This window comes from Bubalus bubalis, chromosome 5 (assembly GCF_019923935.1).
Source record: "Bubalus bubalis isolate 160015118507 breed Murrah chromosome 5, NDDB_SH_1, whole genome shotgun sequence".
Lineage (NCBI taxonomy): Eukaryota > Metazoa > Chordata > Mammalia > Artiodactyla > Bovidae > Bubalus > Bubalus bubalis.
The window spans coordinates 21,713,888-21,858,066 of NC_059161.1; the positions used below are offsets into that span (position 1 = coordinate 21,713,888).

General features: G+C 43.8%; 2 long non-coding RNA genes across 4 annotated transcripts; both read left to right on the forward strand.

Annotated features, from left to right (window-relative positions):
• Positions 1-3,556: 3,556 nt before the first annotated feature.
• LOC123333653 lies at positions 3,557-23,010 on the forward strand. 3 transcript variants are annotated; one of them, XR_006551088.2, is made up of 4 exons: positions 3,557-4,266; positions 5,418-5,506; positions 16,163-16,241; positions 19,569-19,838. It is a non-coding gene; the product is annotated as an uncharacterized LOC123333653 (long non-coding RNA). The 3 variants fall into 3 exon arrangements; XR_006551087.2 differs by lacking the exons at positions 3,557-4,266; positions 19,569-19,838 and adding an exon at positions 22,054-23,010 and having other exon boundaries at positions 4,720-5,506; XR_006551086.2 differs by lacking the exon at positions 3,557-4,266 and having other exon boundaries at positions 4,720-5,506.
• Positions 23,011-26,690: 3,680 nt separating this feature from the next.
• LOC123333654 lies at positions 26,691-71,953 on the forward strand. Its single transcript, XR_006551089.2, has 3 exons — positions 26,691-26,943; positions 39,454-39,526; positions 71,776-71,953. It is a non-coding gene; the product is annotated as an uncharacterized LOC123333654 (long non-coding RNA).
• The last annotated feature ends 72,226 nt before the right edge of the window (positions 71,954-144,179 follow it).

Below are 144,179 nucleotides of genomic sequence, written 5' to 3' on the forward strand. Positions count from 1 at the left end.
ATGGGAAATAGATGGGGAAACACTGGAAACAGTGTCAGACTTTATTTTTTGGGCTCCAAAATCACTGCAGATGGTGATTGCAGCCATGAAATTAAAAGACGCTTACTCCTCAGAAGGAAAGTTATGACCAACCTAGATAGCATATTTTTTTTAATTTTATTTTATTTTTAAACTTTACATAATTGTATTAGTTTTGCCAAATATCAAAATGAATCCGCCACAGGTATACATGTGTTCCCCATCCTGAACCCTCCTCCCTCCTCCCTCCCCATTCCATCCCTCTGGGTCATCCCAGTGCACCAGCCCCAAGCATCCAGTATTGTGCATCGAACCTGGATTGGCAACTCGTTCCATACATGATATTTTACATGTTTGAATGACCAACCTAGATAGCATATTAAAAAGCAGAGATATCACTTTGCCAACAAATGTCCATCTAGTCAAGGCTATGGTTTTTCTAGTGGTCATGTATGGATGTGAGAGTTGGACTGTGAAGAAAGCTGAGCGCTGTAGATGCTTTTGAACTGTGGTGCTGGAGAAGACTCTTGAGAGTCCCTTGGACTGCAAGGAGATCCAACCAGTCCATCCTAAAGGAGATCAGTCCTGGGTGTTCATTGGAAGGACTGATGCTGAAGCTGAAACTGCAGTACTTTGGCCACCTCATGCGAAGAGTTGACTCATTGGAAAAGACTCTGATGCTGGGAGGGATTGGGGGCAGAAGGAGAAGGGGACGACAGAGGATGAGATGGCTGGATGGCATCACTGACTCGATGGACGTGAGTCTGGGTGAACTCCGGGAGTTGGTGATGAACAGGGAGGCCTGGCGTGCTGCAATTCATGTGGCTGCAAAGAGTCGGACATGACTGAGTGAACTGAACTGAATTTGGTAACTATTGTTATTAGAATAACCATGGTAACGTTTTCAGACTCTTATTTATACTGTTATTTCTATTAAAAGTACTTAGCAAATTCTAACCAACAGTCTTGCAGGCAAAATTCAGATCCATTCCGTTTTCAAGCTGTGGGCTGCTTCTCTCAGGGCAGAGAAGTGACCTGCTTTCCATCCCAGAAGCATCCACAGATGTCACCAGGAAGTGGAACAAACGTACTTGACTCTCTTGTCTGGGCCTTCAGATCGTGTGTAGCAGCTGAACAGTCACTTCGGGGTGAAACCAACAGAAGGTGAGGGTTCAGTCACTTGGCTCAGTAACAGGTGCTGTTTATAGCACTCAGGCTCCTTCCTGGAATGGTTTCATGTTTGTGACATGCACCATGTGTTAAGAGTGCACGCATTCCACGTTTGGTCATAACACGCCGACCAATGGTTGGCATAGCCTTTGGTTTAGACAACCAGATGGAACCCCCTGGGTTGAGGGTGAACTCCTCCTTATCTCACCCAACCTTCCTCCTTGTACCACGAAGGCTGTCAGGATGACTGCTCACATCCTGTTAGGGAGAATTACCATAATCACTAACGGGTAGTTAGGGACAATGTTCCAGTTTAAAGACTTTCATGGGCCGTGAAAACTAGCACGTAAATAATAATTTATCAGCCAGTCACATAGAGGATGCCACATGGAATGACATTTCCAGCACTTCAAAATGCACAGAAGCCATATATCATAATGGGACATAAAAGTTACGTGCGAACAGGCTGTAAAACAACAACTGTTTACCTCAGTGAAGGTTTTATTTACATGCCCTCCAGCATGTAAATAAAAGACACTTAAATGTGCTTCATATGGGGCTGAGGATCACAGCTTCCAGCAGAGCCTGGGTTAAGCGGGGATGCTTTGGGTACACACACACATTGCAGCGTGATTTCAGAGGCTCTGGTAAAGGTCTCTCTAGCTCCCTCCAAAACTCACTTTGCCTGCTTGATGCTTAAAAAAAATCTCTTGGAATCAAAGCTTTATAATTACAGAAAATTTAATTTGACAAGTTCAACATTGGATTCAATGTGAAATAACATGGAATACACAAATAGCCAACATTTATAGCACTCTGTTCTTTATTGAGCACTTCCACATGCAGAACCTTCTTTATGCTCCAACACTCCAGTAGGTTGAATCATTGCCCCCAGTTATGAGCCGGGACCTGTAACTTAGAGAAGTTCAATGATTTGTCCAAGGACACATGCGAGTCCCGTCAGGGCTGGGACTTGAATCTGGTGTTTCTGAAGTTGTCTCCTTAGTGCACTTTCCACAAGAGCAGGCTCTTATATGAAATACCCTACAGAGGAAGTCCTTGACTTAAATTTATATCACCCTGAGAGCCAGTTTTTAAAGGTAGGGATGCAGATGAGAGAGTTGGGTCAGCGGTCTTCCTAGGCCCTGCTCAGCTGGGGCAGGCCTGGAGGTCCCCTCCTCTGTGATGCCCTCTGCCCGCTTGCCCTGCCCCAGCTGATGGGTGAGTGTACACACACTTCCTTTAAGCTCCACCGAGTTGATCCCATTCCACACTTGCATTCCCTGCTGGGATTGGAGCTCTGTTCTGATTCCTAGTCTCCTTGGCCAAAGTCCTAGAAACTTGCTACCTCCTTGCTGGTTCTCTGTCTCTCTGCTCCCACCCTCAGCTGAGGTTTTGTTCCTCTGCACAGACTTGTCAGGACTGGCTGCTGATTGTAGTTTTCTCTGACTATTGTAGGAACTGCCAGTTGTTCATTATTCCTTCGTTCATTGAACACATTTTTATAGAGCACCCAGGACAGACAAGATACAGTTCAGAGTCAATTCTTCTCAGTTCTCAAGGTAACCCCAATGAAGCAGGAGCTTGCCACATACCTTTCGAGACTGTGTGTGTGTATTAAGTTGCCTCAGTCATGTCTGACTCCCTGCGACCCCATGGACTATAGCCTGCCAGGCTCCTCTGTCCACGGGATTCTCCAGGCAAGAATACTAGAGTGGGTTGCCAGGCCCTCCTCCAGATCTTTAGAGATTATGTAAGTGTTATTGTTGACTAGCTCACCAGATGCCTTAAAGCTGGGTCTTTTTCCTCTAAGTCTCTGATCATCTACTGTCAGCCAGAAGAACTGATGGCTTAGTGGGGGCACTGAAGGGGCAGGAGGTGAGTCTGGATCATGGTTGGGGTCAGAACATGGGAAATGGGTTCCAGGAGACCTTTAAGACACCATGGAAATTAAAAAAAATTTTTTATCAGAGTACAGTTGCTTTAACCCACTCCGGTATTCTTGCCTGGGAAATCCCATGGACAGAGGAGCCTGGCAGGCTACAGTCCATGGCGTTGAAAAGAGTCAGACACGACTGAGTGACTGAGCACAGCACACACACATAGCTGCTTGAAAATGTTAGCTTTTGCTGTGCAATGAAGTGAATCAGCTGTATGTATACATATACCTCTCCCTCTTGGGCCTCCCTCCCATTTTCCCTCCCACCTCCCACCCCTGTAGATCACCACAGAGCAGTGAGCTGGGCTTCCTGTTCTATATAGCAAGACAGCATAGGAATTTCACAGTATCAACAAGGTCTGGCTGGGCCTGGCTCCAGGTGAGTCTGTGAGTGCTCTGCTGAGTGACAGTCAATGAGCCACAGAGGAAGTGGGATAATTTTTAGAAAAGGGTGACAAGGAACGACCTTCAGCATCTTTGTTTAATAACATTACCTTCACAAGCTGCAATCCTTTAGTTTCACAGATACCAGTGGCAAGACTTGAATGAATTTTATCTGAATTTCTGCTTTATTTATTTCCCCGCTAGCTTCATTTCTAAAATCACCTTTGCTGAATGACAACTCAATCAATTCAATAATATGCAATTTTACACAGTAGGAACCTATTCCCATACCCCCCTTCATATTTAAAATTGTCGGCTGCTTCCTTGAATAGCCTATGTGTGTTTCAAAGCCAAGTTATTTTCATCTCCAGACCCCTGAGGGGGAATGACACTGTGAGATGGACAGAGTCCTGACTTGAGGTTGAAGATGCTCCCCTCTTCCCTTTCTTTTTTCACATGCATCTCTCGTTCATCACAGCCTGAGCTGCCAGCTCACGTTCAATTTCCCATCAGTTCAGTTGTGTTAAGGAATCATTGGCTTGATGGGCTTCATTTTAGAAGCTTTCTGAGATGCTTGGCTTTTTCTTACTTTGTTTCCCATGCTTTTTGGAATCTTGCCAGAGTAAATGAAGGTAAAATGAACGTGTATATTTTGGCTTTGTTTTCCAGGGCCGGGTAAAGTGATGGACAGGATTATATTACTAGAGGAATTAAGGAGGAGATGGGCTGCACACATTGGTTGATCCACAGAGTCTGTGAGTAATGAACTGGAAAAAAAAAGCTGCTGATTGAAAATCTGAATCATTAAAAGCTTTGAAATCAACAGCTTCTCTTAGAATTTCAATCTTCTGTGATTTGCTTAGAGTCAGTGCGGCAATGGTCTGAGCCATAGGCCACATTGTCTATCACAGTGAGCAGGGTTTGCTCAGGGCCTCTGTTGTTTCAGAGATTAAATACTTAAAAAAGCTACAGTAACTCTTCTAGGGCACTGGCGTGGTCATCATGGTATAGTACTCCCTGGACTTTCATTGATTTAGAATTCACATTTTCCATTATTTGTAAATGACCCTCCAGGTTCAAAATATAATTTGTATTCTTATTGAAGCATGAATCAGAATTGCGCTTGCTGGCTGGGGTGCTGGGGTGCAGTGGTGGATTGCATGGCTGGCCTAATGCTTTGCCCTCGCCGCTCAAGGAAAAAACGTTTTTCACTTTTTGTATATACATATCATGGAGGAAATGATGTGATATAGTGGTTCTTTGTGAATTGAGGGGATTCATAGGGATATTGGAAAGAATTACTCATGAGTGTCAGGCTGTACTGTCGGTATGTCTTATTGTAATGAGATCAAGTACAGCAATGCTTTTCTCATCTGTGAATGACTTATCTGGACATTAAGAAATAACTTATTTTGTAATCAGCCTGTAAAGAAACGGGCTGCTGAGAAGACAATATAGATGTTCCCACATCCATCCACACTAAAACGCATGCTCTTAACTCAAAGATGATCTCCTCAAGCCCTCATTCAGGACTGCCCTCTGCCCTTTTTGATTTAGATTTGTCTTCAGGTGCAAAGAGTTGAACCTAAGATGCTCATGGCATCTGTGTCTTCTTTGTGGCTCACATGGGCTCGTTTATTGCAGTATTTTCCATCTACATACCTATGCCTGTTATCTCCTTCATATCTAGTAAACATGCAACATTCATACTCATATGTTTAGAGTATGTTATGAAATGTATGACATTTAGATTTATATAACAGTATTTCAGTGTATTTTTTTTCTTTTTACTCTTTTATTTACAGCATAATTTTTCAGAATTTATCCATGTTGGTGAATGTGCTTGTGGTTAATTCTCCAGCTGCATTGTGTTCCAGAGTATGTGTCCACTCTGTTTTGCTCACAGGACCAGATATAGATGCCATGGTTGGCTCAATGCTTTGCTGCCACAGTGCTGTGAAGACCATCCTTTTCTATGCCTGTGTATGGTCCTGGGTAAGTGTTCCTGGGTGGTAGCACCAGAGTCAGATTATAGGTTATAATAGAGGGGTAACTGAACACTTCTCCAGATGACTGTTCTACTTTTTTGTTCTATAGGAGTGAACTAGACTTCCTGTATCTCCACATTCTCATCCATATAAATTAGCATATTTCTGGGTATTATTAATACAGAGCATCTCATCATATATTTATTAGTCATTTGGATTTGTCCTTCTGGGAATTGTGTAATCATATCCTCGTCCATTTTACTATTGGGATTCCTGTCTTTCTCATCAATTTGTTGGAATTCCATGTGTGTTTTAGACATTAATTTTTATCAGTTTTAGCTGACGCAATTTTCTTCTGGTATCTTTTGTTGAAGGAAATTACTTTTTATATGACAAGTGTTTTATTTTGGAAGAATTTGAGATTTACAGGAAAGTTGTAAAGATACTGCAGAGTGTTCCCGTATTACCTTCTCCCTAATGTTAGCGTGTTATTTATTTATTTTAAAACTATTTATTTATTTATTTGGCTGCCCCAGGTTTTAGCTGCAGCATTCAAGATCTTATTTGCAGCATACAGGTTCTTTCCGTTGTGGCAGCAGGTCGTATGTAGTTCTCTGACCTGGGATTGAACCCAGGCTCCCTGCATTGGGAGCATGGAGTCTTAGCCACTGGACCACGAGGGGAGTCCCCCGAATGTTAACATAATTTTTGGCATGTTTGTCAAAACCAAGAAATAACACTGGCTTAAGAAGACTAACTAAATCACAGATTTTTTCAGATTCACCATCCTTTTCTTTGATGTCCTTTTGCTGTTCCAGGATCTAATCCAGGATACTGCGTTGCTTTTAGTTGCCATGTCCTGAGGCTCTTTTGATCTGTGCTGGGTTCTCAGTCTTTCCTGGCTTTTCATGACGTTTGATGTTTTGAAGAGTACTGGTCAAGAATTTTGTAGACAGTCTCTCAATTTGGGTTTGACTGCCGTTTTTTTATGATTAGCTTGGGCTTACACATTTTTTTGGAAGAAGACCACAGAAGTAAAGTACATTTCTTATCACATCACATCGAGGGGTACATAATATCAACATGACTTATTACTGGTGACGTAATCTTAAACACTTGGTTAAGGGGATATCAGCCACTTGTCTCCACTGTCAAGTCGAATTTGTTTCCTTTCCATACTCTGTTCTTGGACATGAGTCAGTAGGTTCAGCCCACACTCAAGGGGAGGGGAGTCAAACTTCACCTTCTGGACAAGAAAGTAACTACATATGTTATTTACAATTCTATAAGAAAGAAGAAATCCTTAATTGTAATATAATCAAAAATTGCCAATTTTTCACCATATGGCTTGTGCTTTTGAGATCTTGTTTCCTATCTGAAATACCACAAAGATATTCTTCTATACTTTCTTTACATGCACACACCAATATAATGCTCATTTTTAATATTTAGGTTTTTAATCCATCCAGATTTTACCTTTATGTAAGGTGTGAAATAGGGTCTAAGTTAAAATTTTCTCCTTAGGTTTTTTTTTTTTTAACTCTTTTTCTTAAACTGATTCTTCCCCCACTGATTTATCATGTCAGTTGTCCATATATCCCAATTTCTAACTTGGAACTCTTTGGGCTCTGTTTTGTCCCACTGGTCTATTAGTCTGTTATTGTGCCAGTACATAATAGAGTTATGCTATGGCCTCATAGTATGCCTTCATATCTGGTAGGGCATATGCCTTCGTATCTGGCATTGTGAATTGAATGGTGGCCTCCAAAAAGATATGTCCACATCCAAATCCCTAGAACCTGTGAATGTCACTTTATTTGGGGGGGGAAGTTGTTACATATGTAATTAAATTAAGGTACTTGAGATGGAATGAGCCTGATGACCTGGATAGCTCCTAAACCCATTAGCATGAGACAGAAGAAGGAAAATACAAACACAGAAAGACACAGAAAAGAAGGCTGAGGTGAAGACAAAGACAGAGATTGGAGAGAGATAGCCGCAGCTCAAGGACTGGGAAGCACTGCCTCATCCTGCAGAAGCTAGCAGAGGCCCCGTACTGATTCTACCTTAGAGCTCCCAGAGTAAGTGTGGCTCTGCCAACACCTTTATTTTGGACTTGTGGCCTCCAAAACTGTGAGAGAATGTATTTCTGTTGTTTTAAGCCACCCAGTTTGTGGTACTTTGTTACAGACTCCTCTGTCCATGGGATTTCCCAGGCAGGAATACTGGAGGGGGTTGCCATTCCCTTCTCCCAGACTGAAGCCCTATGCTATGCTATGCTAAGTCACTTCAGTCGTGTCCGACTCTGTGCGACCCCATAGACGGCAGCCCACCAGCCTCCTCCGTCCCTGGGATTCTCCAGGCAAGAACACTGGAGTGGGTTGCCATTCCCTTCCCCCAGACTGAAGCCCTGCTGCTGCTGCTGCTAAGTCGCTTCAGTCGTGTCCGACTCTGCGCAACCCCACAGACGGCAGCCCACCAGGCTCCCCCGTCCCTGGGATTCTCCAGGCAAGAACACTGGAGTGGGTTGCCATTTCCTTCTCCAATGCATGCAAGTGAAAAGTGAAAGTAAAGTCACTTAGTCATGTCCGACTCTGTGCGACCCCATAGACGGCAGCCCACCAGCCTCCCCTGTCCCTGGGATTCTCCAGGCAAGAACACTGGAGTGGGTTGCCATTCCCTTCTCCCAGACTGAAGCCCTAGGAAACTATAAAATACAGTGATTAACTGCTTCAGTCCCTTGTTTTTCAAAATTCTCTTTTATTCATGGATACTTATTTTTTCATTCTCATTTTGAACAGTTTAATGAGATGTTTAAAATAATCCTACTGAAATTTGGTTCATAATTCCATTAAACTTATAAATTAATTTGGGGGAGATTTTCCATCTTTACGTGATTAAATAATCTTATCTTTTAGTTGTGGCAGCAACTATCTAAATCTATTAGCATTGGGTTTTTTTTTCCCCATTAATATGAACTTATATGACCTAAGGGTTTTAAGATTTTCTCTATGAAATTCTCATATATTCTTTGTTATTTCCAAACAACAACAGTTGTGCTTTTCCCTGGCAATCTTCCTGTCTCATTGCACTGGCCAAACATTGAGGGCTATGTAAAGAAGCTGTGGTAATAGTAAGCATTTTTATCTTATTCTGGTGTGAAAAGGAATGCATTGAAAACATATTGATTACATGTGAGGTTTCCTGTGGGTGTTTTGGTAGACTGACTTTCTTCTTTAGCAACTTAAGGAATTTTTTTCTATTCCTGATCCAAGGGGTTGGGAAAATAGCCCGCACATCTTGATAGGAGCAGATGCAAAGTTATACTACAAAGGTCCTGGACAAAGTGATGAGTGGACAATTGTGACCATTTTTGTGCTTTCACTTCCACAGGGTAAGTTACTAGCTGTATCTTGCATAGAGAATTTCTGGATGAAAGCCAGGTGGGGAGTTAGGGACTTCTTAGTTATGAGAGAAGAATCCATGACTTAGAGGTCGGTGTTGATGAAATGAAGCTTTTAATTTAAAAAAATTGAAACAGGGACAAAAAAGGGGCGGAATACTGAAAAAAACCACCAGTAATGTTTGGTGAAATTTTTCTTTTTTCTTCTTTGGCCATGTGGAATGGGAGATCTTAGTTCCCCAACCAGGGATCAAACCCATGCCCCTGCAGTGGAAGTGTAGCGTCTCAACCACTGGACTGCCAGGGAAGTCCCCAAGATTTTTTTTAAAAAGTGAATTCCCAATAGGTACAACCATCAACTTGATCACAAATTCATCAGCAAATATTTGTTGTCATTATGATAGACCAAGCACTGTCATAGTGACTGGAGGAGAACAAAAAATAAGACAGTTTGCCCTCAAAACACTTTCAGTTTATTAGGATTAGAAAGATACCGCAGGCCCTCAAAGAGGGCCAATAATACAAGATAAAATGTAAGAGACTTGAAAAGACAGGCTCAAAGAGATGGTAATAATGCATTCATCTCTTTCAAGAGATTAAAAATTTGAATATATCTTCAATAATACAATAAAAACCAGTGGAGGAGATTCACTTTTCATAACTAGGCCACAAAAGTATTTGAATTCCAAAAGCAAGAGATGTTTATATTAAAATTTCTTCACAAATGACACCCTACTAAGTACATTTCCTAGAGATTTGAAAGAATTAGTGTAACTTTGAAAATAGCTTCCCACAGTCTGACTCTGTGAATTAAATGTAGGAGACGTGAACAGGTTTCCATATCTGTATTCGAGTCTCTCCACTTACAAACCACTAATAACAAAACTAACTTGAAGCATGTGTTGACACGAGAATTGGCTAGTAGAAACCACTGTGGAAATCTTAAGTTGCTGTGGAACTAGGTTAATAATGGGCGTTGGCTTGCCTCCAGTTGCTTCTGAAAGGGAAAAGGAGTTCGATGGCAGTTGAATGACCATTTAACCTGCTATTCAGGCAGCTTGGCTGGCAGGATGCCTGGTGATAAACAGAAGAAGAAAATTTACAGAAGACAAAAGTAGGAGCTGAAAAGAGATCAGATACCCTGCTTCTCATCCTGGGCACTGCAGGCTTTCTGAACAGGACAAGTCTTTGTTGTACAGAACTGATGTGTTGAGGGAGTTTGGCATCTCCTCTGGTTGAACATAAGTGAGGGTTCCCCAGTGGCTCAGTGGTAAAGAATCCACCTGCCATTTCAGGAGACATGAGAGACATGGATTCGATCCCTGGGTCAGGAAGATCTCCTGGAAAATGAAACAGCAACTCACTCTAGTATTTTTGCTGGGAAATCCCATGGACAGAGGAGCCTGGTGAGCTACTGTCTATGGGGTTGCAAAAAGTTGTACATGCCTGAGCGACTGAGCACACACACACTCTGAACATCACTGAGACAGAGAGCTAGGAGCCCTTAGGAAACAATGTTGCCAGGGGGTTTAGAGGGAGCAGAGTCTGAAGATGCCAGTTAATGGAGAAACTGAAAGATTTAAAGAGTGGCAGCCATACTGTAGTATTTGAGGGGATTTCAGTCAAGTTAATCCATTTTGCGCAGGGCTTCCACACTATTCTCTTTTTCTTTTGGCCATACCTTATGGCTTGTAGGATTTTAGCACCCCAACCAAAGATTAAACCTGGGGTCACGGCAGTGAAAGACCTAATCAACCACCAGGCCACCAGGGAACTCTCCAGACTATTTTCAAAAATTTGCTTTCATCACATCATGACTCTGTTCTAAAGCCTGAGATGACTCACTATGGCTTACAAATGTAGAACATATTCCCAGGCTTAACATTTGCCTTCTCTCCAAAACTCATCTTCAACACCCATCTTCCATTATCTTAAGTGGACTTTCCCTGTTCTAGTTAACAGAGCCCGACAACAGAATTTTGAAAGGTACAGAATGATCAAGATGGAAAATAAATTAATGTTGGTCTCGTGTTTCCAGTGGGGTTCAATACCAAAGCTTGTCTCTGTTGCTCTGAAGTTGCTATTTGTTAACAATAGCATTCTCCTGTTGCAGGAGTTACCTTTCCCTTTTCAGTTTCCTGATTTAAAATCAGCTCTCCAGTGTTGTTCTGATCACAGTCTTTCTATCTTGACCACAGACATTTGTCCTATACCTAAGTCTTTGCTTCTGTGTATTTCTCCACCCCTTTCATCTGTTCTTCTTTATATGAACTGTCATTTCCAGGAGACTGAACTTCAGTAGTAGATACTTCAATTAGATTCAAGGTCTATTGCTACCCACTTCCCCCCAACAACCAATTATCCATTTGAGGCTTCATGGTCAGAAATTATTTTCTTTGTGACCTAGTTGGTATGATAAAATTTTTATTTAGCATTGTCTTAAAATTATCTGTAATGTTGCACAGAAAACCTGTTGTATAAATCCAAATACTCTTAGGATTTCTAGTGCATAAATCAAACTTGATGTTTCATTTATGATAGAAATTTGGGACCCATTCATCTCTGTGTCCTCTCCCTTTTCTTCCTAAGCAGTCCCATAGTTTGGTGACCTAGCCTCCTAAATAATTCTGAAATTAAACAGAAACTCTCAATTCTACTGACAGGTCTTTAGTTCAAATTCTTACCATCTCTCACTTGGATTATTATAAATAATCACGAAATGTTCTCTGCTTCTAGATACTTCTCCCCTGTCCCACCTACCCTCTCACTTCTGCCTAAATTTGACTTTTACCATGTTACTGCTCTGCTAGAACTTTTCAATGTTTCCCCTTTTATTCCAGGATAATATTCAAAAGACTTCAGTCCTTTCATGGTCTAGTACCTGCCCATCTTCCATCTCCTCTCCTACCCCTCCTCCTCAGCCTGTGTGTGTGTGCTCAGGCACGTCCTACTCTTTGTGACCCCACCAACTATAGCCTGCCAGGTTTCTCTGTCCGTGAAGTTCTCTAGGCAAGAATACTGGAGTGGTTGCCACTTGCTGCTCCAGGGAATCTTCATGACCCAGGGATTGAACCCAGATCTCCTGCGTCTCCTGCATCAGTAGGTGGGTTCTTTACCACCATGCCACCTGGGAAGCCCTCTGTACCCTCCAGTAGTGCCAAATGACCATAGTTACAAAAATTGCACTGTATTTTTTATGCTGATATGCTTTTTTGGGGTATTTTATTTTATCAAATCAGTTATTTGGCATGAATCCCCAAAGAGATTCTCCCTGTCTTGGTAAGGTAAGAGAGAAGTAGATTATCATATCCATGTATCTTTTCTTTTGGTGGAGGTAGGAAGGACTGTCATTTTTTATTATTCTCTTTATTATTTCTAACTTTTAATATTAGTTTTATGTGAGTTCTCATACTATTTAAAGAAGTGAAATTACCCCTCTCTTTTCCAGTCTCTCCCTAGAAATTTATAGTTGCTTGTTTTTCTACTAGGTATTATTTCAATTATAGGAATTATACACTAATAACCTTCCTTAGCTTTGGCACTTTTTCTAGCCTGACATTTTCAAAAAGTAATTTTATTGGAGTATAGTTGCTAGTTGCTTTACAGTGTTGTGTTAGTTTTTGCTGTACAGCAAAGAGAGTCGGCTGTAAGTATACATATATTCCCTCTTTTTTGGATTTCCTTCCCATTTAGATCATCACAGTTCCCTGAGCTATGCAGTGAAGTGAAGTGAAATTTGCTGTCGTGTCTGACTTTTTGTGACCCCACTATACAGTCCATGGAACTCTCCAGGCCAGAATACTGGAGTGTGTAGCCTTTCCCTTCTCCAGGGGATCTTCCTGGATTGAACCCAGGTCTCCTGCATTGCAGGCAGATTCTTTACCAGCTGAGCCACAAACGAAACCCAAGAATACTGGAGTAGGTAGCCTATCCCTTCTCCAGGGGATCTTCCCGACCTAGGAATCGAACTGGGGTCTCCTGCATTGCAGGTGGATTCTTTACCAACTGAGCTATGAAGGAAGCCCTGAGCTATGCAGTAGGTTCTCATTAGTTATCTATTTTATAGATAGTATCAGTAATGTATATATGTCAAATCCCAGTCTCCCAATTCATCCTTCACCCTTTCCCCCTCTTGGATCCATACATTTGTTCTCTATGTCTGTGTCTCTATTTCTGTTTTGAAAATAAGATCATCTATACCATTTTTCTCAGAGAAGGCAATGGCACCCCACTCCAGTACTCTTGCCTGGAAAATCCCATGGATGGAGGATCCTGGTGGGCTGCAGTCCATGGGGTTGCTAAGAGTCGGACACAACTGAGCGACTTCACTTTCAATTTTCACTTCCATGCATTGGAGAAGGAAATGGCAACCCACTCCAGTGTTCTTGCCTGGAGAATCCCGGGGACGGGGGAGCCTGGTGGGCTGCTGTCTATGGGGTCGCATAGAGTCGGACATGACTGAGGTAACTTAGCAGCAGCAGCAGCATACCATTTTTCTAGATTCTATATATATGCATTAATATATGATATTTGTTTTTCTCTTTCTGACTTACTTCACTCTGTCTGATGTGGAGTAAGTATGATGAGACCATCTGTATGATTGTCCACGTCTCTGCAACTGACCCAACTTTTTTTTATGCCACTATGCTTTAAAAATGCTATTCTTTTGTTAATGACTACTTACTCGTCAAGATGCCTCTCTGGAGTCACCTTCTCCTGGCAGCATTTCCTGATCTACAGGCTGGGTTGGATGCCTCTTCTGTGTTCTCTACGAGCTCCTCGTGCATTTCTCTGCCTTAGCATATATCACATCGCATTGAAGTGATCTGTCCAGCTGCCTGTCTTCCTGTCTTGACTGTAACCTAAAACCTAGAGTCTGTCTCTGAGTCATCCTTATATCTGCAGCCCCAGTACAATTCGTGGCATAAAACTGACGCTCAGTAAATGTTTTCTGAAAGGTTGAATTCGAATTTGTAAACTTTCTGAGTAAGGCTGAAGAAAAGTGTAAAGTTGAGAAGTACCTGGTAAGTTGAGGTGATACTGACAAGCCAGACATTTCAGGCCAAAAGACATCACTTTTTATGATCTCTCAACAAAGGGTTGGGTCAGATGATTCATCTGACCTCTGACCTTCCCCCTGCTGACCTGAGAGAAGCGAAGGCAGTCTGCTGAGTGAAGCAGATGCAGGATACTCTGAGTGCTGACTTAGTTTCATCAGGAGATGGTGGAGAACAGTGCTTGTTATTGAAGGCTCCAGGGAATCAGTCTTCTCTTGCCTCAGGGTTGGTACTGCTGAAGGCAGTGTGTGTTTGTATGCGTGTGCACCACATGTGGGCACATGGTGGTCATGACAACAAGCAGGATGTTTTGAAGAAGCGCCAGGGTAAACAGGTAGCCATCTTAATCAGCCTGATTGTGAGGCACCTGAGACCTTGATGATGAAAGGCTTTATTAATTCGAACAGCTAATATTTTATCGATTATCTACTGTGTGCCAGGCAATATTCTAAATGTTTTGTGTTCGTTAACTCATTTAATCTTCACAACAACCCCAGGAAGCAGGTCTTCATTTTAGAGACTAGGAAACCAAGGCTCACAGAATTGAAGTGATACACTCAAGATTAGTCAGTTAAGAGATGTTAGGGCCAGGGACAACCCCGGGAGCAGGGCTCAGGAGCCCAGCTCTGGGCTGACTGCCTCGACTCTCTCATCCTGCTGTCGTGTCACGAGCCACAGCCGGTGCTGCCCACATTTTGGGAGCCCAGGTCTGCAGCTGGTCACTAGGGATGACAAGGGGGCATTGATCTTTGAAGGGATGTGGGGAGTCCCACCTGGTGGGCTTTTGGGCACATGGGCAGCTGAGTTGTAGTCTGAGGGAAAGTCTCAATGGGAGCATATGTAGAGCTGTGATCTGTGGGGGGAAGAGCTGTAACCACTGGCCAGACAACAGGCTCCCACTGCACGCTCTAGTCCTGGTTAGAAGCTGGACTGGAGGCTGGTAGAGTGAACCCACCCTATGAGCACCCTTGCAGTGGAACCTGCTGGGGCTGAAGGTGGCAGTGGAGTAATTCAGCAAAGATCAAGAGGCTAAGTGCCAAGATCTGGGCTGGGAATCTACATACATTGACTCTAATACTCACACTGACCCTGCAAGGTGGATATTCACCCTGTTTACCAATAAGGAAACAGTCTCAGGGAGGTTAAGTAAAGAGCCCAACTTGCAGCATTAGTCTGAGCTGAGGTTTGAATCTGTTTCTGCTTGACTCCAAAGCCCATCTTTTTGACCCATGAGTCCTGCCTGTCCTGTATAGTGCCTGCTTTTTTTTCTTTTACTCTTTTCTTTTCCTCATTCTCTCTTCCTTTCTTCCCCTTCCTCCATCCCTTCATTCCTGAACTTCCTTCTGGATCATTAAAGGAGACCCGTGGCCTGTCTACAGGGTGGGGATATTTCCCCTGGATCTGAGGCAGCACGAGAATTGGGAGAATGGTGACCCACCCCATAAAAATTCACTGCTACATTCGATTTTAATCCCTAGGTGTCTGCAGTCAGATTTCACCTCAGATTCTGTCTTTGTCATTTTTCAACCTTTTCACATGCCTGGCAAGTTGGTGTATGAACAAAAGCTGAGTATGCAGCTCAGGGAGGGCCCAGCATTCCCTGTGGGGCTGGAAAGAGGATTCATGGTGCAGCTGTGGGATACACAGCCAGCTGGGGGCTGTGAGGCTCAATTGTGGAGACCCCCTGTGAGTCAGCAAGAGCATGGAATCCTGAAGGCCAAAGGCACTCGTAGCATATTGCTGAGTTGGACAGTGATGAAATCAATATTTTATGTTCTGGAGTCATGTGCTTGTTGAATGGGGTGGAGGAGAGACTGAGAGATAGAAAGTCCTGCAGGAATGGAGACCGTGTGATATGGGGCTGAAATTAGATGATGGAGTGGGGATGGGAAGTCAGGGGCAGATGGAAAAGGCATCAAGATACTACAAAGGAGTAACAGAACGTGCTTGATTGTGGGCAGTGATAGTGCCATGGGATGAGAAGAGTAAAGCATCATAATAGAACTGGGGAAATTAGAAATGGGAGCTCATTTGGGGAGAAAAGGGTTAATTTTAAACAGTTTTTAGCATTTTTTGATTTTTAGGGAGGTATTTTGAAAAGGATTTGGTTGGAAATGCCTCCATTCTTGCAGAGACCATCCTTGTCTTTCAGAAATGTCTTTCAGTAATTTGAGAAATGTGAATCTCTTACCCATCTCTTCAGGACTCCTGAAGACAGAGATAAGCCTTCTGTTTCCAGTGATCATGGGCCGGATGAAGCCAGCTTCAGGATAATAAACCAGGTAATTATATCCATCCTTGCTATGACAATAAGGGTGTCGAGGCAGGCAAAGATTCATCAGAGGCAGCTTTGGTGGCAAGCCCCAGGGAGACTTGAGATAAAGGAACTGATTGTCAGAATCCATCGCTGCAGTGTGGCACCAGGGGGTTGTAATGATGGCCGAGGGCCACATTGTGCCTCCAGAGTAAAGAACTGTAGAGATGAAAAGGAGAAAGACACCTACATCCTTGCATGGTACCTTACCAAGTCTGCATGGATGATCTGGATCAGTAAGTAGAAATGTAGTGCAATAAATATTGAAAGAAACTTCTGTAAACATTCTAGAGGACAATGAAATTAGAAATAATAAGCAGATGGGCTTTTATTCAAGGCAAATCGTGCCAGATGGACTCAGTACCTCCTTCTTTTTTTTTTTTGGATAAAAGTACAAAGTTGGTGGATGAAGGGAAAATGGTACATTTGATGTCTTATGTTTGAAGATAGTTTAAAACATTTGAATCTTCCAAGAAGTCTGATTTGCAGAATTGGCTCAGAATACCTGGAATAGAAGCACATACCTGACAAAAAAAAGCTAGATAAATGCTGCTAATTGGGCAATAGAAAATGCTGGAACTCTGGACTGGTGGGAAAGCCTCAGGAGTGGTCTTTCAAGGGACCATTGAACTTTGGAGCCTGAAGGGACCTTAAAGATTGTCAGTTCCAACCCTCTAAGTATAAGGAAACTCAATCAAAAGGAGACTATGGCTTCACACAACCAAGGCTAGAACAAGGGTGACTTGACAATTAGTTCTGCAGAGTGCCAAGTCTGCTCTCTACCTAGCATCTCTCTTATCTAGGAAAGGAAATCAATATGTTCAAGTACATCCTGAAAGGATTCTAAATACAAAGATGAGATTATTGGACCCCAAGCAAACAAATGTGTATGTGTGTGTTCAGTCACTCAGACATGTCTGACTCTTTGTGATCCCATGGACTGTAGCCCACCAGGCTCCTCTGTCCATGAGATTCTCTAGGCGAGGATACGGAAGTGGGTTGCCATTTCCTCCTCCAGGGGATCTTGCCAAGCCAGGGATCGAACCTGTATCTTCTGTGTCTCCTGCATTGGTAGGTGGATTCTTTACCACTAGTACCACTTGGGTAGCAAAGCCTGAGATACAAATCTGTTTTGTCAAAAGTTTTACTTTCGTTTTAGTTTCAAAGGATTTGTTAAGAAAAGAAACCACTTGTTACACACACAATGAACAATTTCAACATTTAAGAGAGGATTATTTGACTTGATTTCAATATACAGTCTTTAAAAGAAAACAGAAACAGTAGAGAGAGATATTCAGAGAAGGCAATGGCACCCCACTCCAGTACTCTTGCCTGGAAAATCCCATGGACAGAGGAGCCTGGTAGGCTGCAGTTCATGGGGTCACTAAGAGTGGGACACGACTGAGTGACTTCACTTTCACTTTTCACTTTCATGCATTGGAGAAGGCAATGGCAACCCACTCCAGTGTTCTTGCCTGGAGAATTCCAGGGGCGGAGGAGCCTGGTGGGCTTCTGTCTATGGGGTCACACAGAGTCAGACACGACTGAGGTGACTTAGCAGCAGCAGCTGTAGAGAGAGATATTACATCACCAAATTGGGTTGAAACCTACATCTAGACTTGAACAACACTGGGAAGTCCTGAGAAACAGCAATCTGGAGCCCCAAATGGAAGAGGTCCTGGTTGGTACATCCAGCTTACAGGTGAGACTTCACATTGCAGTTTTGGGGCTCCCGCTTATAACCTTAGGCTGTGAATGTCATCATCCATTTGTATGAAAAAAACGCAGCTCTGGTTTTTCTTTAGCCTTTACAGTGCTGTTTCACCTTGTGAATCATAAGATTTTCCAGACCCTGAAAGACTGACCAGGTCCTTGGGGCTCCAGAAATTCCAGGACCCTCTCCGTTTCTTATCTAAAGTGCTGCTTGGCTTGCTGGTAACAATTGGCGTGCTTGCAGGCTGGCACACAGTCCAGCTAAGGTCAGAAGTTAGTCAAAGGCCTGCTCTCCTACTTCTGAAGCCTCAACAAGACTACCTCCATTAAATTTCCCTAACAGGATCACGTCCCCTGAAGAGGGTGGGGGCCTCCAACAAAGTGGAGATGGTAGTTGAGAAACAACTGGGAGGCTTCACTCCAGGCCACACTCCTGAGATCCCGGCATGGCATTCAAGCCACTTTCAGTGGCACCAAGTCATCATTGCTGTGAAGCAACTATTGCCCAAGTGAGGGAATGACAGAAGTTGAGGAGGTTTGGTGACTTGTCCAACTAAGGTCCAACAGCAAGCTTGGAGCAGAGCTAGGATGAAAGTTCCTGTCTTCTGATTATGGTCAGGTTTTCTCTCACCCATGTTTTGCCTTTAGTAAAATTCTGATAGAAGCCTGGTCCTGCCTGACCCTGTTATTCCTCCAGAAAACTCCCTTCTTCCTCTCTTGGGTCCTTTCTCAACTTGTCTTTCTGCCCTTATACAGTTCCTGGATGCCTAGCGTAGCCTTCCTGACTTCACTGAATTTGCCCCATTCTTCATCAGATTGTATTAGTCTCCTTTCCCGTTGCTGCCACGTTCTGAGCTCAGCCTCTGTCACCCTAAAAACGAATTTCCCCCATTGCCTTTACAGGTGATGGTTTCATCTCCCAAGTGTGCTTCCTCGTTTAAAAAACAAAACACACAAGGACATCTAGTGTATTGTTACCTACAGGGAAGGAGCCTGTCTGAGCACCATCGAGTCAATGCCTAAGAAATAGACCCTGCATTTATGAAGAGGACTGTGGGCTGGGAACTTTCCTAGGACCCCTCTCAATAGTTCTTCCTTTCTTATGCAGAGTAACTTATTTCCCCCAAACCCATATCCGAGCACCCTGTCTCTACAAAACAGGGGACCTTGCGATTATAAGGATTAGTCTTTTGGTGGGTGGCAGGTTGAATGGGGAGGGGATGTTAATAAGTAATTTTGCTCCCTTCACACATAATTTTTATTCAGTCAGAGTGTGGAAGAGTTTTTGCAACAGGTAGTGTTTTGTTTGAAAGAAGAGTCATTGTGATTAAAGAAAAAATGTAAGCTTATCTCTATTTCCTCTACTGCTGAAAAATAGCTCCTTGACCTTCACTGGTCCAGACTTTCTGCTTTGGGCAACCCATGGGGCAACACTGTTAAATACAATTCTTGAAATTTTTTTCTAAACCTCTTTCTTTTTTTTTTTTTTTTGATAAAAATATCCTCAATGCATCTGTACTAGGAAGCACTCTACTTACCGTATGCTATGTATTGACTATTTGTTTCTGTTCAATATTCATAGGTTGAAATCCTTACCCTCAAAGTGATGGTATTCAGAGATGGGGCCCTAGTAGGTGATGGGATCTTGAAGGTAGAACCCTCTTCAATGGGATTGCTGCTCTTCTATGGAAGATCCCAGAGTGATTTCCCATCCCTCTGCCATGTGGAGACATAGCCAGAAGGCAATGTCTGTGAACAAGAAACTGGGTTCTTACCAGATACTATTGGCACCTTGGTCTTGAACTTCCTGGCCTTCAGAACTGTGAGAAATAAATTTCTGTTGTTTACAATCCACCCAATCTGTGGTACATTGTTATGGCAGCCTTAACAGACTAAAACCCCATCCGATGACTACAGTATTTTTATTTTATATTTTTTCTTTTACTTACCTTCCATGCAGGGTGCAAAGCCATAAAGAAATGTGCCTTTTCCTCTTCCTCATGGAATGTGAGCTATTGGAAAGAGTAGTGTCTGAGCATCACCAGACTTGTGTTTTTCTCCTGAGTCTTTCACATGGGAGCCTTGGGCATGTGTCTTAACCTCTCTGTGCTGCAGCTGCTCCTGGGTCTGTTGAATTCAGTGCACTATGACCTCCCTGAAGGCAGGAAATATAGCCTATGTTTCTTTATAATGCCTGACACAACAGGAACAAATTTAGTAAACATTTGGGAATCTTACCTCTCAAAGTTGCTGAAACACATCATCACACACATCCATCACTAACAAATAGCCCTCAATACAATGCCAAATACATGCCTTTCATTACTTAATCTAATCACCATGATTCTGCAACACAGTTATTATCACTGTTTTGCAGAGAAGAAAACTGGGATAGAAAGAGATTAAGTGATTTACTTCTTTGCTTAGTTGGTAGCAAAGTCGGAATTTAAACTCAGGTCCACCTGCCTTTGTTCTACTAATCTATAGTCAGGACCTATGCTCCTCATGTAATAACAATACAGTTGCAAAGGACTTTTGACTTTTTAAATGTAACAATCAAGAAGCTTCTTTGCTCTAAGACACAGTAAGAAAAAGCCACAGATTCTGAAAAGGAAGACTGGTGGAGGCGGGAGGCGTGTATATCCCGTCCTTGAATGGTTTTCTCCAGGACAGTCCTTCTGAGGCCCCACCCTCCCCCAGTACTTGACCTGATTGACCCTGGCTGGTGGGCAGTTTCAGGGTTTGCCTCACTTCTGGGTTCAGATGCTCTATTTCTTTCACTCAGCTAGAGACTTTGGTGAAGTTATGGAGCCCTTCTATGTGCCACACGTTGTATGGGCCCTGAGTATACCCTGTGAACACGATGGGGCTTTTCTGTTTCTTTTAGGGACTTACACGCAAGGCAGGCAGCTGGAGAAGTAAACAGGCAGTTTCTTTGAACAGGTGATTATAGAGAGCTGCACAAGTTCATGGGGTCACATAACTCAGCCTCGGGAGCTGGGGAACGCACGAGACAGGAAGTGGCTTCTGTGTGAGGACCACGGGAGGAATGGCAGGCTAGCCTGGGGTAGGACAGAGGGAATAACCTAAACAAATCCCTGGAGGATAGAGAGAGCATTTTACATTTAGAGACTAAAATTTGCATTGTTTTCTTTTGATCCAGAGCCACAGTATTTCAGGAAGAATGCTCCCCCACCCCACACCACGCTCTGGTTTCATTCAGTAACGTCACTGTGCTTGTTTTCCGGCTCTAAGGTCAGACAAACCATCTCCTTCCCCAGTTCCTTCTGGTGGTGTTTACTGGGGTCCAGGCCTCTTAGGACTCCTGGAAGAGGTCATTTTAGTAACTGAAGGGCTCAATGACACACCTGCTTCATATAAAATTCAGCCTCAAAACAAGTAATATTACATCTGAGAGCTGTTAGCGTATTTATCGGGCATATATTTTTCACTCAGTGACAAGTGGGTGCTTAGAAGCAGGTTATGATACTCAGTTTTTACATTGAGTATAAACTGGTTTTTTTTTTGGTGTATAAAATGCATGTAGAACATCCTAAGTGGCTTTTACTCAGTTATCATGTTTCTTCTTAACCTTCCCATGGCTAATAATAAGCAAATCCTATTTTTTCTCTTAAATCTTTCTTTGCAATCCCTCGTTGAAAGTTTGTCTTTTTTCTTTTTTTCTTTTGGTACCTCTTTGATAGGTTTGATTAATGTCTTTAGAAAAAGAAAAGATTAGTTTTTCTTACCCTATAATTAGCATTACTGCAGAGGGAGCCAGAAGCTGGGGCTGGTGAAAGAAAGCCTGGGACCGTGGCTTCATCTCCTGTGAGTGTGACCCCCACCTCCACGGGGAGCCGCAACAATGGGGCAGCCTCACTTGTGTTCAGTCTTCAAGTCTCTCCTCTTACTATTTTTGCAGTTAAAGATAGAAATCCCTCTATTTTCTCATTTGCTAGGAGAGGTCTCTCAAAGCATCCTGCCTATTGTCCCCAAAGCAAATCTACTCACAATGTGAAATATTGCATGTACAACTTTTTCTGGTTTTCTTTTTTTTCTCCCCCCAGGTTTTGCAAAGTAACACTGAAACCAACTTCTGCAGTGGAGTGAATCTGCCCAGGGGATATTTTTTACCCTGAATAACAATAACTCCCCTAAGAGTGGAAGTTGCTTTTTTGCAGAGCTGTATTATTGTTATTTGGGACTGATTGACTGACTGTCAGTCTTTTCTGCCAGAAACAGAAATGCTAATCAAGGCTTCAGCACAATGGGACTGGGGCTCACACGTCTCTACATCTCTCAGATCCACGTGGACAACGGTTTTGCTAAATCTCATTTTTGTAGGTCTTTCTGGAGATGCGGCCTGTAAGAAACTCTAGCAATCTAGAGAATGTTCTAACTGAGCTCATTGTAGTACATTTTTCACCAAATTACATTAGCATACAAAACTTGGATTATTGATTTCTTCTTTACTTGTGGTTTCTGGGCAGAAGTCCAGTTTATAGAAGCAAAGAGAATATGCACACACGAGTTGAGATTCATCTATTTGTTTATTTGTTCTTTATTTTAGAAACCTGGGGCATGATTCAGAGAGGTGGTGTGACTTTGTACTCTTGATTTTCTCTACCTAGCACCTCCATTAGGCTGCACTCAATCCTTCCATGGCACAGGCTTTATATTTTGAATCCAAACTGGAGAGGGAGGAGTAGGCAGGGAACCATTTGCCAGGGACAACAGAATACCTGCCTTTTGCTAAATACCTACTGGATGTCAGGCAGTGATGACCCTGTACTTACAAGATCTCTTCTGGGGTATATCCTTATTTTACAGATAAGGAAATTCAAGCTTACTGAGGTTAAGCGACGTATTTCAGGTCACCTAGAAGCAAGTGCAAGATTAGTGGCTGTTCACTTTAGAAAACAGTCTGCAGTTCCTCAAAAGGGTAAACATAAGAGTTACTGTGTGTGTGCTCAGTCATGCCCAACTCTTTGCAACCCCTTGGACTGTAGCCTGCAAGGCTCCTCTGTCCATGGAATTTTCCAGGCAAGAATACTGGAGCAGGTTGCCATTTTCCTACTCCAAGGACAGAGTTAACATATGACCCAGCAATTTCATTTTTAAGTGTGTCCCTAAGAGAAGTAACAACATTCAGTTCAGTTCAGTTCAGTCACTCAGTCGTGTCTGACTCTTTGCGACCCCATGAATCTCAGCACGCCAGGCCTCCATGTCCATCACCAACTCCCGGAGTTCACCCAAACTCATGTGCATCGAGTCCGTGATGCCATCCAGCCATCTCATCCTCTGTCGTCCCCTTCTCCTTCTGCCCCCAATCCCTCCCAGCATCAGAGACTTTTCTAATGAGTCAACTCTTCGCATGAGGTGGCCAAAGTACTGGAGTTTCAGCTTTAGCATCATTCCTTCTAAAGAAATCCCAGGGCTGATCTCCTTCAGAATGGACTGGTTGGATCTCCTTGCAGTCCAAGGGATTCTCAAGAGTCTTCTCCAACACCACAGTTCAAAAGCATCAATTCTTCAGCGCTCAGCCTTCTTCACAGTCCAACTCTCACATCCATATATGACCACAGGAAAAACCATAGCTTTAACTAGACAGACCTTTGTTGGCAAAGTAATGTCTCTGCTTTTCAATATGCTATCTAGGTTGGTCATAACCTTCCTTCCAAGGAGTAAGCGTCTTTTAATTTCATGTCTGCAGTCACCATCTGCAGTGATTTTAGAGCCCAGAAAAATAAAGTCTGACACTGTTTCCACTGTTTCCCCATCTATTTCCCATGAAGTGATGGGACTGGATGGCATGATCTTCGTTTTCTGAATGTTGAGCTTTAAGCCAACTTTTTCACTCTCCACTTTCACTTTTATCAAGAGGCTTTTTAGTTCCTCTTGACTTTCTGCCATAAGGATGGTGTTCACACAAAAACTTATACACCAATGATCATAGAAGCATTATTCATAATAGCCAAAAAGTAGAAACAACCCAAATATTCTTCAACTAGTGAATGAATAAATAAAATGTGGTCCATTTGTATAATGAAATATTATTTGACCATAAGAAGAAATGAAGTTTTGCTATAGGCTGAGCCTGGATGAATCTTAAAAACCTTTTGTTAAGTAAAAGAAGTCAGTCATGAAGACATATACATTGCATGACTCTGTTTATACAACATGTCCCGAATGTAGAGAAAATAGATTAGTGATTGCCAGTGGCTGTAGGGAGAGAGCTTGGGGGCAATGGAGAGTGACTTATAATGGTTCCAGAGTTTCAGTTTTGGGTGATGAAAAAAAAATCCCCCGGAATTGATTCTGTTTGCCTCTCAATTGCTTCTAAATTCTAAATTGACTTTAAAATTGATTGTGATGATAGTTGTACAGCTGTGTGAATATACTAAAACCCACTGAATTGTACACTTTAAATGGGTGAATGGATGTGAATAATATCTAAATAAAGTTATAAAAAAATCAGTGGCTACTGCCCACGATGCTTATAGAGAGAGATGATACTACTCAGATTGGGGAGTAATGCGAGATGTTTCTACTGACAGAGACCAAGGTACCAAACAGCAAGCAGCAGCATCTAGCTTTTAAAATATTTACTAAGTACCTGACACTGTGCTCAGCACCTTATATATGATATCTAATTTCATCATCGAGCTAACCCCATGAGCTTTGTGTTACTTTTACTCTCATTTTCTAGGAGGAAATTGAGATTTAGACTCAGTAATTTTCTCAAGGTTGCCTATCTATTAAGTACTATAGCTGCCTCTTCTAAATAAAGACCTTGGAAACAACTGTGTTGATTTGTCCAACTTCCGCATGGTATAGTAGTGGCTAAGAGAGGAGAATCTGCAGCTAGATGACCTGGGTGTGACCCAGCCTCTGCCTCCTAGGTCCTGTGTACCTGTGAGCAAGCTGCTTAAAGTCTGAATTCCACTTTTTCCTCTATATAATGGGATAGTAAAAGTATTAATCACATAAACATAAATAAAGGGTGCTGCAGTCGTGTCCGACTCTGTGCGGCCCCATAGGCGGCAGCCCACCAGGCTCCCCCGTCCCTGGGATTCTCCAGGCAAGAACACTGGAGTGGGTTGCCATTTCCTTCTCCAATGCATGAAAGTGAAAAGGGAAAGTGAAGTCGCTCAGTCGTGTCTGATTCTCAGTGACCCCATGGACTGCAGCCCACCAGGCTCCTCCGTCCATGGGATTTTCCAGGCAAGAGTACCGGAGTGGGGTGCCATTGAAGGTTGGAGATTAAATGAGGTAGTATATGGGAAGCATCTAGGACAGTGCCTGGCACATAGTAAGTGCTCAGTACATGTGAGCTATTATTATATACAGCCACTGGGGGATGGGAAGACAGGGATGCACAAGTCGAAGCTTTTGGCTCAGCTACAGTCTAGTGGGGAAGGCGAGTATAGACAGAATTGAAATCGGGGATGACGGTGGAGAGCAGAAGCGCAGAGGCCGAGTAGTCACGAGGATGTGATGCACGAGGGCCACTCTCGCTTGTGGTCCTAGATCTTTGGTCTTCTAGGCTCTGGTATGAGAGTCTTAACTGCAGCCGGATTTTCCTCCCTTGCCCTCAAGGTTTCAGGCATACGTAAGAATCTGGGGAGTTTCATGGTTTTGCTTTTCCTGACAGCTTGGTAAAAACATAACACTAGAAAGGATAGAGCAGAGAGAGTAGAAAAGGTCTTTTATTTGGGCTTCTTGAATATTTACCATTAGAATCTTAGGCTATTATAACAGAAATTTGATCAGGAGATGAAGAGTCTTGAAAGAAGAATCCGTGAGGTTTGTTCATTCTCGATGTGGGTGTTTCCTCCTATTCCAATTACATGAACCTGAGGGATATGTTGGAGGTTTGCTAGTCATTAAGAAGCATGAACTGAGATTTATAAGTAAATAAGCCTATATATATGTTATATCTAAAAGTTGAAAGAGAGAGGGAGAATGAATTCAAAACAGGAGATTAGGTTTCCAAGTATGAAGGGCAGAAGGGAGAACCAAGTATATGGAGAAACTGTTTGATGCATGTGCTTCTGTTTTAGTTCCCTGCAAGGCATAGTACCTCTTGCCTGGAAAATACCATGGACAGAGGAGCCTGGTAGGCTGCAGTCCACGGGGTCGCTAAGAGTCAGGCATGACTGAGCGACTTCACTTTTACTTTTCACTTTCATGCATTGGAGAAGGAAATGGCAACCCATTCCAGTGTTCTTGCCTGGAGAATCCCAGGGATGGCAGAGCCTGGTGGGCTGCCGTCTATGGGGTCGCACAGAGTTGGACACAACTGAAGTGACTTAGCAGCAAGGCATAGTAGGCCTTCAACAAATATTTGTCCAATCTGAACAAATAGATGGTTTATATTCTAGTTCATACATTAGGGATGACCTCTATGACCTTCAGATTCCAGATTTATGTTTACGCTCTGAGAAGTTATTCAGAAAATCAAGCGATAAGTGAAACCACCTCTCTCGGGCATTCTCTCGGCTCCATTGTCCATCCTTGGAGGGCCTGGAGGCCAATCTGGTAACCCATCCTGGCTGCTCCTTAGAATCACCTGGGGAGCTTTTGAAACATGTGGCTGCTGGGTTGGGCCTCAACCCAGAACAATCAAATCAGACTCCCTGGGGGAGGAGCCTGGATGTTGGCAATTATCTTTTCAAATCCTCCCCAGGTGATTTTCATAGAATTCAGGGGTGAGAAGCGTGGGGCTAAGGCGTCTGTAGATGGGAAATGCAGGAGCTACCTGCCAGAAACCTTGGTGTGTGGTTGACCAGAGGCATAAAACCACAAGTCTATCCTGAAGGAGTGTGGAAGTGTCCATCACCCTTCAGGTTACCAGGGTTATTTTCCAGAGATCTCTCTAAGCTTGGAGTGAAGACATCCCCACCTGGGGCAGAGAGGAAGCTGGAAGCTTGGCTGCAGAGAGGAGGGAAGCTGTGGTAATGAAAAGGCACTGAACTCCCAGGGGCTTCAGTGCTGTAATTTTGAGATTTCCTATAACCTGAGACTAGGTACCAAGGGGAGGGTGTGTGGGAGGGGATGGGCCACCCCAGAGGTGGTCTCCTTGGAGGTGCTGAGCTGGGTCAGCGGAAGGCTCCACACCTCCTGCGAGGGCGGCAGCATTCTCTGGAGACCCGGCTCCACGGCACTCTGGGACTCTCACTGTCGCTCTCTAACAAGCCCATTAAGATGATCAAAGAGTCAGTGGAGAGTTCTGGGGGCCTCTGGAGAGTTTGGAGGGTGTGTCTGCGACCACGGGAGCATATACATCTTGCCCTGAACTGAACGGCCGAGGGACGATCCGCTTGTACTTTCAGTAGGACCAGACTCTCAGCCATATAGCTCTGAGTGCTCCCTGCTTAGCAGAAGCATCCTAGAAAAGATAACTGGCTTCTAGAGGCAGCGTGGCTCCTTCAGGATCTAAGCTTTCCTTCAGCAAAGGATGTTGTTAGGTCCCCTGTGGAGTTTGGGGATATCAGGGAAAATGTAGGTTCCAGGAAGGAAAATTTTTATTGTTCTTGAATCAGGAGAATTAGATTATCAATGTCAACCCTTCTCCAAAATGCATTTGCACTCACATTGCTCTCTGCTGCCTTCTCTAGAATCTCTCTGCAACCCACTTTCACCACACCATATCCCCTTCCTCTCTCCCTTCCTCCTCCCTCCCAAAGATTCCATCTCAACTGTTCCCGCTTGATAGAATTTCCCACAAAGGTGCATTTATTACTGACCAGCTTCTTTATCTTGGATAGTATATCACAAGTAGTCAATACTATTGCTCTTGAAGGTAGTTTCACAGATTTAAGATGAAGAAACAGTATCCATATAGTTCCAAAGTCAAGGAAGTGTGATAGCCAGATAGTAAAAAGAAAAAAAAATAAGACTGTTGGAGAGTGGAATTTTACTCACTAGAGCCAGCTTGGACTTTAGATATGAAACATTTGATTTATAGTTTCTATTTCACGCTGATAGAAAACTCTGCTTACCCTTATTGGAAGGTCAAATGTGTTGGGTTCTCTAGATAAGGTAGTTGTTAAAATCTATTTCACATTCAAGGAAAGGGGTGCTTGTTATTCACCACATTCCTATTTTAATTATGATTTTCCTGGCACCATTTTTAACAAGAGGAACCAAAGGCCTGCAAGGAGTGATTTCTCCTATCAGTTCGTAAGCCTGCCTTTCCCCCTCCAAGGAACTGCTCCAGCTCCACAGATGAAACGTGATGGAGGATTGAGTGATTACCTGGCGGATCTGAACAGTGTGGAGTCAGCAGTCAATTAGAATAGTTCAATTATGAAAATCCTTTTCTCTCCCATCTTCTTTGCTCTAGAGAATGATCATCTTAACTCCTGTTGCTCCACCCACCCTGACTTGCAGCTCCTTCTCATCCTCCTCTCTACTTGGGTCTTGGCCCCCCACCAGCCTAGCCCTTATCTTCCCTGCCTCCTGGGAGAGGGAGTCCTCATCTTTGTCCTTTCCCAGGTGAGTGGACTCAGAATTGAGCCGCCCTTGAATTCTCATGGCATTTCCCAGGTGTGAGCCCACATCTCTGAGACTGTACGTCAGGCTTCTAGAACTGCCCTTGTCTGAGACTCTGTCTGCACACCCTGTGGGCTCCATGGGCTTTTGCATGGATGCTGGTGCTGCGTGTTCTTGCCGGCTTCCCTCATGAGGGACAGAGGCCTGTTCCTAGCCCGGTGTGAGGAGGGGGCCTGCTCCCAGGCACAGACCTCAGGTCCAGGCACACAGCCCCACAGGCTTTTTGGAAACAGCTGTGTCCCCTGACAACTGGCGCCTCCAGGGACTTCCTCTTCACCATAGTGTCAAGCACTTGCTTGTGTCTTGGTTAGAGGCAGCCAATCCCATATTTGATTGATCCCCGACTGTCGGCCACATCTTCACCACAGCAGCTATCTGGTTATAGGCCTTAAACTGGTCTCTGGCATTTCTTGCTGGCAATATGAGCACCATGTGTGTGTGTGTGAGTGTGTGTGTTAGTTGCTCAGTCATTTCCAACTCTTTATGACCCCATGGACTATAGCCTGCCAGGCTCCTCTGTCCATGGGATTTTTCAGGCAAGAATACTAGAGTGGGTAGACATTTCCTCCTCCAGAAAATCCTTCAAAATCAGGGATCCAACCCACGTCTCCTGCATTGCAGGTGGATTCCTTACCATCTGGGCCACCAAGGAAGCCCGTGAACCACCATACTAGATATTTATTCCTTTATTCCCTCACTTAATACATGTTTATTGAGCATCTAGTATGCACCAGGCCCTCTGCTGGATGCTGGGCACTAAGAGTTAAACACTACACACATCTTACCCTTAAGGAATATGTGTTAGTTTGCCAGGGCGGCAGAGTACCACAAACTGGGTGGCTTAACAATACAAACTTGCCCTCCATGGTTCTGGAGGCTGAAACTCTGAGGTCAAGGTGCTGGCAGGGTGGATTCCTTCTGAGGCTGTGAGCAAGCGTCTGTTCTAGGCCCCTTTCCTAGACTCATTGATATCATCTTCTCCCAGTATCTTCACATTGTCTTCCCTCTATGCATGGTTGTGACTGTGTCCAAATTTGCCCTTTGTATAAGGACATCAGTCATGTTGGATTTGGGACCCACTCTGCTCTGGTATGACCTCCTATTAACTAATTACATCTGCAGTGACTCTATTTCCAAATAAAGTCAAATTCTGAGATGTGAGTGGGCGTGGTTGGGACTTCAACATACTGCTTCTGAGGGGCTCAATTTCACCCATAGAGGTAAGCAGGTCATTTTATGGGGGCAGTAATGGTAATAAGAAGTGTGTGTGTGTGTGTGTGTGTGTGTGTGTGTATGTATATATATCAGTTCAGTTCAGTCGCTCAGTTGTATCTGACTCTTTGCAACCCCATAGACTGCAGCATGCCAGGCCTCCCTGTCCATCACCAACTCGCGGAGTTTACTCAAACTCATGGCCATTGAGTCAGTGATGCCATGCAACCATCTCATCCTTGGAGTCCCTTTCTTCTGCCTTCAATCTTTCCCAGCGTCAGGGTCTTTTCAAATGAGTCAGTTCTTTGTATCAGGTGGCCAAAGTATTGGAGTTTCAGCTTCAACATCAGTCCTTCCAGTGAATAATCAAGATCAATTTCCTTTAGGATGGACTGGTTGGATCTCCTTGCAGTCCAAGGGACTCTCTAGAGTCTTCTCCAACACCACAGTTCAAAAGTATCAATACTTTGGTGCTCAGCTTTCTTTACAGTCCAATTCTCACATCCATACATGACTACAGGGAAAACCACAGCCTTGACTAGACGGACCTTTGTTGGTAAAGTAATGTCTCTGCTTTTTAATATGCTCTCTAGGGTGGTCATAACTTTTCTTCCAAGGAGTAAGCATCTTTTAATTTCATGGCTGCAATCACCATCTCCAGTGATTTTGGAGCCCCCCAAAATAAAGTCTACCACTGTTGCCACTGTTTCCCCATCTATTTGCCATGAAGGGATGGGACTGGATGCCATGATCTTAGTTTTCTGATTGTTGAGCTTTAAGCCAACTTTTTCACTCTCCTCTTTCACTTTCATCAGGAGGCTCTTTAGTTCTTCACTTTCTGCCATAAGTGTGGTGTTCTCTGCATATCTGAGGTTATTGATATTTCTCCCAGCAATCTTGATTCCACCTTGTAATTCATCCAGTCCAGCATTTCTTATGATGTACTCTGCTTATAAGTTAAATAAGCAGAGTGACCATATACAGCCTTGACGTACTCCTTTTCCTATTTGGAACCAGTCCAGTGTTCCATGTCCAGTTCTAACTGTTGCTTCCTGACCTGCATACAGATTTCTCAAAAGGCAGGTCAGGTGGTCTGGTATTCCCATCTCTTTCAGAATTATTCACACTTTGTTGTGATCCACAGAGTCAAAGGCTTTGGCATAGTCAATAAAGCAGAAATAATGTTTTTTTGGAACTCTCTTACTTTTTCAATGATCCAGCAGATGTTGACAATTTGATCTCTGGTTCCTCTGCCTTTTCTAAAACCAGCTTGAACATCTGGAAGTTCACAGTTCATGTATTGTTGAAGCCTGGCTTGGAGAATTTTGAGCATTATTTTACTAGCGTGTGAGATGAGTGCAATTGTGTGGTAGTTTGAGCATTCTTTGGCATTGCCTTTCTTTGGGATTGGAAGGAAAACTGACCTTTTCCAGTCCTGTGGCCACTGCTGAGTTTTCCAAATTTGCTGGCATATTGAGTGCAGCACTTTCACAGCATCATCTTTCAGGATTTGAAAGAGCTCAACTGGAATTCCATCACCTCCACTAGCTTTGTTCATAGTGATGCTTCCTAAGGCCCACTTGACTTCACATTCCAGGATGTCTGGCTCTAGGTGAGTGATCACACCATTGTGATTATCTGGGTCATGAAGATCTTTTTTGTACAGTTCTTCAGTGTATTGTTGCCCCTTCTTCTTAATATCTTCTGCTTCTGTTAGGTCCATACCATTTCTGTCCTTTATTGAGCCCATCTTTGCATGAAATGTTTCCTTGGTATCTCTAAGTTTCTTGAAGAGATCACTCATCTTTCCCATTCTATTGTTTTCCTCTATTTCTTTGCACTGATCACTGAGGAAGGGTTTCTTATTTCTCTTTGCTCTTCTTTGGAACTCTGCATTCAAATGGGTATATCTTTCCTTTTCTTATTTGCCTTTTGCTTCTCTTCTTTTCAGACCTATTTGTAAGGCCTCCCCAGACAGCCATTTTGCTTTTTTGCATTTCTTTTCCATGGGAATGGTCTTGATCCCTGCCTCCTGTACAGTGTCACGAACCTCCATCCATAGTTCATCAGGCACTCTATCAGATCTAGTCCCTTAAATCTATTTCTCATTTCCACTATTTAATTGTAAGGGATTTGATTTAGGTCATACCTGAATGGTCTAGTGGTTTTCCCTACTTCCTCCAATTTCAGTCTGAATTTGGCAATAAGGAGTTCATGGTCTGAGCCACAATCAGCTCCCAGTCTTGTTTTTGCTGACTGTATAGAGCTTCTCCACCTTTGGCTGCAAATAATATAATCAGTCTGATTTCGGTGTTGACCATCTGGTGATGTCCATGTGTAGAGTCTTCTCTTGTGTGGTTGAAGAGGATGTTTGCTATGACCAGTGGAAACATATATATATATATATATGTTTACAGTGGACCTAGTGAGTGGAGATTAGTTCTCTTCACTTTTCAGAGTAGACACACCCTAATATTTATCATGAGATAACTATGTACCAGGCGTGATTTGTGTCTCCTGAGAATATCCTGCGTGTTGAACACTATCCAGTGATTTATGTGCATTGACATAACCCTGCGAAGAAACTGAGGCCCAGAGAGGTTATGTAAACAGACCAGCTTCATACAGTAAGGGATGAGAAGCAGATCACGTATATTTTATCAGGAGTGAATCACTTAGACTTTTTATCCCCCACCTCCCTGTAGCACCAGGCTCTAATATTACGGATCTCACTATTGTTTTAGATCTTGCCCCTCACAGGGTGAGGCTCACAGAGATTACCCTGTAAGGCAGCTCTCTGAGTCAGGCCTGCAGAAGCCCTATTGCTCCAGGCTTTTCATCCCTGTGAGCAGAACCTCGCCCCTTTGGGTCTTTAAAATAAGCACCCCCCCATCCATCTCGGGTTCTATTGGTTACCTGTGCTATATCTTTCAAATATAGTTCTACTCATTTGCTAACTTGCTTAGTGTTTCTCTTCCTGATAGAGTATACGCCCCATGAGGGTAAAGAACCAGTGTTACTGGTACCTAGCACCCTGCCTGGACCACAGAGGCTTTACAGAAAGACCTATGGGTAAATGGAATCCGCTACAGATAAAGCAGATTTCTTTGGAGCCTTCTCCAAAATGAGATTTTGGTAACGCGCAGGGCATGAAATGACTCTAGGAACTCTGGGAACTCATAATAGATAATTGAGTAAAAATTAGACACTTAGAGCATCCTCGCTGGTCCCTGGCACAGCTGCAGAGGACACTGAAGATGTGACTCTTTGCACCAAAGTCTCATTACAGTGATTACTGATAATTATCATCCTAAGTGGAGCAGAGAACCTTTCTACAGCTCTTGCAGTGTAGCTACAGGTTTCAATTTCACTTAAAGTATTGATTTCCCTCCCAGAACCCCATCCGCATTTTTTCTTCTAACAGTGGTCCTCTCCTGCTGCTTTGTAGGAACAAGCTGTATGTTCCAGGCACACTTGACTGGACTGAATTCATGTGGAGGGGAGTAATTTATGGACTAGGCATCCCTGAGGTGGTGGAGTCAGGGCAGGTTGCTGATGTTGGAAGGCCTGTGTTCTTACCCCGGGATACATATAATTCATACTTTATTTTGAGATTGGGTGTCCTCATTTGGGTAAAAAGGGTAAAATAATTTCTGTCCTGCCCGCTTCACAGACTGTTAGAGTTCAATTAAGATAATGCACAGAAAGCATTATGACCCAGCATGTGTGTGTGTGTGTGTGTGTATGCACACACATGCTAAATTGCTTCAGTTGTGTCTGACTCTTTGTGACCCTATGGACCTCAGTCCTCCAGGCTTCTCTGTCCATGGGATTCTCCAGGCAAGAGTACTAGAGTGGGTTGCCATGCCCTCTTCCAGGAGATCTTCTGACCCAGGGATCAAACCTGCATCTCTTATGTCTCCTGCATTGGCAGGTGGGTTCTTTTCTACTATCACCACCTGGGAAGCCCTCATGACCCAGCATAGTGATTAGTGAAGTCGCTCAGTCATGTCTGACTCTTTGCAACCCCATGGACTGTAGCCTAACAAGCTCCTCTGTCCATGGGATTTTCCAGGCAATATAGTACTGGAGTGGATTGCCATTTCCTTCTCCAGGGGATCTTCCCGACCCAAGAATTGAACCCGGGTCTCCCACATTGTAGACAGACGCTTTACCGTCTGAGCCACCAGGGAAGTCCTGACCCAGCATATACACATGTAAAGTGTAATTACCTGGCAGCAGCATGGCAGAGTGGAAAGAACAGGAGCATTGGTATCTGACACATGGGCTCAAATTTCACTGCTTATTAGCTGTGACTTAAGTTATTGAAAAATCTGTGTTTCCATTTTGTTATCTGTGGAATGGGAAGAATAATATCAACTTTACATGCATATGAGGGCTAAAGGGAATGATAGTTGAGTGGCTCTTGGCATTTAGTAGGTGCAGTAGTAATAGTCTTCCTATTTGTTTTACTTTCTTACTTAGATAATGCCCTTCTATCAGTATTATATTGCTGTCATAACAAATTGCCACAGAGTTAGTGGCTTAAAACAATACAAATTTGTTATCTCATTGATCTTTAGGTCAGAAGTCTAGTGGACTTGGCTGGTTTCTCAGACTGTCTGACTGAAATGAAGGTGTATTGGCAGGCTCTGGGAGATGATCTGCTTCTAGGCTCATTCAAACTGTTGGCAGGATTGAAGTACCTCTGGTTATAGGACTGACGTCACCATTTCCTTTTTGGCTGGTGGCTGGGGAGTTGTTCTCAACTTCCAGAGGTTGCCCACATTGCTAGGCTTATGGCTCCCTTCCTCCATCTTCAAGCCAGCCATGGCTGCTGGACTCCTTATATCAGATCTTCTGACCTTCTCTTCTGCCTCTCTTCCCTTTTTAAGAGCCTAAGTGATTATGTTGGGCCACCAGAAGATCCAGAGCCCTATTTTGGGATCAGTAAACGTAAATAGGTCCATTTTGCCATGTGACCATTTTGTGACAGTTTAACACACAAAAGTTCCAGGGATAAGAACGTGGACATCTTTGGTGACCTTTATTCTTCTTACTACAACCCTATGTTGATATCCTATTGCTTCATATGTATTAACACTATCTCCTCAATAAGATCTAATATTCAAGGTACTCATTCAATGCCTGGCATAGAGTAAGCGCTTGACAAATATTAGCTTCAATTTTTGCTATTGATAAGCAGTTGGCAACAAGTCTTTTAATTTTCCCACCAGTCCTAGTGTATCCACCTGGCTGAGGGAATATCACCTTTACTCTCTATTTTCATTATCTCCAGAAAGTGTTTTTGGTCACAGCCCTTGCCCACTAGGCTGGGTTCAGTGCCAATCCTTTGTGTTAATGAATCATAGGACTTAACTTTGTTTAATTTCCCTTGCATATCTCCATATAACTCTTCTGTCAGACTCTCAGCTTTTTGAGAACAGAAACTACTGCTTTTACTTGTATCATTTAGTAGAGTTTCTGGTATACAATAGATGCTCAATAAATGCTTATTGAATACATGAATGATGAGAATCTATTACACACTTAAAAATAATTGATCAAATGATTACTGGTTGGAATGCATCACTTGTACAACAAAAATATTGAAACACTCAAGGGGAAACGTATGTACCTGGATGCCATACTTTCTAAGAGACTTGTCTTTACACAGAGGTTTATTGAAAGATAAATATAGGTTGTGTTTGTGATTCTCTAGGCAGATCTTGTGGAGGAAGGCAGTACTGAAATTGCTGCAGACTTGTGGTAAAAATGGCTTGGAATTCACTGAATGATTTTGCCACTTTTTTTCTCTGAATGCATCAGAGAACAAACAAATACAGAATTGAAATCAAGCCATATCAGCTTGGCTTACTTCTCATTTGCTTACTTACTGGGACTTATTATATCTAACAGCAAAATTGGACCCTAGTGTTATTTCTCTTGGAAATTCTAAGTAGCTCTTCCTTCTGCTTTTTCCCTCCCACATGTCGAATGCTCATTTTCTATCCATTTTGTGAAGTCTCTTAACAATACTGCAAAGAGACAGTGGTCAATAATGATCAAATAAGAGCAATGTTCATAGCATACTATATTTACTGTTGATGTCTGTATGCTTGTTTTCAGTATTTAAATATTTTATCTATTTCAGTTTGTTACATTGATTCCAGATCAGCCAGGAGGCTGGCTCCTCTTGCCTGGGCCTGAATCCGTTCACAGCTATTTTGAGCTTGGCTGGTCCTTTTGCAATAATTGCTCCCACTCAGGGACTTGGGTCTTTTGATATTTATTTTTAGGTTCAATATAGTCACCATTATTTTAAAGGAACAGTTTTATTATCTGAAACAAACAACCACAAATAAAAAATTGGAGCCAAATCACAGGTCTCAGGACTCAGATGAGGAGTAAAGAAAAATTGTGTGGCGCTATAAATGCTTTCTTCACAGTTTTCCTTCTATTGGGCTGGGGCACATTTTCTGCCATCACAGACCAGTGTTTGGACATCAGGTTATGTCTTGATATAGTAAATGTGCTGCCCTCTAGTGGACGGCTGAGAACCCTAGTTTCCTTTGGATTCAGTGCTCCATTTTGGAATCTCAGTTCAGCTCGGGTGTGTGGCTTACTTATGTCACTGAACCATTTTAGGGAAGGTGGTTCTCAAAGGGCACCACTTCTGGTTGATCACTCTTGCACAATTACTTTCAATTCAGCAGATGTTTCTTGAACATTCCCTGTGTACCAGACATCAGTCAAGGTACCTGATAAATACACAGACATCTAATACATGGTTCCTGATTTCAGAAGCTTATGACTTTGTAAAGAAGACAAACTTATACAAGAATAAGTAGAATCGGAAGCTGACTCTGTGAAGTTCTACAAATCCAAGGAATTTTTAAGTGCTATGTATGTAGTGGCACGGCCAAAGAGGCTTAGGACTTAGTACTGGACCAGTGGTTGGCTCAGTGCCTGACTCAATGGTGAGTGTTTCATAGTGTGATATGTATGATTGTGAGAAGGTTCTGTAATTAGAACATGGTCAGTGGTGTCAGGAAGGGCTGCAGCCAGAAACTTACTGGCATCTCCCTCTCCTGTCATACTCTGACCATTTCTAGGACCATGCTGGATGACATCAGCTGCAGCATAGTAGGTGGCAGCATGGTCAGGAGCAACACACTGGCAAACCATCCAGCAAGACCGTGTCCATTAACAGACGTGACAGGCTGATGTGCCACACATAGCAGTGCTATGCGAGCCTATATGTGTGTATGTGATGGCCCAGCCTGCTGATATGAAAAGTGGGCACTAGGGACCCATCCGTCGGAGAAGGCGATGGCACCCCACTCCACTACTCTTGCCTGGAAAATCTCATGGACGGAGGAGCCTGGTAGGCTGCAGTCCATGGGGTCACGAAGAATCGGACACGACTGAGCGACTTCACTTTCATTTTTCACTTTCATGCATTGGAGAAGGAAATGGCAACCCACTCCAGTGTTCTTGCCTGGAGAATCCCAGTGATGGGGGCGGGGGAGCCTGGTGGGCTGCCATCTATGGGGTCACACAGAGTTGGACACGACAGAAGCAACTCAGCAGCAGCAGCAGCAGCAGCAGCAGGGACCCATTGATACCAGCAACTTAGGGAGGAAAAGGAGGAGGTGGGAGATGTGGGTAGAGTGGTCATGGAGGAGCAGTCATTAGGGTTTGGGCTGTCGCAGGGACTCTGACTTCCATTCTAAGTAAGGGGGAAGCAATGGCAGGGTTTTGAGGAAGGGGTGCTATAACCTGTTAAAGTTAGCGAAGCAGTCAGCCTGAGTGTTGGGTTGAGAATACACATCATCAGGGAAAGACAGAAGCAAGGACACCAGTTAGGAGGCCCTTTGAGTAATTTAGGTGAGAGATGATGGTGGCCTGGATCAGGGTGGTGGATTGGGGTTATGATAAATGGTCAAATTCTGGATACAGTTTGAATGAAGAGCTGATAGAATTTGATAATGGACTAAATATGGGGTATGGGAGAAGTAGAAGAATCATGAAGGGTACTAAGATTTTTGGCCTGAGTAACTTGAAGAGTGAAGTTGCCATGAGCTGAGCTGGGGAGGCCTGAGGGAGGAGGTTGAGGGAAGATGAAAGTTCAGATGTCTCTTCGATGTCTCTGTGGAAATTGTGAGCACTCAGTCTGGTGTTCAGAGGAGAGGTGTGGGCTGGAGATGCAAATGGAGAAGTTGTCAGCACAGTACATAGTGTTTAAAGCTAGAAAGACTGTGTGAGGTCACCCAGGGTATGACCATTGGTCAAGAAAAGAGAGCCAAGTACCTGAGTCATGAGATTCATTTAGAGTCACACTTGAGTTCTCAACTCTGACAATCCCAGAAGGAAAGGGAAAGGTCGACCTTGTCTTTTCCCAATTTATTTGACCATGGAGCCTGCTTTCCCTCTGTGTGACTGTGGGATTGCTGTTTCATTGAACACATTTTTGAAAAGGCCACATTAGGCTTCTTAGGGCCATAAGGGGAGGAACTTTCTATGATCTACTAAGGAGTTTGGACTTTATCTTGTAGATGGTGGGAGGTCACTGAGGGATTTTAAGAGAGGAAGTAACAGGGTGGTATAGTTTTGTGGCAGTGTGGAAGGTAGTTTGGGGAGGGGAGTCTGAAGGAAGAAGACAAGTGAAGAGGTGATTGCAGTAGCCTAGGTGAAAGATGATGAAGCCCTGAAAAGAGCCTTTGGGAATGGAGAGAAAGATTCAGATGAAATGAATATTTAGGAAGTTTAAAATCTATAAAATTTGAAGAGCAATTAGGAATAGTATGTGATGAAAAAGATTCTATGATAACCCTGAGGGTTCTGGCTTACATAGGATTTTCTATAATTACCTATATCCCTTGGAGAGGTCTATCAATGCAAGCTATAAACCAGCATTTCATGTAACTAACTTTTATTTTTAACAAGGTTCCACTTATATTTTATTTTACAAGGAAAAAAATGGGAATCAATTGACTGCTCAAACAATGCTGCCTTCTTTTTTTTCATTCATAAAGTCATACTGGTTTTACTAATCCAAAAATGCTTAAAAATGATACTTAATAGAGTGAATGTAATTGATCCATTTGAATGTGCTGGGAATTATGGTATTTTCTTTAACATTAAAAGTTATATTTTTGGAATTGGTATGTTTTAATCTTTTGTATACATACTACAGATTTAAGAAGAAAGCAGATTATACTGACTAGAAAAACGTTCCTAGGGCTTTGGTTAAGAACCTTGGATGTATGCCTGGGCCCTGTTTTCCAACACTGATAAAAAGTGGGAGACATTCCAGTATTGCTTATTTTGATTGTTCTATGTTCAGAATGCTGGCTGAGAAATGCTGGCATTCCTCTGCCTACTTCATGGACCCTGGAAAGAAAGGATGCTTCTTTATGGTAGTGGTGGCATGTCCACAGCCTTTTAAATAATCTCTTGCCTGCAATGGTGGCATCTCCTGAATAGCTTAGGCTCCAAAAACTGGATTGAGGAGGACCAAGTCATTTAGGGTTGTGCAAATGATGAATAATGTCATATCTTGACTACTAATGAAGCGCAGAAGAAAGACCTTCAGATCAACACCTAAGTAATTCTTCAGAAAAAAATGAACATTTTTGGGGGGGATAGTAAATATTTGTTCTGTTTAAAAATATTTTTGGTTTTCTTCTCTCTAGGCACATGTTGGATTGAATCTCCTGATGTGCATTATAAAAGACTGGTCATGTGACTGACTTCAGCCAATGAAATGTAAGTGGAAATGATGCGCATCACCTCTGGATGAGAGTCAGTAAGAGCCAGTGTGTAATTTGCTTTATTTCCTTTCTGTCGTCATGGTGCCCAGTGATGCTTCAGATGACGGAGGCTCTATTGGGTTTTGTTCTTGAGGAAGGCAATGTGGGGATGAATGCCTACATGATTTGTAAGCTTAATTGTTTTAAGTGATTGAGATTTGGAGCCTGTTTGTTATAAAGCTCGTTCTGACTAATACACTTGTAATCCTTCATTTACATATTTAAAAATACTGCTTATATTTTCTGATTACCATATGTTCATTGTAGAGAATTTTGGAAATACAGAACAACACAAAAAAGAAATATTCACTGAAATCACCTACATAGAAATAGTTCCTGTTAATATTTTGAGGTATTTTATTTTTTTTCTCTCATATATTCACGTTAAAAAAATTGAGATCACATTATATACACAATACTGCTTTTTTACTTCATATTATAGCAATAGTCTTTAAAATATAGAAATAATCCTGTATAGTATTAATTGGTGAAGGAGTGTTGTAATCTATTTTTTATATTTATATCATATAATTTAGAACAAAGTTGTATTTTATTTTTGTACTTTTTCTTGCTGTAAATAACATTCTGGTGAAATACTTATATCCATCTTTTCTTGGATTGCTGCTTATTTCCTTAGATTAGATCCTAGAAGGGGAATTATTGGGCCCAGGAGTATGCATATTATTTATAATTTGCTACATATTGCAAAATCTCCCAGGAGAAAGGTTGTACCAATTAACACTCCAGCAGTGAGAGATGGGCCATCTTGCCACCCCTGTTGAGTATTCAAATTCCTTTTAATCTCTGTTAATTTGATAGGTGAAAATGCTATCTTGTTTTATATTTGCATTTCTCTGATTGCAAGTGATGTAGAACATTTATTTCATATGTTTATGAGTCATTTGCATTTTTTCTTTTGGGAATTGTCTAAATGGATTCTCAAGTCCCCCTAATGCGCAAACTGTTAAACAGAAAGCAACACAGGAAACCGGAAGTGCAGTTCTGCTGCCACAGAGCCTCAGCACACGTGTTTTGAAGTGCAAGCATTGAACAGGCTTCTCTTATTCCCTCTCATCATGCTTATTTTGATTATTTTCTCTGCAGTCATCTCTCTGCACAGCCCATGTCTCCCTCAAGCCTTGGTCTCCCTCCAAGCGTCTTATTGGCCCAGGCTGTAGTCATGCCTGAACCTGAAATTGTGAAGAGGGAAGGACAAATGTGATCAAAGTTAGTTTTGAGTGGAAAAACATTATTGTGGAAAAAATCCCTGAAGCGTCCCCCTTATGAAGGTCCCTCACTACCGACTGGTATGTTCCCAAAGCAAAGAGGTGGTGGGCACATCCTCTTCTAAACGGTCAATGATTAACAGCACAGACTGCCTCTCTGGCTTTAGGCTTGAATCTACTGTCCCTGGTGATAAAGCTTAAATTACTCTTCCTGGAAGCATTCTTATTTATTTCATAGACATTGCATTACCCCTGATTGTCTATTTGGTGCTTTTAAGAAGAGAGAAGAAAGAATCTAAATTTCCCCAAAGTGAGTGTTACTTTTTAGCTACTGTGAGATAAAAGACAGATTGAAATGGAGCCAGAGGGACCTGCCCTTCACCCTCCATCTTCATCGGAGTTGGAAGCTCACATTGGTATGTCAGGCAGCAGCTGGCAGGCTCTTTTATCATCATTAATTGTCCGCTGAGTTGTCACAAGGAGAGACTAGAATTCGAGTTTAATTACATCTGTATCATCTCTGATAAAGTTCAGGAGATTCTGGTGGTGCAAAACAGGCATGGGCCAGTGATGTGCCAAGGATACTCTGCAAAGCAGAAACCATGTGTATTCTTGAGGGGGGGAAAAAGGTGAATTAGCTGAATTCTGAGGGAAATTAGGTGTTATCAAGGCTGGACAACTCTCGTGAGATATGGTGATGGAGAAGATGGGGGAGGGAAGCTGCTGACGGCATTGAGCTGGTTAAGGGTGATTTGATTTCTGTGGAGCAGGTGTAGGGGACTTTCCAGGGAACAAAGATTCATCCAAGGAAATTTGCTTGTCTTTATGGACAATAATCTACTGCCAGTGAAGGAGCAAAGACATATGTTGGGTTTTCTTTGAAGAAAATACAATAGCACTCCCACTCCCATTTCTTTTCTTCAGATGGTCTCTGATTTAGTTCTGGAAATATGTGCTGGTTGTAGTGTGGCTTAAGTGAAAAACCGGCTTTGACTAAAAGAAGAACTAAACTACAGTTTAGCAGAAATGGTTCAGAGTAGGTGGCATGGGAGCTGAGTGTATCTGTAGCTCATTGTTTCATAGTCAACAAGGGCTAAGAACCTTCATCACACTGAGGCAATGCCCCTTCTACCTGGCTTAGCCACACAAGGTTGCATTCTGATCTTGTATCAGTCCTTATGACCTTCTGCTTCTGGTGCTTTCATTATTCACTGAACCTTCTGCCTCAGAATAAACTTTGGCCTCTGCTCTGTTTCCCTTCATTGGGGCATGGATCTTGTGCTTCAGATTGTGAACCACTAGGCTTCATCTTAACTCTCACTTTCTGAAAGACAATCTGAAGCTCTTTCAAGAGATAGCTCTTGTAGAATTAAGTGTTTTCAAAGAATCATATTGATTGGCCATCTGGCCCTCTGCTTTTCAAAAGGATAATTTTAGTGTGACTCTCATATCTTAGGAAGAACAATTTATTTTAGTCCTTAGCCCTCTTTCAGCATTAAAAAAGAGTAGATCATATAAATGCAACTTGAAAAATCTAAGAAGAATAATTATATATGGATGTATGTATCTCTGTACACAATAAAAGGGCTTTGCCTACATTCTAGATTTCCAGTAAAGTGTTATGGTCTTTTATGTTAGGTCTCTTATACAAACCACTAAACTAATCTTTGTTCTGATTTTTACAGTCAGGTACAAAACTGGTGGTTCACTTAGTAAAGAATCTGCCTGCAATGCGGAGACCTGGGTTTGATCCCTGGGTTAGGAAAATCTCCTGGAGGAGGGCGTGGGAACTCACTCCAGTATTCTTGCCTGGAGAATCCCCATGGACAGAGGCGCCTGACAGGCTACAGTCCATGGGGTTGCAAAGAGTCAGACATGACGGAGTGACTAAGCACAAAACTCACAGGGGTAAGTTTGGAAAAACAGGTACATCAAAATCAGAGTGCTCAGAATTTAAAATATGTTGATGAAGTATAGATACATAAGAAGATTAAAGTTAAATACAAAAAAAATATATATGTATACACACACACACACACACATATGCATGCTCAGTTGTGTGACTCTTTGTGACCCCATGGACTGCAGCCTGCCAGGCTCCTCTGCCCATGAATTATCCTGGCAAGAATACAGAAATGAATTTTATGTGATTGTAAGTTTCTTGAAGTCAGAGGTTCTATATTTGTATTTCTATACAACAATATCAGGGTACTAGGGACAGGGTAGATGCTCAGTAAATATGTACTAAATGTATAGAGTATTGACTGAGTATGTTAAGTAGCTGTTAGGAGAAGGCAATGGCACCCCACTCCAGTACTCTTGCCTGGGAAATCCCATGGATGGAGGAGCCTGGTAGGCTACAGTCTATGGGGTCGCGAAGAGTCGGACTCGACTGAACGACTTCACTTTCACGCACTGGAGAAGAAAATGGCAATCCACTCCAGTATTGTTGCCTGGAGAATCCCAGGGACGGGAGCCTGGTGGGCTGCCGTCTATGGGGTCGCACAGAGTCGGACACGACTGACATGAGTTAGCAGCAAGTAGCTGTTATGGTTACCATATGCTCTGGTGGGCTAATGTTAATTGAGATGTAGACAGAAGTAGAAGTAGGTGTGGTGTACTGAGATGCTGAGCTATTACTGAGTGCATTCCACTTTACAGAAGTCATCAGGGTGCCCCTGAGGTCACAGAACAGAGGCACCTGCCTCTGGGCTGGGTTTCTACTACAGGGGCAGCTAGCTGTGTGTAATTCATGCAGGCCTCTGATAAAGGAGAAAGATATATAAACCCATATAACCGTGGAGTGAAGTCAGGTAATAATCACTTTCTTTGTCTCCCACTACTTTCTTTTCTTTTTTTTTTTAGTTGAAGTATAGTTGATTTACAAGGTTGTGTTAGTTTCTGGTATACAGCAAAATGATTCAGTTATACATATATATGTGCATATATATACACATATATTCTTTTTCAGATTCTTTTACACTATGATCTATTATAGGATATTGAATATAGTTTCCTGTGCTCTACAGTAGCACCTTACTGATTCTCCGTTTCACATGTAATAGTTTGTATTTGCTAATTCCAATTTATCTCCTCCCCCCTTCCTTTGGTAACCATAAGTTTGTTTTCTATGTCTGTGTTTTTGTAAATACGTTTTTGTTTTTGTAAATTGTTTCTGTTTTTGTAAATAAGTGCATTTGTATCATTCTTTTAGATCCCACATATAAGAGATATCTTAGGATATTTCTCTTTATCTGACTGTCTTTACTTAGTATTATCACATTCAGGTTCACCCATGTTGCTGCAGATGGCATTATTTGACTCTTTTTATGGCTAAGTAATAGTCCACTGTATGTTTGTACCACATCTTTTTAATCCATTTGTCCATCAATGGGCACTTAACCTGCTTACATGTCTGGGTTATTATAAATATGCTGCTATGAACACTGGGGCTCATGCATCTTTTCAAATCAGAGTTTTCTCCAGATACATACCCAGGATTGCTGGATCATACAGCAATTCTATTAGTTTTTAAGAAACCCCTTAGAAAGGCAGTTTTCCATTCTTACTGCCTTTCCAAGTCCTTTCTATGGGATTATTTTTTCCTCTGTCCCCAAAGAAATACAGGAAAGCCCTGTCACTCTTCTGTCCAAACTAGAGCAACACAAATAGTTCTCCCATCACTTCAAGTCACACAACATCCTATTAGGATGATAACGAATGTATCTAGTCCTGCTGCTGCTGCTAAGTCGTTTTAGTCATGTCTGACTCTGTGAGACTCCATAGACGGCAGCCCACCAGGCTCCCCCGTCCCTGGGATTCTCCAGGCAAGAACACTGGAGTGGGTTGCCATTTCCTTCTCCAATGCATGACAGTGAAAAGTGAAAGTGAGGTCGCTCAGTCGTTTCCAACTCTTCGCAACCCCATGGACTGCAGCCTACCAGGCTCCTCCGTCTGTGGGATTTTCCAGGCAAGAGTACTGGGTATCTAGTCCTATGATGTAGCAAAAACTAATTTCGTTTAAAAATAACACTTTCCCCTTTCTCCCAGTTCAAGCTTATTCCAGGCAGAAAACCACAGTCAAGGAAAAGAAATGCTGTCAACTTCTCTCTCTTCTCTCCTCTCTGGTCACTTCTAATCCTCCTTCCACATTCTACTAACTCTGGGTTCTGACTAGGGAGATCATACATCCTAAGAAATTAGGCTAGTCTCCTGGGACCTAGTTATTAATATTCCCTTGTATCAGGGTTCTCCAGGGAAATAGAGCCAATAGGATATTATGTATATTATAAATTATAATTGTCTCATGCAATTATGGGGGCTGGCAAGTCTAAAGTTTGTAGAGCAGGCCAGTAGGCTGGAAACACAGGCAGGGTTTCTAGGGTATAGTCTTGAGGCAGAATTCCTTCTTTTCTGGGAAACCTTGGTTTTTACTCTTAAGGATTTAATAGCTGAATGAGCCCCCTAGTAATTGGGGGTACTCTCCTTTACTCAACTGATTGTAAACATTAACCACAAAATACCTGCATGGCAGGATCCAGGCTAGTGTTTGACTAAACAACTGAGCCCTATAACCCAGCCAAGTTGAAACAGAGTGAACGCTTGCACCTTCTCCTTGGCAGAAGCCTCTCTGTATGTAAAATAAATCACATGGCCACTCCAGCCATGGAAAGGAGAGGAGATAAGAATGCAGGAAACCTCTCTCTTAATGGCACCCCAAGATGCAGATATTTAAGCCTGACTCTTGCTCTTGGGGCATTTTTTTTGGTTCTTTGGAGATGTTCTCTTCCCTCCCTCAACACTAGGGGACTCTAAGCTTGGTTCCCCACAAAGCTTGGTTCCCCACAGGGCATAGGCAGCTCAAGTCTGGAATTGAGTCCGGACTTGGCCCCAAGGTAATGGATTCCCTCACTTGCTGTCAGACAAGCAGTAAGCCCACACCTCACCTTTGAGGTGGGAGTCAGGTGTGCGCACAAGAAGCACATATTAGGCTTTCTGAGGAGTCTTTTTGAAATATCTTGTCCTCTGTGTGAGATGAGGCCAGGAGCCACTCATCGCTTAAGGTGTTATTCGCTTAGTTGTGTCTGACTCTTTGTGGCTCCATAGACTGTAGCCTGCCAGGCTCCTCTGTCCATGGAATTCTCCAGGAGAGAATACTGGAGTGAGTAGCCATTCCCTTCTCCAGGGGATCTTCCTGACCCAGGGATAGAACTCGGGTCTCCTGCATTGCAGGCAGATTCTTTACTGTCTGAGCCACCAGGGAAAATGAAAGTGTTAGTCGCTCATTTGTGTCCGACTCTGCAACCCCATAGACTGTAGCCTGTCAGGCTCCTCTGCTCAGGGATTCTCCAGCAAGAATATTGGAGTGGATTGCCATTCCCTTCTCCAGGGAATCTGCCTGACCTGTGGATCGAACCTGGTCTCCTGCATTGCAGGCAAATTCTTTACCATCTGAGCCACCAGAGAAGCCCAAGAATATTGCAGTGGGTTTTCTATCCCTTCTCCAGGGGAACTTCCTAACCCAGGAAATTAACCGGGGTTTCCTGGAGTGCAGGAAGATTCTTTACCCTCTAAGCTACCAGGGAAGCCCTAGGCCACCAGAGAAACCCATCCCTTATTACACAATTTTATATACACATACACACATCTTTATCGAGCCCATCTTTGCATGAAATGTTCCCTTGGTATCTCTAATTTTCTTGAAGATATCTCTAGTCTTTCCCATTCTGTTGTTTTCCTCTATTTCTTTGCACTGATCGCTGAGGAGGGCTTTCTTATCTCTTCTTGCTATTCTTTGGAACTCTGCATTCAGATGCTTATATCTTTCCTTTTCTCCTTTGCTTTTCACTTCTCTTCTTTTCACAGCTATTTGTAAGGCCTCTTCAGACAGCCATTTTGCTTTTTTGCATTTCTTTTCCATGGGGATGGTCTTGATCCCTGTCTCCTGTACAATGTCACGAACATCCGTCCATAGTTCATCAGGCACTCTATTTATTAGATCTAGTCCCTTAAATCTATTTCTCACTTCTACTGTATAATCATAAGGAATTTGATTTAGGTCATACCTGAATGGTCTTTTGGTTTTCCCTACTTTCTTCAATTGAAGTCTGAATTTGGCAATAAGGAGTTCATGATCTGAGCCACAGTCAGCTCCCGGTCTTGTTTTTGCTGACTGTATAGGGCTTCTCCATCTTTGGCTGCAAAGAACATAATCAATCTGATTTCAGTGTTGACCATCTGGTGATGTCCATGTATAGAGTCTTCTCTTGTGTTGTTGGAGGAGGGTGTTTGCCATGACCAGTGCGTTCTCTTGGCAAAACTCTGTTAGCCTTTGCCCTGCTTCATTCTGTAGTCCAAGGCCAAATTTGCCTGTTACCCCAGGTGTTTCTTGACTTCCTACTTTTGCATTCCAGTCCCCTATAATGAAAAGGACATCTTTTTTGGGTGTTAGTTCTAAAAGGTCTTGTAGGTCTTCATAGAATTGTTCAACTTCAGCTTCTTTAGCATTACTGGTTGGGGCATAGACTTGGATCACTGTGATATTGAATGGTTTGCCTTGGAAACGAACAGAGATCATTCTGTCATTTTTGAGATTGTATCCAAGTACTGCATTTCAGACTCTTTTGTTAACTATGATGGCTACTCCATTTCTTCTAAGGGATTCCTGCCCACAGTAGTAGATATAATGGTCATCTGATTTAAATTCACCCATTCCAGTCCATTTTAGTTCGCTGATTCCTAGAATGTCGATGTTCACTCTTGCCATCTCCTGTTTGACTACTTCCAATTTGCCTTGAATCATGAACCTAACAGAAGCAGAAGAGATTAAGAAGAGGTGGCAAGAATACACAGAAGAACTGTACAAAAAAGATCTTCACAACCAAACCAAGATAATCACGATGGTGTGATCACTCACCTAGAGCAGGACATCCTGGAATGTGAAGTCAAGTGGGCCTTAGAAAGCATCACTACAAACAAAGCTAGTGGAGGTGATGGAATTCCAGTTGAGCTATTTCATATCCTGAAAGATGATGCTGTGAAAGTGCTGCACTCAATATGCCAGCAAATTTGGAAAACTCAGCAGTGGCCACAGGACTGGAAAAGGTCAGTTTTCCTTCCAATCCCAAAGAAAGGCAATGCCAAAGAATGCTCAAACTACCACACAATTGCACTCATCTCACATGCTAGTAAAGTAGTGCTCAAAATTCTCCAAGCCAGGCTTCAACAATACATGAACTGTGAACTTCCAGATGTTCAAGCTGGTTTTAGAAAAGGCAGAGGAACCAGAGATCAAATTGCCAACATCCTCTGGATCATGGAAAAAGCAAGAGAGTTCCAGAAAAACATCTATTTCTGCTTTATTGACTATGCCAAAGCCTTTGACTGTGTGGATCACAACAAACTGTGGGAAATTCTGAAAGAGATGGGAATACCAGACCACCTGACCTGCTTCTTGAGAAACCTATATGCAGGTCAGGAAGCAACAGTTAGAACTGGACATGGAACAACAGACCGGTTCCAAATAGGAAAAGGAGTATGTCAAGGCTGTATATGGTTACCCTGCTTATTTAACTTCTATGCAGAGTACATCATGAGAAATGCTGGGCTGGAAGAAGCACAAGCTGGAATCAAGATTGCTGGGAGAAATAGCAATAACCTCAGATATGCAGATGACACCACCCTTATGGCAGAAAGTGAAGAGGAACTAAAAAGTCTCTTGATGAAAGTGAAAGAGGAGAGTGAAAAAGTTGGCTTAAAGCTCAACATTCAGAAAACGAAGATCATGGCATCTGGTTCCACCACTTCATGGGAAATAGATGGGGAAACAGTGGAAACACTGTCAGACTTTATTTTTTTGGGCTCCAAAATCACTGCAGATGGTGACTGCAGCCATGAAATTAAAAGATGCTTACTCCTTGGAAGGAAAGTTATGACCAACTTGATAGCATATTGAAAAGTAGAGACGTTACTTTGCCAACAAAGTTCCGTCTAGTCAAGGCTATGTTTTTTCCTGTGGTCATGTATGGATGTGAGAGTTGGACTGTGAAGAAAGCTAGTGCCGAAGAATTGATGCTTTTGAACTGTGGTGTTGGAGAAGACTCTTGAGAGTCCCTTGGACTACAAGGAGATCCAACCAGTCCATCCTAAAGGAGATCAGTCCTGGGTGTTCTCAGGAAGGACTGATGCTAAAGCTGAAACTCCAATACTTTGGCCACCTCATGCGAAGTGTTGACTCATTGGAAAAGACTCTGATGCTGGGAGGGATTGGGGGCAGAAGGAGAAGGGGACGACAGAGGATGAGATGGCTGGATGGCATCACCTACTTGATGGACATGAGTTTGGCTGAACTCTGGGAGTTGGTGATGGACAGGGAGGCCTGGTGTGCTGTGATTCATGGGGTTGCAAAGAGTCGGACACGACTGAGTGACTGAACTGAACTGAACACACATGTTACAATCTTATACCTTTGACATGAATGAAAGGATGGAGGGTTGATTAGTTTTTGTTTATTCCTTTGAAATTCCTCATGATGGCAAAGTGATATCTATGTTTCAAGATTTTAGCCTGAAGTCCCATTTTAATATCCTGTACAGAGGCACACAAAAATACATACTTCTGTACATTTGTCTATAAATATTATTAGTCCACAGAACTTCCAGTAACAAAGAAAAGTGGGCTAGGGAATTGTGCCTCACAATGCCCTTCTTTGTTTTCTATGTAATACTTTCTGCATGTTTATTGTGACCTCATTTTGCCAGCAGATAGGGGTGTGTGTGTGTGTGTGTGTGTGTGTGTGTGTGTGTTTGGAGGTGGTGGGGAGAGGAGGGTAGTATACAACTCTCCAGAGAGTAATTAGTCTGGGTTCTCATATTCTTCTGGGTTCAACCCAGGGTCTCACATCAGACAGCTGTATGGATGCTCTGTAAACCAAGAAGTAGGGTGAATGCTCCTGCTGGCATCACCCTTTGCTACAAAGACATTTAAAACAAGGCCCAAGGCAAGTGGGACATCAAATAACACTATTGCTCTTATAATAGCAAAATATTGAATATTTAAAAGGTAAGCAGGCTTGAAATTTGTAATGGAAAGAAAATACCCCTTTAAGTCATTAAGGAGTATGAAGAACCATAGCCTTTAAAAAATAGTTGGAAAAGTTTGAAGAATTCATAAGTCAAAAGAAGCTGGGTTACATTCATGAATAGGCAGAGCTTTGAGTAAAAAATAAGGGCCAATTCAGAGGTCCATTTAAGAAAGTTACCAGAGCATAATTAAAGTAACTGGCTTCATAGCCAATTTGGAATTCTGTCTCTAAGAAAATGGTTCCTATGTGATATTCACAGACAAGCCAGAGAAAATGAGCATGCAAATTGGCATTGAAGAAGAACGTAAGCTGAGGTGGTTAAGAGGGCAGGTTCTTGAATGAGAATGAACAGACCTTGATTTGGCTTAAATAACTTATAATCTGAGTGGCATGAGGATACCTGTCGAACGTTCTCTACCTTAATTTTCTCACCTTGTAAATTGGTGCCTATCTCATAGGGTGGTTGTGAGAATGCTCTTGATACATAGTAAGTGCTCATTAAATGCATTGCTATTATACTTAGAATTTTTGTCTCCTAGAAGCACCAGAAGTCTGATATGAAGACGAACATTTCTGATAAAAAAGAAAAGACAAAGCTGAGCTCTACTAGAGAGTAGTTCAGATTTTCTGTTGAATGGATTTGATTATATAGTCACCAAAATAAATAATTCATTCCGTTTCAGATATAAAAGAGACAAAAGTATGCCAAAGAAAGTGTTTAATTCCACAAATAGATGAATGACTTTCCGTTTGCTCTTGTTTCTCAGTGTTTATATTATTGAATCTCTTTTCTCCATAAGAGACAAAAAATTCCCCAGAAGTTGTTTCATCTTCTGAGTATATTGTATTATATTGGTTTATAGATATGCCTATTAGAGACTCAGTTCTTTAGTCATGAAGATATGACTCATAATAATTAGAACAGACTGCACAATATAACCAAGACACCCCAAGTCCTGCTGTTGTATATTAACAGAGGTTTACTTACCCCTTGGACTACAGCCTGCGGCTACAGCTCTCCTGAAGGGTTTCCCTCCAGAATTGAGGTAGTAACCGGGTACCATTTTATCCTGTGGCTCCCATGATTGCTATGGCCTTTTTGATGTCTTCCACTGGATCTTTAGTTTCCCCAACTGATAGACAATGATATGATACGAAGATGATAATGTGAGATGTTCTATGTTCAGCTTGGGGATGGCAAACATTATTTATTCCCATATTCTTTTCACCAGAACCTGGTCACATGGTCCCAAACCTGACTGCAAGGGAAGCTAGGAAATGTAGGTTTTCTATATTCCCATGAGGGGAAAGAGGGACTGGAAAGCATTTTAGTTCATCTCTATGCATGACTTTTGTTGATGTGATGTTAGAGTTTTTGTACTTGTAAACTTTTATAGGATGGGTTGCAAGAGGATTGTTGATAGATCTTAGCTACTAGATCAAGGCAAAAGCTTCTTGAACTTCAGAACGTGAATGTGTGCATTGATTTACATAGTGGAGAGGACTACTTTGAGTAGGATGGCCCTCTATCCACTGGACAGGTAGAACTCATTTTTGCTTACATAGGTCAAGATGCTGAAGAAGTGGCAGGTACCATATATTTGCTTGATAGCATCAAGGTCCTTTCTGATATATTCCAGAAGATGTTGAGACCTCTTTCCTCTGGCTGATCTAATTTAACTTGATGTTAACTTCATATTACATATCTTCTATGTTTCTTCTCTAGAATTTCCCTTATTATGCTTCAATTTTCACATCTAAGTCTAGATCATCAAAATGCCTTTGCTCTGTTTACACTCATGGATTCATACATCAAACAGTTGTTGAGCATCTCTTATGAAGAGACAAGAATGTGTGCATGCTAAGTCACTTCAGTTATGTCTAACTCTTTGTGGCCCCATAGACTGTAGCCCGCCAAGGTCCTCTGTCTATGGGATTCTCTAGACAAGAATACTGGAGTGGTTTGCCATGGCCTCCTCTAGGGGATCTTCCCAACCCAGTGATGGAATCCGGGTCTTTTATGTCTCCTGCATTGGCAGGCAGGTTCATTTTTGGTTATATCTTCAGGTAGTAAGGTGGCTTTTTTCCAAGGGGTAAAAGCTTTCATGAAACAATATATTCAATCATAGTCATTCATAGAAGGAGAATATAATGTCCTAAAGTAATAATAATACTATATATCTGCAAGCTTCTCATTTGTGTAGTTCACCCCAGAAGAGGATGGGCAAATATGGTAGATTGTTGGTCAACTTTGAGAGAAAGAACTTAAGACTGCTCTCACAAAGTTTTCAAATGGCAGTTGAACTGTATAATGGTTGTTTTGTACTATTCTGGGCAAGGCTGGCTTGTCTGTGACCCTTAACATCTCTATTTCTTTGTTTCTTCATCTCAGTCAGTGTAAGCTGGACCAGATAATGACCATAGCTCTCTTCAGCTTTTAGAGTCGATCATTTGTCCTTTCTGTCCTCGAACACTCTTAAGGTTCTCCTTACTTCTTTTTCTTCCATGCCATGGTGGGAGTATAAGAAGAAACAATTTAATTTAATTTTAATGTCATCTGAAGTCAGATGTATTAGGAAGACAAATCTTGCAGGGGAAAAAAATCTTCATCTAAGCTAAATACTATGGTGTTGGCAGTCAGATCAAACACCAACTTAACCCATTAACTGTGCTCTGTGAGGTTTTCGCTAAAGGTAATAGTTTCATTTCAAGAGGGCATGATACGACCCATGATATTTTCACATTCTCAAGAGTAACAAGCCATGAAAACACAGGATTTATTTGTGTGCATGAGTTCCAAAAATCATCCTTTGATTTTGCATGCTAGGAAAAACATCAGACTGGGGCAATGTTATCAAAGGATCAACCAGGTTATTGTTCAAAACATGGAATTCTGGGCTCCACCCCATAATCATTAAGGTCAAGTATCTGGGGTAGAATCCAGTAATCTGAATTTCTGACAAATTCTCTGGTTTGGGAGCTTAATAAAAGTTTGGCAACCTCTAAACCACTAACCAAGTCACAGAACTGTCCTCATCGGTAGAAGGAGAATACTGATACTTATTCTTTGTCACACAGAATTGTTGCATAGGTTAAAAGGATAGCATGGACCCAAGGATCTTTACTGAATGAAAATTCCCTGCAAATATAACTTTGAGTTGTTACTGTTGGGGCAAAGCCTAGTCAAACTACCATCTTTTGATTTTGCATTTTCTTGAAAATGTCTCAGGTCCCCCTCCTCTCAGGAGCTTAGTTAGGCCAAGAGTATCAGCATGTGATGCATTCCTTCTGGACCCCCTGCTTTAGACAATTTCATGTCAACTGCTGCAGCTCCAAAGTGCATGTAGAGTTAACTCGAAGCAAGGCTCTATTTGTGCGCTTGCAGATTTTAAAGGGGATAGCGCAGTGTTCTCTTCTGTTTGTCAGGGACAAACAAAGCTATTAGCTCTAGGTCTAGGGAAAGGAAAAAAAAAAATCACTTTTCATATTGTGCAACCAACCCTAAATCAGGTCAATCTCTCTCTCATTGCTGGCTAATATCCAAGCCACAGTGAAAAGCTGATGTTTTTGTTTAGAATGGATTTTTGCAGTGTTTATAAACCAAGACTCCTTGAAATTTTCATTAGGAGGATCATACAGTTCACCTCTTGTCCTGCCCTTTCTCCTTTCTCCTGGAATAGTTGAGTGATTTTGAAAATTCTCAGTAGTTTAATTGATTAGTAAGGAGAGTTCATTGTGAAAGTCACCTTTTGCAAGGCAGAACTGAGATTGACACACAGTCAAGATTCTGTGACCTTAAAGGATGAAGAACAAGGAACGAGGAGAAAGTAACCTTCCTTACAGTCCCGGATACGTGAGGATGAGAAGGGAGCAGTTATTTAGGAACACAGTGCTGGCACTTTGTGCTAGGCATGGAAGATGCATTATATCATCAAATCCTAACAATTTATAATCCCGTGATGTACATATTATTATTACTATATTTATAGGCAAGGAAATAGAGGTCAAAGTACTTAACTTGCTAATAGGTGGTAGAGCCAGGATTATTTCTGTGTAGCAAACCATCCTAAAGCTTAATGACTTAAAACGATAATCACGTATTGTTGCTTGCAAGCCTGTATCGGCTGACAGGTTCTGTTGATCTGGGTCAGGGTCAGCTAATCTTAGTCGAGCTTGTTCATGTATTTGCAGTCAGTCCTCTGGCTGACAGGTGTGTGTGTGTGTGTCTGGCTGACTGGTTTAGGATGGTTTCCCTTGTGTGTCTGGCAGTCAGTTGACTGTTGACTAGACTGATGAAGCTGTGACAGGTTGTATTTTCCAAAGATGACCACAGTATATTTTTATTCCACATACCCTTTTTACAATTTGACATTGCAGTTTTCTCATCTCTGCCCCTTTCCTTTGAATCTGGGCAGGCCTTTGGGACTGCTTGGACCAATAGAAGGTGTCAGAAGTAATGTTCGGCTGATTTCTAGGCTTAGATCTTGAGAAAATGGCAGCTCCCACTTTCTTCCCTTCATGGCTTTGCTCCTGGAAGTTACCTACAATGCTGTGAGGTTGCGGAGCAGTCACTTGGAGGGGCCACGTGTGGATGTCCAGTCCACAGTCCCAGTTGAGGTCCCAAATGACAGCCAGCAGACGTGTGAGTAAGGGAGCCACCGGTGACCCTAGCTCCTGGGTGTCTGGTCCCCTCAGGCCTTTGAGCTGCCCAGCTGATGCCAGAGGGAGAGAGATGAGCTGCCAGGACCAGGCCCTACTCAAAGTGCTGGTTTGTAAGGAAAATAAATGATAGCTGTTTTAAGTCACTGAGTTTGAGACACTTTGTTTTACTGCGATAGATAACTGCAGTGGTTATCAGGTCACGTGTCTTATATGATCCAGCAAGCTAGACCGGGCTTGTCTGCAGAGTGGTAGTGGGGTTCCAAGACAGAATGTAGAAGCATGAAAGGTCTCTTGGGGCCTGGGTTCAACACTGGCACACTCTCACTCCCAGTGCATTCTGTCGTGCAAAGCAGATCACAAGCCAGCCTGGTTCAAAGGAAGGGGAAAGAGACTCTGCTTTTTGGTGGGAGGAGCTGAGAAGTCACATGGAAAAGTGCTCGGATGAAGGCAGATGAAACCTTGTGGCCATTTCAGCAGTGTATTGCATTACACAACCTCCTGAGCCTTGGGGACAATTCAGGTCTGTAAGAAAGCTGAAGTGACCCTGAGAAACACAATGATTGGTTTTCATGTAACAATATATAGAGAATGAGGCCTGACTTCTGGCAAACTTGACCATATAGAATGTCATTTGCAGGAAAGGAAAGTCAAGAAGAGCCATCTTCTTCACCAATGGCACAGGTGTGCCATCTTCCTACAGGCCCAGTGGAGGAGGAAGGGAAGAGAACAATTTTTTTTATTGAAATATAGTTGCTTTACAATGTTGTGCTAATTTCTGTTGTACAGCAAAGTGATTCAGTTATATATATATATATATATATATATATATTCAGTTACATATATATATTCAGTTATATATATATATTCTTCTTGAAATAGTCTTTTCCATTATGGTTTATCCCAGGAGATTGGATGTAGTTCCCTGTGCTATAGAGTAGGAACTTGTTGTTTATCCATTCTAAATGTAGTAGTGTGCATCTTCTGAATCCAGGATCCATCCCTCTTCCTCCTGCCTGCTACCCTTGGCAACTACAAGTCTGTTCTCTCTGTGAGTGTTTCTATTTTGTAGATGGGTTCATTTGTAGCATACTTTAGATTCCAGATGTAACTGACATCATATGGTATTTGTTGTGTTAGTCACTCAGTCGTGTCTGACTCTCTGTGACCCCATGGGCTGTAGCTCTCCAGGTTCTTCTGTGAAGGACAGTGAAGCATGGTGTGCTGGAGTGACTTAGCAACTCGTTGTTGTTCATGACTTAGCAACTTAACGGAAGCAACAACATAATGGTATTTGTCTTTCTCTATTTGAATTACTTCACTTTGTATTATAATCTCTGTCCATCCATGTTGCAGCTGATGGCATTATTCCATTCTTTTTATGGCTGAGTAGCATTCCATTGTATATATGTACCACATATCCTTTATCCATTCATCTGTTTACTGGAGATAGGTTGTTTCCATATCTTGACTACAGTGAATAGTGCCATTATGAACATAGGAGTGCATGTATCTTTTGGAATTATAGTTTTATCCAGATACATGCCCAGGAGTGGGATTTCTGGATCATATGGTAGTTCTATTTTTAGTTTTCTGAGGAAATTCCATATTGTTTTCCATAGAGGCTGTGCCAATTTACATATCTACCAACAGTGTAGAAAGAGGAAATGGAACAATTTTATTCCTTTATGCTGCAGAATACATAGGACATATATCAAAACCTGATTTACATTCATTTATTGATTTGAGAAACGTATATTCACTGTGCCTATTAAGAGGTTGAAGTGATGGTTTGGGGACTATTGTCAAGGCCCTTTCTGCATCCAAGTTCATGAACATTTACTTGTGAAGATGGGTTATGCTGGGAAGCCAGGTTTATTTGGGGGCAAATGGCATATTTTTGTTAGCTCTGGAGTAGGTTTAGTGGCTCCTGGTAGAGATCTGACTTGTGGGAAAGTTCTACTCAGTTGTCAAGTTACTGGGCTAGGGAACCAAGGCATGTCCTCTGGCCCAGAAGCCCCAGGCATCTTTTGACTTCTTCTGACCAAGTCAATGGGATTCATTTCAGTTCACTGCTACTTAAATCAACTATTAGTTATGGAGCACCTCCTGTGTTCCAGTCATATTGTAGGTGCTGAACACATAGAGATAAAATAAGATCTGGGTCTTGCTTTACAAGTGTTCATGGCCTTGAAATAAGTCAGCGAACCAGTTCTTACCATACAATGTGCTAATTTCTATGACCAGCCAAACAGCTGTAAACAAGAAGCACTGGAGAAGGACAATGAATGGAACCCATGAGTCTGGAAGCCTCTGGGATGAGAAGGGGTTACACAGAAGAAGTGGGTACCAATAGGTTGGTGGAACAGCAGGTGCAAAGTTCTGGAAGCAAGGAAAGTTAGGATAGGACAAAGAGCCCAGAGGTGTGGAGAGAAAAGCAAGAAGTGAACTCACAGAGGAAGGTAGAAGCCAAGGGAAGTGACACAACTGGACTTGGTTTTAGGAATCAGAAATATGGAGAATTTATTCAAGGGAGAAAACAAGACAGGGGAATTTTGAGAGACATTTGTGATAATCCAGGCCAGCAGTGATGAGGGCCCCAACCAGGACAGTAATCATAGCACTGAAGTAAACGGAGGTAGAGTTGATTTTTAAAACATTAGAGTGTAGCTGATTTACGATGTTGGGTTAGTTTTAGGTGTATAGCAAAGTGGTTCAGTTATACATATATATTAGTTTTCAGATTATTTTCCCTACAGCTTGTTACAAAATATTGAGTATAGTTCCCTGTGCCACACAATAGGTCCTTGTCAGTGATGTAGTTTATGTATAGTAGTGTGTATATGTTAATCCCAAACCCCTAATTTATCCCTGGAGAGGACATTTTAAGGATGTACTATCATGGGACTTGGATTAAGGGAATGGAGCATCAGGGGAATCCAGGATGATGCTCAGGTTGGAACAGATGGATGATATGGCCATTGTCTGACACGGGACATAAGAGGGTGAGCAGGCCCAATCAGGGTGATGCTGAATTTTCCTTAGAACATGCTGTGTTGGAGGTCCAGTGGGCATCTAGCCTGACAAAGTGTATCCTGAAGACTTCATGACTGTTTCCTGGGTTGTTCCAGTTTCTTTCTTCTCCCTCTCCTTGCCTGTCTCCATTTTTAACTCACCTTTGCCCTAAAAAAACAAAACCTCCAAAATAGTGAAAAATACATTTGAGAGAGTCTCTCTGTTCATGTGGAGTATTAATCGTACAAGTCACCACCACTTCCGAGGTCGTGCAATGTACTCCCTTCAAAGACCCGCAGGTGCACAGTGCTTGGCTCCCACATTTCGTAAATAACTGCTTCCACAAAATGCTGTCAAGCATTGGGATGAACCCACTCCAGCCTCAGTGGAATGCACAGCCTGGAAGTGGAGGTGGGGGTTGGTCTGTAAGGCCTTTTGCATCTGCCCCCAAACCTAAATCTATCACACAGTGCAAGAAAGTTACCTCCCATGACTTTATACCACTTTACAGTTTACAAGTTACAACTCTAATTGGGATCTCACAACAATCACCTCAGGTCTGTGGGAAAGATATTGTGCATTCCATTTCACTGATAAAGGAATTGAGGTAAAGAAACGTGGTAGATCTGGAACACAAAGCCAGGCCTTTTCCTTTAAGCTCAATATTCTTTCTGTCCTGGCATCTTGACCCTCTTTGTGCAAGAAAAGCTAAGAAACGAAAGAGCCTGACAGGGTCTGGAATTAGATCCTCTAAGCAAACATGGTAGGATCTGGCTTAGGGGACGCCAGCTGTCCCTACAAAACTGAGGCTCCTCCATGATATTCCTGGCAGTGTCACTGGTCAGAGGCTGTTGCGTTTGTCTGCTGGGCCCTTTACTGAGTTGTCTGGTTAGAGTCGTCGTCTAGTTTAAACTGTCACTACAGTTCTTTTGGGAGTGATAATTCATATAAATATGTATATTTAGTATATATACAAACTTTCTGCTTTTATGCATAGGTATTGTTCTTCCTTGTGACATCGTATTTCTTTCCAGCTTAGTAGCTGGCGAAGCTCAGGTGCCACCACTCAACCAAGAGCTAAGGTTCATGTCTAAAACTGTCAAAGTGGTGAGCAGCTTGCCCCTCTTCACTTACAGCCTAGGTCAACAGGGCTAGGGATCTGCCGAAGGAAGAGCAGGGGAAAATATCTCACATGTTTTGTTTACTTGCTTGATAAGTTGGTGTGCCACTTGCCTGGCAGAAGGAATTTGAGAGAGGGTATGTTTTAAAAGGATATGCATAGATATTTGCTGGAAAACTACATTCCCCAGTGATGTGATGGGAAAGGTATTGCCCAATGACCAATCCCTTATATAGTACAAGGAGAGGTAGTGAAAATATGAGTATAAAGGACTTTAATGTAAGATAAAGGATGCTCAAATGTAAAAAAGAAAAATATATAGAAGTAAAAACTCCTAAAAAATCATTCCCAAGGGCATTCTTTGAATAAATGATGAGAGATATTAAAGTCATTTGAAAGATATAGCACCAATTTCCAGCATGAACAAATGGAGATATTCTCATGAGAATAAGTGACATTCTTGTTTTTGCTGGGGAGATATCCTCTTTTGTTTAGGAAATTGACAAGTGAGAGTGGCTTCTTGGGCTGTATTTCCCTGTCCAGTGGCTCTCTCAGAACCTTGGAGGTTGAATATCACTTGGCAGGTGGTGGGATGCTCAGCCAGGAGTGAAAAAACCAACATGCCTGTCTTCCTTTAGCCATGGGCCAGCTTTGTGCTCATCCCAATTTCTTGTCAGTCCACTCTTCCAAGCAGGGATATCACTGGGATCCCTGACAACAGTGTGGAGGAGGGACATGAACTGGAGGCATGGTAGCTTCAGAAGCTTAACAACGTTGCCCAAGAGAACCCTTGGAGAAGGTAAAATTAGAAGCCATCAGCGTTCCTGGTCACTTCTCCCTAAAGCCCTTTTGGGTTGACAAAGACCTGGGCAGTAGCAGGAGACAGGCCTGTAGTTCTTCGCAGCCCCTGCTCTGGTCTTTTGAAATTCCAAATCACACCCTCTCCAAGAGGATGGTTGGAGTTCTTACACTGTCTGCTCTAGTTTAGCTTTGTCATAATCATTTGGGAAATCGTTTATTTGTTGGGAGGCAGTATGGCTTTGGGAAAAGAACCCAAACTGGCTCAAAAGTCCCTAAGTTCAGACCCTGTTGCTGGCTAGTGATACTGAACTAGTCGGTTTAGCTGTCCAGAGTGGTTTCTACATCTCTAAGATAAAAATGAAATGATTGTACATGGAAAATTCCTACATTAATGTGCACCTGCAATCAGAACTCAGACGTAGCTATTACTATATAAGTACTATTATTAGTAAGTATTGTTACTGCTTTCTATCACTGTTGCTGTCAATGGGGCTGGATGAAGGTAGGGTAACCCCTCCATCAAACCCCACCCCAGATTCCACAGTGGAACTTGCTTCCCGACTTTTCCTAATGCTCTCCCCTGCCCCACCCCACCCTCGTGGCACACTCTCACTGCTGGACCTCCCTTGGCAATTCCTTGAAGGTGGTGTTTATACTTGTCCTCTTAATAAAGATGGTCCCCCAGCTTCCAGAATGCACAGCAATCTGCCTTGCCAGCCTGTCAAAGATGTTCTCAAATATAAGTGCTGCCACTCATTTCCCCTCCTACCCCTTCCCAAGCTCCATGTAAAGCCATAAACAGTGTGGGATAGAGGACTTTTTTAGCCAGATGGTATAATAATGATAATGATAAAAATGTAATAGATACTAATTACAGAATATCTACTATGTAGTTAGGTGTTTTCCTATTTTATTTCATTGAATCCTTATTGCAATCCTTTTGGATGCTAAGAACATGCTTGTTCCATTAAACGTTGACCAAACCTGGAGGTCTAGTCATCTTGCCCTCCTTCTATACCATTCATTCTTAAGGATCCCCAAGGCCCAGAATTTCAGATCGTTTATTCATTTGGAACCAGCTAAGGAACCACAAAAGACAGCAATTAGTCTGATAGTAACAACTGGTTTCCTTTCTCCATCAATCAACACCCCACAGCCTATTGAACTAGCTAGGTGTATCCTATAAGTAATACATCTTATTATGGAGGAATCCCAAAGGTTCAGTACTGGGTCTTGGCCCCCCTGAGTTTCTCTGTGACCTTCAGTGGCTCAGCCAGGCTTTAGGCAGCAGGTGCCGGCAGGGAGGGTCCGTGAAGAGCAGGAGAGGTTCTCCTGGGTGAGGATCTCAAGCCTTACCTGGGCCTGAGCCTGGGAGTGTTGCCTCCTTCCTTAAAGTTTACACAGGATGGCAGCTTCTGACTGGGTTATGCTCATGTAATAGTAATCAGGAGAGAGAGAAAAAAATGAAGATGTGTTCATGTGTGTGTGTGGTTGTGTGTGTGTTGGGGGAGGAATATGGAAAAGGGCATGACCACTCACATCAGTGTTCTTGCCTGGAGAGTCCTGTGGACAGTGAAGCCTGGTGGGCTACAGTCTATGGGGTCACAAAGAATCAGACTCAACTGAGTGACTTTCACTTTTCATGGAGAATTGGGCTGCAGGTAGGTGACCAATTGTCCCAGTTTGCTTATGTCTGAGGAGTTTCCAGGGCACAAGGCTGTCACTGCTAAAACCGATATGGTCCTAGGTTAGCCAGAATGGTTGGCAACCTTAGGTGTAGGAGGGGGTAACAGTTAGTCCTTATTCTGAGGGATAATGCACTGTTGTGGCTGATGGTTGGCCTGACTGGGTGCAAAGTCTAGCTCTACCTGGGCAAAACAGACCTGGTGCCCCAGTCTCCTCATCTGTAAACTGGGGCTGATAATGGTACCTGTGTCATATGTTGTTGTGAAGACTGAAGGACACACTAAATGTCAGGTCCCTGACATATGCAAGTAACTGACAGTCACTGTGATGTTCTCTTAACCTGGCAACACAGCCCAGTTCCATGGGTGCTCCTTCCTGAGTCTAGTTGACCCAAGACCCTATGAGACCCCCTGTTGTCAGCGTTTGGTACAGAATGCAGTCTGATCTGTGCTGCATAGCAACTTCTTGTAGGGTGTTTGTTACTCTTGGAGGGCTTTTTGCCAGACTGAGAGCTCTGTGGGGGGTGGGGGAAACCAGGGCTGTGCCAGGAGTAGAATATTTTCAAAGACAGAGTCTGGTTCTAAGCACAGACTGTGATAAATGTCATAACCCAGGAAGGGGGCACTTGAGGTGTCAGCAGGCAGAGGACCCGTGTCTCCATTAGTTAGTTAGTGTTAGTTGCTGAATTGTGTCTGGCTCTCTGCAACCCTGTTGACTATAGCCCAACAGCTTTCTCTGTCTGTGGAATTCTCCAGGCAAGAATACTGGAGTGGGTAGCCATTCCTTTCTCCAGGGAATCTTCCCAACCCAGGGATTGAACCTGGGTCTCCTGCAGTGCAGGCAGGTTCTTTACTGTCTAAGCCACCAGGGAGGTCCATGTCTCCATTAGCCCCCCTCTTTGAAGAAGGGGTGTGGGTGGGGCGAGGGGAAGATAGGAAGGCAGAACGTTAATGAGCTGGCTAGAAACACTGGGGTCAGTCCCGCCGAGACACACCAGACCCTTCTCGTCATCTGATAGTCACGCTCTGAGCACACTCACACATCTAGACACGCACACTTTCTGCTGGTTCAGCAGCCTCCAGAAGGCAAGATGTAGGGCTTGCTTTTCCTGAGTTGCCTGATCCCTCTTCTCGCCTCTGTTAGGTGTGCAGACACTGCAGACCTCCTTCTCCGCATTTCTCCCAGTGCCTCTTTCTGCCTGGGTCCTGTTGCATCCCTGGCTTTTCTTCCCGGTGCTTTGAAGAGTGGGGACCCTGCTTTGTAGGATAACAAATAGAACTGTCAAACACATCAGCGCTGCTGCCTGCAAAGATAAATGGGGCGACACATGGAGCAACCTCTGTGGATCCTGGGGCCCCAGCAGGAGCTGACACTGTGACAGATGGGGGGACGAGTGGTGCTGACACAATCGGGTCACCTGAATGTCGAGGGGTGAGGCGGGTGTCTGCTCCTCCCTTGGCTCCCCTCCCCTCTCTACCTTACACGCGCTGTGTTGCTGAGGATCATAAAGAGATAGTAGGCAGGTCACCGCTCTTCACCAGCCTGGTGCATCTTCCCTGTCAGTGGCACGGGGCAAGGAAGCAGGCTGTCTGCAGAGCATCCTGTCATCTCAGGGGTGACAACTGAGTTATGTGCAAGGAGAGCCAGTCCTGGGCAAAGACCAGGGCAAAGTTTGTCTTTATCCCTCGACTTGGTCCTTTTCCAGATCCACCCTGCTTGGTGACACTTTCTCATCAGTCCTTCCAGCAGGCTATGCTCATCTCTGGTTCTCACCCAGGAACCCCTCCCAGGCCTTGCCAATCAGCCCATGCAATTGATCTTTCCACTCTTTTCATATTGTACCCTGTGTCCTGCTTTATCAGGTATCAGAAGGTTGTCTCACTGATGGCTCTCAAACTGCCCTCCTTTCCAAACAGAATACACATCAGCACATTCCCAGTGAGGGGCTGGGCTGGGCTGGACATTCCCGAATCCCTGAAGGAGGAAGGCCTACAAGAGTTGAAACTCTATTCCAAAGGGATGCAAATGCCTGGCAGCACTAGGGACAGAGCTTCCGAGTGGTAACTCTTTCTTTCCGGCTTTCTCTTTTATTCTGCTTAAAGAGAAGCTTTCCTTTGCTCACAGGTGCTATTCTCAGCTGAGGTCTTCTCTGGGTCTCTGGCTTCAATATCTATTGCTGATGGGCTGCCAGGGCCCCAGGCAGTTCAACTCTAAACATGTAGTGAGGATCCATTCTCTGTTAAACTATGTGCTGACTGCTCTGAGTTGCGGGGCACAGAGGGGTGGCTGTAAAGATAAACAAGCTGGAATTTGTCACATCTGGGGACTCACAAGTTAGTTGAGAGGAGAGACATGTATGAGCTTTAATACAAGACTACCCATGAAAAAGAGGTAATGGGGCAGAATGAGGACAGGAGGAGGAAGACTAATCTTGACTTGAGAGGAACAAGGACATGCTCAAGGAAGAGGTGGGTTTTGGTAGGGCTTCAGAGGATGAAGAGGATCTGGACAGGCTGAAATGGTGGGGAAAAGACTGTGTATAGAGAGGAATATGAATTCAGACAGATGGGAGATGCAGAGTCTTCTGGGGTCTGGACTTGATCAGATAAGACTGAAGCACATGAAAAGTGTGTGAGAGTGAGAGAGAGAGAGAGGGAAAGAGAGAGAGACAGAGGGGGCAGAGAGGAGAGGGGGAGAGAGTGTTTGGTTGGCAGAAAAGATTGGATACAGCCTTAGGGTCTGTATTTCATTCTGTATTCAGCTTTGGATGGGAAGACAATGCTTCACTTCTTTACTTTCCATTTCGCTTCTCACTGCAAAATTCCCAATGGAATTGGATGCTGCTCTTAGTAATAAGTAAGGAAATAAACATCACACTGATCTCTTGGATTCTCAAAAACAAACAAACAAACAAACAAACAAAAAAACCGGGGGTGATAGGCAGTAGGGAAAGAAAGGACAGAGGGGAGAAGAGAACTGGTATAGAGTGCCTTTGAGTAGAATGAATGAGCTGGTACCAATTACTGAACCTTTTTTAGTTTCCCTGTCTTAAATGGGGATAACATATAACTCCTGGCCAAATATGGGGATAATAATACTTCCCCCATAGGGCTGTTGTGAGGCTAATGGAGAGAATGTATACAAAATGTTTAGTACATTACCTCTCAATACCTGGTGGCTATTATTATGACTATCCCTCTGTCTCCTGACCCATTTTAGCAGGCAACAGCTCTCAGACAGTGTTAATGGGTGGCTGTATAAAAAAAGCACGTGGTTTGTCCACAGGAATGATGTTGCTGAGGGATGCTCAAAGTCCAGATGATGAGGAGACTTAACAAGATCAATACCACTTTTGGAAAAGATTATATGCTATACTAGGCAGCAAATAGACCATTGAAACTGGATTTGGAAGGCATTTATGGAGTCTATTAGAGATGGTTAAACATACCAACACAGAGAAAAATAAATAGTGGATCACACACATGCAGCCTGCGAGTACTCTTTCTCTGTGTGTGCCCTTTTTCTCTCCCTTCCCCTCTCCTTCCCCATTTTCAGGTTTAGGTAAGTAGGACTGATTAAATAACTCTTCTGAGCAAAGCTGAAGGAGGAAACAATGTGGCACCATGGCTGTGCTTATCCAGTCATTTAGAGTGTGTGAAATTTCAGGAGCTGGACAGAAAAGTGATGCTTCTATTTACAGAGGGCAGTGAATGAGTTCTCCCTGGCTGATAAGCTGATGGGTTTTCCAGAAATAACTGAAATCTTTTGGTTAGCTTTTTAAGGTTACTAGTGAGCAATTTAGTGCACTGGAGCAATAATTTCATATTCTCTAGTGGCTTGAAATAATTAGATTATTTTGTGGAATGAATAAATGAGAAGTTAACTCACTGGCATGGATCAGTGTGGTAACATGATTTATTTCTTGTAAAAGTGAATGCTCTAGAGTCTTGACCCTACAGATGATTGTTTTGACTCCCTCCCCTTTCTCATTTATAATATGTTTTGGGTTATTTTGTGAGGGAGGCTGCCCAGTGGAGTGGGAAGAGCATATGGACTTTGGGATCAGCCAATTCCTGATTCCGTGTTCACGAGGTATGTGACCTTGGGCAAATCACTTGACACAACCAGAGCCCTCTTTCCGCTAATCAGGAAAGGAGTGGTAATAATACTTACCGTATATGAGAGGCATATGAATTAAGCCCGTTACTGAAAGGAAAGCACCTATTACAGCTTCTAGCCCACGCTGGGAACCCAAACAAACATTAGATTCCTTTTAGTCTTTCTCCCCACCGTATTATCTTAAAATGATTAATGTTTATACCAAGGATAAACATCCAGCACATTAATTAATGGTGATACTAATCATTTGTTAGGTTAGAAAGAACTTCTGCCTTGATAAAATGCTTTAATGAAAATGTTTACTGCCCTGTTCTTTTGGATGAAGGGGATGGGGTTTAGCATTTTGCTTTATGGCCACTAATGACCCATTTCAAGGCAAAACCTCTATCTTCAAACCAGCCAATAATTAATATATAAAGTTTAAGTAGAATCTTGATTAGGGAAGTGCTTTTGTATTCTCCTCTGTTACAGCACTGTACACAGTGGACATTCTGCAGCCCTTAGATCAAGCACAGAAAAGAAAAAAACCAACAATTGATTAGTAGTTGGAGGTTAGAGAGCTGGGAGAGTTTTGGTCAGCTGGTGATAGAAGCAGACCTTGCTTTTCATACCTTTGCTAACTTTTGAATATTTGCAGACTACCCAGCCATGCTGGGTCCAAATGACATAATACAGCAGCATTGGATGGAGGTATGTGCTCTCAGTTTCTGCTAGAACATTACAGCATTAGAATTCTTGATACAATTTATTCCAAGCCTCAAATCTGTGTATCACTTATCTGCTGAATTGAACAAATTGAAAGTGATCGCATTTAGGAACTATTAGTGGGAGGTTGGTTCTTCCTCCTCTTTAATAACATCTTGAGAGCTAACGGGGTTCAGTGCTATTCCTCACATCCATCCTCCCTCCCTCCACACAAATGAGCTCAGTTGGAGGTAGGGTTTATTGACATTTAAATGAGCATATTTGGCTCACTGTAGCATGGATCTAAATGAACACTGCTTTGGTGCATTGAAACTTAATGATTTTCTCTGCATCCAGGTGAGACGGGAATGTTGCGGCATTCAGGTGGGGATGAAGACATATGGAACACAAATCTTCCAGTCAAGAATTAATATCTTGATTGTATCATAGGTTATTTTGATATTGGGATGTGGGAACTTTAGGAATGTTCTTCTGAGCCTGGAAAAGTAAAACAATAGCTACAGAGGGGTTGGAAATCAGGAGGAATGCCCAGGTGAGATTATTGATAAGACTAGTTTTTTCTTATGGCTTCATGGTCTCTCTTTAGGGACTAAAGACACAACTAAAGACTAAAGTTGAGCTATTTCAAATCCTGAAAGATGATGCTATGAAAGTGCTGCACTCAATATGCCAGCAAATTTGGAAAACTCAGCAGTGGCCACAGGACTGGAAAAGGTCAGTTTTCCTTCCAATCCCAAAGAAAGGAAATGCCAAAGAATGCGCAAACTACCGCACAATTGCACTCATCTCACACGCTAGTAAAGTAATGCTCAAAATTCTCCAAGCCAGGCTTCAGCAATACGTGAACCGTGAACTTCCTGATGTTCAAGCTGGTTTTAGAAAAGGCAGAGGAACCAGAGATCAAATTGCCAACCTCTGCTGGATCATGGAAAAAGCAAGAGAGTTCCAGAAAAATATCTGTTTCTGCTTTATTGACTATGCCAAAGCCTTTAACTGTGTGGATCATAAGAAACTGTGGAAAATTCTGAAAGAGATGGGAATACCAGACCACCTGACCTGCCTCTTGAGAAATCTGTATGCAGGTCAGGAAGCAACAGTTAGAACTGGACATGGAACAACAGACTGGTTCCAAGTAGGAAAAGGAGTCCGTCAAGGCTGTATATTGTCACCCTGCTGATTTAACTTATATGCAGAGTACATCATGAGAAACGCTGGGCTGGAAGAAACACAAGCTGGAATCAAGATTGTCGGGAGAAATATCAATAACCTCAGATATGCAGATGATACCACCCTTATGGCAGAAAGTGAAGAGGAACTCAAAAGTCTGTTGATGAAAGTGAAAGAGGAGAGTGAAAAAGTTGGCTTAAAGCTCAACATTCAGAAAATGAAGATCATGGCATCTGGTCCCATCACTTCATGGGAAATAGATGGGGAAACAGTGGAAACAGTGTCAGACTTTATTTTTTTGGGCTCCAAAATCACTGCAGATGGTGATTGCAGCCATGAAATTAAAAGCTGCTTACTCCTTGGAAGGAAAGTTATGACCAACCTAGATAGCATATTCAAAAGCAGAGACATTACTTTGCCAACAAAGGTTCGTCTAGTCAAGGCTATGGTTTTTCCAGTGGTCATGGCACAGCAGCTGTTCCTCCAACTACACCCCTCCTCCTGCTCCCCCACCCACAGCCCTTGACCCTGGCCAGCCTCGCCCAACACAGGCCACAGATGGGCTCCTGAGACCCTCCCCCACCCCCATACATGGCAAAAGGCTGCTGTGTGCAGCTCATTCTGCTGGGGGTGGAGAGTGAGAGGGTGTATGCTAGACCTTGGACTGACAAATACAGGCCTGGGGTGGGCAGTCAATGTGCCTCAGTTTCCTCCCTAATGACAATGGAATTTTTATAATATCTGAAAAGAGGGGACTTCCCTGGTGGCTCAGACAGTAAAAAAATCTACCTGCAATGCAGAAAATGTGGGTTTGATCCCTGGGTCAGGAAGATCCCCTGGAGGAGGAAATGGCAACCCTCTCTAGTACTCTTTCCTGGAGAATTCCTTGGACAGAGGAGCCTGGTGGGCTATACAGTCCATGGGGACGCAAGAGTCAGATACGACTGAGCGACTGACACACAAACACACACATGTATGGATGTGAGAGTTGGACTGTGAAGAAAGCTGAGCACTGAAGAATTGATGCTTTTGAACTGTGGTGTTGGAGAAGACTCTTGAGAGTCCCTTGGACTGCAAGGAGATCCAACCAGTCCATTCTAAAGGAGATCAGTCCTGGGTGTTCATTGGAGGACTGATGCTAAAGCTGAAACTCCAGTACTTGGCCACTTCATGCGAAGAGTTGACTCATTGGAAAAGTTCCTGATGCTGGGAGGGATTAGGGGCAGGAGGAGAAGGGGACGACAGAGGATGAGATGGCTGGATGGCATCACTGACTTGATGGACGTGAGTCTGAGTGAACTCCGGGAGTTGGTGATGGACAGGGAGGCCTGGTGTGCTGCGATCATGGGGTTGCAAAGAGTTGGACATGACTGAGCGACTGAACTGAACTGAACTGAAAGACACAACCCATTTGGTATTTGGTGATGGAGCTTAGAATCTCTGAGGGAAAATCTTGGAAACCAAAGTTCATTCCCTGTAAATACTGGTCAGTCATGAAAGACTGTCTTCCTCAACTCCACATGCCATCCAGCCATTCTCCCATTTCTCTGATATTCTCTAATACAAATTGCTCCAAAGAGTTGTCTAAATACATTGTTTCTGTATCTTCACCTCCCAATCTCCTGTCAACCTACACAGCTCAAGCTTCTGACTTTACCAGTTGATTCAGTCCCTAAGTTGTGTCTGATTCTTTTGACCCATAGCCTCCCAGGGTCCCCTGTTGATGGGATTTTCCAGGCAAGAATACTGGAGTAGGTTGCCATTTTCTTCTCCAGTTGGTGGAACGCAATTTTGCCAGGATCACCAATGACCTGCCTGTTCCGACATCCACTTTCTTTTCTCATCTTGATGACCTCAAAATATATTGGGGGAAATCCTGATTATTTTCTCCTTCTTGAAACAGTCTCTTTTCTTGGTTTCTGTAGAAATTCTTTTATCTTGAGTCTTCTCTGACCTCACTGATCCTGCTTCCCTGGTCTCTGTGGCTGTCTCTTTCTCTTCCACCCAAACACAAAATGTTCCTGAGAGCTTGGACTTGAATCTTCTTTGCATCTCCAAAAGTTTCCTCCTGGGTGGTCTACTCTGGTTTCACGTGTTTAAATGCAATGTTTACAATGATGTCTCTGATATTTGTATTTTCTCTCTCAGCCTCTCTTCTGAGTTCTAAACTTATAAATCCAACTGTCTCCTTGACATTGTCACTTGCATACATTCTCAACTGAGTAAGTCCAGAAAGGCACCCTGGGTACCTATTTTCCAAGTCCTGAATATTATATCTACCACCAAGTCCTGTCAATCCACATCCTACAAATACTTTGCTGTGTCCATTGCTATGCTTAGTCATGGCCTACATCATCTTTCACCTGGACTAGTACAACTGCCTCCTGATTGGTTTTTCTTTCAATCTCATTCTTTCAGTTCATTCTACCCATAGCAGCAGCTTCCCTGCTCAGCACTTACCTGTCGAGTGTACCATGCCATACTTGCTCTGGCCCTTTCCTCTCTAGTCTTTTCTTACTATACATTCTCCTTATTCACCATGCTGTAGTCATGATGCTCTTCTTTCTGTCCCTTGAGCATACTGTACTCCTTTACACATCAAGGGTTTTTCACATTTTGCCCCCTTTGCCTGGAATGGTAATTTACATCTCCAGCTTAATGGCATTTATTATAGGCCAGGCCAGTTCTAAGTGCTTTTCATGGATTAATACATTAAATTCTCATATCACCCACACAAGATAGGAACTGTTATTCTTCTGTTTAACTGATGAGGAAATTGATTCGCATTTACTCATCTGAATGTTCTTTCCTCCTTTTCATGTGGCATCTCCCACTTGTTTTTTAGATCTTATCTTAAATAACACTCTGAGGATGCTTTCTTTGTCTTCCCTATCTAAAACACTACTTTCAATCTCAGTTCCTTGTTTAGACTTTTATAGCATTAACTATAACTTGCAGGTTTTTTTGTTTGTTTGTTTTTGTTTGTTTATTGGTTTACTTGTGCTTTTGTCTTCATGGACTGAGATTAGGTCTTTCTCACTCACTGCTATATCTTGTGGCTCAGAATGGCAGCAGACTCTTGAATATTTGTTGATTGAATGAATGAGGGAATGAATGACCACCTAACTTGGAACTTAGTCGATGAGGTAGGGAGAGGGAAGGAAAAGGGGTGGGAGGATATGTTGTGTGGCAGCACCAAATGAGTCAGAGACCATGATGTCCTTGTCTACATAACTTTATCTGTTCCATCCTAGTCTTCCTGAAACAACAACAAAACAAAATAAACAAACAGAATGAGTGAGAAAGAGCTTAAAGAGGAGAAGGATTACTTATGTATATTTCTCTGATCAGTCTAAGCACTAAAGTAATGAAGACCTACAGGGTATACATTTAGTGGGAGGGAGGAATAGACAAAAGCCTAGAACCAGTAATCCGAGTTTGAAGGAGTGACTATAACAGTCTGTCTGGGTAGAGGATTTGAATGGGAGTACAGTGAAAGATAATTTCAGGAAATCAGGTTGGATCCCTGAGCACTGGCTTAGGGAGTGTGGATGTGAATCACTGAAGGTAGAAAGCCACTGAAAATCTTTGTACCAGTAGTTTTGGAATTACCAAGACTCAGGAGTTTGGAATCACCAAGACTCAATATATTATAGACATTAAATTTGTGGCCTTGCTGGTATGTAAGCTATAAGAAGTGAGCAGGTTATAAGAATGTATTTCCTCTGTGTTACTCATTGTCCCATCTATGAGGACCCACAGTTTCAGTTCCAGTAAAGCTATGTTAGATGATGTTAGCATATAAGTGAACTTGTAGCTTATCGTAAAAATCTGTACATCAAATTTAAATGATTTAAATAATTATGCAGCTTTTATTTTTATTTTTTGTCTTGCATTTCTAAATAGTATCACTCCCTGGCTTCACTTACTATCAGATGTTTATTATATTAATGTTGTTATCTTCATTTTTATTATTCTGTATTTTGCATATTTTTGTAATTTTCCATTAATACTTTTTGGTGTAAGAGGGTTAACATATACACAAGGGACAGTTTTCATAAGTTTAAAAATGTTTTGGGGGTGAATTATTCTTGCTTCATTAGCATAAAAGTGACTGTATTTATTTAGCATGGAATTGGTACAGGGGTAATTGATTGTATCTTTTCCTCTAAACTAACTTCCTTTACCCTTGTGAATCACGTGGTACTCAAAAGAACCAAACAGGATTCATGGAGAGGAAACACTGTCTTAACAATGTAAGGCATAACAATAACCCTGCCTTAACTTTCATGAGACTTGATGCAGACAGTACTAAAAATTCTTGGGGAGTAGCCATCCAATCTTAAAAAAAAATAATTAAGTGGTCATAGAGGAGGCTAGATTCTCAATCTGGCTTTCTACATTCTGCATGGGTACCTGTTCAGAGATTTGACAGGCCCAGGTATTAGTATTTCCAATTTCCCTCTTTTTTTTTTTTCCATTTAAAGGGAATGTTAGATTATATTCAGATCTCTAAGTGTGGTCCAAGGATCCTTGTGAGGTCCATAAGATCTACCAGTGGGCCCATGAAATCAAAACAATGTTAAAAATAATATTAAGACATTATTTAATTTTTCCACTTCCAGGTTCTCATGTGCACAGTAGAGCTTTCCAGAGGTTATGAGATATGACATCACAAGAGATTAAATTGGAGCAGATATGAGATTCTAGTTACTTTCTTTAAGCCAACATCTTTCTTAAAGATATTAGAAAAACTGCAAAATAGTGTGATTATTTTCATAAAAATTCTTTTTACTGGAAAAATATAATTAAAAATAAAAATGTTATTTATGTTAACATGTGTTAGATAATAATATTTAAATGAATCAATAAATCACTGTTTTAAACATTTCTTATTTAAAATTTTGAATATGGTAAATATTGTGAGCATTAACAATTCTTCTGGAAAATGTAAAAGAGATGTATTAAACAAAAGCCTTTTAGGGTCCTCAATAATTTTTAATAATGTGAAGGGATCCAGAATCTCCAAAGTTTGGTAATTTCCACATTGAAATGACTAGTGTTACTAGTAGTAACTTTTTCTTTGTCAACAGGAGGGACACTGAAGAATTAAAGAAATAGAACACCCAGTAATACTAGCGAGGAGATCAGAGTGGGGCCAGGCTCACATAGGCTAGGTCTCTTGGAGGGGGGAGACCAAGAGCTGCCTAAAACCTCTCTATATCCCCTGTGTCCAGCATTATATCTAGCACAGGACAGGGGCTGCATACAATCTGGATATTGAACAAGCTAATAAGTAAGTGATAAAACACAGCTCATTCTCCTGATAAGGGCATTTGACATGGTGTACAAGGTCTAATTAGGGCTAGGCCTGCCATCCACAGTTGAGATGAGCTTTTATTCAATTTTCAATTCATCCATGTATTCAATGGTTACTTATTGAGCACCTATTATGTGCCAATTGCTATGTCTAAGTCACATTACATCTTCAATTTTCTCATCTCTGTAAGGGAAACTCAAATAATCTGTGAAAACCCTTCTAGCAATGTCTTCCTCTGGATAATACAAGAGCTCTCTCTTTGTCTCCCTTGGATAAGCTAACATAGGGAAGAAGATAACTTTCCTCAGGCAAAAAAGCATCGTCTGTTTAAGTGCTGCTGCAGAAACTTTAGAGGCAGATGGTTGACTGCCTTGGCATTTTACAGATAGAAATGGTCAAGTTTGAAAATGGAAAAAATTTAAACTAGAAATCAGTTAGCTCAATCTTATTTTCTAGAATTTATTCAGTATTAAACTCCAACTGAATAATTTCAATTTAGGGAATTTGGAAACCCTACCAGCATCTCTCCCTTTGCAGAAAGATGATGATCAGAAGTCTTTTGTGAGAATCTGAGAAATTTTCTGCAGCCAATGCAAGCCAGAAAACTGTGTCATTGTGCTAAAATGGGTCATGAATTTTGAGAGAATGAATGATTCCTTTCCTTTAGTCACTTGTCCATGACTTCCATTCTGGTTCACAAAGTCTTAAGTGCTCAAGTTCCATGGGCCTGTTTCTTGATTACTTGTATGAAGAAGTTCCCACATGTATTTGTCAGTTTTCATTAGATTATGTTGCAGTAACAAGCAACCTGTATATACCAGTGGCTCACAACGAAGGTATATTTCTTGATTGCATTTCATACTGGCTGTGAGTCAGAATTACACTGCTCCCGCACCAAATAGCTTCTTCCTTTAAGATTCTAAGTTGAAGAAACAGCCAGCATTTGGAATAGCTGTTACAATGGAAAATGAAAAAGAGATGTGGGCAAAGCATCCAACGGTTCTTATGTAGAATGTGGCGTTCAGTTCACATTCAGTTGGCCAAAGCAAGTCCCAGGCAGGCTGCCGTCACGGTCACGGGGGGCAGGGGAGATGCTCCTCTCAAAGGGGGTTTCTGAAATCGCCTGGCAGCAGGCAGGGATGTATATTTCTATTATAAAAGGGAGAGTAAACAGTTGAGAAACAATACTATCTAGCACACCATTCTTTGCAAAATATTATATAAACAAATTGCTTTCTCCATTCATTTCATTTTACTTTATGACAGTTAAGAAGGAAAGAGAATCTTCCTGGAGTTCATGAACTTAAGAGATATGCTTATGGGACTGTTCGAGCATAGTTTGGGGGACTTTCTTGGCATCAGAGATGAGTCTTGCTTTTTCTGCCATGGACTTAGAAAAATAGAGGAAAACAAAAGAACCAAAATAAACATGTTCTCACTGAGAGCATCTCAGTGGTGCTGACAAGGGGTCTCCTTGTCTCTGGCATTCTATAATAGAGACAGTGAAGAAGAGATCTGGCTACTACACATTTTCTCCTTCATCTCTGTTTCTACCTGTGGAAACCCCACCTGTCTAACCTCTGACCTGAGAGTATGAGCAGGGGCAATGCCCTGTCACTGAACTCTATCAATGAAAACTCAAGAAAAATGCCTGGAAATGCAATATGTACTCTTTATCTCCCTTCCCCCCTCAAATTCTCTAATGTCTCCTCTTCTATTTTAATTTACACTATTAACACTTTCCACCTGGACTCTTATAATAACCTTCTCTTTGGTTTCACTGCCTTCGCATTCATACTATGGTCATCTAGTCTCCCCTTGGGTGATTGCTCTAAAGTATACATGAAACCATGTTACCACCCTGTAAAATTATTCACCAGGGCCTACTTCTTTGAGCCACAATTTCATTACCTGAAAAATGGGAAAATAATATCTATTTTGTAGGGATGAGGGTGAGGGTAAAAGGAGATAATACATGCAAAGTGCCTAACACAGACTCTCAATAAATGGCAGCTAATGATGATGATTATGATAAATATCATAACAATCAAAATTTGGCTCCCCATCCTCACCCTGCCATCCCTACCTGCACTGTCTGCTCTCATTTTGTCAAATGATGCCTAGTTCCCTAATCGGCCACCCTGCTCTTTAGCTTCATGCCACTGCCCTGGAATTCCACATCTGGAATGCTTTTCCTCACTCAGTTCACTCAGGTCCCCGCTGCTTAGACTGAAGATGCAGAAGTACCTCACTGGCTGTGTTACTCCCGGCCCTCCAGGAGAATGAACTGTTCCCTGCACGGCCACCCTTGAATCCCTGTATTGTCCTCTTCTATATTCCTGTTTGTCTTTTCTGCTAGAGTGTGAGTCCTCTGAGGACAAAGACTCTGTCTTAGTTACCTCTACAAATGGGCCCTGTTGCCTGGCATGTTCTAGGTTCTCAAAGAAACGACAGACTGCAGGAAGGCTTTGAATCAAAGATAGATTATGATCAAGCAAAGGCCATGCTCAAATTCTAAGCTTGGAGTGGGAAACCGGAGAGCGGGTCTATATCCTGTACTGTGCGGGGGCTCAGCCCAGCCTTGGATAAAAGTGGCTTTGGGATATATTCCTTTAGGAAGATAAATTTATCATGAAAAACAAAAAAATCAAACCCCGAGTTAAAAAGACCTCCAGATGGGCTTTCTCTTGATATAGTAAGTAGGTCCTTTATAGATCCGCTCCTTAGCATCCTAAATCTTGAGATGTCATGCTGCTCCTGGGGTTAGCCAGTTGCTTTAGGCTGAGTAGGCGTGCAAAGATAAGATTAAAACAAGTAATTCTGTTTGCCTGCTGCACACACCATTGTTTAGCTAGAAAAATTAAATTCTTATTCAAGCCTCCCAGCATGTTTAATAAATGCTTCAGGTGCATAGAACCGTGTGTGAGGCAGGAAGGAATAAGGCCGTTCTCTGGGAGTGACACATTTATTAACCTCACTGAGTACCGCAAGCCTGGCACCTGGGATGCTGGTCAGGCCATAGGCAAACCTGGCAAACCTGGATGAGTAAGACCACCCTCCCCTCCCCGTGGCACTCCTGTTCTTCTGTGATACAGCGTAGCTCAGAGGACAGAGCTCCTGTTTCAGCATCGGGCAGATCTGGGTTCAAATGCCAGCTCTACTGCCTTGAAGCTCCTTACCTTGGATCTGCTACTTGTTACTCTTCTCATCCCAGGCTTCTCAGTTGAGTTACTCTGTTCTGTCCGAACCACCAGGGAGGTCACAAGCTTGTTATTTTTTATTATGGTAAAACATATATAACATGAAATTTGCCGATTTTTCCATTTTTAAGCTTGCCAGCTCAGTGGCATTAAGTACATTCACAATGCATCTACTTTATTTTTATTTATTTTTTTTTATTGTCATCTATTTTTTATTTTATTTATTTATTTTTTTTTCCTGGGTGTTTTTTTAATTGATTTATTTTTTTAAATTTTATTTTATTTTTAAACTTTACATAATTGTATTAGTTTTGCCAAATATCAAAATGAAATCGCCACAGGTATACATGTGTTCCCCATCCTGAACCCTCTCCTCCCTCCTCCCTCCCCATACCATCCCTCTGGGTCGTCCCAGTGCACCAGCCCCAGGCATCCAGTATTGTTCATCTACTTTAATCTGACGTATGAGGAGGTATTTTTACCCCCTTCTTTCCACAGATGAGAAAACTGAGGCTCTGAGAAGTTAAATGATGATGACTCTTTTAAGATTCCTGGAGTTAAACATGAGAAGCTATTATGATTTTCCTTTCAGGACACAGGCCAGAAAACCCTGTTTAGACCATTAAGGAAGGAAAGCAGAGAATGGAAATTCTAGATTAGTTCATTCTTTTTCTCTTTTTTTTAAAATTTAGAGAACACTTTATTACTTTCTGTAATCAAACCCACATAGATAAGACCTTACATATTTAATACAGTGCATTACCCCTGTACAAACAGAAAAAATTGGTTAAACGTTTCTAGACCAATATGCTGTTAATTTCTGTACAATGCCAACCCAACACGGTATAACTGGGATTGTTTGTTGTTGTTCAGTTGCTAAATCAAGTTTGACTCTGCGACCCCATGGACTGTAGCATGCCAGGCTTCCCTGTCCTTCACTATCTCCTGGAGTTTGCTCAAAGTCATGTCCACTGAGTTGGTGATACTGTCTAACCCTCTCATTGTCTGCTGCCCCCTTCTCCTTTTGCCTTCAATCTTTCCCAGCATCAGGGTCTTTTGCAATGAGTTGGTTCTTTGCATCAGGTGGCCAAAGTAATATTTTTTCCAAAGTTGACAGCACAACTAACGTTTCCAAAAATTCAAATTATATATATATATTTATATTTATATAAAAGGACCAATAGCAGTGTGTTATGCATCAATAGCAGCGACAGCTTTTCCAGGTTCAACAGTCATCTGAGCAGACTTATAGAGACACCCAGAACATGCCATTTAAGAAAGAAAAGTAAAAAGGAGAACCTCGGAATATAGCAAAGTTCCATTCCTGTTGTGCTACCTGGCACCATTTTTTAAAAATTGGCTTCTCAATCGTCATCTAGAAAGAAAACATTCTAGAATTACGTCATTAAAAACAGACCTCATAAAGCACGGTCACTACTATGTATCATGAAACAGGTACGAGGCATTTTGAGTTCACAGAGGTATGATACAATTTTGTTAAGAGTCCTTAGGCTTCCTGATGCATTAGCAGAGATGCCTGCCTCACCCCATGGAGGGAATGGAAACAGACAGCACCCCAAGACCCCTGCCTCTGATGTCCTGCGGAGGTGGGTGTCCAGGCCCCAGCTTTGGTGCCGACCTCTCAGGCTGACCCACTCCAACCACAGCTCCAGGAAGGGGGAAGGGAAGGAAATGAGTTAAGTCTGTCTTCAGACGTGTTGGTATTGATTCTGTCAGTTTCTTGCTGCTTGCTGACAGGAGATAGATGGTTCATAATGCAGCTGGGCACAGCACATTAGATCTCCGTCTCGGGGCTCCTAAATCATTTCGAAATTTTAAATTCCCTAATCAATATTTTATGGCAAGCACGAGACAGGGATTGGGCCCACTTCTCTCCAGGGTGTGTGCTCGCACACGGGGTCCTGGTGGAAGTGAGTGGGCTAGAGGGGTCCTCCCTGCCTGGGGAGAACTTCTGGCTGGATTCTCCTGAGGGCAGTCATTTCCTACCGGCCAGGACCAAGGGGCCCTCACAAGTTACATGATCCCAGTGACCACCTTTAAAGGGGAAGAAGTCTGAGGACAAGAGATGATGAGGTTGGTCCTTAGTCGCCTGACTTGTAACAAAACTGAGACTAGAAGTCAGGTCTTCTGACTTCCAGCCCAAAGCTCTTTCTGTGAAAGCATGCCTAGCAGAGTGTGTGGTACATAGTAGATACTCAACAAGTGTTTGTTCAGCATTAAGCAAATGTGAAAACTCATAAACAGCCAAAGTTTGAGCCAAATGAGTTTTTGTGATTATTAAGCACTAAGTGTCAGCCTCTGTTCTCAGTTCTACACCTGTAAAATACCAGTCTGTACTCACTATCCCATGAAGCAGGGACTATCATTTTCCCCATTTCATATACAGCAGAACTGAGGCTCTGAGAGGTGAGTGGCTTGGCCAAGGCCATACAACTGGTGAGTAAGGAACCTGCATTGAAAGCCAGGCATTCAGGCTTGAGACCTTGTGTCTTAGCCTCTGTGCTGTGTTGGTGCCCCATATAGACTGGGTTTGCTTTCATCAGTTGTGTTTAGACCCTTATGCAATGTTCATCTGTGTTTCATCCCTTGAGAGAGACAGAAAAAAAGAAAGAAAAGGACTTTGGTTTTGTAACCAGACTATAGCTTCATCTGCTAAAGAATCCACCTGCAATGCCAGAGACCCCAGTTTGATTCCTGAGTTGGGAAGATCCCATGCAGAAGGGATAGGCTACCCACTCTAATATTCTTGGGCTTCCCTGGTGGCTCAGGCAGTAAAGAATCTGCCTGCAATGTGGGAGACCTGGGTTCAATCCCTGGGCTGGAAAGATCCCCTGGAGGAGGGCATGGCAACACTTTCCAGTATTCTGACCTGGAGAGTCCCTGTGGGCAGAGACACCTGGGGGGCTACAGTTCATGGGGTCCTAAAGAGTTGGGCACCACTGAGTGACTCAGCACATCAAAATGGCACAAGAAGTAAGCAATCAGCTGTCTAATCCTAGACTTTCAGAGCTGATGAAAGTGAGGGCCGACTTGACAGTGTTTAGCAGCTCGATGCGAGGACAGGGCCCTGGTTTCCTGAGACTTGTAACAGAAAGCAGGCACTTGATGAAGAAATTTTGGTGATTCTGGCAATCAGCAGGCCTGTTAAGTGCTGCAATAGAGACGGGGGAAAAAAATACCTCACCAGTTCCACTGGCTCACAAAGCCTTTCCCCCTGGATCTGGTCCCTCCCTGACTTTTTCGCCATCTCTTCCCCTTGCTGCTCACCCAAACTCACAGTGCTACAGGTTCCTGCTTAGGCCCTGCCTTGCTACCAGATGTTCCCTTGGCCTGAAGGCTTGTCCACATAGTTGCCCCATGGCTGGCTCCTTCCTGAATGGAAAACACCAGCTGTTCAGAGAAGCCTTCCCTGCTCCCCCAATCAAAACTGCCTATTAGACCAGAAGCTCATTGAGAGCAGGAACCTTCCTGCTGATGTCTAGGACAGCACCTGGTGCATGATAGGTGAGGAATAAATATCAGCACAGTGCAAGAAGGGTAAGTTCTTTGAAGAGGGCCCCTCAGATGGTCAGACAGAGCACACAGAAACTAGGAGAGTAGGGTAGGAAGGGAAGGGAAATTATAAAAAATTTCATGCCTGTGAGTGACCAGCCCCTGGGTCAAGGATCTCATGCCCCCCTTCCCTGGGAAGCTCATGCTAGTTTCGTATTCTTTAAAAAATTTTTTTTATTTGTTTATTTATGGCTGTGCTGGATCTTTGTTGCTGCTAGTGAGCTTTCTTTAGCTGTGAATGAGCAGAGTTTACTCTCTAGCTGTGATGCATGGGCCTCTCATTCCGATGGCTTCTCTTGTGGAGCACGGGCTCTTGGGCACACGGGCTTCTCATTTTGGTGGCTTCTCTCGTTGTGGAGCATGGGCTCTTGGGCACATGGGCTTATCATTCCGGTGGCTTCTCTTGTTGTGGAGCACGGGCTCTAGGGCACGCGGGCTTCAGTAGTTGTGGTACACAGGCTTAGCTGTCTCACAGCAGGTGGAATCTTCCCGGACCAGGAATGGAAACCATGCCCCCTGTGTTGGCGGGCGGATTCTTAACCACTGGACCATCAGGGAAGTGCCCATGCTGCTTTCTGATGGCTGCAGAGTTCTTCCTTATTTGGGTGTGAAACCTGACTCCACTGCTTCTACCCATTCACTGGTTTTTGTTATTTTATTTTTAATTGGAGGATACTTACCCTACAATATTGTGACTATTTCTGCCATATGTCAACATGAATTGGTCATAGGTATAAATACGTCCTTTCCATTAAACCACTCTCCCACCTCACTCCCCATCCCACTCCTCTAGGTCATCATAGAGCACCAGGTTTGGGAGGAGGTGTGGAGAAAAGGGAAACCTTTTGAACTGTTGGTAGGAATGAAAACTGATGCAGTCATTATGGAGAGTCTTTAAAAAACTAAGAATAAAACGAACCTATGATCCAGCAATCCTACTACTGGGCATATACCCTCAGGAAACCATAATTGAAAAAGCCATTGCTCCCAATGATCATTGCATTCACTGGTTTTGATCCAAATCCTGGGGCTGCCTGAAAGCCAGGCTCCATCTGCAAAAAGCTCCTGAGACCCCAAGAACCCCACCGCACTGGGAATACTGTACCAGCCAGGAACCAGAAGGAATCGTGTCAGGTCTGAGCTGCAGGGATTTGATGATACACCACGTACAGTTGAGCTGTCAGAGTCAGCTTGCTCTTCCAAGGGAACAAGCAGGGAATTCTGGGTCAATATCCTCTGAGAGCCATAGGAGGTTCTGCCGAGAGCCAGGAGGGAAAGCCAAGGACTTGGCTGTGTTTCTTTTAAAGAGTCCTATTGCAAATGCTGGGGAATCATCATGCTCTCATCCATTTCCACATTGTCTGATGCATTGCAGAGCCCTTTCAGGCGTATTCTTGAATGTTCTCATCAATCTTAAACAAGATATCTGAGACAGGGATCACTACCTCTGGAGAAGGCAGGACTCGCTGAAGATACTCTGCCTGTGACTTCAGGACTATCTGTGATTACACACAGAGTTGTGCTTCTCAAAACCAAGCATGTGTAAAAGTCACTCGGAAAGTTTGCTAAAACACAGATCCCATGGGCCTGAGGTGGGTCTAACAAGCACTCAGATGATGCTGATGCTGGCGGCATTGGTCCAGATGGTCCCACCCTGACCGGGTGGCTGCATGTGACTGTCACATCACTGCCTCTCTCTGAACTCTGGTAAATAGCAGATAACTGCAGAAAGCACGCCACATATGGTATCTCATCTGATCTCAGAGTGACCCATGAGATAACTATGGTTATCATTCACATTCTGCAGATGAGACTGAAGGTTCAAAGAGGTCAAGTAACTTGTCCGAAGTCCCTCATTCTGTAAGTGGCTGAGTCTGAGTTTTGCTGGACTTTAGAGCAATGGATTTAACCACAAATGGCATTGTTTGTCATGATTAGGGAGCATGGAAACTGCTTCCTGGAAGTCAGAGGGATTTGGGGTTAACTAGGTCTCCTGTCCTCACTGGAAGAAGGGCCTTGCTTCCCACTGAGCACTGAGATGAAAGCTGAGATTTCTTGACTTTAGGGAAGAGCCTGACTTCCTTCCAGGAGTCAAAACTATCCCAAGAGCTAGGTGCTCTCTACGCTACTGTAGTTCCTAAGGCATCAAATCCAACCCAGAGGATTACTTTATTTTTTATTTTTTTTTCAATTTTATTTTTAAACCTGAAACACTGTATTAGTTTTGCCAAACATCAAAACGAATCTACCACTTTAAACTTCTGTTAAGATCCAAGTGCCATTGTCTAGGGTGGAGCCACCCTGGGCACGAGAGCCAAACAGATGTGTTGTGGGAATCTCCAACCCTGTGTGTTCCTCCTTTCATGCTGCTCCCTGCTCTCTCCAGTAGCATTTGGGAACTTTCCTGCAGTTTGGTCTTTTAAACTCAACAAGAGTTGTCAAACTCTCAAAATGGAAAGGTTAGCAAATTTACAAATAACTCCTCCCATAGGTCTTTGCATTTTAAAGAGTCTTGAGAGAGAAAAGCAATGATTTACCAGCTGAATTCATTTCTACAGGTTTCACTTCTGACATCACAAGGGGTAGGTAGGACAGATGATTTGGGACCTGGGTCTTCCTCTCTTTCCTCCCTGTACTTCATGGCACCAAGCACATCTGCTGTGCTGTAATTATTGTGAGGCTGCCTGTTTCATGATTGCCATCTCACTGGATGATAAACTTCACAAGAAAGAGAGACTTCTCCTGCTCTGCTCTCACTATTGCTCAAAACCAAGACCTGTGGTGGGTTTGAAGCTTAGTCACAGCTCAGATGTGCTCAATGTCATGCTGTTTTTCTATAACTGTCATTAGCCATCATTTTTTGCTGTTGTGGAAAGGCATATTCTTGAGAATTAAAGGTAAGCTTAGTCAAATTCTGGCTCAATTTGTAGTCTCTTTTAACTAATTAGACAGTCAAAACTCAGGTATTTTAGAATTCAAGAAGTTGTCTTTTATCAAGTGTTCTTCTCTCGTCTTCTGCCTGGAATGGTGCTTAATGCAGGAACCATGGAATCATGGAAGCAAGAAGTGGGAAGATTCCTGTCTGGCTTGTTTTCTGGCTTCTGGTTCTGGCTGGCCTCTGAGCTGGAGTAGTTGGTATGTTTGGTGTGGGGGTGTTATTCTCACTGCATTGGTTGTCTCAGCATCTGTGGCTGATGTAATGTGTGGTTTGTCTGCCTGGTTCAGTCCGAGTGACTACCCACCCAATTTGTGTCTTGACTCAGTTCTTGCTAGCCACAGTGATCTTATGAAATTGCCAGGGTTAAAATTTGTGTGCATGTGTGTGTTTGTGTGTGCATACACCTGCCTGAGTGTGTGCTGCAGGATGATACATCTCCTCTGATGGGGGCTCCTCGTTCCCACTTGGGGTGATGGAAGCAACAGCCTGGAGGGGTGCCTTGGAAGGGACAGACAGGGTCTTGTAAGGCAAGTGTGGCGAAAAAGAGGGAGCTGGGCATTCAGGCAGAGAAAAGATTCATTATAGGAAGAAAGAAAGTGATTGGCTTTAGAGAAAAACCAGTGCTCCCCCTTTACAGCTGACTCTTATTATATTCTATCAATGGGAAATTGTGCCCTGAAGGGAGGGGGCCTTAGTTTATCCTTAGCCTGCAGCTGAGATCTTGGAGTCACGTGGTCGGAGGGTTCTCATGGTCGGGTGGTCACATAGTCTTGAGAAACTGGCACCAGCAGGGAAGAATAGGATATCACCTTAAGGAAAAAACAGGATGCCCACCAGGGCAATGTGGCCACTGTGACTTCATCCCTTGTTTGGCAGGTCACCACAATGAGCCATTTTTAAACTATATGCTATGAGCCCCTTGTGGACTCTAACAGGGTCCTCTCAGGACACTCACTTACATGTAATTTAATTTCCTTGATGTCTTTCTCTGTGATTTTCCTTGAGTTTCTTCTCATCTAGAAGGGGCAAACTGTTCCCACTTCATCTCTCCCATCCTGCCTACTCTATGGAGTCCAGAAAGACTTTTTTCATTTTCTCAAGTGCCTGGTTCTTGCACTGAAAACCCTGGGCTTTCAAGATTGCTGTCTTTTCTGTGAATTAAAAGAAATTAAATTAGGATGTCAAAGCCACCTTCTTCTTGGAAAACTTAATTTCTTGTTTTCTCTTCTACTCTACCCCCAAGCCATGGATAACTCTGACTCTGAGTTTAGAGGGCTGGTGGGCAACACAAGCTACCAAATTACCAGGAATGAAAAATGCATAGAAAAATGCTTCAAAATATTTTTCTGTTTGATGGAAGGCACCAGTGTTTATGGAGTAGACATTGGTAGTGTTGACCCAGAGTAAATTCTGAACTAACATTAAGGCTCATTTTGAGGTCCTTTGAGCCTTGGAATATTGAGTATATGAAGGTTGATTGGAGACTTTAAGATACCACACACTAGGGACAGCCCAGAATAATGTGGTGATGATTATGACAATAACATTTTATTTTACAAGTATTTTCCCTACAGACTATTTTATAATTCATTCTTTATTTTATTAAGCAATATATTGTGTGAGGCATAGTGCTAGGACATGTTCCTATGTGAGGAGACAAAATTTATTAAATCGGCAGTGTTTATGAATTTCCCTCTTTCTCCAGCCCATCAAAAATAATCTTGTTATTTAGTCCAATTTTCTCCTGCCACCTTTTTTTTTCCCCCAAAAGAGAAAGGATTCTTATTTGTCGAGAAAGAGCTTAAGTTAATGTAGATCACAAAGTGCTGAGAGGGAGGGCAAGAAGATGTGGAGGAACGTCTTTCTTTCCCTTCCCCCGCCTCCTCCTCCCTCCCTTCCTCCTCCCTTCTTTCTTTTCCCTTTTCCTTCCATTCCTGGTCCCTTCACTCTCCTCCCCTTCCTCTGTTCCACTTCCCTTCCTCTTCCGTACATCCTCTCCCCTCCTGGGCATTCTCATTGAGGTTCTGGGTTTCTTTCCTATGGGACTAGCCAGAGGTGATGACTCCCAAAGTCTGGATTCAGGCTAGGGAGAGCCAAGAGCCTACACTTGGATTCCCAGCCTGAACCTGATGCTCAGTTAGCTCCATCTGAATTCTGAGACAGGCTGGAACCTGGGACCTGGGACACTTTGCTGCAGTGCTTGCACCTGGACAAACATCTCCTTTAGCAACAAAATACAAAGAAATTATAGGGGACTAAAAATAACCGAAAGATGATGCTGTGAAAGTGCTGCACTCAATATGCCAGCAAATTTGGAAAACTCAGCAGTGGCCACAGGACTGGAAAAGGTCAGTTTTCCTTCCAATCCCAAAGAAAGGCAATGCCAAAGAATGCTCAAACTACCGCACAATTGCACTCATCTCATATGCTAGTAAAGTAATGCTCAAAATTCTCCAAGCCAGGCTTCAGCAATACGTGAACCGTGAACTTCCTGATGTTCAAGCTGGTTTTAGAAAAGGCAGAGGAACCAGAGATCAAATTGCCAACATCTGCTGGATCATGGAAAAAGCAAGAGAATTCCAGAAAAACATCTATTTCTGTTTTATTGACTATGCCAAAGCCTTTGACTGTGTGGATCACAATAAACTGTGGAAAATTCTGAAAGAGATGGGAATACCAGACCACCTGACCTGCCTCTTGAGAAATCTGTATGCAGGTCAGGAAGCAACAGTTAGAACTGGACATGGAACAACAGACTGGTTCTAAATAGGAAAGGAGTCCGTCAAGGCTGTATATTGTCACCCTGCTTATTTAACTTCTATGCAGAGTACATCATGAGAAACGCTGGGCTGGAAGAAGCACAAGCTGGAATCAAGATTGCCAGGAGAAATATCAATAACCTCAGATATGCAGATGACATGACCCTTATGGCAGAAAGTGAAGAGGAACTAAAAAGCCTCTTGATGAAAGTGAAAGTGGAGAGTGAAAAAGTTGGCTTAAAGCTCAATATTCAGAAAATGAAGATCATGGCATCTGGTCTCATCACTTCATGGGAAATAGATGGGGAAACAGTGTCAGACTTTATTTTTTGGGGCTCCAAAATCACTGCAGATGGTGACTGCAGCCATGAAATGAAAAGACGCTTACTCCTTGGAAGGAAAGTTATGACCAACCTAGATAGCATATTCAAAAGCAGAGACTTTGCCAACAAAGGTCCGTCTAGTCAAGGCTATGGTTTTTCCTGTGGTCATGTATGGATGTGAGAGTTGGACTGTGAAGAAGGCTGAATGCCGAAGAATTGATGCTTTTGAACTGTGGTGTTGGAGAAGACTCTTGAGAGTCCCTTGGACTGCAAGGAGATCCAACCAGTCCATTGTGAAGGAGATCAGCCCTGGGATTTCTTTGGAAGGAATGATGCTAAAGCTGAAACTCCAGTACTTTGGCCACCTCATGCGAAGAGCTGACTCATTGGAAAAGACTCTGATGCTGGGAGGGATTGGGGGCAGGAGGAGAAGGGGATGACAGAGGATGAGATGGCTGGATGGCATCACTGACTCGATGGACGTGAGTCTGAGTGAACTCTGGGAGTTGGTGATCAACAGTGAGGCCTGGAGTGCTGTGATTCATGGGGTTAACAAAGAGTCGGACATGACTGAGCGACTGAACTGAACTGAACTGAAAAATAACTGTGAGCACATGTAGCCAGGACAAATTTGGGACAATAAGATACAAAAGGTCCAAAAAACCCCAATCGCCATTTCTGAAGAGCCAAGAGCAAAATCAGGGTACTGTGCATGTCTCCTTGTACTCAAACCAGCTAAGCCAGCCCTTGGCCCAACCCCTGGACCCACCCCCTGTGCTCACCCCACATAGGGAACCAGCTCACCCCTCACCACCCCTGGGGAGTGAGCCAGGGAACCTGTTACTTGTTCTTCTGCCTCCTGCAGCTGCAGGAGCCTCCATAAAGCCTTGCCTGAATTTCTTGTCTGGCCTCTTATCAATTTCTATTGATTGGGGAAAACCAAGAACCCCAGTGGGTATCAGTTCTACTGTGGTGGGACTGAACAGTGGCCCAGTAATAGTGGTTCCTCCCATCCTAGTGTGCCATTATTTCTCGCATGCCCAGCTTCCTCGGGAATTTCCTGGGTAAAGAGGGATTGTCAGGTTGGAATTTAGGGAATTGTGTGTCACGCCCTGGGGATCACCGGTGGTGAAGACAAATGATCCAACCCTCCAGGAGGTCCCCGTGCAGCGGTGGAGAGGGCCAAATGCACGGGAAAGGACAGCATGGTAGGGTCACTGGTATTCTAGGCATGTGTGCCGGGTGCCGCTGGAGCACATGGAGGTCATCTCATCCCGCCTGACCGGGGGAGGCTGCCTGGACAAGGGATGTCTAAGCTAAGAAGCTGAGAGCTCTGACAGAGGCAGGGGAGCAAGCAGCTGTGCTGATTTGTGGAGTAATCAGATGAGGACGCTGAATCTAGGCAAGCTGAATAGAATAGACAATGGGATTCCAAGCAGAGACGGAGGAAAAGTAGGACTGAGGATCAGGAAGGGAAATCAAGAATACAAAGCACCTGATGAGAAGAGCCGACTCATTGGAACAGGCCCTGATGCTGGGAAAGACTGAAGGCAAAAAGAGAAGGGGCAGCAGAGAATGAGATGGTTAGATAGTGTCACCAACTCAACAGACATGAACTTGAGCAAATGTTGGGAGATAGCGGAAGACAGACGAGCCTGGCATGCTGCAGTCCATGGGGTTGCAAAGAGTCAGACATGACTTAGTGACTGAGCAACAACCTCTCTCCTCGAGGGTGAGAACTGGAGCTGGAATGGGGGTGAGGCCAGGGTTGGGGAGGAGAGAGAAGCACGGAGAATCAAAGGCTAAGCCTGGGAATGCCCAGGTTTCAGGGCTGAAAAGGCAGAGGGGCTAGAGAATTATTTAGAGAGCCAGCTGGGAAATCCTAGCAACCTGATCAAAGCACCACCAAACCCTGGGTCCTCTCACAGTCCAGCTTAAGAGTGTGCAGCCCTCACCCCTTTGTGTTGCTGGCCTTACAGGTGATGTTCACCACAGCTACCATCTCTCAAGGGAGTACCAAAGAAGCAGGCACTATGCTAGACTAATATATATATTATCATCCGAAGTTCTTAGAATTCAGTGCAGTAAACATCAATTTTCCCATTTTACAGACGAGGAAAGAGGTTCAGAGAGGTTAAGTGACTTTCTCAGGGCCCCTGTGCCACACAAGCTGGATCAGAACTGGGATCCAAACTTCTAAACTCCATGGTAAACACTGTTGTTGTTCAGTTGCTAATTTGACTGCATGGACTGCTACCCGCCAGGCTCCTCTGTGCTCTACTACCCCCTGGAGTTCTGGTGCATTGGTGATACTATCTAACCATCTCATTCTCTGTCGCCCCCTTTTCCTTTTGCCTTCAATCTCTCCCAGCACCAGCGTCTATACCAATGAGTCGGCTCCTCACTGTTTTTGAAAGTGTAGCCTTTCCTGGGAGCTGGCAGCAATGCAGAGTCTCAGGCACCATCCCAGAATTGCTGATTCAGAATCTGCATTTTAATGAGTGAATTAGCCACACATTAAGTTGGTAAGCTCTGCTACAAGCTACCTCCACACATCTCCTACCTTCTGACCTTGTGTCAGGGGTCCACGCTGCCCCTGATTCTTTGCCTCCTGTCCTCTCCTACAGTCCTGTTCTGGGAAGATGTGGGTTGGGTGCTGTTTGCTTGGTGGCCCTGCTCTGCTTGTGCTAATTAGAGTTTGGCGCTGCACTTCGGTTTCTCAAAGGGATGGTTTCTTATGGGAGTGTCGGCATGAAGGAGAGTCAGCTTTTCCATGGTGACGGTCTGTCCCCAGAGATCTGGCACTGGGCCTCGAATGTACTGCTCCCCAACTGTGCTCATCAGATCACTGTGATCCTGTTATTCTCTCTGAGCACACATGGAACCACTGAAGGTTGAAACTCTCCCCACCTGGCTCTCCAGTCTGCCCATCCCTCCCCTTGGGTGGATGTTCCCTATAGTCTACTTACAGGAGAGGAGGAAACTCAGTAGCGTTTGGCTGCTGTGCGCAGTTGCTGATTGACATGAAGTGTTAGTGTTAGTAACTCAGTCGTGTCTGACACTTTGTATCCCCATGGACTGTAGCGCACCAGGCTCCTGTGTCTGTGGGGTTCTCCAGGCAAGAATACTGGAGTGGGTAACCATGCCCTCTTATAGGGGATCTTCCCAACCCAGGAGGGATGGAACCTGGGTCTCCTGCATTGCAGGCAGATTCTTTACCGCCTGAGCCACAAAGGAAGCCCTGAAGCATCATGAAAATTATTACTTTCTGTTTAGCACATTCTGTATGCCAGGCATTGCGCTGGGTTTTATGATTTCCATTGTACAGATGATGAAAAGAATTCTTAGAAATGTGAAGTGATGTACTGAAAGTCACATGGCTAGTAAGTGGCAGAGATGAGATACAGTCCCACAATTACTTGATTTTGAAGTTCATGCTTGTTCCACATTACCTCTAGAAAGGCTTATGGTTCCTAATTTCTATTAATCAGAGTGACAGATTATCGTAACTTTGAATCTTTGCAGACTTCTAGTGCAGTGGCTTTTAAATATTAGTGCACATCAGAATCAGCAGGTGGGCTGGTTAAAACACTGGTTTAGTAGTTACGATGTGAGGCTAGAGCATTTGCACTTCTCAGAGTTTCCAGGTGATGCTGCTGCTGCTGCTCCAGGCCATGCTTTGAGAACCACTGCCCCTCTGGACTCAAAGGGGTAGAGAAGAACAGAAAACAAAGCACTCATTGTTCCCATCCCCTCAGCCTGCTGGGCAGTGCTGCTGAAATGCCTGTGCCTTGCTTTTTGCTTCCTGGACATTATTTCACAGGAGAGCAGAGGTCTGGCTACTTGGCATCTGTTTCAGTTCAGTATCTCCTCTTGTCTGGGTAGTATGTAGGCTGGTCCACTGCCCTAAACTCAGGAGGGTCACCTTCTAACAAGCTGAGGATTTAAAAAGCATACAATAACACAAACAAAGGCCTAGAAACTGAAAGCATGTTGATTTATGGGCACTGCTCAGGAACTAGTAATCCAGTTCAGAGAATGAAAAAACCTTGGCTCATCCACCCAACTAGAGGGCTTCTCTGAAATTCATGAGATTTGTAAAAAATGGGATTCATCATTTGCCTTTCCCTAGAGTTCTTGCCTTATTGTATATAGCCAAGCTTCCAAACAGAGTTGACTTTGAATTTCCATCATGGACTATCAAGCATGTTTGGGAGAACACTGGGGATCTATCTACATGCTAATCCTATAGGCACTCTGGCAGTGAGAGGCACGGTGTACAGAGCATTGGGGCTGAGAGCAAGAGGCCGTGGAGTGAGATAGAGCTGGTTGAGAATGCTGGCTCTGCTATTTAACAGCTGAGTGTCCATGAGAATATTACTTAACCTGTCTGGATCTCATTGTCTCCAGAATCAAGGCTGATATAAAAAATATTTAGCCAACAGATATGGCATGAGCATCAGCCAGTCAGAATGGATGGAGGCCAAATCTGAAGCAACGCCAACTGTAAACAAGCCAGAACCAGGGTGGAGGACTGGCTTGCATTTTCAAATATGATGTGGGTTCCATCTGTGGTTTATCTCTGGGCAGGAAGGAGGGTGTGTGTATGTGTGTGCGTGCATGCGGGTGTGTCCCGCACACTCAGAGAACAACAGGAAGCCTTCCTGGGAGTGAGACCACCTGGTTGCTTCAGGGTCATGAGAGATATCTCTTTTGGAGGCCTTGGACCATAGTCAATTTGGCCTGTCCCTTTTCCACAATCTGGCTGGTAGCCAGTGGGTGGGAAGCCAAGAATGAGAAAAGGTTCTGTGGGTTGACTCTTATTCTGCTATCTTTGGAAAGAGGCAAGGCCAGATTCCTATTATTGCTCAAGATATGGAAAAGTACAAAAGACTGCATAAAGGCCTCTCCCTCCAGACATGGTCGGGGGGACCTGAATAGTCCTTGCCCTGGTATACAACCACTGGTTGACCTGGTTTACCTGGGGAACAGGACAATGTACCTCATGGGCTTGAATTGAGAAGCAAACAAGACAATAGGTGTGAAACACCAGGCACCCAGCAGGAGCTCAGCTAACGGAAGCTCTGTGTTGATCTTCTAGGCTGTGTGCCTCGTGCGGGAGCTCTGAGGCCCAGGGGAGCTCTGTCCACTGCCTGAGAGCCAGGGAGCCAGGTAAATTTCCTGTGATGTTGTATGGACCTTGCTTACTGATACCTGAGTGGGTCTTTATAGGAAACTTGTACTGAGTACTAAGACAGATGAGCTATTTGTTATGCAGGGAAAGTAAGTAAAAGAAAAGTACTGCTGAGTTCTAACAAGCAGCGGGGAGAAGGCCTTCCTATCTGGGGCCTCGTGAAAGTTTCAAGGTTGGTAGCAGTAGTGAAACCCCAGTGCGAATAGCTTGGCAGCTGCAGAGGTGACGGTATGGCTAGCAATGAGGTGGATGACTGGGTCAATGTCTGTGAGGACGAGGGAAGGTGGCCACGGGGCAGATGCACACCCCCATGTCATCCTCAAGGTCAGCTGTGGCCCCTGGCGCCTCTTGCAGGGGCATATGGTAGCCGTGAGTGAGTGAGTGGGGGGAGGAGCGTCTCTGCTCCAGTTCTAGCGGAAACCAGGCTGCTGCAGCCCCCGGAAGACCTGGGATGAGGCAGTGGACCTGCCGCAGGGCAGCTGGCCATGCAGACTCAGAGCCTTCCCTTGTCCATGAGCTCTTCTAGACTGCTGTTGTCCAGGAAACAACGACCGACTATGTCTACATCTTTGGATGTTACACCTTGTGTCTCTTTCCTCTGTTCTCTCAGCCACTATAGTCCTCATCTTACTCTTGTTAGTTTTAAAGTGGGCCACCCCCTCCTCCCTGAAACTCTTTTGTCTTATCTATTTATTTATGGCTGTGTTGGGTCTTGCAGTGGGCAAGCTCTTCATTCAGGCGTGCAGGCTCTCATTGTGGCACGCGGGCTCCAGACCCCCTGGATTCAGTAGTTATGGTGCACCAGCTTATTTGCCCTGCAGCCTGTGGGATCTTTCCAGACCAGGGATTGAAATTGCATCCCCTGCATTGGAAGGCAGATTCTTAACCCCGTACCACCAGGGAAACCCCCCTCTTTTGTCTCTTGAGTAATGTGATTTCCTCTCTCAGTCGACCTCGTACTTCTAATACCCCTCCTTGGAAGACTCTTTCCTCCTCGTGCATCTTTGTTTCAGGGCTTTCTCTCTCTCTCTCCAGGTAGCTGCATCTGCATTCAAGAACTCAGTGGTCCCTATGCATGAGCCTGAAATCTCCCTCTCCAGTCAGGAGCTTGTTCTTTAGTATTTGGATATATTTAGTATTTGGACGCCCTCTGGGTGTTTCCTCTTTGGTTGCTGTCTGGATTATTGCACTGACTTCCCAATTTAGGAGCTGCTTCAGGTTTCCTCTCCTCTAGTCCACACTCTTCCTGCTGCCCAATTTTTTCCCCCTAAATTACCCCCTAGAACTTATCCCTGGGGCAGCTTCAATGATTCACCAATACCCACAAGAAAACTACCCAGTATGAGTGGTGATAGTGGTAAAGAACCCATCTGCCTGTGCAGGAAATGTAAGAGACATAGGTTTGATCCTTGGGTTGGGAAGACCCCCCTGGAGAAGGAAGTGGCAACCCACCCCAGTATTCTTGCCTGGAGAATCTCATGGACTGAGGAGCCTGGCAGGCCAAAGGCCAGAGGGTTGCAAAGAATTGGATATGATTGAGTGACTTAGCACAACTTGAAATAAAGTGTCCCAATCTATGTTGCTCTTAAGTGGTCTAAAAGAACCTTGATGTTTGGGGTCTGCTCCCTTGCCAGCCTCCTTCCTCTTTTCTCTCCCTCCCAGTTTGCAGACGCTGATCTTCTTGACCTTGTGTCAGTTTCTCAAATGCAGTGCGTCTCCTACCCCTCCGTGCCTGTAGACATGCCGCTATCTTTTTCTGAATTGTTCTTCCTGTTCATCTGCTGGTGACATTTGTCTTTTCAGACTTTTCCATGGAGGCATCTCCTCTGTGAAGTGCTTCCTGACACCCGGGCCTGGCTTCCCCTGCACAGTCACGCAGGGCCCCAGGCTCAGAAGGGCCCTGCATTTCACGGAATACTCTGCTGTCACCATCTGAAAGTTGTAAAGAGTTTAAAAATAAAGGACTGTGCATTTTTATTTCACTCTGAGGCCCATAAATTATGGATCTGGTCCTGTTGCCATTCCCACAACAACACCCACATGGCACGGTTGTGACTCTTACTAGGTTGTGTCGCTGAGATCCGCCCGCCTCACCCGCTGGCTGGTGGGGTCCTTGAGACCATGTCCCATTCATCTCTAATCCTTAGCCCCCAGGGCAGACAGTAACACAGAGTAGGGACTCAGTGAATGCTTGCGGATGGAGTTAATTCAGGGCTGTGAGTTTTTTCTCCTTAGTCTGGGAGAATCCCCTTTCCCTTTCCTTCTTTCTTCTTCTTCTTTTTTTTTTTTTTTAAATTTATTTAATTGGAGGACAATTCCTTTACTGCCTTTCCCTTTTAAAAACATTCCCCATGTGAAAAGCAGTTACCAGAAACAGTGAGCTCCAGTTTTAATTATTATTTTTTTAGCTTGGCTTTATGATCTAGCCTAACTCTATTTACTTCTAGGGGCATCAGTTGACTTATCTGTGAAGTGAAGGGCGTGACCAAACTTCAACACTCGGGGGGCTTTATAATCTAGCCTAACTCTATTTACTTCTAGGGGCATCAGTTGACTTATCTGTGAAGTGAAGGGCGTGACCAAACTTCAACACTCGGGGGGCTTTTGGGCTGTAACTCTCCGAGCCCCTCTATCTCTCTCTCTCTGTTTTGGGCCTCTCCTTCAGAACACTTAAGAATCCTCATCCTTTATACTCCTTTTAGAATAAAAAAAAAAAAAAAACAAAAAGACAAAACTCGCCTTCTCTCTCACATTACCTCTTTTGTTTTTCATCAGGAAAGGCAAGGCCAGACTCTTCACTCAGCAAAAGTGGTCTTTGTTGACATTTGGAGGGGAAAAAAATGAAGAAAAAAATCAAAGATCCTTCAGAATCTTGGTGTTTGAATATTTAAAGGCTCTGAATGCTAGAAATGTTGACAGGTCTGTGTCAGCTTTCGTTCTGATCCCTAGGCCATTGTTCACTCTCCAGAAACAAAAGTAGCTCACTTCAAGGGTCCATGTGCAGAACAGATTTGCTGGTCAACTCTTCTGCCTGCCTGGCCTTCCCCTGCCCCCATGGCTGCCTGACTGCTTCTATGCCAGAGCTCTCAGAATGCTCCTCTCCAGCGTGCTCTGGGGACTCCAGGGTGGGGCTGAGGGAGAAGGTGGGGGGAAATTGAGTTGGGTAGAGGACCAAGGCAGAGAACCAACCAGAGTTGGTTCTCAGGGACCCCTGTCTCATTTCTACCATTTTTACTGCTTTTCTATTTGAGGGCTCTGGGTAAGAGGAGACTGGAGAAAAAGGGTTGCAAAGCTAAAAACAAAACAAAACAAAATGCACGAAAGCCTCTGTCTATGGACCTGGTATCAAGTCTCAGTCTGGGAGCAGGGCTGTGGCTGGCTAGACTGACTCTGTGGCATGATTCTTGTCAATAGGAAAGACTATAAATTTTTTATGCTTCCTGTTCTTACTCTCAGCCCAATTATAATGGGGAAGTAGGGTTCCTGGACTGGTTTCCTCACCAGCTCTCCCTGGCCACAGGCTGGGTATTGGCTGGGGCTCCAGCTTCTTGGCAAAGGCCAGGACAGGGTGGTTGATAACATTGCCATAGATGTTAAATGGCCAAGGAACCTGCCTCTTCACCTGAGGACCTGGATCCTTGCTGAGAGACCATGCCCGGAGGGACTGGCAAGGATAGGTGAAGGGACTTGCTGGCTGTGGACACACCTGTCCTCTAATCCCCAGACCCTAAATAAGAGGGTCTTCTGGTAAGCCCAGCCATGGAACGCCATGGAACAGAGGGTGACACAGGATGTGGAGCTGAGGTGATGTGGAAGTCTGGAGCCCACCACACCTGGGATTGGGTCCCAGTTCTGCCGCCTAACTCACTCTGAAGGAACTCCATGTGCCTGTTGTTATGTTAGATCCCGTAGGGGAAAAAGGAATTTGCATTCTAATTGGGGAGAAAAAAAATCCAACTTTTTGGCTGATAGGAAAGTTTTCTTAGCTTCTTCACCTCCACCTCCCAAACAAGCCAGAGAGAAACCCAGGAATTGAAGAGGAGAAACTGGGCACAGTATCTTTCACTGTGCAGAAGATTGGGAGAGGACAAAGGCTGTTGGCAGAGAAATTAGTTCAAAATTACATTAACAGGAAAACCATGTCTCTGTAGTAGCCCTCTTGATGGATGTTGGCAGGCAATGAACCCTTACAGTTTGAGATGTGTCTGGTATGTTTAGATACATATTTGGGGAAAGAGCAAATGGCAAACTGGAATGGCAGACCCTGAAACCTTCCTCCCCCACATGGACCCAGAGGCCACCCCCCACCATGCCCAGCAGCAGGAAATGGGGGCAGAGGAGACCCATCTTTGACTCATGACAGTGAGCGGAGCCAGAGCAACTTACGAGCTACCCACGTGGACTTGGGTCTATGTGATGCGTGGGGAGGGGTGGTTCTGAGTGGTTTAGAGGGGAGAGTAAGGAAGAAGGGGAACTTTAGAAAGGAGTTAAAGAGACAAGGACTGAAGGAAAAGGCAGCTTAGGGAAAGAGGGCTTGGTCCCATGGAACAGTGGTCCCCAACTTTTTGGCACAAGGGACATGGAAGACAATTTTTCATGGACAGCAGGTAGGGGATGGTTTCAGGATGATTCAAATACATTACATTTATTGGGCACTTTGGGGGCTTCCCTGGTGGCTCAGTGGTAAAGAATGCACCTACAATGCAGGAGCTGTAGGAAACTTGGGTTTGATCCCTGAGTCGGGAAGATCCCCTGAAGGAGGAAAGTATTCTTTCCTGGAGACTCCCATGGACAGAGGAGCCTGGTAGATCACAGCCATGGTGGTCAGACATGACTGAAGCAACTTAGCAGGCATGCATTGGGGACTTTATTCTATTATTACATCAGCTCCACATTGAATCATCTGGCATTAGATCCTGGAGTTTGAGGACCCCCTACCTGGAAGACTCCTCTGGGTTCCACGGAGTGTCCATGTGTAGGCATAATGGGAGTTCACCTCAGAGAAGGGAGGGTACCTCAAGGTGGTCAGGATGTCTCAGGGAACAGGCAGGATTTGAGCTGAACCCTGGAGGACAGAAAGATTTTCATAGCCAGGTAGAGGAGGTCAGTGAGGACACTTCAGGTGTAAGGCTGTGTGGTGAATAAGCTGTGTTTTGGTCCTAGCCTCTGCTGCATCCTCCTGTCTCCTTTACTGGCCACCCTCCCCCACCCCCAACAGGGCTTCTGAGCTCTTCCTAGCAGCGGCCCTGGCCCCATCTCCTTGCCCACAAGGCTGGAGCATTTACTCAGGTCTGGGACTAGCCCTTCCTGGGGTCTGGAGGCGACGGCAGACAGCCCTCACCCTGCCTTAAACATCTACGCAGCGGAAGGTGAATTTCACATTTCCAATTATGACACAATCTGCTCGGTGTGGAAGTGGGAGCCTGTTGACTTTAACAGCCCAGCTGTTCCTGTCTTCCGGACGGTAGTGAAAATCTCTTCCGAGCAGAGGGGCGAACAGTCTGAAGTTCTGATGGGAGTCCTCCTGGCTGCCACAGAAGAGCAGTTTGTTACGGTAACGTGGCCCTGGGGGCCTCCGTGTTCCTTTCTCATGCGATGCAGATGGGACCGCCAGGCCCGGCTGTGCTGGGAGCTATTTCCTAAATGTCACAATTCTCTGAGATGAGTGAGTCCCATATTTCTTATGGTTTCTTAAAGCCTGTATTACAGAGCTGTCATTTGTTTGGGCTTCCTACCAGCTTCCTTCCCTCCCCCCTTCTCCCTGTCTTACCCTCCTTATGAGGAGGTGGAGGGAAAAGCCCCTATTTCTTTCTGCTCATCAAACTGAGCCCTGCCTGTTTTCCCAAGGCTTAGTCCCTCCTCTGATCCCTGCGCCTGGCTGCCCTCTCCACTGGAAGGGACAAGCCCTCTTACCACCAGGGATTTTTCAGAGGGGGCCGTTGAACCTGCTCTTGGCTCTTGGCTTTTTAACTTCTAATTGCCTTTTAATGCCTCACCTTCTTCTATCTGCCTTTTGAATCCCATCACTCGTTTCCAGCCTTGTAGAAGAGGCTGTCTCACAAAATTAATTGCAAAGCAATGGAAAATGTAAATGTAGTAGAAAATGTGATGAATCCCTTTTCTGAGACTAAAGTATGGTTAAAAATGGTTTATTCATTTTTAGCTTAGTCCTCTCTCTGATGAACAGCTGAGCTGGTATAGCTTTTTGGGCTTCTTGGTAAGTGTTCAGTATGAACATTCTTACCATTGTTCACATCTGAGGTTTTACTGTAAAGCAATGAATGTATTTTTTTTTTTTACATAAATATACCACAATTTTGTGAAATAGAAAACTTCCTTCTTCAATGTTATCAACTGGTAAGTACTTTACACACACCAATTGTGTGTTTAGAATTGATAATGCAAAGGTTTTCATCAAAATTTCATCTGAGTCTGTTCATAAAAAATTGACATATGTCAGAAAGTACAATATTTCAGCATCTAAGTTATATTTGCAAAATGGCTTCTTAAATATGGAATTGGCTTAAAAAGTGTCTGTCGGATCATAAGTTCTAATTTTTAGTTTCAGAAAGTATCACCCTGGTAACCACACCCTCATGCCCAGGGTGTGTCATTGCATACAGACATTGATCAGACTTCAGGATCAGTTTGTATGTCATACAAGAAAACCACATTCATCTCTCCACCATCACCTTCATATTGACCCAAAATGTTTCTACCTGCTTTACTCCAATGACTTCAGACTGTCTGTCTAACCTTCAGATATGAAACTTTCTTATAATGAAAGGTATTGAAAGAATAGCTACAGGCTCTGAATAGGATTCTTAAAGAGGATCTCAAAAATATTCTAACAATTGTAGCACTGAAAAAAGAGACTCTGTCCCAAAGGATCCACTTTTTAAAGTTGAAGTATAATTGCTTTACAATGTTGTGTTAGCTTCTGCTGTGCAGTGACGTGAATCGGCTATATGTATACATATCTATTCCCTCCATCTTGGACCCCCCACTATCCTACCCATGTAGGTCATCACAGAGCACTCAGCTGAACTCCCTGGGCCGTACATGGCAGGTTCCCACCATCCATCCATTTTACGCATGGTTGTGTTGTTCTTGTTGTTCAGTCGCTAAGTTGCGTCTGACTCTCTGCAACCCCATAGACTGTATGTAGCATGCCAGGCTTCCCTGTCCTTCACTGTCTCCTGGAATTTGCTCAAACTCGTGTCCATGGAGTCAGTGATGCCATCCAACCATCTTACCCTTTGTCACCCCCTTCTCCATGTATTTAGGTCAAACCCAGTCTACCAGTTCATCCCACCTTCCCCTTCTCCTTCTATACCCACATATCCATTCTTTACATCTTCATCTGTATTCTTGCTCTGCAAACAGGTTCACCTGTACCATTTTTCTAGGTTCCACATATAAGTGTTAATGTACCAACAGGTCCACTTTGAAGGACATGGTTATTGGATTGTGGGCAGAGGAGGTGTCTTCCCCTGACTTCATGTATCTATGTGAAGAGCTACCTCTAGAGTAGCGTTACTGGCTAATCCATGCCTCCTGCACTCCTCCCAGGGGGTAAAGAATAACTGAGACTAATGGTGACTTAGGGAGAAGGACTGGTAACTTAGGGAGGACCAGACATGCATGGCTCAGCCCCTTCGGGCTCAACTTTCAGATATGCCAGATCTCTTGGCCCTGAAGTGAGAGGCCTGCCCTGGAGAGGTCTTCATGTGTGGGTCTGATTAACTTGGAGATAAAGTATTTGCAAGCCCTCCTGGCCACAGATCTAAAACTTCATGGTCAAAAAACCTGGCAATATTTTGAATTCTATCTTTAGGACTCGGTGTATTTCTCTCATTTAGTTTTTTATTTATTACTATTTGCTTTTGGCTGTGCTGGTGTCTTCATTGCTGCACAGGCTTTTCTTTAGCTGCAGTGAACGGGGGCTACTCTGTAGTTGTGCACAGGCTTCTCAATGCAGTGGCTTCTGCTGTGGAGCATAGGCTTGCTCTAGGGCACGCAGCCTTCAGTACTGTGCTCAGCAGTTGTGGCTCTGGGACTCTAGAGCACAGCCTCAGTAGTTGTGATGCACAAGCTTAGTCGCTTCATGGCATGAGGGATCCTCCTGGATTGGGGCTTGAACCCTTGTCTCCTGCATTAGCAGGTGACTTCTTTACCACTGAACTACCAGAGAAGCCCTCTCATTTGGTTTTAATCTCCAGGGCATGAAGAAAGAGGTGTTATTTATTAGCCCCAATGAAACCCCATTCCAGTACTTTTGCCTGGAAAATCCCATGGACGGAGGAGCCTGGTAGGCTGCAATCCATGGGGTTGAGAAGAGTTGGACACAACTGAGCGACTTCACTTTCACTTTTCACTTTCATGCATTGGAGAAGGAAATGGCAACCTACTCCAGTGTTCTTGTCTGGAGAATCCCAGGGACGGAAAAGCTGGTGGGCTGCTGTCTATGGGGTCGCACAGAGTTAGACATGACTGAAGCGACTTAGCAGCAGCAGCAAAACACCATCAACTATGTTCATTTGGCTGTATACATTTTTGTTGCCTTTATGAAAGCAGCTCCTTTGCATTATAGTTATACCTGATGTAGTAAAAAGCTAGGAAGAACAAGAGAGGAAGTCTTCCTTGGCCCTATCCCTTTATTTTATTAACTTAAAAAATTAAAAAAAATTTCATCAGGAAATATGAAAGAGGGAAATGCCCATTTCCTACTCGTGGAAGAGAGTTGTGAGTAACTCCACTTGCTTTTGATAAAAAAGGGTGTTTTTTTTCCCCCTACAATAGGTTATTTTTATTTTATTTTGCTTTTTTGGGAAGGTTTAATGTGTCATTCTAGTGGAAGCCTTCCTTCATTGTGATAAAATTATCCCATTTCTTTTTAGAATCAATGGAAATGAACAACTTTTGCTGTGATTCTAATTTCTTCCTACAGTAGAACTCATACAGGGCAGGGCTATGCTGTTCAACGTGATCACACCTTCTTAGCTGCTGGATGTTCTGTTGTTTCTCCTTGCCTTCTCCTGAGGCTCAGGTGTGGTTGTTGGAGATTGTTAGGTGGAGGTTTCTGGAGAGAGGCCAAGGGATCTTTACCCCTGAGGACCAGCATCACAGCTGAACTCTAGAAAGATGCACTTTTCTTCCTGGTCTCCTTGCTCCCATCTGACCTGAGAGCAGGGAGAACTTAGCTCACCTGTCCTTTGGGTTTCCTCATTGGGGACAGATATAGACCTTCCCCTGCTGGTGTGCATGTGTGTTTGTGTGTGTGCGTGTGTGTGTGATCTGCACACAACGAGCTCTACTAGCATCTGCAGTTCTGACCTGGACATTCTGAAACTGGGCCTCCAGGCTTTCAGTAGGCCCCACAATGGAGAAAAATTTCACCAGTTCTAGAAAAAAATCTAGAAGATCTAGAAAAATCTAACCAGAGTCCCTGAGGCTTCCCCTGTATTCATCCTGGTGCCTTTAAGCTCCAGAGCTCCTTTGGTTGAGAATTAGAGATACATTGGAGATAGAAATGCGGCAGGCAGGGAGTTCGTCTGGGGGGAACATTGTGTGGTCAAACCACTCTCTTTCCAGAATCTTCTTGATTCCATCCTTTCCTGTCCCCACAAAGCAAATATTAATACCATCATGGTTTATAGCAGTCACCTTGGAAACCCCAGGCACCTGAGAGCTGGTTTGTCCCAGGTGGAAACAAAATGTATCAGGCCCTTCAGCAAGGGCTAATGTGATTGATGTGCAATATAACCTGACGGCTTCTGAGCCTGGGCCTGGTAATTTGGCCAGGCTTCCCTCTCGTCTCGGTGCTCATGGGAATCCCTTCATACGTAGTCCAATCTAGTTTCCCTTTGGGCTTTTCTCTACCCAGTTCTGAACTTCTGGCTTCCTTGCCTCTTGTGGTCTCTGAACTTCGGTTTGAATCTCATCTTTTCAGGAGCTCTGTCTTGGTTGCCCCTCTAGATCTTGTCTCTAGAAGGAAGTGCCCTCTATAGAACCCTATCCCAGCCCTGGACCCTTGGCTGATGCCCTCTCTGGGTGGTGGAAATCAAACAGGTGCCTGGTGTCAGATGTGACAGAACCTGAAGGCTGACTCAGGGGAGTTTTGCTTTGAATAAGAAGTGACCCCTTTTTATTAGCAGAGGGATTTCTCCAGTGGCTCAGTTGGTAAAGAATCTGCCGGCAATGCAGGACACCTGGATGGCCCCTGGATTAGGAAGATCCCCTGGAGAAGGGAATGGCTATCCATGCTAGTATTCTTGCCTGGAGAATTCCAAGGACAGAGGAGCCTGGTGAGCTACAGTCCACGGGGTCACAGAGTCGGATATGACTGAATGACTAACAGTTTCATGTTTTCTTATTAGCAGACCTGGAATTGCATGGTCATATCCTATGACATTTCCAGAGCAGGTTTGGCAATAATGGTTTTTTTGGATACCCCAAACTGTCTACAGTGTTTTTACAACTTTTATGAAGTTCGTATATATTTCTCAAAACAAAGTTATTTTAGCTTTTTATTGCAAACAGAGCAGTAAGCCAGAAAGCAGGATGAGCAGGAATGGAGTGGGATTGTCACACAAAGCAGAGGCAACTTTGGTGAGATTCCTTTCTGTCCTACTGGCCTTGTCTCTGTGCATGTGAAAATTAGGCCAAAAGAGGCTTAAGTAGAGAAAAAGGATTTTAATAGTAGAGAAGACTTGCCTCTTGATGTTTTATTTTCTCCCTCCTCGAATACCGAAACCAGACCCATAAGTCTGGGTGTTTAATTTCTGTTCCTAGGACATGGAAAGGAATTCAGAGTTTTTAGAGCTATAAGAAAATGAGAAGTGATTTGATTCAAATCTCCTGTTCTCTAGATGAGGTAACTAAGGACCAAATTAGTGAGCTGAGCCAGCTGAGTCTGCAGTCTGTTGGTGACAGGTATGCAACTCAACACCAACCTCCTGACTGCCCACTAGTTCTCTGTCCACTTATGTCCCTTCATGTTCAGAGGAGGGAAATGAGGCTGGAGAAGTGGAAGAAGGAAGGTCTCAACATCCCTGCTCTCAGCTGACAGCAAGGATGCTGAGTGGAAGCTGCGAGAGAAGACACAGGAAATCAGTTAAAATATAGCTTTGTGCTTTTCAGCGTCAAGCTTAGGTCAGCTGGTTGAGAAAAATGCAGAACTTGTAACTAGGTGTTCCCTCGATTTCTCTAAATTTTGCAATAGAAGGTATGTAAGTCATATGTTTAAGGCAGTATCCAAAAACCTCACAGAAGCAGTTATGAAATATTTTGTTTTACTGGCAATGGGACAAAAAATAATTGGGCATTAAATCAAGGAAATGGGGAAAAGGGAGCTGCAAATCAAGGGAAATGGTAGAAAATTAGGTCTTAGTGGAGAGAAATGTGTACATATGAACTGCTTGATGTTTCAGGGAAAGAAAGATAGTCCTGTAAATCTCCCCCTTTAACCCTTTAAATGTGAGGACTGAGTTGTGCTTGCCTCTTGGTGTTTGCGGAGCCATCCACTTTGCTGAGCAGGCAGTGGGGTGGGGCTTGGCTTCTCCCTGTCCCATATTGTCAGAAATGGAGTGTGATGATTTAGAAGTAGCTCTTGTCTTTTATGGGCTTCCCTTGTAGCTCAATTGGTAAAGAATCTGCCTGCAATGCAGGAGACCTGAGTTCGATCCCTGGGTTAGGAAGATGCCCTGGAGAAGGAAAAGGCCATCCACTCCAGTATTCTGGCCTGGAGAATTCCATGGATTGTATAGTCCATGGGATCACAAAGAATCAGACACAGTTGAGTGACTTCACTTCACTTCACTTGTCTTTTATAGGCTTCCCAGGTGATGCTAGTGGTAAAGGACCTGCCTGCCAGGAGACATAAGTTTGATCCCTGGGTTGGGAAGAATCCCCAGAGAAGGGCGTGGAAACTCACTCCAGTATTCTTGCCTGGAGAATCCCATGGATAGAGGAGCCTGGCGGGCTACAGTCCATGGGGTTGCAAAGAATTGGACATGGCTAAGCAATTTAGTAAGCATGCATGCACTTGTCTTTTAAGGGGCTTCCCATGTGTCTCAGTGGTAAAGAATCCGCCTGCCAATGCAGGAGACTCAGGGGATGCAGGTTCGATCCCTGGGTCATGAAGATCCTCTGGAGGAGGAAATGGCAACCCACTCCAGTATTCTTGCCTGGGAAATCCCATGGACAGAGGATATGGCTGGCTATAGTCCATAAGGTTGCAAAGAGGTGGACACGACTGAGCGACTGAGCAGAGCAAAGCCCTTGTCTTTAATGGGAGTTTGGGATCAAATTCCTGGGACTATCACAACCTCTGCATTTCTCTTGCCTCTCACTGGGCAGAGAGTGACCTCAGTTTCTTGGCAGCTTAGAACCAGGGAGATAAGCAAAGGCCTTTGCTGAAGGGCACTAGGGCCCTGCCACCAAGCCACATAATTTCATTAAATCCCACTGAAAGCATGCCTTATTATCGGTCTCCTCTATATGTACTTTCTATAAATTATAAATTAAAAAATAAATAATAAACACCTTTTTAATTGCATATCCTCTTTTTTTTCCTCTTGTCAATTAAAGCGAACTTGCAAAGCTGCTTAACACAAAAAAGCTACACAGCCATCAACTCTTGTTAGATGTGGTACAAGCCGTTACACTGATTTTCCCATAGCTGCAAGGATTAATCACAGATAATCATCACAAAAGGATCACACCCATATAAATAATATAAAAATAGCAAAATGCCCAAAGTGGAACCACTGACAAAAGAAGAAAACCACTTAAACATGGATACCTCTGACTTGCCACTCAGGGGGCAAAGGAGAGGAAACAGAGAGATCTTAATGCTCGCTCTTGAAAAATCCTAGATCTGGTCCGTTTGATGAGGGATGTGGGACCAGGAAAGTGCTGAAGTGATTGGCTCTGGGATGGAGGCAGCCTTTATATATTCATTTTTAAAGAATTTATTTATTTATGATGGTGCTGGGTCTGCTCTGCTGCACACAGGCTTTCTCTAATTGCAGCGAGTGGGGCGCCTCTCTAGTTGTGGGGCACGGGCTTCTCACTGGTGGTAGCTTTTCTTATTGTGGAGCAAGGGTACTTGACGGTTACCTGGCTTGGGCAGATAGAGACTCAGTCAGCATCGTTTGGTTCCTTTTTGAGTGGATCACTTGAGGAATAAGGGTGTAGGGCACTGGGTTAGGTGAGGAGATGTAGTCATCTTTCTACTATGACCTTAGGGTTTCATGAAGGGTTGGAGGTTTGAAGCCAGTTTCAAAGCGAGAAAGGCACTCGCCCTGGGAAGAGGACCCAGGACCAAAGGGACCACCACCACATGTGGAGAATGAAGGTATTGGCATAAGTGTGCCATCTTAGAACCAGATGATGGTGATGGCAGGCAGGCTACAGCTCATGGGTGCCGGCTTGAATAGTGTTCTGTCGGTGTTTGAGGCTATCGTGTGTGCTTTGCTTGTGTGGAGTAAAATGAAGTGGAGCTTGGGCGACATCTCAGCAGGTTAGATATGCTGAGGTCTAAAATGTTTCTCTTCAGATTGTGGATGAAAATACTGCTTCTGTTCTGACTGAATTAACTCCGCATTTGAGGTTACAGGGCTTATCCAATCAGTATCTTTTATCAACACTTGAAAGCTAACATTGGAAAAGGAAAAGGCTTAACTTCCCTCCTGCCTGGTCTTCCCAGCACCTGGGTGAGGGGTTTCACACGCTGCCTGTGCTGGGATTCACAGCTGGGCTGACAGGGACCGAGCCCCAGGCCGCATCCCAGAGTCCCCAGTGACCACCCGGTCCTCCAGGAAGCCAAGGCAGGGCATCTCAAGCTGTTCTACGTGTTGCTCTCCAGTGTAACCTTCAGGTGGTTCTTCCCTTCCTCCCTCTAAACTCCTGTCTTGCTTTGCTTTGGAATCATGTGGTTGTCAGTCCTCAAGATGGCAAGACAAGGTGTCTGCGGGATAATGAACAGCTGTGGGAAGATAATTAATGCTCTCCGACCTTCCTTACAGACTTTACCACCTCGCCGCAGCACCGCCAGCAACATCTGTGCTTCCTAGCAGCTGAGCTGTAAAACACCCTTCTCTACTCTTCATGAAACAACCGTCAGATGGGCCAGCACCCACATTAAGGGCAAAACTTACAAAATGCTACATGCGATGAGCTGTGCTTTTCCTAAGACACAGATGTTGAGTCTCTCCATGAGAGAAGAGGGATGAGAACTTTGGGATGTATTTGGTTCTGGTGTGGATGTGGAGGGAAGGCAGAGGTGGAGGACAGGAGGACCCGGGAGGAAAAGGCTCTCAGTCCTTTCTTCCAGGGAAGGTTGCTGAACCTGCAGGCTTTGGAGCCAGTCCAGAAGTGCTTTGTCAGTCACCAGGGGAGAGGGTGGGGTCGTCTGATACTTCTTAGTGGTCTCATCCAGAGGCTGCATTCAGAACAATGAGTAGAACGGCACAGGCACCATGCAGAGCAGACCTTTGTTGTAGGGACTTAGTGCAGCCATTCCAGTGTGTACTTTCTGCATATCAGACCTGGTCTCATGTTCCATGATCTCTCTTCAACCTCAGACATAACAATATTTTATTTAAAAAATTTATTGGAGTATATTTGATTTATAACATTATGTTAGTTTCTGCTGTACAACAAAGTGAATCAGTAATAGGTACGCATACACCCCCTCTTTTTTGGATTCTCCTCTCATTTAGGTCACCACAGAGCACTGCTGAGTAGATTTTCCTGTGCTTTACAATTGTTGTTGCTCAGTTGCTAAGTCGTGTCTGACTCTTTGGGACCCCATGGACTGCAGCATGCTAGGCTTCCCCGCCTTTCACTGTCTCCTAAAGTTTGCTCAAATTCATGTCCATCGAGTCAGTAATGCCATCCAACCACGTCATCCTCTGCTGCCCCCTTCTCCTACTCTCAATCTTTCCCAACATCAGGGTCTTTTCCAATGAGTCAGCTCTTTGCATAATGTGGCCAAAGGATGGGAGCTTCAGCTTTAGCATCAGTCCTTCCAATGAGTATTCAGGGTTGATTTCCTTTAGTATTGAGTGGTTTGATCACCTTGCTGTCCAAAGATGCTCAACATCACTCATTATCAGAGAAATGCAAATCAAAACCACTATGAGGTACCATTTCACGCCAGTCAGAATGGCTGCAATCCAAAAGTCTACAAGCAATAAATGCTGGAGAGGGTGTGGAGAAAAGGGAACCCTTTTACACTGTTGGTAGGAATGCAAACTAGTACAGCCACTATGGAGAACAGTGTGGAGATTCCTTAAAAAACTGGAAATAGAGCTGCCTTATGACCCAGCAATCCCACTGCTGGGCATACACACTGAGGAAACCAGAATTGAAAGAGACACGTGTACCCTAGTGTTCATCGCAGCACTGTTTATAATAGCCAGGACATGGAAGCAACCTAGATGTCCATCAGCAGATGAATGGATAAGAAAGCTGTGGTACATATACACAATGGAGTATTACTCAGCCATTAAAAAGAATACATTTGAATCAGTTCTAATGAGGTGGATGAAACTGGAGCCTATTATACAGAGTGAAGTAAGCCAGAAAGAAAAATACCAATACAGTATACTAACGCATATATATGGAATTTAGAAAGATGATAACAATAACCCTGTATATGAGACAGCAAAAGAGACACAGATGTATAGAACAGTCTTTTGGACTCTGTGGGAGAGGGAGAGGGAGAGGGAGAGGGTGGGATGATTTGGGAGAATGGCATTGAAACATGTATAATATCATATATGAAACGAGTCGCCAGTCCAAGTTTGATGCACGATAGTGGATGCTTGGGGCTGGTGCACTGGGACGACCCAGAGGGATGGTATGGGGAGGGAGGAGGGAGAAGGGTTCAGGTTGGGGAACACATGTATACCTGTGGAGGATTCATTTTGATATATGGCAAAACCAATACAATATTGTAAAGTTAAAAAAAAAACCCCACAAAAAACTGCTTACTAGGATGACCCAGAGGGATGGTACAGGGAGGGAGGAGGGAGGGGGGGGTTCGGGATGGGGAACACATGTATACCTGTGGCAGATTCATGTTGATGTATGGCAAAACCAATACAATATTGTAATTAACCTCCAATTAAAATAAATAAATATATATTAAAAAAAAAAACAACAACTCTTCTCCAACACCACAGTTTGAAAGCATCAATTCTTTGGCGCTAAACCTTCTTTATGACCCAACTCTCACATAAGTACATGACTACTGGAAAAACTGTAGCTTTGACTATATGGACCTCTGTCAGCAAAGTGATATCTCTGCTTTTAAATACGCTGTCTAGGTTTGTCATAGTTTTTCTTCCAAGGAGCAAGTGTCTTTTAATTTCGTGGCTGCAATCATTGTCTGTAGTGATTTTGGAGCCCAAGAAAATAAAATATGTCACTGTTTCCCCTTTTCCCCCTTCTATTTGCCATAAAGTGATGGTAACCCAGTGCCATGATTTTAGTTTTTTGAATGTTAAATTTTAAGCCCGCTTTTTCACTCTCCTCTTTCACCTTCATCAAGAGACTCTTTAATTCCTCTTGACCTTCTGCCATGAAGGTGGTATCACCTACATATCTGAGGTTGTTGATATTTTCCCCAGCAATCTTGATTCCATTATATGTTCTATACAGTAGGTTCTCATTAGTTATCTATTTTATATATAGTAGTTCAAGCATAGCAATATTTACTGAGTACCTATTACACCAGAAATGGTTTTAGCAGATTTTGATAACTTCGCACATGATGAAAATGCTTTAACAATAATGTCAACTTTCTCCCCTGGTTTATGAGTGTTAATTTGCATGTTTATGACTCGAGTCCCAGCTGCATTTGCAAAACCTTAGTCTCACCCACCCACCCTCAGCCCCCATCCACGTATTCCTGGGCATTCCCAGGGTATGTCTCATCAGTCATCAAGGATGTGCCTCTCATGTTCTCCTGATCCTAGCTCTTGATGTTGTCTTTTATCCGCAGGACCCTCGAGGGAGGGTATCCTGAGGCCGGTACCTTCCTGACTCGGGTGTTGGCTTTTGATGCTCTCTCCCGACATCGCTATTTGCACTGTACTGTCCATCAGTGTGACACCTTGTTCTCTGTGCCCTCGAGCGGCACTGGAGTGTCTGGGGTAGCACAAATATTCCTGTGAAAAACAGCTCCTTTGCTTCTGCTTGTGACCCCTGTCTGTATTAGGCAAAGCCCAACTGGAAATCTTACACACAGGATCCATTTATTTCCTTACTTCCTTTCTCCCTCCATGGATGGAGCCCCAATCTCCTCCCCTAGCAGGCCACTTCCTCCCCTTGCAAGTAAGTACCTGGCCTGTGAGGTGGCCATACACCTCAATTGGCCCCACACAGGCCCTTTTTGACCTTAGCTCATTATCGAGTAATTCAGCTAACATCAGGTCTCAAATTGCCTGTCCAGGGGACGTTCACTGCTGTTACAAAGAAAATGACATGGCATGGTGCAGATAAGGTCTAAATAATTTTGAATCAAAGCAGAAAAAGACTTTCTACCAAACAAACTTGAATAGCACCCTTGCTCAGAAGAATATGGAGACTGTGCTGGTTAGAGAGACCACAGCCATGGAGCTCAGGATGGAAACTTGCTGCTGGAGGGTTAAAGAGGCATAGCCAGCACTTTGCAGAGCTGAGAAGGGTGGCGCCTTCTTAGAAATGAACTGCAGTCAGTTCTTAAAAGGCTATTCTCTGGCTAAGTGCTTAAGACAAGACTAAAACTACATTTCAGTCTCAAGGAAGCCATAAAGGCAGAACCATGTGGGGCCATCAGGAAAGGGCTCAGGCAGTCCCAGGCCTGGTCTCTGCCTACAACTTATCACCAATTCTTCAGCAAGGATGCACAGGAGAGAGACATTCATATTCACTGCCTCTCTCTACACATTCTCAATAAATCCTTAAAAAATCCTTGGTAAACCCCCAAGTTAAAAACTCTTTGTTGTTGTTTAGCTGTTAAGTCATGTCCAACTCTTTGCAAGTCCATGGACTACAGCCTGCCAGGCTCCTCTGTCCATGGGATTTCCCAGGCAAGAATACTGGAGTGGGTTGCCGTTTCCTTTTCCAGGGGGTCTTCCTGACCCAGGGATGGAACCCATGTCTCCTGCATTGGCAAGCAGATTCTTTACCACTGAGCCACTGTGGAAGCCCAAACACTTGTTAGATGTTGCTAAAATAGAGACCTGGGCCCAGACAAAATATGCTTGACTAATGGAGTTGAGTCTCTGATGCCTAGACTTTTTAAAACTGTGATCTATTAGAGAGGCTTAGTTCTTTCTGAACCTACCAAGTAGTCAGTCTTCATTATCTGATTTAACGTTCTTCCTTGATCTATGGAATCCGTTTGTTTTGAGCCTGGCACAAGCCCTGACCCTCGAGTTGCTCACAGTCTAGAGGGAGAAAGGAATGCACACATGCTTAGTCACTTAGCCGTGTCCAACTCTTTGTTACCTGTCTTTTCGACTATAGCCTGCCAGGCTCCTTTATTCATGGGGTTTTCCAGGCAAGAATACTGATGTGAGTAGGCATTCCCTTTTCCAGAGGCTCTTCCCAACTCAAAGATCAAACCTGGGTCTCCTGCATTGCAGGCGGATTCTTTACTGTCTGAGCTACCAGGGAAGCCCAGAGGGAGAAATGGACAAATCCATGGCATAGAGTGTGAGAGCTGGTATCCAGGAATGCATAGAGGCAGTCAGAACTCATAGAGAAGATGCCAGCATCACATTTGATAGGGGTGGCTGAGGGGTGGGATTAAGGAAGGCTTCAGAGTGGCGGTAACTCCAGAGCTGAGTCTTAATAAGTGAAAGGGATTCTCAGAGTAAACAGTCGGCATAAAAATATGAAGCCTTGGGGAGCATGATGCGTCTGAAGAACTATCATCAATTCACTATAGTTCAAAATTTTGATGTGAGTGTATTGGGGCTAAGAGATCTGGTGAGAAACTAGATCGCAGAGGGCCTTGGAAATGAAGGTAGTCATGCTAAGGAGATTGTCCAAAAAGCAACAGGAAACTGTGGACTGATTTAAGCATGGGATTGACATGTTTAGAGTTGCCTTTTAGAGTCTTCGCTGCCCATTTGAGTGGGCATTTCACTTTTCAGCAGTTGCTGGGGTAGGTTTTCTTCTGCCTGACTTTAGAAAAACATCTTCCAGGCAGGTAGAGCTGTGGAGGAATACATTAAATTTTCTGAAATAACATGGTATGGAAAAAAAAAAAGTATTATTTCTGTCCAAATAATGGTGTCCTGGATAATAAAAACTTTAACAATAGCTGCATCATTCCTTATTAGAGGTGAGATGGAACTCAGTCTTGAAGGCAGTGGTGGAGAATCAATAGAGTAGCTGTGATTCTTGGTTTCGTCATGGTTTTCCAAAGAACCGAAAGAGAAGCACTGTCCTCTTGGTTGAAGGTGTGAGTGGATAGCTACAAATCCTACAGAACTGGTATCTCAGAGGCTTTGGTGGACTGTTCTCAGTTTACATATTTTGACCAGCTCCAGCCTGGAGAGTTTTATATGTGCCCATTTTGGGCAAAGTGAGTGATTGAAGCATAATGTCAAGGAGCCTTAACTCTTTGTCCTTGGAGAGCTATCTTGGTCTTTTTGGAGGACACATGTTGACATGGACTGAACCTTGTGAGTGAGAAGAGGAGGGGGCTGCTGGTTGGCTTAAGACAGTTTCACTGGCTGCTCAGTTAATACTGTTCTCAGCCTTTTGGATTTCAAGCTTTTATTATCCAGCACATTATTTGGACAGAAATAATACTTTTTTTTTTTTTTTTTCACACCGTGTTATTTCAGAAAATTTGATGTATTCCTCCACGGCTCTACCTGCCTAGAAGATGTTTTTCTAAAGTCAGGCAGAAGAAAACCTACACCAGCGACTGCTGAAAAGTGAAATGCCTGCTCTTCACAATGTAATTACCTTGACAACTATTTCTAATTGCCACTTCCCTTTCTCCAAGCTCTCCTTTTCTTCAGACATTGCGAATTTCTGGTAATCTTGGGTTATTATCACACTGAGCTGCTAACCTGAGTCTTGACACTCCTCCTGGAGACCTGTGTCAGAAATAATTATAGCGGAGAGAGGTGATTCTTCCTTGGTTATTAGCAGTTGCTGGTGTTGGTATCTAGCATTGATTAGCGATTTGGAACACCACATTCCTTGGACTTTGTTTCTTCTTCTGTTCCTTGGAGGACAGAGCACATTGTTCTTCATTTCTTTTGCCTCTGTTTGCCCTTGTCTCTGTCTGTGTGTTTTGAGAAGGTTCCTTTCATGCTCCACTGATTTATTTACTTGTAACCTTATTTTCTGCTCTCTTGTTTTTCAAACCGTTTTTGGGCCATTGGTGAGGTTGAGAGACTTCACCTCTTGGAATTGGATACTGGGTGTGGTTGTGGGAGTTCTGGGAGCTGAGAACTCCCATCCAGGACCATTTAGCACCCAGTAACCCAGGGCTCCAGGCTTCCTTGGTGGCTTGGTGGTAAAAGAGTCTGCTTGTAATGCAGGAGATGTGGGCAATGCAGGAGATGTGGGTTTAATCCCTGAGCCTGGAGAAGGAAATGGCAACCCACTCCAGTATTCTTGCCTGGGAAATCCCATGGACAGAGGAGCCTGGCGGGCTACAGTCCATGGGATGGCAAACAGCTGGACACAATTTAGCGACTAAACACCACCAACCAACCCAGGTCTCCAGCAGAAGCAATGGAGAGGATAGAAGGGAGAGGTGAGGCTGGATTGAGCAGGAATTGGGAAAGTGAGGGATTGTTGCCTGCACAGATGTCTGCTGCCAAGAAGCCTGCTTCTTTCCTTTTAGACAGCCTTTCTCCTGTTTGTTAGCTGGGATTGCTATGGGATGGGAGATGGGGGGTGAAGTTTATAATCATAGCTCTGAAAGGATTCTCTCTGCTTGCATGGTGCATGAAGTGCATATCCTGCCTAATTAAATATCACCCCTGTTCTGAAGAGGCTCTCTTTTGTGTGGCTGCGTAGAGTCAAAAGAACTTCAGGAAGGAACACAGGGCAATTCCTAATCAGAATTCTAGCTCTGCTTCCTTCTTTCCTCCCTCCCCCTCTCTCTGTCTGTCTTTCTTGGATTAGCTGAGCAGAAAAGTAAAATTAAATTAAGATAATTTCTTTCCTGGTCTGTTTGTTCTTCTTAAAGTTTACTAAAACCAGAGTCTCAGTCCCCAAGTACAGTTGACCCTTGAACAATGTGGGGTTAGGGGCACTGATTTTCTGCACAGTGGAAAACCTGCAGGTAACTCACAGTCGGCTCTTTTTATCCATGGTTCCTTGGCACATGCAGATTCAACCAACCCTGGATTATGGAACCTGGATCATGTAGTATTTCCCACTGGAAAAAAAAAAATGGAGTATAAGTAGACCTGTGAATTCAAGTTTGTATTTTTCAAAGGTCAGCTGTATAATATGGGTGCTCCTGTGCTACAGTGGGGGCTTCCCATGTGGCTCAGTGGTAAAGAATCCACCTGCCAATGCAGGAGACACAGGAGACACGGCTTTGATTCTGGGGTTGGGAAGATCCCCTGGAGAAGGAATTGGCAACCCACTCCAGTTTTCTTGCCTAATGTGGTTGCTGTGCCTTATGGAGACTCTTCCATACTTCTGTCCTTGGATAGACACAGTTTCTTAGACTCTGGATCCCAGGTCTTTGAAAAGGCAACTGTCCTAAAGTTCCCCCTGTAATTGAATTTACTGCAGCATAGGATTGAATGGCCACTGGAAGTCCAGGATCTCAGTGTAACAGCCTAATGTGACATATAGTTTATGTGCTCATTTAGTTTTCCATTCAGTAAACCTATATTGAAACACTTTATCATGCTGGGTGATAATCTAAGCATTATTGACATTTATTGAGAATCAATTATGTTTCAGGAACTTGTACACCTATTATTGGAGTGACTCTGTTGCACAGAGCTTACTAACATAGACTTTGAACTTGAACAGATCTGTTTGAAGTCCCAGTTCCATCAATTGATATATGTGTGACTTTAGTCATATCCACTAACTTCTCTAAGCCTCAACATGCTTATCTGTGAAATAGCGATTATATTACTTCCTACCTGGCAAAGTCGTTGATAGAAATAAATGACTTAATGCGTATTAAGTGCTTATATTACCTGGCACAGCATAAATTTACATGATCTTTTCTCATTTAATCATCACAAGATCCAGAAAAATATGTTTGATTGTATTGTAATTCTATTTAGAGGGCCCAATATTGGATATTTTGGAGAATTTTATCCAAGATTTTAGAACTTTAAACCACAATGTTAACACTGCTTCATAGTTGAAGCAACTGAGATGCAGAGAGGTGGTGGAATCAGGGCCCTACCCCAGGTCCCACTGACTCCCAGGCCAGGTCTCCACTGAGACTTAACATCCCCCCTCATTTACATTATAATCTTTATGGCCATCTGGAAGGAATCTCTTTGAACTGTCTAAGACTGTCTACCACTTACCGATGTTAGAATCATCCCTCCCTTGTTTGAAGGGTGAGTACACAGTTCATATTTTCCAGACCATTTTCATCTCTTCTCTGTGTGCACTTTGGGCCTTCCGTCCTCATTAACACCTTGACCAGAAAGGAAATGTAAAAGGAAATAAAACTTAAGCCACTCAATTTTGTTCTTTATTAGCAGCTCTTTTTAAAAGATCTGGTGGATGGGGAGGCTGACTTTTAGCTACAGTGGGTTTTTTTTTTTTTTTTTTTTTTTATAGTCACAGATTTAATTTAATTAGTTGGGCTACCTTTCTGGATGTTACTGTGAATAAATGAGAGTCGTTTTTCTGAGTCCCAGTGGGCCTGTGGTCACAGAGACCCCTGTCTGCCCAGCCAGCAGCTCTGGCCTTTCCAACTCTCCACCCTTTCTACTGGTGCTCTTTTTATAGACGCTGCCCTGGGGGCTTCTCATTTTGCATCAGAGACAGACAGGATTCTCTTCAAGGTCACACATTTGTTAGGACCGCCATGTTGCATGGGTGAAAGGAGGCCTCGATTTGTGCAGGGTGGTGGCCCTGGGCTAACTGGAATTAGAAAAACCCAAAACTGGAAATCAAAACGTCAGACATTTCTCTTCCTTCTTTTTATGTTTTAAAACCTAGTGCACTTTCTAGCTGTACCACATACTCCTTGGAGAGTAAAGCTTTCCTTGGGGTCTCCCCACTGCTTGTTATCTGGACTACATTCAGCCAGGGACTGGGAGGGTAGCCTGGAAGCCAAGCCTCTATCAACCTTGTCAAGTGGACTTCCTTCTGTTGGTTTTTGATCTTGTGAGTGTCAGCAGAACACAGTCCCCACATCCGTGTGCTCTTTTGGCCTGCCCCAGTTCTTAATTTCTTCTTCCCTGTTTATCACAGAACTCCGACATATCCTTTTGTATTTTATCATCTAATAGCTTTCTCCTATCACCTGACTTCCAGCAACCAAGCATGGGCTGAATTTTAATGGTAGATATTACGCAACCGCTTGGGAACTGGGGATGGCAGCTTGGCCGAATAGCTTCAGTTTTCTCATCTGTAAAAGCTTGGGGTTCTTCTAAATGGCACACATGGTCACATTTGATACTACTTTCCTATGATCTTGTCAATACTTGTTTTAGGAAGTTCCTCTTGAGATTCACAGAGCCAAACTGGAAATCAGGCAACTTATATATAGTCTAATATTTTTATTAATCACATGATTTCAAATTCTATATCTTATCCCCTCCACCCCCCAGGATCTTTTGTTCAAAGTCTTTGCAATATTGTGAGAAGAAATGGGATACTGTGGGTTGAAACTCTGAGAAAGCTATTATTATAAACCTAAGGCATTATTATTAGTGCTTTAAGATTTCTCTCACGTAATAAAAAAAAGTAGCTTATTTGTTTTAAGAGGCCCCAGGTAATGCTCCCTCCCCCAGAATTTAGGGACACTCTTTTCATGATATATGCTTTGAGTTACAAATAATTGTTTTGAGATGAAAGATTTTTCCATAAGATAGTTGGAAATTTTTGATAAATCTAGATTTTTTTTTCATAAATAAGGAAGTCAAATTCAAGAAATGTGATATGTTAGAGGAGAAAGTGTCAGAGGTCTTGGACTCGAATCCCAACTCTGTAATCACTGGACTATAAGCCCCTTGAGGGCAGGACTCTGTCTCCCTGGCACCCAAAACAGCACCTGGACAGAGCCCCTGGGGCCTGAGGTGCTTCATAAATAGAGTAGATGTTTAATAACAAGTAGAATAAAGAATGATAAGTAAAATAACCAAAATGAAAAATAACTGCGCAACCTTGGGCACTGTGTTTAACTTTTCTGTGTCTTATTTCATTAACTCTAAAATTGAAGACTAGCCTCTAGGTGAGACACAGGATAAAGTGGCCCTGCTTTTGAGGAGCTGGTAGAGTAAGAAGAGAGAACGTTCTTTTTATCATTTAAAACATTTTGTTTCTTTATTGGAGTATAATTACTTTACAGTGTTGTGTTAGTTTCTGCTGTGCAATGAAGCGAATCAGCCATATGTAGACATATATCCCCTCCCTCTTGAGCCCCCCTCTCACCCATCCTCTGGGTTATCACAGAGCATGGAGCTCAGCTCCCTGTGCTATGCAGCAGCTTCTGAGAAAACCATCCCTCAAAAATACCTATGTACCCCAATGTTCATTGCAACACTATTTACAAAAGCTATTAATAGGACATGGAAGCAACCTGAATGTCCATTGAAAAATGAATGGATAAAGAATGTGGAACATCCCCTCTTAAGCGACCAGTGAGTCTGACTAGATGAGGAAAGGGGAAAGGGCATTACCATTACTGCTGGCTATTCAGAGGAATGTGAGAAACTCCAGGAACACCCAGTCCCGTGAGTTCCTGGCAAATTCCTCCACAGAGCAGCAGAACTTCTAGTAGGGATTTCCCCCTTTCATCCCTGTTTGTGTCTACATCACTGTCCTCCATCACTAACAGGTAGAATTCATCCTACTGAAAAGGCCTGAGCCTTCATTTCTTTGGAGGTCCTCTGCAAGCAATGACTTGTGACTGGCATCTAAGTGCTGTGTTCTGTTTGTTCTTTAAGACATCTGATGGGGATATGCAACCTGGCAGGTTTAGATTGATGTGCTCACATTCTTCTGGTCCTCCATTCCCCTTTAAAGAAACCTGAGTGTTTTTATTTGAGTCGGCCACTGTTCCCAGGGCTTCCCAGCTGGCACTAGGGGTAAAGAACCCACCTGCCAATGCAGGAGATGTAAGAGACTTGGGTTCAATCCCTGAGTTGGGAAGATCCCCTGGAGAAGGAAATGGCAACCCAATCCAGTATTCTTGCCTGAAGAATCCCATGGACAGAGGAGCCTGATGGGCTACAGTCCATGGGGTCAAAAGAGTTGGACACAACTGAAGCAACTAAGCACACACACATGCTGTTTGCACCAAGATTTGGGACTGATATGTTTTTAATAGTTTGAGAAAGAAAATTCAGAAATAAGAGAGGTGAGTGGGTTGTCAGAACTGGAAGATTTGGGGTTGAGTCTTGGGGAGAGATAAAAAGGAACAGTAATATGTTTGGAGAGGAAGGAAGGAAGAAGGATTTAGGGATGTATAGCCTGCTGGGTCGGAGAAGGCAATGGCACCCCACTCCAGTACTCTTGCCTGGAAAATCTCATGGATGGAGGAGCCTGGTGGGCTTACAGTCCATGGGGTTGCTAAGAGTCGGACATGACTGAGTGACTTCACTTTCACTTTTCACTTTCATGCATTGGAGAAGGAAATGGCAACCCACTCCAGTGTTCTTGCCTGGAGAATCCCAGGGACGGGGGGGCCTGGTGGGTTGCCGTCTCTGGGGTCGCACAGAGTTGGACACGACTTAAGTGACTTAGCAGCAGCAGCAGCAGCCTGCTGGGTGTTGCTGCCCCAGCATGGAGTTCCAGGGAGGGAGACCTAAAGTCAGTACCCTGTGTATTGGGGTAAAGATTTGGAGAAGACCCTTTGGTGAGCAGTGAGAGCCCTCCTAGGTCATGGGGGGACCGTGTAGGTTTGAAATAGAATCCTCAGCTTTTCCTATCAGGAGTATTTACACTACTCTGCTTCTCAAGAACCATAAATGTACTGGAAAAAATGAGTTAACAAACAGGTCCCTCTCTTCAATTTTGGGAGACAGCCATGCTATATGAGCTTAACAAATATATTTTAAACTCTGCTGGGTTTCTGATTACAAAAGTCACGCTTGTTCATTGTAGAAAATACAAAAAAGCATCTAGAAGAACATAAATATCAACTCGAATTCCCCTTCTGAGAGATGGCCACTGTGAACAGTCTGTTGGTGGACTGTGCAGTCCATACACATTTTCTAACAAACAGGATGATCGTACTCATCATTTTGTAACTTGCTTTTTCACTTAGCAATAGAGTCTGAATATTTATATATGTCTTTATATATCTAGACTTCCCAGGTGGCTCAGTGGTAAAGAATCCACCTGCCAATGCAGGGGACTCAGGTGCCATCCCTGGACTGGGGAGAGTCCCCTGGAGGAGGAAATGGTGGCCCACTCCAGTATTCTTGCCTGGAGAATTCCATGGACAGAGCAGCCTGGTGCGCCAAAACCCCCGAGGCCTCAGAGAGTCAAAGACTGAGCAACTGAGCGCACATGCCTGCATTATGTACTTGCCCTCAATGTGGTTTTTAATGTAGGGCACTGACTCTCAGCTGGATCTTCGTGGTTACTGATGCGACTGAGTAGATCAGGGCAAATATGGATTCACTACGTTTGCTCTGGTCCACGTGGAAGTTACCTCTGGTCTCTGCCTGACTCTGCTTTGCTCTGTCTCAGAAATTAAAGGGACACGACTGAGCCTGAGCATGATGATGACCTTCTTGTGAAGATGAAGAATGCTTCAACCCTTCTCTTGATCACATTCCTTTCAAAAAACTTGCTTGTTATCCCCCTACACCCCATTGTTTTTCATATTTTTTGTGACCATGGTTATATCCCTAGCTCAGACCCTTAACTCTTCCCACTTAGTAAGCCATCATAAGAGAGTTCTTATCTGTCTTCTCAGCCTTCCCAGATGGCTCAGTGGTAAAGAACCCAACTGTCAATGTAGGAGATGCAGGTTTGATCCCTGGGTTAGGAAGATCCCCTGAAGAAGGAAATGGCAACACACTCCAGTATTCTTGCCTGGGAAATCCCATGGACAAAGGAGCCTGGCGGGCTGCAGTCCATGGAGTCACAAAGAGTCAGACACGACGTAGTGACTGAGCATGCATATATTTATCTTCTACCCGCCAGGGTCTCTCCTCCAACAGCTGCTTTACAGCTGTTGGTATATTAATCATATTAAGCTACAGCCATGGTCTATCCTCTGCTTGAGATCATTTAGTGTCTTCCTGAAGCTGTCTATGTCAGGTTCAGACTCCCTAGACTGGCTTCTGGGATCTTTTTCATATGGCCTCTTGTCCCATACAAGGAAGGAGACTTCAACCTTTCTCTTTCTGTCTTCCCACCAAATCCATTTGGTCATAATCTCCTATGGATTCTCCCCTGCTCTTACTTCAGTGATTGGCCCTCCTTCTTTCTACCCCTTTGCTCCTGCCTTTGCGTACACCCTGCTAATCCTCTGAACAAGAGTAGACTCTTCCCTGGCTTTCCTGCCTCCAGCCCTCTCCCTTCTACATTGCTCATCACACTGAACACAGAAAGTGCAATATGACCATCATGCACTCCCTTAAAATCTTTAATGGCTTCTCATAGCATCTGGAAGAAGTCCCTAATTTCTTAGCGTAACCTAAGCTTCTTCCTAATGTGTATCCCCCTGTGTCCCTTTAACACCATTTTGATGACTGTTTTTGCCATGCAGCATGTAGGATCTTAGCTCCCTGACCAGGGATTGAACCCATGCCCTCTGCATTGGAAGCATGGAGTCTTAACCACTTGACTACCAGGGAAGTCCTTGATGTTGGTCTTGTGCCTTCAGTTCCTGTGTGCCCCAGAAGTGGTTTGGTCCTGTATACACTGCCCCTCCCTCTTTCATCTCCCCACCTTCCTCCTCCGTGCCCCTGGGTTTAGTGTCCATCCTAAGGGCTTCCTCAGCTCCTTGTTCTCCCTGGTACTTGAAGTCCAGTCACATTGCATTATTGCCTTTTTACTTGTCTGTAGAGAGACTTCAGCTCCTTGAGGACAGAGATGATTTTTTATTTGTCTTAATATTTCCCTAACAGCTGATACAGGGGATACAGCAGATTCATTTAGTCACGTTTGGTGTATGAATGAATGGGTAAATATCCTAAGATTATGTAGTGATGCATCAAGCATTCAGACAGAGAGGGAATGGGGCAGTGGGTGCTGATGGTCCTTCTTTGACAATGCAGGCAAAAGGAATTTGATAAATGGTTGTATATAACACACAATTCCCATGATGCTGTCTTCACCCCTCTGTCTGTGCTTGGGGCTGTTGATACCTACACTGTTTCTAGCCTTTACAGTCAGGGTCTCTTTATGTGTTTGTGTGTGGATTGTGGCTGGAACACTGTGCTGTTGGCTGTGATCCTGGGGATGGGGGGATCTCTGTCTGGGAATCTGAATGGAGTCATGACTAACACAGGATCACTTTGACCTTTGCCTATGATTTGATAATGATGGCAAGAGCAATGACGATGATGGTGATGATGGAAAACACACAAAAATTTTACCTGTATCAAGTTTAGGCTGGGATGTGAGTGATGCTTTTATTCCGAACTGATCACAAGGCCCATCCCTAGTCGACAGTAAGCTTGACATGTCCCTGGTATAAGCCACTAAACACTATGGAGTTGTTTTTAAGAGTCTCTGTGCTTTCATCCAAGGCTCACACATAGAAACATTCAGATTGCTTTGCCCTTCCTTTTAAGACCCTCTAGCATTGTCCTGTTGCATTTGGATCTGAGATCTTTTTAATGGACTGTGAGGTCTTACCATGATCTGAATCCTGCCTGCTCTTCCAACTCTCCTTTCTTCCTTAATCACCCTGTTCCAGTCACTCCAACCTTCTCTTTGCCTCTTCAGCGTCTCTTCTTGTGCCATTCTCTCTGCCTGGAATTTTCTCCCTTTGCTTTTTGTGTGACTGATTGCTCTCTTGCTTCAAGTCCCAGCTTGGTAACCATGACCACCCTTCCGAGGAGAGCCCTCCACTGTGCACTATCACTGAGAGCATCTCATTTTCTTCGTAGTGTTGCTCAATAGCTGTAACTGTGAATTTATCTTTAGATATACCTATTGCTACTCTTCAAACCTAAACTCTAGAACTTACTAGCTGAATGGCCTTGGGCAAATTATGTAACCCAACTTTCACCCCATCATCTTCATCTGAAAACAGAGATACTTTTCTTGAGAGCATTTACTCTGTGCTATTTATTTAATATGGATTTATTTCAGCCTCCCAACAGAGGGGCACACAGAGAGGACCCAATTGCCCAAGGCCACACAGCTAGTTAATGGGGATGGGATCTGAACACATTTAGTCTGGTTTCAGAGTCCATGCTCTTTACCGCTTTGCCAGGCTAAGTGCAAAAGTTCCTGGATTGCACCAGTGAGAATCTTCCTCCTGAGCCCTGCTAAGTTTTCTCTGAAAGTGTTTTGTATCATAGCAGGGATATTTACCAGCTTTCTAGATCCATCAGAATACTTGAATTCCCCCTCCAGCCCCTTCCACCCCTCCTGGCCTCACTTACCCTCCTCGGAAGCAAATGTGGCTTTAGTGTCCCCCTGAAGGCTGGAAACCAAGCCCCATCTTTCAGGGTGGCCCTGATGAGGTAGAAGCAGGGGCCCCCGCCTTTATGCGTTGGTAGCAGCTTTTAGACAAATATGCTGCGTGTGCTCCTGGCTGCATCTGCTGCCTACAAATAGCCAGCTACAAAGAATTCACTCCGTGTTGATTCTCCTTTTCTTTTCTTCCAGAAAAGGCAAGAACTGTGTGGGGAGGAGAACCTTTACTCTGAAAAGAATTGTGACATGCAGAGCTGGCCTTACTGTTCCACAGATCAGTTCTGAGGACTCAGGAGCCTGGCGGCAGGGGCAGGGGCCTTGGCCCAGGAGGATGCAGGCACTGAAGCCCATCTTTCCCTAGTGGTCCTGCCATGAGCCCCTGACCGTGGCATGAGAGGTGCTGCCGACAGACAGGCTTTGCCTCCCGGCTGCCAATGACAGATGTCATCACACACGAGCCCACATTTCCATTTCCAGAGCTGGCTTCTCCTTTCTTTTATGAACAGAGTGTGTTGAAGGCCTGTGGGGATTTCTTTGAGCATCCCGCCTAGTTGATGAGACCCACCTTTGGGGCTTTTCCTGCAGTAACTGTGCTCCTCTCTATCCTTCATTCTACCAAATATGTCCCTGTGTACCAGGCATGCAGCAAAACACTCTTAAATGAATATATAACTCTCAGTGACTCTCAAATGACCCTGAGCAGATCTCCTCTGCAGGGAAGGGCATCATAAAGAGAGGAGGTGGTGTGAACAAAGACACAACATCAGGGAATTGTGTATGCCATCAGGAAATCATAAGCTCGTGCCTTTGGCCCAAGATAGGATGCAAGTGAGGAGTGTAGGGGTTATTCTTTTGATGCCCTTAGTACCTATTTTTTTTTTTTTTTATTCTTTGCCTTTCTTGTCCCTGCTCTGAGCCCCAGGAGGCTGACTTCTGTGGTTCAATCATATGGGCTCCCTTGCCCTGTGCTTTGCTGTTGGAATTAACCAATAGATGGCCTGGCAAGCCATCAGAGGTTGGGAATGAGGAGAATTCAGGTTGTTTATTTTCTTCCCTCCTTCCTCCCCCTCCCAAGCTGGCTGAGGTTCTGGCAGAACTGCAGCCCCTCCCTCCTCTAGCAACACTTATGTCATGGCTCACCTTCCTTCAGTGTCAGCTCTCCCAGGGATCTGCTAATACCATTCCTACTCTTGCTCCTTCAGGCCTAGGGGCAGGTATGGCTTCTCACTGATTCCTGGTCCCTGTGGGACTCACCTTCCCTTGTGTGCTGTGCTCTGCTTAGTCACTCAGTCGTGTCTGACTCTTTGCAACACCATGGACCACAGCCCACCAAGCTCCTCTGTCCATGGGGATTCCCCAGGCAAGAATACTGGAGTGGGTTGCCATGCCCTCCTCCAGGAGATCTTCCCAACCCAGGGACCGAACCCAGGTCTCTGGAATTGCAGGTGGATTCTTTACTGCCTGAGCCACCAGGAAAGCCCAAGAATACTGGCATGGGTAGCCTATCCCTTCTCCAGGAGATCTTCCCTACCCAGGAATTGAACTGGGATCTCCTGCATTGCAGGTGGATTCTTTACTAGCTAAGCTACCAGGAAAGCCCTCACCTTCCCTTGCTGGTTACCTAATCCCTACTTGCACCTGTGTAAACAGTCCCCTGACTGAATTCTTTGTAGTTGAACTCTTTAGCGTGTGTGCCATCTATTTCTGGTGGAACCCTGACCAATGCAGAGAATAGTGGAAGACTAGGCTAGAAAGATGGCGCTTAGCTAGATTTTGGAGAACATTAAGGACTATGTTCAGGATTTTATATTCTTTTGATCAGGCTACTTGGAAGTTATTCAGTGTTTCTGAACACAAGAAGGGCTGGAGCAGAGGTATGTGGCAACAGTCAAAATGAAAAGCAGTGAATGCAGGAGAAGGTGCAAAGGTGAAGAAGTGATGAAGAGGCAGGATCACTGGTTGTGTGAGAAATGGAGAAGGAGCCTTTGAGGTTGAGTCCCTGTCTCTAGGACCAAACTAACAGGAAGGTGCCACCGCAGAACTAGGAAATAGAGGGGAAGTCGCTGTTACAGTTGGTTGAAGTTGAGAATGCCTCAAACCTTCATCTATAAATTGTGGTCATGGTTGTCCGCCTCAGAGGGACTGTGGTAGTGTCAACGAGTTCATCAATCACCCCAAGCCTGTTACAGCTCAGAAAATATCACATGGAGATGCTGCCTTCTTGGAAAAAGGCTACTTAGTAATCAAGAAAATAAAATTTTGGTGCCTTTGAAGGTTAATCCACAGTAAAACCATCTGGGGTTTGCTAGATAACAATGAGATCTCAAATAATTTTGTAGATGTGCTTTTTATTTAGACTTGAGATGAGGAGGCAAAATACATCAGATGAGGACACCTTGGGGGAATGAGGGCTACTGAGCTTAGAGAAGGCTGTGGGGAAAAGAGGTTCATTCTGACAGAGCCAGCGGCAGCTCTGAGAGCCATGAGTGGAGGTGTGGGGGAGGTAGGATTCTACTGATAACACAGAAGCAGCTTCTATGGATTGATTCACTCTGCCCATCGGTGGGATGAGCCTCTTACGGAGTGGTGAATGCCTGGTCCTGAATGGGATTAATTTGAAGCTCAACAGTTTCTGTTCAGGTACTTTGTGAAATGACTTCCTCCTTGGGCTATAAGTCAGGGTGAAGAGTGCCCCATCCTATTCCATTTCCCTCAGTTCCCGCCCAGTGACCCCCATGATTACTTCTCACCTAAACACAGATGCAGAGGTGGGTTAATGGCCACAAATCTACACCCAGCAGTGTCCAGGGTCATGGCCTTTCATTGCAGGAATGTTCCAGAAGGGACTGACAGGGGAAAGAGCAAATAGAAAACCCTTCATGAGTCAGAAGTTGATAATACTCTTGTTGCTGTTATTCAGTCACTAAGTTGTGTCCAACTCTGCGAGTAGCCCACCAGGCTCCTCTGTCCGTGGGATTTCCCAGGCAAGAATACCGGAGTGGGTTGCCATTTCCTTCTCCAGGGGATCTTCCTGGACCAGGGATCAGACCTGAGTTTTCTGCATCTGCAGGCAGGTTATTTACCACTGAGCCACTAGGAAAGCCCCATGATAATATCCTGTTTCCTATCAATTCAGATGAACAGCGTGAGTTTAATTGGTCACCCATGTGGGTGGCAGATACGCAGAAGAGAGAACAAATGTGCTTTGATTCCCTAGTGGTTCCACCAGCTGGGGAGTTTCAAAGATGACTTTTTAAATCTCAGTTGAAATAGGACAAAGGAAATGTGTTGTGATGAAAACATGTCTGCAATGTAGAAAGATGGCAAGTGAAGAATTTCTTGCTAAGTGGGGGCAGAGAAGAATCTCTTTAGGTCAAGTGGTGTTAAAAAGATACATGCTTACATAGAACCCTTATATTGTGAAGGAATTCAGAGATTTTTTTTATACCTCAGTCTTCCATTTGATAAAGCATACATGTTATTTACAAAGCAAGTTCAAGTTTACAAACTGACCCATGTGCATTTTATCTTATGAGGCAGGTGTGGCAATAACTGTTTACTTGATGAGCAAATTGAGACTCAGAGAGGCCAGGTTTCCTGTTCAAGGTCATGCGTATGATAAAGAGGTGAGCCAGGCTTTGCCCATTAACCCTCTAGGCTTCCTGGTGGCAGTGGTTTAGTTGCTAAGTTGTGTCTGACTCTTTGTGACCCCATGGTCTATAGCCCACCAGGCTCCTCCATCCATGGGATTCTCCAGGCAAGAATACTGGAGCCGGTTGTCATTCCCTTCTCCAGGGAATTTTCCCCACCCAGGGATTGAACCTGGGTCTCCTGCCTTGAGGAAGATTCTTTACCAACCGAGCCACTGAGCCACGAGTCTTCCTACCATGTCGTAATGGTGGATTAGATTATGACGAATGCTGTGTATTTATTTTATGCCAGATGCTGGGCTAAGCTCTTCACCTAGGTTAGGCCACTCGGTCCTTATAACAATCCCCATTTTCCATATGGAAACAGAGGGTGCTCCCTCCAGTCTCTGGCTCTACTGAAGCACAGACTGCAGTTCAGCGTCAAGGTTGTTACAGGCTCCCCTTGTCTCTAAGACTATGATGAAAGAGAAAGGCCAGCAGCATTCAGTTCAGGGGAGTGTGTGCAAGTCTGCGCATGCACAGGGTATGTATGTACAAAGAGCTTCATACTTTTTCTAAACTGCCTTCTAGCCACCTCCACTTGGTTATACTCCCAGAAATGGAAATATTCCATTTCTCAAACTAAACTCATTAGCTTCTCCCTAACATTGTTCCTCCTTTTGCCTTCTCCACCTCGTCCAGGTGCATCGCCCAGGCTCAGCACTGGGGATTTGTGTTGAAGACCTCTGGACTCTACTTCAACAGAATTGCTCACAGCCGTCCCAGTCGGTCCAGTCCCACTGCTGTGCTTCAGGTTACATCTACATTACCTGGACTTTAGAAGTCAATGTCTAGTGGGGACTCTTTCCTCCTGTTCCATTCCTCTCTCAGTCCACTCTTCTTGAGAGCATCTCCTTTGCCAGAAACATGGATCTCATTCAATTGTTCTCTTTCTTCAAACTCTTCATTGGCCTCCTGTTATAGTCATTTATTCCTCAGGTGTGAATTGAGCAACTGCCAAATGCTCTATTAGCGGTGGGTATAGCAGAGTCAACAAAGCAGCTACAGAACCCTGTCCTCGTGTGACTACAAAAACGCATGCTCTTCAGCCTAGCGTTCAAAACCATCTGCAATTTGGCTGAACTCATCTTTCTGGCCTTTGTCACCTCTCCGCTGATCTGCAGGTATATCTATGTCTCTTGTCATGCTGTCAAAACTGGGTATCATTTGTGTCCTTTCTTTGTGACTAGTTGAGTGGTTACCTGAACCTGGAGTTCCTGCTGACTTGTCCAAATTTCCTTTGACCTAACTCATCTGTATCTCTTTCTTGAATTCTCTCCAGACCCTGCTCTGGCCTTAACAGCTCTGGTCAGAATTACTGTTACCTATACAGTGAGCACTGTGATTTTGAATGTAATGGTCATGTTCACAGTCTGCATTATTTCTCTGCGTGCCTGTCTTCTTCTTATACTGAGATGCTTGAGCATCCTTGAGAGCAATGTCTCATCTGTGCTTGTGTTCTTGGGACTTTGTTCAGTGCCCGGCACACAGTAGGTGCCTAATAAATATCAGCCACTTTGAAATGGTTAGAAGTGGAAGTTCTTAATGGTACTTCCCACCCTGCCATCATCTACCACCCCATTAAGAGCTCCTTAAACAAGCTTACTGGGCCTTCCCAGGTGGCACCAGTGATAAAGAACCCCCCTGCCAGTGCAGAAGAGATGCAGATTTGATCCTTAGGTTTGGAAGATTCCCCTGGAGGAGTAAATGGCAACCCACTCCATTATTCTTACCTGGAGTATCCCTTGGACAGAGGACCCTGGTAGGCTACAGTCCATGGGGTCACAAAGAGTCAGAAAGACTGAAGTGACTTAGCATGCACGCAACAAGCTTTCTTATACAAATAAGATGTCTTTGTATCCTGGTGTACAAGTGCAGAAAGGCACTCGTCAGCCTCTAGGTGGCAGTGTTACTGTGCTCAAAGTAAGGTCGTGTGTCAAGTCGGGAAATCTTAGCCCCTTAGGGCACCTGCCTTTCTTTCCTCTTCCTCCCTCTCTTTCCTTTCTCCCTTTCTTTCTCTCTCCCTCTCCTCCTCCCATCTGCACTTCTACTTATCCATTCAGTCTCTTCATAGGTTTTTAGAAACATCAAGATGCCATTGTAAGGACCGAGACAAACGTACAAGGTCTCCTGGAGACCCAGCCTCCTCCACTCACATACTTGGTGTAGAATTTTACTTCTGATACACTCCATTTACAATTTGAAGATGTGGATGGGTTATGCTTTTCTGAGAGCGGGAGATGGAAAGCAGCTGTTTTTAGCGCAGCCAAGGAAGCAATTCAGAATGGCCTCACACTCTTGGCTGGGTGTGTCCGGGGTGCTGGGGGCTGAGGGAACACCTGGCTGTGCCCGGCAGACCCAAGACAGGCTTATCGGCCAGGACTAGGGAGGCTGTGTCAACAGAGGGTGTTTCAGGTCAGCCCAAGATGAGGTGGCCTGGCAGAGTGTGCTGGAGACCCACCTCAGAAGAGGAACGAGGGCAGGGGGTGGTGGTGGCAGGGCCCAGCTGGGTGGAGGTGGGCAGTGGAGCTCCCAGGAGGGCTGCAAAGGCAGGTGGCAGTGCTCTCTGGGGACAAATCTACATCTCTACCTGTCTGTTTTTCCAGCGTGCCCACTGTTTGAACAATTCAGCGTTTCAAAGTAGGGGTGGGGATGGAGGAGGAGGGAATTAGTAATTTAAGCATGAAAGATGTCAGTTTGCCTCAGAGCAGACTGCCTTTCTGTGCCCTGGCTCCTTTTGTGTGGTTTGGATTTAGACATATCCGGAAGATCCTTTGCCCAGGACTAATAGGAAGGCTCACGGTGCTGCTTATTAGGAGATGTGACGGGACTTCCTCTCACTGTGAGAACACAGCGGCCTTGTGCACTGGTTTCTATTTTTTGTCACCAAGAAACCCTCTCTCTCTCTCACACACACATACCCCCCTCCACAAACTCCCTGGATTTCCACTCGTAAGTTTGTCTTTGAAACAATTAAAAATCCATTTGTCTTCCTCCAAATCTCATCCTCTTAGATTCTTTTCCTGCCATAGGTTTAAGGTCATTTGATTTAGCAGAGAGGCCCTTTTGTGTGCAGGCAGTTAATGAATCCCACTCTTTCCTCCTGCCAAATTCCTCAGTATCTTTTACTTTCTAAATATGAACTGTGTTTTCTGCTAATTTCTCCTTTGAGTAGCATGTGCTTAGTTATCTGTGACTTTGGGGATCTCACTGTTGTTGTTACATTAAAAAAATTGGGGTACTGCTTTAAAAGAGGTTTAGGACTTTACTTGATTTGCTGTCTCCTTATAAAAATATATTCTTTTTAGGAAATCTTTGTTTTAGTCTGTCCCCAGTTCTCTGATTGGTGCCATTGAGCACTGCTACACTTTGGGTATTTGGAGGCTCATGGGTGAGGTACCATCTTTTCCTGAACCTGGTTGGAATTTTTAGCCCTGTTGTCTGTTGGAGAGTCAACCTCTTCTCCCTCCATGCTTTAAATATGGGGAAGAATGAAGAGAAGAATCTGTCAGGTGGGTCTGGAGTTCAGCCACAGTCTTTAAAATTCTGCAAAGTTCTTTCAACAAAACAATATATATTTTTTCTTTTTTCTTGCCTTCTCTGATGGGCTTCCCAGGTGGCTCAAGAGTAAGAATCTGCCTGCCAATGCAGGAAAAGTGGGTTTGATCCCTGAGTTGGGAAGATCTCCTGGAGGAGGAAATGGCTACCCACTCCAGTATTCTTGCCTGGAGAATCGCGTGGACAGAGGAGCCTGGCAGGCAGTCCATGGGGTCTCAGAGTCGGACGCAACTGAGCACACACGCGTGTCTTCTCTGACGATTTCTCAAATGTGGCTTAAACTGCTTTGTACCTGGGCTGAGGCTGGCACCCCCTGTAACTATTTGCTGGGTTTCTCCTCCTGTTATTGGATTCCTTGCAGCTTCACCAGTGAGCCTAAGGAAACTCACTGCCTACACATGGGAGGTAAGCAAAGCCTGCTCACCGTGCCCCTCTCCACTAAAGGATGTCTAGCAATTTTCTAAAAAATTTGCTATGATAGAAAAGGAAGCTGTTCAGGAAAACAAATGATGGCTCTAAGGGCACCCAACGGGCTGAAGTGTGACTGTGGAAGTGGGATCAGATTGGCTTAGTGGTTGTACGTGGGTTTGCAAATTGGTCAGATTTGGGTTCCAATCCCCAGTCCTTCCTTAGCCTCCCCAGGCTTCCTTTCTTTATCTGAATAGGGATAATCATAGCACCCCAAAAGTTTATCCTGAGGACTACATGACATAATGCAGGCAAAGTTCTTACACGGTGCTAGAACATGCTGTGTGCTCAGGGAATGTCATCTGTGATCTACGATTAAGGTGATGACTCTTAAGGCTGGAAGGTACCTTAGAGATCATCTACCACCATCAACTACCATTTCTTCCAGCTGAGCCGAGGCTCTCAGGCAGCAGTCCGCAGTCTCTCAGCAAGCTGGTGACAGCAGCTTCTGCTAGAAGGCAGGTCTCCTGACTCCCAACCCAGCACGCTTTCTCCTGCAGTTACAAGCCCTAGACCTTCCACCCTTTTCTGCTGATGGCAGTGGGTGGTGGTGACATACCAGTTAGGATTACACAGTCGTTCATTCAATCACTATTTATTGAGAAGATGCAATGCCAAGAATATATGGATCCTGTATTCAGCAATCCTATTGTGTCACTGGGGGAATAAATTATGCAATAGTAACTAAAATTCAGAGCAATATAATAGGTGGGCTTCCTGGTGGCTCAGTGGTAAAGAATCCACCTGCCAATTCAGGAGACATGGGTTCAGTCCCTGGGTCAGGAAGATCCCCTGGAGAAAGGAATGGCCACCCATTCCAATATTCTTGCCTGGGAAATCCCATGGATAGAGGAACCTGCTACAGTCTACTGGGTCACAAAAGAGTCGGACTTAATAAGTAAACAACAACAGAACAATATATGAAAGTACCTTGGAAGGCAGAGAATACAGGCTACATAGAGCTGAAGGCTAAGGTAATACTCAGTGAAAACTTATTGGGCCCCTGTAACATGCTAGGCACGATGGAACATATAACTTTAAGAACAGGAACTGTCTCTGATTTATCTTTGCATACTCAGCAGCAAGTAGCATGGTGCAAGCAAGTGGTAGATAGACAAGAAATGTCTGTAGGGGGAATGAGTAACCTGAGTGCTCTATCTTCTATCATTAGTTTAGGATCATCATGAGGACTAGCTGGCAGGATCACCATTTCTGCTGCTTCTTCCTCTTCTGCTTGTTCTGTCCACAGCAGGACAGCAACTCTCGAAGTTAGCCCTGTGGTGGTTGCCATAATTGCTCTGCCTTAGGAAGGACTCCACTCATAGGTGTCTGACTTCTCCTGGGGGACCATTCTCTCCTTTCCATCAAAGCCCTTCTCATGAGGTGTCCTGCACCCCGTGCCCACAGCACTCTGCGCCATGCTGATCTGATCAGTGGTTGCATTCCGTGGTGTTATTGCCCAGCTTGGCTTCTTTGTCAGCAAGTGAGCTGAGAGGTGTGTTCTGATTTCTAGTGGGTTATGCTACTTTGGCTGGAGGGATTAAGAGGACGAGTGTGGGTAGATTTATTCCTCAAATAATCCTCCCCAGACACCTTCGTTGGCTGTCTTTGTGGAACAAATGGATGTTGTCAGCATTATTGATTTGCCCTTTCCCCCTCTCCTGGTGGGCAGCGTCTGCGTCCTCATCCCTCCTTTCTCTCGGGAGCAGTGAGACACTTTAGAGCCATTTCTAGGAAACCTCTGCCCTTCCCTTCAGCATTTTGGATAAGGAAAAACATTTTGACATGAGTACAAAATAATGGAGTTGTGATACCCCAGACACTCTGCTTGTGTGGCACACTGGAGTCCATGGAAAACAATTTGGTGGACATAATTTTAATGTGGGCTTTTATTTCTGATGGAAGTTCCTTCTCTGCTGGGTTGAGCTTTTCAGTGATTTGTAGATGGTATACAAAGGAGAACATTCTGATTTTTTGCTCGCTCTGCAGTAAGGGAAGGACGAGGGCTCAGAGAACCTTCTTCTAGTCTAGTAGTTAGATTGCTGCTGTCAGTGGTATTGTGTGTTCCTCATGTAGGGGGTGGCCAAAGGAAGCGGGCTCAGAAGTGTTAGGCTTGGGTCGCATAATCAATTTAAAAATGTCATATTTATTTGTTTTTTTCTTATGAAATTATGGAAGACTCTTGAGAGTCCCTTGGACAGCAAGGAGATCCAACCAGTCCATCCTAAAGGAAATCAGTCCTGAACATACATTGGAAGGACTGATGCTGAAGCTCCAATACTTTGGCCACCTGATGCAAAGAACTGACTTGTTGGCAAAGACCCTGATGCTGGGAAAGATTGAAGGAGGGAGGAGAAGGCAGGAGGAGAAGGGGATGACAGAGGATAAGATGGTTGGATGGCATCACCAACTCGATGGACATGAGTTTGAGCAAGCTCCGGGAGTTGATGATGCACAGGAAAGCCTGGTGTGCTGCAGTCCATGGGGTCATAAAGAGTCACACACGACTGAGCAACTGAACTGAGATTAGAGAAAAATCAGAAAATGACATAAACAAGATCAAGAAAGAATTATTAAAACATCACAGTGCTAACAGCTTACAGATACATATCTTTTATGACATAGCATAGCCACTTCTCAGGGTCAGAGTACAGAAATGGCATAACTCCTTCTTTCTATTGAAATAAAAATCGGGGCTGCTTTATGTGAACTGAACTTAATTATAAAAATATCTTGTATTTGTATCTTTTATTGAAATTATAAAATATACTTGTTTATCATCTTATTTAGTCTTATAATGACCCTTTGATTCAGGTTGTTTTCATCCTTTTTATCGGAGAAGGCAATGGCACCCCACTCCAGTCCTGTTGCCTGGAAAATGCTGTGGATGGAGGAGCCTGGTAGCCTGCAGTCCTTGGGGTCGCTAGGAGTCGGACATGACTGAGTGACTTCACTTTCACTTTTCACTTTCATGCATTGGAGAAGGAAATGGCAACCCACTCCGGTATTCTTGCCTGGAGAATCCCAGGAATGGGGGAGCCTGGTGGGCTGCTGTCTATGGGGTCACACAGGGTCAGACATAACTGAAGCGACTTAGCAGTAGCAACATCCTTGTTATAATAACCTCCCCACCCCAAGACTCAGAAAGATATAGTGACCTTCTCCAATTAATTTTTAAAAAAATCTGGCCACACCATGCAGCATGTGGAATCTTAGTCCCCCAACTAGGAGTTGAGCCCACGCCTCCTGCATTGAAAGCATAGAGTCTTAACCAGTGGACCACCAGGAAAGTTGTGACTTCCTCCAATTAAATAGCAGGTAAATGGCAGATCTGGGTTTTGAACTGAAGTTAATTTCAGAATTAAAGTTCAATCTATGAGATTCTAGAGACCTCATTATTTTATAGAGCCCTGTGTATCAGTCAGTGATTGGTACAATAATGCTGTGTAACAAACCACCTTAAAGCTCAGTGGCTCTCAACAGATTACGTATGCTGTCACTTACACGTCTGCAGATTAACTGTGGCTAGCAGATTTAGCTTGGCTTTGCCTAGGAGGCTCTGCTTTCGGCTTTAGGTTGGCTGTATTTGACTTAATCCTGTGTCTTGTGTTCACATCTGTTGCATGTTGTGTTTATTCTGAAGACCAAATAGAAGAAGAGGCTCTTCTTATGGCAGATCAGCAGAATACAAGATCTAGGATGAACCACATAAGCACATTGAAAGTCCTTGTTCCTACCATGCCTGGCCATAGTTCTTTGGCTAAAAGAAGTCACAAGGCCAAGCCCATGCAATGAGGAAGGTAATAACACCCACAGTAGGAGGGGAAGGGAAGTGAATAAGATAAGCCATCACAATTGGGCCTCTTATTCATTGTTCTCTGGTATGCAAAATATACTTATCCCCATCCCAACGCTCTTAGATTACTCCCCCTCTCTACACCAGGTTTGACATCTAAGATCTTGCAGTTATAGCAAATCCTGATGTGGCTCCTATTGACTGAGACATTTATGAAATAAAGAGACAAGTTATTTGCTTTTCAACCATGTTAACAGGAACAGAATAAATTCAATAAGCACTCCCATTTGAAAAAGGTAAGAATGGCAGGCGCATTGCAGTCACTATTGTTGTTCACTTGCTAAGTCATGTCCGACTCTTTGCAACCCTATGGACTGCAGCACGCCAGGCTTCCCTGTCCTTGGCTATCTTCCAGCGTTTGTTCAGATTCATTGTCCATTGAGTCAGTGATGCCATCCAACCATCTCATCCTCTGTTGCCCCCTTCTCCTTCTGCCCTCAATCTTTCCCAGCATCAGGCCTTTTTCAATGTGTTGGCTCTTCACATCAGATGGCTAAAGTATTGGAGCTTCAGCATCAGTCCTCCCAATGAGTATTCAGGGTTGATTTCCTTTAGGATTGATTGGTTTGATCTCTTTGCTGTCCAAGGTACCCTCAAAGAGTCTTCTCCATCACCATGATTTGAAAGCATCAATTCTTTGGTGCTCAGCCTTCTTTATGGTCCAACTCTGTCACTGAGACACAGCAATTCTGAAACCCTGCTATACAAATTAGCCAGAGTTCCTTATTGTGTAGGTATAGAATGTTCTTTTATTATACTAGGCTGGGCGGTTGACAACTGTAAAGCCCAAGATAATAACTATTTTAGGTTTTGCAGGCCAGATAGTATCTGTTGCAACTTCTTAACTTGATGTTGTAGTAAAAAGCAGCATAGAAAATATTTAAATGCATGGGTGTGGCTGTGTTTCAATAAAACTCTATTTACTAAAGCAAGTAACAGGCAGGGTTTGACCTGTGGGCTCATGATTCACTGACTCCTGGATTAGGTCCTAGTTCTGTTCCCTGGAAGTGACTCACCAATCACTTGTTCTCCAATTCTTTTGGGCGCTAACATTCAGGGGTCTTTCTTTATTCCATCATCTCCCATGCCTATTCACTTCTGAAGAGACCTTTAGAGAATACACATTTCTTTCTGTATCAGCAAATTTTTCAGCCTGCTTTCTTTTGATTTTTTTGATGTGGACCATTGAATCTTTTATAACAATGCTTCCATATAAGTTTTTGTTTTCTGGCTGTGAGTCAGGTGGGGTCTTAGCTCCCTGACCGGGGATGGAACACATGCCCCCTGCATTGGAAAGTGAAGTCATAATCACTAGACCGCCCAAGAAATCCCTCAGCCTGCTTTCTGCTTGTAGAAATTTGGGGACAGGACATCTTTTGGCATCTCAAACAGTTAGTCCCAAGTTGAGAATATTTTACCAATACAGATGTCTCAAAAGTTTTGTGTCTCCTATGTCTGATTTTAGTCAATTCCATGTTCAGTTCAGTTCAGTCGCTCAGTTGTGTCCGACTCTTTGCGACCCCATGAATTGCAGCACGCCAGGCCTCCCTGTTCATCATCAACTCCCAGAGTTCACTCAAACTCATGTCCATCGAGTTGGTGATGCCATCCAGCCATCTCATCCTCTGTCGTCCCCTTCTCCTCCTGCCCCCAATCCCTCCCATGTTAGTTACACCTATAACATTAATAAATTCTGAGAAGTGCCTCTCTCTTGAGACTAATTTTAGGTATCTTGGGTTTATTAAGTGTCCATGGGATTATGCTTTCTGTCTTTCTAGGAGCACTTTGTTCAGCTGAAAGGAACTGATAATCACCAATGCAGTCCTTTCAAAAGTTGTGACAAAGGATGTGAGAACTGCACCCTTGATATAGTCTTTGTCCTGAGGCTGATAAGATGCTAAGGTGAAAAACAGTTTTAAACCCCTGGAAATTCTGGGCGTTCTATATTCTTTCTCAGTTTTGTTGGCCAGCTGCTCAGTTTCTTTTTAAACTCAAGTTTGTCTTGCAAAACCTTATCCAGCTGGTAACCAAATTATACTATCAACGTTCTGCCCTGACACTTTCTTACTCAATGCTTCAAATTCATTAGGCACATTTTCTATCTTCCAAGTTATCCCAGATGAGTTTTGCTAAGGGCTTCATCACTATAACATGGTATGGCATGTTTCTAGCTCTCCATAACGGTTTCCTCATCATCTGCTGCCTAATCACCAAACTATGGTCACGTATTTTAGACTTTCATGATGGCAGGACTGCACTTCTGCTCAATATTTGTGTTGCCTAACTATTGTGACAATAATACTGCATTGTAAACTACCCCCAAATGCATTACTTACAGTAATAAGCACTTACGCTCGCAGCCACCTGTGTCCTGGGTGATTGTTATTCAACTGATCTCAGCTGACTTAAACTAATGAACCTGTCTTAGGCTGTGTATTGACTGATGTTGGCTCCAGGCTAGGTTTTGGGCTCAGATGTTTCTTACTATTTCGGACTAGACTGTAAAGGGGCAGCAGCAGCTTGGGGATAAGCTCTTTTTATAGTGTTATCACTGAGTGCTAGCCCAGTCGAACTACACATGGAAAGCTTCTTCTTGCATCATACCCACCAACATTCCACTGGACAAAGCAAATGACATGACCAAACCTAACATCAGTGGAACAGGGAAGTATATTCTGTCTACAGTGGGAAGGGGAAGGAATGACTTTTTAGATGATTTCATTCAAGTGATCACCCTAGGATTTACTTTCAAGATATTGGTGTCAGAAAGAGAAAAGAAATGGATATTTATCAAATGTCTTACTCAAGATTTTCAATTTATTCCTCACCATAGCTCTATGACCTAGTTCTGACAAATGGGATGCAAATGATGTGTGAACTTTTGGATTGTGGCCTTGAAAGAAACGGGTATGCTCTCCTGTTGCTCCTTTCTAACTCCTGATGGCTGGGATTTATTTTTTTTTTTTAATTTTATTTTATTTTTAAACTTTACATAACTGTATTAGTTTTGCCAAATATAAAAATGAATCCGCCACAGGTATACATGTGTTCCCCATCCTGAACCCTCCTCCCTCCTCCCTCCCCATTCCATCCCTCTGGGTCATCCCAGTGCACCAGCCCCAAGCATCCAGTATCGTGCATCGAACCTGGACTGGCAACTCATTTCATACGATGGCTGGGATTTAAAGAGCGTCTAAGGTCCCAAATGAAAGCCACGCATTGTTGATGGCAGGCTGCTTTCCCAGTTCTGGACTATTATGTGAATGAGAATCTTTTCTCTTGTTTAAGTCACATTAAAAAAGAAATCTTTGCTACAGTAGCTTCGCTGCTGCTGTTCAGTTACTAATATGTGTATGACTCTTCACAACCCCATGAATGGCAGCACGTCAGGCTTCTATCCTTCACTATCTCCCAGAGTTTGCTCAAACTCATGTCCATTCAGTTGGTGATGCCATCTAACCATCTCATCCTCTGTCACCCCCTTCTCATGTCCTCAGTCTTTCCCAGCATCAGGGTCTTTTCCACTGAGTCATTTCTTCGAATCAGGTGGCCAAAGTATTGGAGCTTCAGCAGCAGCATCAGTGCTTCCAATGAACATTCAGGGTTGATTTCCTTTAGGACTGACTGGTTTGATCTCCTTGCTGTCCAAGGCACTCTCGAGTCTTCTCCAGCACCACGATTCATAAGCATCAATTCTTCAGTGTTCAGCCTTCTTTGTAGTTCAACTCTCACATCCATACATGACTACTGGAAAAAAACATAGCTTTGACTACATGGACCTTTGTTGGCAAAGTGATGTCTTTGCTTTTTAATACTCTGTCGAGGTAGGTCATAGTTTTTCTTCCAAGGAGCAAGCATCTTTTAATTTCATGGCTGCAGTCACTGTCTGCAGTGATTTTAGAGCCCAAGAAAATAAAATCTGTCACTGCTTCCACTTCCCCCCACCTATTTGCCATGAAGTAATAGGACTGGATGCCACAAATTGTACATAATACTTTTAGATTGTTACACCATAGGGGAAAAACTATCTTGTTTAAACCACTGCATTTTGTCTGTTAAAGGAACATAGTTGGTATCTTAAAGAATAGAGATTGTTATACTACCCTTCATGGTGGTTGAAGGGATTAAGTGAGATAATGTGAATAAATCCAAGAACCTAGTAGACTTGATGCTTTTGAACTGTGGTGTTGGAGAAGACTCTTGAGAGTCCCTTGGACTGCAAGGAGATCCAACCAGTCCATCCTAAAGGAGATCAGCCCTGGGATTTCTTTGGAGGGAATGATGCTAAAGCTGAAACTCCAGTACTTTGGCCACCTCATGCGAAGAGTTGACTCATTAGAAAAGACTCTGATGCTGTGAGGGATTGGGGGCAGGAGGATAAGGGGACGACAGAGGATGAGATGGCTGGATGGCATCACTGACTCGATGGACGTGAGTCTGAGTGAATTCTGGGAGTTGGTGATGGACAGGGAGGCCTGGCGTGCTGCGATTCATGGGGTCGCAAAGAATTGGACATGACTGACCAACTGAACTGAGTAGTAACATACTAGACACATATGTAATTGATATAAATATAAACAACTAATATATAGAATACAATTAATATAATAATTGTTATAATAATAATTATAATAACTACTGATCAAGTTCTAGACAAAGTCAGTGAAGATTATCAGCTCTAAGAAACTGTCAGTTCTAGTTCACAGGGAACCCCCCTCTTTCTTCTGTCTCCATCACCTTCCCTGTAGTAGTTGCCTCTATCATCTCTTCAACTGTGGTCCACTTAGACTTCAACTAGTTTGTCTATAAGTAGTCCTGAGCATAGTGAAGAGTTGGAAGTATTCAAGTGGGAGAACTCAGGCCTTGAGTGAGATATGCCAAGTGCAGTTGGGATGTTTCATTGGTTTTCAAAATAAAATAGCAGAAGTGCTGTGTATTTTTTCCCCTTCAAACCACCGAGTCTAGATTTTTAAATTATAGCTCAATCCCTGCCAGATCCCTCTCAAATGCATACAGGTAGTTCAAGGAAAATTCATCACCATTTCTGGAAAAACAGCCTTACATTTAATAGTCTATGGACAGAAGATCAATAATAGTCTCTATGCATAAGTAGAGTAATATATTTTCATTATATATTCAAGGTTTATGGAGAGGTGTTATGAGACTGACAAAAAGAGTGGCTCTCATGCCTCAAAGAAAATCTGTCCTTTGTTCCTTAAGTAAGCATTTATTGAGCATTTTCACAAGCCTGGTGCTTCATTGGGGATATAGAAATGAACGAGATGTATTTTCTACCCGCAAAGAGCTCGCTATCTTGTAGTTGCAAGAAGGCAATAGATGTCATGCTTAAGAGCATGGACTCTGGAGCTGGTCTAGTTGGGTTCAGTCTCTGGCTCTGATGCTTCGTGGCCTTATGACCTTGGAGTTCATGTAAGTGCTTTGGGCCTCACTAGCTCCTGTCATTGTGTTAGTCACTCAGTCGTGTCCAACTCTTTGAGACCCCAAGGACTATAGCCCACCAGGCTCCTCTGGCCATGGAATTCTCCAGGCAAGAATACTGGAGTGGGTTGCCACTTCCTCCTCCAGGGGGACTTCCTGACCCAGGGATCGAACCTGAGTTTCTTGTGTCTCCTTCACTGTCAGGCAGATTCTTTACCACTGTGCCACCTGGGAAGCCCTTTAAACATTAAGTCAGTTAATACAGGTAAGGCACTTAGAATACTGCCTGGCACATACTAAGGCGGCACATTCTATATTGGCCAGTATTATCCACTGGACTGTAAGCTCTGTGAGGGCAGGGATCTTATCTGATTTTCTCACTGCTGTGTATGTAGCAGCTAGCCTAGAGACTGGAGGGGGATTCCGACCTCTGGATGGCGCAGTGGTAAAGAATCTGCCTGCCAATGCAGGAGCCACGGGAGAGGTGGCTCTGGGTCACCTGGATCAGGAAAACCCCCTGGAGGAGCAAGTGGCAATCCACTCTAGTATTCTTGCTGGGAAAGTCCCGTGGGCAGAGGAGCCTGGTGGGCTATAGTCCATGGGGTCATAAAGAGTCAGACATGACTGAGCACACACACACACTAGGGCCTGGAACCAGTAAGCATTCAGTAAAAATTTGTTGATTGATGAGGTGGCACTAGTGGTAAAGAACCCGCCTGGCAATGCAGGAGACACAGGAGATGTTGGTTCTGTCCCTGGGTCAGAAAGATCCCCTGGAGGAGGGCATGGCAAACTACTCCAGTATTCTTGCCAGGAGAATCCTGTGGACAGAGGAGCCTGGTGGGTAGCAGTCCTTGGGGTCGCAGAGAGTGGGACATGACTGAAGCAACTTGGTACACACACATGCTATGAATGAATTGAAGAAAAGGAAAACCACTAAACCATTCAGGTATGACCTAAATAAAATCCCTAATGACTATACAGTGGAAGTGACAAATAGAGTCAAGGGATTAGATCTGATAGACAGAGTGACTAAAGAACTATGGACGGAGGCTTGTGACGTTGTACAGGAGGCAGGGATTAAGACCATCTCCAAGAAAACGAACTGTAAAAAGGCAAAATGGTTGTCTGAGAAGGCCTTACAAACAGCTCTGAAAAGAAGAGAAGAGAAAGGCAAAGAAGAAAAGGAAAGATACACCCATTTGAATGCAGAGTTCCAAAGAATGGCAAGGAGGGACGAGAAAGCTTTCATCAGTGATTAATGCAAAGAAATAGAGGAAAACAATATAATGGGAAAGACTAGAGATCTCTTCAAGAAAATTAGAGATACCAAGGGAACATTTCATGCAAAGATGGTCTCGATAAAGGACAGAAATGATATGGACCTAACAGAAGCAGAAGATATTAAGAAGAGATGGCAAGAATACACAGAAGAACTGTACAAAAAAGATCTTCATGACCCGGACAATCACAGTGGTGTGATCACTGACCTAGAGCCAGACATTCTGGAATGTGAAGTCAAGTGGGCCTTAGAAAGCATCACTATGAACAAAGCTAGTGGAGGTGATGGAATTCCAGTTGAGCTATTTCAAATCCTATAAGATGATGCTGTGAAATTGCTACACTCAATATGCCAGCAAATTTGGAACACTGCTGAGTAGCAGTGGCCACAGGACTGGAAAAGGTCAGTTTTCATTCCAATTCCAAAGAAAGGAAATGCCAAAGAATGTTAAAACTTCATCTCACATGCTAGCAAAGTAATGCTCAAAATTCTCCAAGCCAGGCTTCAACAATACGTGAACCATAAACTTCCAGATGTTCAAGCTGGTTTTAGAAAAGGCAGAGGAACCAGAGATCAAATTGCCAACATCTGTTGGGTCATCAAAAAAGCAAGAGAATTCCAGAAAAACATCCACTTCTCCTTTATTGACTATGTCAAAGCCTTTGACTGTGTGGATCACAACATACTGTGGAAAATTCTGAAAGATATGGGAATACCAGACCACCTGACGTGCCTCCTGAGATATCTGTATGCAGGTCAGGAAGCAACAGTTAGAACTGGACATGGAACAACAGACTGGTTCCAAATAGGAAAAGGAGTACATCAAGGCTGTGTATTGTCACCCTGCTCATTTAAGTTATATGCAGGGTACATCATGAGAAATGCTGGGCTGGATGAAGCACGAGCTGGAATCAAGATTACTGGGAGAAATATCAATGACCTCAGATATGCAGACGACACTACCCTTATGGCAGAAAGCAAAGAAGAACTAAAGAGCCTCTTGATGAAAGTGAAAGAGGAGAGTGAAAAAGTTGGCTTGAAACTCAACATTCAGAAAACTAAGATCATGGCATCCGGTCCCATCACTTCATGGGAAATAGATGGGGAAACAGTGGAAATAGTGGCAGACTTCATTTTTTTGGGCTCCAAAATCACTGCAGATGGTTACTGCAGCCATGAAATTAAAATACACTTACTCCTTAGAAGAAAAGTTATGACTGCCTAGAGAGCTTATTTAAAAGCAGAGACATTACTTTTCCAACAAAGGTCTGTCTGGTCAAAGCTATGTTTTTTTCTAGTGGTCACATATGGATGTGAGAGTTGGACTATAAAGAAAGCTGAATGCCGAAGAAATGATTCTTTTGAAGTGGTATTGGAGAAGACTCTTAAGAGTCTGTTGGACAGCAAGGAGATCCAACCAGTCCATCCTAAAGGGAATCAGTCCTGAATATTCATTGGAAGGACTGATAGTGAAGCTGAAACTGCAATACTTTGGCCACCTGATGCGAAGAACTGACTCATTGGATAAGACCCTGATGCTGGGAAAGATTGAAGGCAGGAGGAGAAGGGGATGACAGAGGATGATGAGATGGTTGGATGGCATCACTGACTCAATGGACATGAGTTTGAGTAAACTCTGGGAATTGGTGATGGACAGGGAGTCCTGGCATGCTGCAGTCCATGGGGTCACAAAGAGTCAGACATGACTGAGAGACTGAACTAACTGACTAATGTGATGAATGATACAATGAATAGATAACTGAATGTATTGGCATTCAAGCTTTCTGTTGCTGCAGATCCTCCACACTTCAAAATGTTTCACTGAGTACTTACTATGCTCTGCTGCTGCTGCTGCTGCTAAGTCGCTTCAGTCATGTCCGACCCTGTGCGACCCCATAGACGGCAGCCCACCAGGCTCCCTCGTTCCTGGGATTCTCCAGGCAAGAACACTGGAGTGGGTTGCCATTTCCTTCTCCAATGCATGAAAGTGAAAAGTGAAAGTGAAGTCGCTCAGTCGTGTCCGACTCTTAGCGACCTCATGGACTGCAGCCTACCAGGCTCCTCTGTCCATGGGATTTTCCAGGCAAGAGTACTGGAGTGGGGTGCCTTTGTCTTCTCTGTACTATGCTCTGACTCCTTGTTAATTGATTTCATTTAGCTATCTATAAGTTTCATGAGTTATGTATCATCAACACAATTCACAGATGTGGAAGCCAAGGCTCAGAGAGAGAAAAGGACTGGCCTGAGTTCACCCAGATGCTAATGGGCGCATTCAGGATTTGAACAGAGCACATTGCTGCTCAACTGCTGGTGCTTTTGAACCCCTGCCCTCTCCTGCCTCCTGACGTTCTGTAAATGGCAAGTTGATGGCATCTGTACTCTCACATGCACTGACCCGTGTTTCCTTATGCAGGTGCCCATCTATAGTATGCAAAGGGAACAGAGCACATTGGGAAAGGGATCTTGGCTGCCATGTGCTCTTCACATGGTTTACCAGCTGAGAAGAGGAGAGCGAGCTTTGGCTCTGAATGCTGAAGGACTCGTTGCCATGGCGGATCCTGTCCTCCTTAATGTTTAGGAAATAGAAGATGCAGTTGAACTTGGAACTGATGTGTCTGTCCCAGTCATTATTTACCCAGGACACCGCTTTATCTCAGGAGCTCCTAAGTGTCTGACAACGAGGAAGGCATCTCATTAGTGCCTGGGAAGTTATGGGGTGGGCAGATGGCTGTTTTCTTCTTTTTCTGGACAGAAACACAAATGTCTCAGAGAATGGAGTGGAAGCTTAAATTCTGGGGACTTCGATAGCCAAGGCAGACCAGTCCCTCTCTCTGTCCCTTTCTTTACCTTTTGTTAATCGTAAAACAAAATGCTTTCTAGCCTCTTGCTGTCAAGTTGGTATTTACAGGCAGTGCAGTCCTAACAGGTCAAGGGAGAGCAGCAGTTCCTAGATGTACCCTGATACACATTCTTGACTTAGCAGCTGTCCGAAGCCCTGTGTGACTAGATGAGTTGGGGGAGGTGAACTCCAGGTAACCTGGTACCTTTCATCATTTGCAGGGTTGTCTGTACATAACAAGATATCATATAGTGTCAGCAAACTCTAGTCAGTTAAATCTAGGTCTTTCATCTTCAGGAACCAATGTCTGGAAGAACTGTGATTTGATTGTTTAATAATATCCTCACGTCCGATGGCAAACAATGATGACAATAATAGTAACCATGATGATAACGACAGATAACATTTGCTGAGCGCTTCTGGGTGCCCACACTGAGCTAAGTGCTTGGCATGCACTATCTAATTTAGTCATCAGGGCAATCTTAGGAGTGTTTAGTGTAACAAAAATTACGCACCTGGTATCTGCTCTTCATTGTTTTAGGCATTTGGGATAGATCAGTGAGCCAAACAGCAGGGACGTATAAACAACAGATGAAGTAATTGAGTTATATGGTATGCTAGAAGGTGATGAGTGTTATGCAAAAAAAAAAAAAAAGAGAAAAAAAAGGCATAGAAGAGATGAGGGTATTTGGAGTATGCAGAGGGACAGTTGGCCATTTTAAATAGGGTGGTGGTGGATGACGTTGGATAGAAGACTTGGCAGATATGAAGGAATGAGTGCTGCAGAGAACTGGAGGATAGGGGAACCAGCAAAGGCCAGGGGTGAGAGCATGCTGGGTACTTAAATTTTTTAATATTTCATCTTTATTTATTTTTAAATTAATTTTTATTGGAGTATAGTTGCTTTACAATGTCATCTTTCTACTGTATAGCTGTTATACTGTATAACAGCTATAGTTATACACATATCTGCTCTTTTCTGGATTTTTTTCCCGTTATGGTCACCACAGAGCATTGAGTAGAGTTCCCTGTGCTATACAGTAGGTTCTTATTAGTTATCTATTTTATGTCAATCGCAGTCTCCCAGTTCATCACTCTCCTTCTCTCCTCCTTGGTATCCATATGTCTGTTCTCTATGTTTTGCTTTACAAATAAGATCATCTTTACCATTTTCCTAGATTCCACATATATCACACTGGGTACTTTTGAGAGCAGGGGGAGAGGTGTGGCTCAGTGTGGAGTGAATTGGAGGAGGGGAGAGGGAGATGACACCAGAGAGTTAACGGAAGGTGCAGATAGGGTAGGAATATAATGAGGCGCCCTCAGAGGGTTCTGAGCAAAAGAATATGATCTGATGTACTCTGGCTGCTGTGGTAGGTGATTATCACTCCTGTTCTATAGCTGAGGAAACCGGGGTTTAGATGGCTCACCTGTCCAGGGTGACGGAGCTGATAAGTGCAAGAGCAGGACAGACTTCTAAGTCTACCCGATTGCAGACGCCATGCCTCTAAGCACTACACTCTATTTTCGGTATTATATGATCAATGCTAATTTCCCCACAAATAGATGATTTCCGTTTGTTCTTCATAAGTCTTCCCTCTTCTGCCCCTGCCCCCTCTGCTCCTTGCCCAGCCAAGCTGGGATGTGGTGGTGATTTTTGTTCAGTCTTGTAAAAACCTTTCACTTCTTGCTATCGATGCATTCTCACTTGTGGTTATTTATATGCTGATTGATTTCATACGAAGACAGAATATTGTCAAGTTCCAGCTTTCTCTTTTGTTACCCTGCTAAGTGAGTGGTGAGCGTGTGAGGACCGTGTTTCGGTCCGTGGCCACTCTGGGATGAGCAGAACAATTTCAGGCATTGGCCACTCTTAACATCCTCTTCAGTGGCCTAGAGAGTTGATGGCAGAGGGATCATAGCCACTCAGTGGGAAATCGGGGCTTATTTCATTCCTTTTTCCTGAAACTAGCGCTTCTGTCTCAGTAGGGGCTCCTTTAATGAATCAATTAAGGAGGGTATTATTATTGGAAGCTGTTTTCAGCCCAATTAAAACCTTGTGACATGTCGGTTGTGATAATAAAAGTGAGTTAAATCTCAATTTTTCTTTATTAGGGTGTTTATTGGAAGATTGAAATGTTCATTAGGTGGAGTAAAGTCACACATCTGTCTTTTGCTCATCAGAAGCACAGTGGAAACTATATTGCACTCGGGGTTAACGTGGTGGCTTTTTTTTTACATATATACATAGAGCTGAGTTCTAACTCTGCTTCTGCTGCAGGAAAAAGTACATTTATCAGGTTCACAACTCAGGGAACTTCCTTTTGCCTCGTGTGACTATGGAAAAGCTGACTGTGTTTGCGTGTCTGGAAGTAAGATAATGGGTCAGTATTTGCTATATTGATGAGCCAAATATATAAAGTTTGGGGAGGACAGAATCTCATGCTAATCATTTGTGATTAGCACAGGAACTAAAAACCACAGATTTTGTAAGCTTTATAATTTGGGGCCATAAAAGTTTTCCAACATATGGAAAGCACATAAGGAGCAAATTATTGACACGCATATATCACTGCCAGCTTTATCAAATCTTAACATTCCCCTTATATTTATGTCTACATTTTTTTTGTTAAAACCTTATGGATTTAGGGACTTCGGCCCAGTGATTAAGACTTTATGCTTCTGGTGCAGGGGTGTGGGTTAAATCCCTTGGTTGGGGAACTAAGATCCCACATAACATACATATGGCCAAAAAATAAATAAACGAAAAATAAAAGAAAACATTGTGGATTGAAAACTAC